Source organism: Grus americana, chromosome 4 (genome assembly GCF_028858705.1).
Source record: "Grus americana isolate bGruAme1 chromosome 4, bGruAme1.mat, whole genome shotgun sequence".
In the NCBI taxonomy this organism is placed as follows: Eukaryota; Metazoa; Chordata; class Aves; order Gruiformes; family Gruidae; genus Grus; species Grus americana.
The window spans coordinates 33,673,720-33,817,898 of NC_072855.1; the positions used below are offsets into that span (position 1 = coordinate 33,673,720).

The 144,179-nt window shown below is 37.4% G+C and overlaps 2 long non-coding RNA genes across 3 annotated transcripts; both read right to left on the reverse strand.

Annotated features, from left to right (window-relative positions):
* Positions 1 to 14,855: 14,855 nt before the first annotated feature.
* On the reverse strand, positions 14,856 to 112,217 carry LOC129206436 (uncharacterized). Of its 2 annotated transcripts, none has more exons than XR_008577137.1 (3): positions 112,102 to 112,217; positions 90,841 to 91,013; positions 14,856 to 16,218 (listed from the first exon to the last, which is right to left on the reverse strand). It is a non-coding gene; the product is annotated as an uncharacterized LOC129206436 (long non-coding RNA). The 2 variants fall into 2 exon arrangements; XR_008577138.1 differs by lacking the exon at positions 14,856 to 16,218 and adding an exon at positions 77,048 to 78,076.
* Positions 64,784 to 73,880, reverse strand: LOC129206437 (uncharacterized). The gene is made up of 3 exons (XR_008577139.1): positions 73,792 to 73,880; positions 67,465 to 67,570; positions 64,784 to 65,856 (listed from the first exon to the last, which is right to left on the reverse strand). It is a non-coding gene; the product is annotated as an uncharacterized LOC129206437 (long non-coding RNA).
* Positions 112,218 to 144,179: the final 31,962 nt, after the last annotated feature.

Here is a 144,179-nt window from a genome sequence, read left to right on the forward strand (position 1 = left end):
AGTGTGTGACAAGTTTAGTTTCTGTGCAAATATTCCAGGATCTTTGATGCCCTGAGAACTGCAAGATTCATTTTCTTGCCCTTTTCTGTGCATTTCAAGATCTTGCAGCCTCTCCCACTAGAAGAAGAGGAAAAGATTGACCACATAAGGAATTGAGAACAGCATGGTTTTCAATACAGTCTGTCACCTAAAATAATTTCCCCCCGGGGATCAATAGAGTCCTAATTAAGGTCACCCTAAGGACTGATGTTCTTGGCAAATTTCCCTTTACAAACACTGTTTTCTTAATGAACTTTTTCATAGGTCTGTTTTGTCATTATTACCAGTACTGGGTTTCTCGCTTTCAACTCTGAAAACTCATGCTTTTTGATAGAATCAATTTACCGATAAAACTAGTATACTATACAAGTGATCAAGCTGAACCTCTCATACAGCAAGAAGTCTGTGAGAAGTGTTGTATTTACCTTTCCTCTGCTCTTGCACTGACAGACTGTTGCTTATAGTGAGTAAATACCTCATGTGAAGAAGCAGTATTTGCTCAACATCAGGAAAATGAAGTCTGAAGTTTTGCTGCTCCCCAGAAAATCATGTGAAAGTCATCCAGAAAACCTTTCACTCCATTGTACATGATCTGTTAAATTCTCTTTGGAACAGTTTGGCTTCAAGTCATGCTGTCTTGATGGTTACTGTGAGAAGAAGGACATGTCTCTGAAATCTTGAAGGTAGAAACCACATGCTCGGCATTGTATTTCTATCCCTCCTCTGGGGAAAGGAGGAAATGTTCTTTGCATAGAGCAGATATCTGGCCTCAGGACAGATGGCTTCCTTTTTAAACTGCAACATTTCAAAATGAGTTGACCCTAGTAGAGGATGCTGCTGTATCTTATCCTTCTCATGAAACTGAAGCCAGAGGCTGCCCTCAGGGAAGCTGACTAGTATTTTCTTAAAATACACCTGAATCATGTGTGACATAAGAGGTTCTAATTTGTGAGAAATGTTTTTTGGTTTGGTTTTTGTCTTCTTCTGTAACTGACAGTTTATTAGGATTTATAACAAATCAGCAAGCACACAAAAAACTCCCCTTTGTTAGAGAAGTGGTTTTTTTCATTGCAGGAAATGGATCACCAACTTACTATAAAACAAGGAAAAAGGACATAGAGAGGGAAGTTTACCATTGATGACTCTTTATGCTGATGGTCCATAAGGGTGTGAGCTCCATTGAATGCATCCTTAAAGTATATAATGAGACACCTTTCTGTCCCCTGATATTCTATGAGGAAGGGCTTTCAATCTCTCACAGCCACGACCCTAAAAACCACAAATCAGATCATCTTCTTCCTTCATAGAGGTGTGAAGTTTTTGCACAACACAATGCTTGCCCTCACATTCCCAGTGCAAAGTCTTAATTACAGCTTCAGGGAACACTAGCAAATAGCCTACAAACACGTAGGCAAGACTCTGCATCCTGAGTTTGGCAGGAGCTTTTTTGGCAGAGGCTGCCAGTGGCCTTACATTGGTCACTTCAGTCCCCAGCTGCTATCTGACAGATGTGCTGGAGGGAACAGCGTCAGGCTGTTAGTGCTGTTGAATCTCCTGGTCTCCTTGGTAGGCTTTCAGCCACCAGATGTGTGATGGAGCTCACAATCTCTTTAAATCAGAAGAGCCTAATAAATAAAGATGAAGTTCCTCCAGTCTCTGATTAGTTTACTATATGGGGGAAGTAGAAAGCAAGCAATTTTTGTAGTGACATTTAAGGTATGAAAGAGCAGTTCAAAGCAGGCTTATGTAAACACTAAGTAGATAAAAAGTTTGAGCTTCTTGGAACTCTCATGGGAAGGAAAAAAAATACCCTTCCCTTTGAATACAGCCATTTTAGGTTGATTTCGGTCAGTCCTGCACTGCAGCTGTAAAGGATTCCAGGTTCACATCTCCGAGATGCAGCTACAGTACAGCTTAAGAGCCACACAGCATGCAGGACTGAGCCATGTCCCCATATCTGGGACACATTATGGGAATACAGTTAACCCTCATTCCCTAGACAAGTTTGAAACAATCCTGTATTTGCATTTGGGGACAGGCAGATTGGACTGGAGTTCCCTGACCCAATTATAGTTGTAGCTCTGACAAAGCTTAGCTCTCAAAGCAGGTTAAAAAGCTAAAGGGACAGATTCATGTTACGTGCTGAGCATGAAAGTTTCTTTGAAGCAGACCTACAGTGCTCTAACCTAAAGTTTAATAGGCACCACGCCAGTCCCTCTGCTGTATCCCACGTGAACTTTACATTGCTTTGCTTATTAGTGGCATTCAGAATGCTTGTATATATTTTTCATCATTCAATCTGTCTTGTGGTATAATATAAATCATACAGTCCTTTTCCTTAGTGAAGGGGCTGCTTTTTCCAACTTTGAGAACACCAGCTGCAAAATGCTTTACTTTTACCAGTGGTGGCTGAACTGTGTTTTGTTACAAATAAGTTCTGTTTTTCCTGTTTACTTGTATGTCTATTACTCATTGCATTTAAATGAGGAATTAGCTTGCTTGACTCAAAGCCAAATCTTTTTAAGCTATGCCTTGCTGAAGGAGAGTATGTAAGAACAAAAGGTAGAACTGATCTGCCAGTAAAAGTCTCAGTTACCCCTATCATAAGAAAACAGTTGGCATCTGCTTCAGGGACATTTCTGTAAGTAGGCACATGTATGCTTAATATTTTGCAGTTGAGGTGAGCAGGTGTTGAATTTTCAACTTACTGGGCTCTAATGCTTCCTTAAAAGCCTTTTGTTTCTTTCTGTCTTCATCATATGAGAAGTCTGACTAGCCCTAGAATGGCACCTCAGGTTTCCTTAGGTAGAATTTGGGCTCTGCTGGCATTAATCAGAGTTTTACCATTGTCTTCAGTGTAACAATTATACATCTGCTGCTCAATAGCCTGATTTTAATGCCCCATATTTTCATGCAAAGCTTCATGGAGATTTTAAGCTCGCTACAGTGAAAAGCTTTTAGTTGTCAATTCATTAAAAGTGTTACATTCTGTAATAATATGTACTCAGATAATTGTTACATACAGTTGAAAGAAGTGAAAAGTGGGAAGACTGGAGACCATGAGGACATGTACTGGGGAGGTACTCCTCCATGGAAAAGCTATTACTTGCTCTAAAGGTCTCCTAGGAAAATGCTTCATTCTGGCTACCTTCTTTGATCCCCCACACTGCGACTGAAACATGAGGCTATATGGGCCAAAGGAAAAAGGCAAAGATGGTAAAAGCACATGGAGGCATGTTTGGAATGAAAACTTGTGATAATGCAGTCATGAATATACCTGTAGCTCTTCTAACTTATGGATTGTATTCAAATTGATATAGCTAACTCATGTATCAATTACAATGAAAATATGGGCTTTAGGGGCCTGCAAAAAACTTTTGATACATGGCCACTCATCTGTTGTTCGGACCAATGCACTGTAATTGATACCTGAGCTAAGTAGGTTAAAGACAGATAGCATCTATACAACAGATTGCACTCTTGTGTAGAGATAGCAAAACCATCTTAAAATAAGTTAGCATGAGTACTGGAAACAGCCCTGGAATGATATGCAGAGATCAGGGTGGGATAACTTAAAGGACTAGGAAAAAAAATGCACGTCAATTGAGAAAGTAGAAAGCAGTGGAGGAAAAAAAACAAGTTTAACTATCACATGATTAAAATCTTACAGAGAGAAAGAGTCAAAAGGAAAAAAGAAGAAAATAAGACAAAAAGAAATAAAACATTGAAAGGAATAATTGTATACACAAGAAACAAACACTGGGAACTAAAAAACCCTGAAGCTATCAGAAAGGACCTATAGGACTGTTATTAAAATGTAGGAAAGGGAATAGATAGCAGAAAGTGAGAAATGTGAAAAGTCCATGTAGAATAAAGAAAGATGACAAGGAGAATTCCAGAACCTTGTGAAAAGCATTTTCTTGTGACTGTGCTTTGCTGCAGGACCTCAATTTTGTAACTTATTATCAGCGTCTGTTGCTGGAGGAGCCAAAGCTTAAGGGCAGGAAAACAGGAAAGCATTCCATTGAAATCAAATCTAAATCCAGACATGAGCCTGGTTTTCAACTTACAGGCCAACTCTAAATCCCTTTAAAGTTTGCTTGTCACTTAATTGCACTACAGAATCTTGGCAGCCTCCTCACATCACAATTCTAAGCTGTCAGAGTAAGTAAAAGTAGATATAAACTCCCTCTAATGTCTGTCAACTTTTAGAAACCATTTTCTAGCTGCAATTATGTACCAAGCAATAAGTTCATTGTGTCGGGTCATAAGGCCCAACCTAGCAAATTAAGGTCCATCAAACTTACTTAGGCCTTGCTTTATTAGGTGGCCTTTCTGGGACAATAAAACCCACCTTTATTTATCATATCTGGAACTAGAGTCTTTGATCTCAAGTTTCACATAATGCAAGTTTGTTTGAACTGACATACAAAGAAAAAGATAATTAAAACAACTAAAAATGCTTTCTTTTCACTCTTAAGTGGCAGAAAAGCTCTCAATTACATGCATAGGCAGTGGCAAACATTTTAACTGTTGTATTTCATATGGACATCTGGGCATATATAGCAACGTGTATCACTACAGTAGTCTCACATCATCTTCCTGACAAGCTACTGTAACCAATGGCCTCATGAAGAAATGAGGTCCCAGATATCTGCTGTGACAGCACCTGGAATATTGTGGCCTGTGTTACCTTGTGGATGTGATGCATTTATCTGTAACGATTGCACAATAACTTGAAGTTATTTTACAGTTACATTGAAATTTTGTAGCATAAACAATGCCTAGATACTTTACCGTTGACTAAATGAGGAAGAGAGTATGGGAGTGGGGGAGTAAGTAAGGGAAAGTTTTCTACAGTTCTGATAAAAATAGGATTGAGATTCAGGCTGGTGATTACTATGCCACATATCAATAAAATCGTGGTTTCAAACCAAAGTATTTCATCAGTCATCACTAACTCGTGAACAACAGAGTGGGCTGATTCAGGTTTCACATACTTGCACTGTACCAACAGAACTGCTGATTTTAATGACATTGCCTATGCTTTGTAGTGCTGCTTATGGGACTTGCACTATGCCGTTTACAAATACCTAACATTATTTAATACGCTTGCACCACAAAACATTCAGTAGTCTTAAAAGTACCTATTAGCAGTTTTGTGAGAATGGAGATGCTGAGCAGAGGCACAGGCCTGATCTTTATGGTAAGAGGGGACGTCATTTCAGTTTGATTTTGCTTTTCAAGCCAAATTATTTTTCAAGGGTAGTTGTTCAAACCTGGAGAAATTCGGTCCTGGAAATAAGAATAGATATATGTATAAATAAAACTAAATCTTAATGTTTTCATAGAAATAGTGTTTTTCTTCCCTATGTGCTTTTTGAAATAAATAGTTACAGGTACTTATATGGGTTGTGTGTTGCTATGGAAATGTTAGGAAGGACTAAGCAAAGAAGGAGGACAATTCTGTTTATAAAGAAAACAGAAAACAGGTGAAAGGAAGAAAATATAATTATCCCCATTTTACAGCTGAGAAATTTCAGGACAACAAAGATAAAGAGCCCAACTGTTGTGGAAATCTATCATTCCTCTTAGGTTCACCTGTCATTTACGCATCATTCTGCCTGCAGGGTATTCACAGAACATCTACAAATCATCACCCTCCCCTCACCCTCTACCTTTTTCCTGCGTCTGCATATAGATGCACTCCTTCATCATAGCTGTCAAAACTCTCTTTTGTAAAAAGACCTCAGAGTAACCCCGCCACCCCCATATCTAAAGAAATATTGCGAGGCCCAGTGAACAATAGGAGAACTCAGTACAGGAAGAAAAGAACAGGCACTACCAGCAATGAGACATCACTTTCTGACCCACCAAATGTCACAGTGTGGATGTGGGCCATCCGTTCATAACATGTCACAGTAACTATGCACCCTGTCTTTCCTGATCATTTTTGTTATTTCAGAACTGATGGTGAAGGAAATTGGTGAGTCATGTATCTCTGTTAGCCTTGACAGTAAGTTCTGTGCTCTTTGATTGTCAATGGTGGGAGTCAGAAACATGTCCAAGCCACTAGGAAGAGGTTAGAACTGAAAACAAGTTTGAATTTAAATACAAACCCAATCTTAGTGACATGACTACAGCCTTCCCACTCCGTCTCACACCTGTCAGGCATTCCTGATCCTTGCACTCTGCAGCTGATCAGTGCCTGAGTCTGGATTTAAACTGATGTTCAGGGTCAGTGGAAGCTGGCTCAGAGACATCAGCTAAGTGATGCATCAGGAGAGGAGTGGAGGAAGTACAGGAGAAGGTGGCCATCCGCATTACATGTGCAAGAAATCAAGTACTTCAAGTACCAACCCAGATGGTTTGGTACCACAGTTCCTTATTGGAGCAAGGAATCTGAAAAAAAAAAAAAAAAAAGCCTTCTCTGCACCAGAATTTAGCACGGTCCCAGCAGATAGACAAGAAAATTGTTCCTCAAGAACAGCCATTTAAAGAGTAGATGAGGACCCTCTGCCCACGCCCTTTATAGTTGCTCTGCCAGACAGCCTATATTGAGCCTATACTGAGCCTGAGAACCCATACTCTGATCCAGGACCTGGTGACTATGACTGTGGTCACATCAGCTGTAACTGTGGCATAACTTTCCCATGACATAACTGTGTCTGTACATCCTCCTCTGAACGTTTGGTTTGTAACTCCTGCTATGAAAAAGTTGGTGGAAAAAACACACCTGACTGAGGATTCTGGAGTCATGCTACAAAGTGGGCTACCTCTCTCTTTAGTCACAGTGCTGGATGTCAGGAAATGTCTAGGAAGAAGGACACAGTGACTCCTCACTTAGGGGAGTCACCTGCATCTCACTTCCACCACCCTTCCAGACCACAAGACAGTCAACCAGCATCCTGATATTCTTTGATCTCAACTGTGCACTCCTCCCTTCCCTATATCCACTCTGTATATTTCTTTTGTAATAAATCCTTTGTTTCCTTGAAATTCACTCACTCTTGGTATGTCTTTCTTACTCGAGTTGTGTTCATCTTATCTTTTAGGAGAAGGAAGATGGAATAGCCATCTAGTGAGAGGGATTGGCCAGGAGGAGAGGCCAGATATCATCTAAATAGCCCAGACTGAGTCATGGACTGAGCCCAGACTGAGACCAAAATAATACTTAGAACCTTTTCACCTAAAACTCAAGGCATGTGAGGCTTTTTACATATTCTCCAAGGAACAAATCCCAGAAAAGATGTCAGTGTTCATCTGTGAAGTGTAGGAAGCCGGAGTTGGTAGAAGGTCTTTGTATTTCTTCCCAGGATGGCATATGTCACTAGTGTATTGGCTTGCCTCAGGGGCCTCTCTGTCATTTCTTACTACGTTTGTGGATAGAAATCCACAGTACTGTCATATTCCCTGTTCCAGTCCTGCCCCCACTGAACTCAGAAATCCCTATTACTTCCTTTCTAACTCCCAAAATTAGCCATAGCGTTGCTCTCAGTCATAATCTAGGGTGTCACCTACAGCTTCTGCCAGCCATCCCTATCCTAACAGCCACTCCATGCTAATATCATCTGGAAAAATCCTGCACGTGTTCTGTCATGTCTTTCACTGTTCACTAATCTACAAGACAAGGCAAGCCCTTAAGGAATCAGTGCTTTCATCTGACGTTCGAGCCTCCTTTCAGCTTCAGGAATGTCAGATCTAATCTGGTAGGATATAATAATTATAATTCAGGTATGACCAAAAATAAGGACTTTAAGGACAGCAGTGGATGGATATAAATGTCTTGGAGGTAGGAGAAACACCATGATAGGGCTTGGATGCAAATCTGAGATGTCAAGATTGCCAGAGTTTTGTGTGCTGAGCATGTGTGAAGGGTCACCTGAGAGGTGTAAGAGGCTTTAGACTTCAAATGTAGATGTCAACATAATACAAATGCCAAATGACTGACAGGAGTATATGAGCATATGGGGAAGGAGAAAAGAAGAGGCAAGCAAAGCTTAGATGCCAGCACAACCTGAGATGCATAACTGGATTGAATCCCAGATTGAATGACTAAGTTATTTCCCAAAATCAGTTGAAAAAATCTGTAATGCAGCCAAGAAATGAATCTATCACCTGAATTCCAATTCTTCATCTTCTACAGCTGCAGTCTAAGCCTACTTCAAAGTTATCCTGTAGACTGTAAGGCCTCTTAAACAAGCTACCATAGTTGATGACTTCTAACAAAAGGTAGTCCAGGCTACTTACTTAAAATGCTTACATGATATATTGTTCTAGTGTTGTCTTTGAAAAAAATAAAATTACTCCAACAATAGAACATGTCTATATAGCAATGTGTAGCCTGTTTGAATCTCTGACTCAGATGAGAAAAACTTCACCTTGGAACTGGTGTACTCCTGCTGTCTTGGCTATCATTAAGCCTGAATCTGTGCTGCTGTGGGGAGGCAGGATGAAGCTCAGGCTTCCAGCTGTGCAGCTTCCGAGCCTGAATTGGCTTGTTTGGGTGAAGTGCAGGCAGCAGCTGTGCATCACTGGCTACACCTGAATAAATTGTCAAGCATCATTGAAAGAAAGGCTGTAAGAGTTAAAAGGATAAATTCTGAAGGTAGGTTTGACTTCTAATTCAAATCCTAATCTAATTTCCTTAGCAAGCAAAATTCAGATTCTTAGTCCCAAATACTCCATATTACTGAAGTTGATTATGGGGGCAGTAGTTTACATCCTGTGGTGGGTTGACCCTGGCTGGAGGCCAGGTGCCCACCAAAGCTGCTCTGTCACTGCCCTCCTCAGCTGGACAGGGGAGAGAAAATATAACAAAAGGTTCATGGGTCAAGATAAGGACAGGGAGAGATCACTCACCAATGGTAATTGGTCATGGGCAAAACAGACTTGACTTGGGGAAATTAATTTTATTACCAATGAAATCAGAGTAGGGTAATGAGAAAATAAAAACTAAAACTTAAACCACCTTTCTCCCACCTCTCTCTTCTTCCTGGGCTCAACTTCACTTCCAGTTTTCTCTACCTCCTCCTCTGCCCTGAGCAGTGCAGGGGGACAGGGAATGGGGGTTACGGTCAGTTCGTCACACGTTGTCTCTGCTGCTCCTTCCTCCTCAGGGGGAGGACTCCTCATACTCTTGCCCTGTGCCAGCGTGGGGTCCCCCCCATGGGAGACAGTCCTCCACCAACTTCTCCAATGTGAGTCCTTCCCATGGGCTGCAGTCTTCCACGAACTGCTCCGGTGTGGATCCCTCCCACAGAGTACAGTCCTTCAGGAACAGACTGCTGCAGCGTGGGTCCCCCACGGGGTCACAAGTCCTGCCAGCAGGTTTGCTCCAGCCTGGGCTCCTCTTTCCACAGGTCCTGCCAGGATCCTGCTCCAACATGGGCTTCCCACGGGCTCACAGCCTCCTTTGGGTATCCACCTGCTCTGGTGTGGGGTCCTCCATGGGCTGCAGGTGGATATCTGCTCCCCATCATCCTCCGTGGGCTGCAGGGGGACAGCCTGGCTCACCATGGTCTTCTTCAGGATCTGCAGGGGAATCTCTGCTCCGGTGCGTGGAGCACCTCCGGCCCCTCCTTCTGCACTGGCCTTGGTGTCTGCAAAGTTGTTTATCTTATATATTCTCACTCCTCTCTGGCTGCAGTTGCACAGGTTTTTTTTCCTTCTTAACTCTGTTATCCCCAAGGTGCTACCACCATGGCTGATGGGCTCGGCCTTGGCCAGCGGCGGGTCCGTCTTGGAGCTGGCTGGTATTGGCTCTGTCGGACATAGGGGAAGCTTCTGGCAGCTTCTCGCAGAGGCCACCCCTGTGGCCCCCTGCTACCAAAACCTTGCCACACAAACCCAATACACACCCCTTGCTCTAAGAATACATTGATGTAAAATCCCATAGGAAAATCTCAGGATGCTTCCAGTCTTTTTCGAAACTCCGGTGTCTATTATACCTTCTGATTATTACAAGAGAGAGAAGGAAAGGATGAAAAATAAAAAGGATGAATAATACCTTGAAAATACCTTTTAAGTCTTCTGGAATGTAAAAAAATCAATGTTTGATTACATTTCACAGGCAATACATACAGCAGACTGTTTGTTACTTCAGCTACATACTGATTTTTCTAGCTTCTGGCAATCAGAAATACTGTCTTGTGATACTTTTTCCTGTTGAGATTACACATAATATATAGGGACTACTCCAACATTGCCAGTTTACTGACATCACTAGGAGCTGTAATATGGATTAACTATTGGAACAACTAGCTGCAATCCCTATGGCAAGTGAAAGAAAATACACAAACCTCAGTAGTGTATCTACGTGTGTATGTGCTTGCACACCTAGACAGGGCAGTCGGTCAGAATGCAACTCACGCAGGCAGAAAAGGGGGAGATAGCTCATCCCAGAGAAGTGTGATTTGATGCAGAAAGAAGCAGTTCTAACTATGATGTTTACTTTAGTTTTAAGCAAACTGAAGGGAATCCTAGCAGTTAAGAATCTTTGATGTGGATTTTGAGCTTGCGTAGAGTATCAGTAAATCTATAGGAACGACTAGAATTAAATCAGTTTGGAAAGGTGTATGTAAGAACTTAAATGCTTTGTTTGCAGAAATGGTATACATCACTATGCACTATGGTTAAACAAAGATGTGGCTTCTTTGGAAAAGCTTACACATGCTTAGCTCTGCTCTCAATTTGGTTAAATTATACTTTCTGAGAAAACAGAAAGACCAGACCTGTGGCTCCAGATCAAATCTTTCCAGTACCCAAAGTCGTATGGACTTAGTTTATTCTTTAATATAAAATGGTTAATTTCTATATATGATGATTAAAAATGTCTTGGTCTTGCCTGCCTTCATTAGGTAATATACCGTAAAAGAGAGTTGAGGGAAAATCTGAGTAGAGTAGGAGTCTTTCTGCTGACTCTTGCTACCAAAGTCTGCTGAGGAAGATCCAGGCACAGAAATATCAGGAGGAATTTTGGGGTGCTTAGCATGAGAAATCTTGAGGATCAGACCTGATATGCTCGTATTCAAAGGAAAAGAAGTCACGGGCAGGAGTGTACTTCAGCTTAGAACTGAGGATGGAGGATCAAAGACAGAAACTGAAGTAAAATAAAAAATTATATAGCCATAACTGCTTAAAGGAAAAAAGATCCTCTTCATCCACCCCCTCAGCTTTGTTATCATTCATCTGTGACATAAAAGCACAGACTGCCAGTTAAAGGAAGCATCTCTGTAAAAGCAGGATGAGTAGAAATATGAACATTTTCTTTTCTGTAGAAAAGGAGGATTGAACCCAGTTCTAATATTAAAATAGCTAACCAGGAAATAAATATTTTACTTGGGTATTTGCTGAGAGGGGAGAAAAGACTCCTTTTTGGCGCTAGCACAGTTAGGAGAACTTGAAAGGTTAAATAGACATAAATTCCTGAGAGGTAAGAGTGTGATATGGGACTATAGAGAGTATAGCAATACGATGCTAGAATATTCTCAGCAGTGTTGTTATAGAGTATTTGCTGTGTTAACAATACCTTATACTATAAATTGATGTATCTTTTGCTGTATTTTACTAGGTATTTTAGTTTCTATTTGTGTTATATACTTCTACTGTGTATTCCTATTGCATATTTTAGTAAGATACATAATTCTGCCACAACAAAAGCAGATGCAATAAAGCTTGACTGATTGATGTTTCTTGTATATTTTAGACTGGCATTGGGAATCAGCCTGAATTTGCAATTTGGCAGTAAATGAATATTGATACAAGAACTATTCATGTAACACAAAGCTTGTTACTCTATATTCTAGTACTGTTTTCTTTACTTGTTTGGCTGGGTTTGAGGTGTCTCTTAACCCATCTAACTGGGAAAATAGGAGTAAAAATATTTTTACTTCTGAAAGTTGCAGGATGCAATGGTTCTGAATGATTAAAGATAGAACAAGCACGTGAACAGCTATTCTTTGGAAGCTAGATTTTTTACTGTTGCTGCTGTATGTCCTTTTAGCATGATACCCAATGTTACATGCAAATTCTACCTGACTATAGAAGGCAGAAAGTTTCTTGAAAATAAATGTTTCATTCTCTTTTACCATCTGTGAGAGAAAGGGATGGATTCCACTTCTTGGCTCAGTTTCTACAATATCAATGTGTGCTGGTTTTGGCTGGGATAGAGTTAATTTTCTTCATAGTAGCTATTATGGGGCTATGTTTTGGATTTGTGATGAAAGCAGTGTTTATAATTCAAGGACGTTTTTGTTACTGCTGAGCAGTGCTTACACAGAGCCAAGGCTTTTTCTGCGCCTCACACCACCCCACCAGTGAGTAGGCTGGGGGTGCACAAGGAGTTGGGAGGGGACACAGCCGGGACAGCTGACCCCAACTTACTAAAGGGATATTCCATACCATATGACATCATGCTCAGCATATATACTACAGGGAAATTTGGCAGGGGGATGTGGAATGGGGAGGAGGGCTGCTTGGGGACTGCCTGGGCATTAGTCGACTGGTGGTGAGCAATTGTTTTTATTTGCATCACTTGTCTTTCTTGGGTTTTATTTCTCTTTGTTATTTTCCTTTTCATTACAATTTGTTGTTGTTGTTATTATTATATTTCAATCATTAAACTGTTCTTATCTCAACCCACGAGTTGTCTCACTTCTACTCTTCCAACTCTATTCCCCCCATCCTGCTGGAGGGTGGGGAGTGAGCAAGCGGCTGTGTGGTGCTTAGTTGCAGGCTGGGGTTAAACCATAACACAAAGCAAGGATACCCTGAGGTGGAGGAAGAGAAGGATTGTTTCTTTCCCTAAAAAGAGGTGTATTTTTCCACTCTTAGCCTCCTCCTCAGAGAAGCTAGAAAATGTAAACTTCCCTAAAGCAGCACTGTTTGTTATGAGGAGATGGTGAGATGCCTAAGGAGATTTACTCTTAAGGGCAGGAGGGAGGAAAGCCCTGCTGAAACACTTCAGCAATAGGAAAGGTAGTAGCATCTCCTGAGTACATTTTAGGAAAATTATGAAAAAAAACCCCAATAATGATACTAACATTAATCTTAGAAGACCCTTTGAAAAAATGTTACAAGTTTCCCTCTTGGCTTACAGAATATTGTGTCTATGGCACTAGTCTGACACAATAAAAAGCTTCCTGACACCCTCGCAAGGGTTTCTCTGTTCTTTCTCTTTATCCATAACCCTCAGAACACCCTGTTGTTATTTATAAATTTCTTTGATGGGCACTGATGTGTATCCAGCGTACCAGATTTACATTCGATATACATCTCTGGAGCCCTTGATTATTTAAAAAGGAAATCAGAACTTTTTCCTTCTTCAAACACTGGGTTTTGAAATGTGTCTGGTTGGGAGGGACATAGGTCTTTCCTATTAATAGCATCTGTCTCCTTTGGAACTCCTCTGCTCCCCTTCTTTACTTGACCATGACAGACCTTTCATCAGTTGAGTGTTGAATCAGTAAAATGACTGAATTAGATAATACTCCATGATGTACCAGATTTCAAGTAATTAGGAAAAAAATAGATATGAGATTCAGATAGCACACTAACACTCCTTAAAAGCATGCTGGCTCACATACTAAAAGTCATTCTAACGCTGGTGTGCCCTCAGAGTGAGCAGTAACAGGCCTATGAATAAAATGAGGTTGATTAGCTGTTCCTGAAGAGCATCCAGTTATTGGTTCAGCTGATGTGGATAAGGCTAGCATACATTTCTAACAATTCTTCTTCATCAAAAGCATGGTAACTGTAGGAATATCACTGAATTGAATCAAATCTATTTCATTTCTCCCTCCTGAATTAGAAGTTCCTTAAGAAGTTTCAGGAGAAGTAATATTTATAAACAAAAAGAAAAGTTTGAAGAAGAGTGCTTTGAAGAAGAGTGAGGATCCCTAGAGCACTGCATCTAATTTTGGAGATCTCTAGAGCACTTCTAAGTTGTATATCTTGGCCATGTCTCAATTTCTTATGAGGGACAGCCCCACTTAGGTGCCAGTCTCACACCTTCTGCATGAAAATCAGACTTTGATGGGACACATGCCTTTGATGCCTTTATAGACAGTGTATTTCCCCCATATTTTCTCAATCTATATTACTGGACCAACAAAACATGGCATGTTCCCCAGCTGCATATTTAAACAGTTAAAGAGATAAAGATAATTTTATCATGCTTTATCTTTCTGAACAGTTAAGATTTTTCTCAAGGACCAAGAGGAGTAGCAAGAAAGGTTCACTAACCTTACGCAGATGTTTGCTTAAAAATGAAAGAAGAAAGATCTGATAATTGATGAAAGCATAGTCCAAAGGTCTGATAGTTGATGAAATCGTAGTCCATAGTCCATTTCTGGCACCTGAAATAGAAGGACTGGGAGACTGAATGGTGATGATGGTGGCCATAATATGTCAGAAGGTGACAAATCTTGATTTTCTTTGTTAGCCTCTGCCATGGCTGATAGCAAGAAGAGACTCCTAAACCAACTATTAAAATGAAAAGCTCATTCTTTGATTCTTATAAACTATTTGCTAGTTATGTTAAAAGGTGGAAATGCTAGATAATCTGAAGTACCATGCTTGTCTGATTAAAAAACCAAAACAAAACCCTGGTTGTAAATTTCCCTAAAGTATGATATGATATCATATCAAATACACACTCACCTAGTAAAATTTTTTTATTGGAGAAAAACAATCATTGGTAACTTCATGAATTTTAATGGGACAATTACACACTGATCAATAATGTTACATTTAATGATTTCTCTTTCACCAACACTTCAGTGTTGTCAGTTGACCTTTAATGGAGATTCAGTGATGCAAAACAGCTCTTCTGTAGAATTCGATGTAATGAGACCAGGCCTTCTAAAAGCTCAAATGACATCCTCAAGTTCAGCTAATGAAAAGTGATCCTGAATTATCTAGCATCATGCAAATATCAGAAGAGAGAATTTTCTTTACCTATAAAAACCCTAGCTGTTGTCTCTGATTGGCAGATTCCAATCAGTACTGGCCTTATTAATTGTCCTCAGGTTTTCTTGCTGCTAAACTGAGCCAAGAAAACATTTGAAACTTCAACAATGCCCTTGATTGTCATGGTAGGAATAATAGACCTGGAAGTTAGATGCTATCAAGATAGTGATTTACAAACTTGATTTTTCACAATGAAGTAAAGAAGCTAATGTGAACACTGATAAGGGTACGGGTGAGGATGTGGGTTGCATTGTAATGTTGTTTATCTAATTTATCCTGCAGGCTTTCTATTACCAAGTCAAGTTCTTTGCTGAGGTACAGACGGTTTATGTCACATTACAGGGACCATTAAACTGCAAAATTAATATATGCAGTATAGGATATCCTCCTCATGCAAGGTGAGCCCTATATGCCTATACACTGGAGTGGCCTCCAGCTCATTCCTCAATTCATGTTAACAGAGGAACTGGGTGAAGGCTAGGGTCATTTTGTATCATGTTGCCTCCTTCCTCTTGATTTTTGCTTCATGATTCAAGGTACAAAGGAGGCCAGGAATGCACAAGACTATCTCCCACTGACAGGCAGCAGCTCTGTCTGCAGAAATTGTTAGCAGATTTGTAGAGATCTGCAGAAAACGTCTCCAGAATATATGACAGGTTTCCAATATTGCAACTGAGTGACAGACACATGTCAGACTGCAGTGTTTTGAACTATATTTGAACTTTTAGATTATTCCCTCTGTCTTCCTTGGGATGTTAACAAAGGCTTTGATACATTGTAAAAAATGGCTTTGAGAAAGGAAAATGTTTGTACACTTAGGTCACAGCAACATTTTTGCCATCTAGGCTCCATTTAATCATAAAGGCTACATTAGAAAGTAGAAGCCGATCTGTAGATCAGGAAACAGTTTATGCTGGTGTAAACAGACTGTGTCACTCTGAACTAGCTTTCTTCTGGACCAGTAGACTGAGCATCTTCAGTGGTAGTAGTGCTTTAGATGCTTTCCTTGAGCTCCTCTTCTGCTTTGTCTTCATCATGGAGGAATCCAGTTTGAGAGGATTCTGTGATGCCATAATTATGGCAAGTTGGAGATGGGCAGAATTGTTTCAAAACTACTGACCCAAACTACAAAGCTGCTGTGAATGCACCTGGAGACTTCTAACATCGTCCTCTCCCTGTAACTCCAACTCCCACATGCAGTTGTATGGTCTGCAAAAGATTAATAAATCCTGTTATTTCCTGTTACAGTTTGTTCTCTTAAAACTTTGTGACATAGAGCTGTTGGTTCCCTCCTTGTGGTAAAACAGTATGCAAAACATTTGAGTTAAGCAAATTTTTAAAAGTTTAGGTCTGTATTTGTTGCGTTGTTACACTGATAGCAAACAGTAGATTTGGATTCATAAATAAGTATTTGTGAATAAGCCAAGAGCTTAATGACATTTGAAAGACTTTGAAAAACACATGAAATGGCAAGAATTGGTTAAGGTGAACATTTTTCAGACTACATGCGTGAAAACACTTTAACAAGGTAGCTCTCAAGGTTGAAGCTGAGACACCTAAGAATTTGCGTGACTGTGAATGAAATATTTCTGTGTTTTATCATCCTTTCGTATGCAAATAATGGATCTCCCTTCATAGCTTGCTTCCTTGGGCAATTGGAGAGCTAGGACATGGGTTTTATTCTTGATCTGCAAATGCGGGGAGATAACATAGGGAGTACTTTTGCCTCATTCTCTCCTGTGCTTCCATGCAAGAGACAGATGAAATCTCTGCAGTTATTCTCTCAGACCATGTCTGGTCATACATGAGGAAGTTGCTTGAAAAGTTGTTGAGAATTAGGCCCATTATCAATACAAATGTATATAAATATATGCAGGAACTGATGTTACAAAAAAATTGACAAAACAGGTGGTGCCCAAAAATATACAGTTATGTCCAAGAAAGCAGAGTGCAAGACAGCATTTAAATGAAGCTAAAATACCATAGTGAGCCTACAGGAAGCGTAATCCCCTCAACCATAGACATTTGTGTTATTCTGTAAAATGCAGAGGACTTTGACAGCATTCCCAGAATGCAGCAGATCTGCAGTGTGTCTTAGTTGTAATAACAACAATTTAGCACCTACAATCAGGCTTTCATAATGCACTGTCTACTTCAGAGCAAGATTAACATGCATCTAAGAACATAAGAAAAGTAGATATGATCCCATTCACTTCTAGAATAACTACAGAACAGTCAAATTCAAATCTCAGCCAACACACCTATGGACATTAAACGTTGGTGTTAAATATTGTTCCTTTTGGCAGAATAAAAAGTATGAAATATTTTCTTAAAAGATGCAAGGACTTAGAGATTTGAACCAAGCGTATTTGCAATAAAATGTTTACTAGCTATGATTCTGCATGTATTTTACTTGGCAACTAAATGAGAGGGTGGTGCATGGGCTGTTGAATGAGTGTATACATTATATAATGAGAAAATTTTATGCAAATTAAACTTTCTCTCTGTTTTCTTCTTAAAATGAAAAAAAAAGTAGAAAAATATTTTCTTACCTTCGGGATAAATGATACTCCACAACTTGATATCCCATTATTGTAATTGTTATTATGCATAGTGTTTCATTAACATTGCTTTTGCTATAGCACACACATCTAAAGAAAATACTTGTACTCAGTATTATCAAGGCAGCATCAAGATTACTCATCAGGTTTGTTCGTGTATGGTAAATGATGTGCTCTTCTAACTTGGCTCAAGTCACTAATCACGACTCTCATTTTCTCTCAGCTTTAGGAGCATTTCATTTCATAGTGAAAAAATAAGAACAAAACCCCTCTAATTATGTCCTGGCTGATGCTAACAGGTGGATGGGAACATTGGTGACTTCTCTTATTTTAAAAAATGTCTTCACTCAAACTACTAGGCATGTGGGAGGCTGTTGTCAAAAGAACCAGGAATGCCCCAGTGAGGTCCTAAGCACCAGTCAGTAGAGCCTACAGTGGCACATAAATAAGCAACCAGTCAAGGTAGGCCAACACACATCAGCTGAGCATCCACAGTGGACAAAACACTGTGTGCTTTGTACTGTGCTTATCTGATGTGAAATCTTTGTGGCACTCTACCTCTGATGGCAACGGTAATACATGAGCCTGCTGAAATCTTTTGCAACAGTGAGGTTTTTAGAAGGTTTATGGGTAAACCATACAAAATCATGCAGGCTGGTTTCCCACCATCGTGAATTTGTATATGGTGAAAGGATACTGAAGCTCAGAAACAATATTCTGGAATCTGAGAGAGTGGTATAAATAGAAAGAATGTGTAGCAATGAGATTTTCTGTAAAAGCAAAGATTGTTACCCAAGCTGACAGCTGTAAACTAATATTAAGCATATTTTGCTGGAAATATTTTAACATTTCCAGTTCTAGGAACACAGTACTACAGAGCATAGCCTTAGTTTGAATTTACATTGTCTTTTGCTATTTTTATAGAATACTATAATGTATATTATTTGGGACAGATAGCTAGCGGCTATTGTATTTTTGTATACTTATTATGCTTTTGGCCTAACAGATAGATATTGATATCATACATCCTAGTACTCTGTGGGGAGTTAAAGTGATTTCGCTCAGAAACCACAGAATCTTATAATAGTAAGTCTTCGCTTGGTTCTGAAGAAGAATTTTCTTTTTCTTGGGTTATGGTTAGTGACTCAAACCAACTTAGAATGGTGCTGCAAAAGAAGAGATCAAATTGCTCAACATAATTTCTTTCAAAATCCTACTTAGTAAAGAGTCATATGTCCTTACGTTCCTGTTGGCTTGGGAAAGAAACTGATACTGTGCAGGCCTTTACTTGATCTGGCTCTGTGTGCGTGAATAAAATTGGTTTATTTGGATTTATTCTTTCCTGGTGTTTCTAATGCTAACTCCCATCCTGCTATCATAGCTAGCTTTGATCTTTGGAGACACATTACTCAATTATATCAGAAATTCCTCAAAGCTGTGAAACTAATCCCTGCCAGAGGACAGTGGGCTGTAATTGTAGTCGTCCTTCAGGAAGTATTACTGCCAATGTTTCAGTTTTCTTATTGTTGTTTATTATTAAAATAATACCCACCCATTTACAGACAGACTGGCTACAAATTCTGTGGCTTGGCCTGCCTTCCAAAGTGGTTTTTGACTTTGCCATGTCACTGAATGCCAGGGGAAAGTATTACGCCTCTAAAATCCTATCCTATTGTATTTTGACTGTATTAAAGTGAAGGATTTGTGAACTATTTGAATATTGCTGATGGAAACAGCCACTTTCTAGTTTGTTATTCATTTAGACACAGTCCAAATAATTTCATCTTGGGCCTGTGGTTATGCGTTTCCTGGATGATGTAGTTAACAAGGTTATAATTTATTATTATTTTTTTAATCAAATCAAACTCCTTCAGGATAAATACTCTTTCCATTTAATATGATGGAAAAGAAAACCCATGCCTATTCTGGTAAGCCCAAACAACCGCTCCAAGCCCCATAGAGGAAGTCATTCTACCATTACAGGAGTCCCACTATGGAGCATGCTGTGACAGTCATGGAACAGATGTGCTAAGTAGAAGAATCAGCCCCAGGGATTCCCAGTCTTTCCAACTTCTACCCCTGCTTTGCAGGATAGAGAGACTTGTTTGATGACAATGACTGTAGCAAGGATAATTAAGAGGTCAGCTGATCTCCCATACTGAAAAACCTGTCTTGGATTGGCTCAGAAAAGCTGTCATGGCCCTTATAAAGGCCATATTGGGAAGCTATGAGTAGGGAGGCAAGCTGTATTTTGGGGGTATGTCAGAGTCTCTTGGAGTCTACATTAAGTGCAAGTATTGTAGGGGAATGGAGGCATCTACAGACTTTATTATGCCTAGGTGGTTTTTGTTATTGTTTTGGGGTTTTTTTAGCGGTGTTTTTTGTGTTGTGTTTGTTTGTGGTTTTTTTCTTGGGGAGAGGGACATGACACGGGTTTGTTTGCTGTTGTTTGGCATTCTCTCTGATATCCTGAGAGGAGTTCCTGAATTCACTGTAGCCAAATTTGGTGTTTAGTTAGGTCCTTAATTCTGGATGTTGAAGATTTTTGACTATTAGATAGGCAGCTCCTGCCAGGTACCCATCAGCAAATTTCTTCATAAAGTACATGTAAGGCATAATTAAAATCTTGTCAAATTATTTTCTTTCTGTGTAACCCACAAGAGTAATTGAACAGCTAAAAATGATGACTAGAAAGTACTGCTACCATGTAGGAGGCACATGCCCAGCTTTTAGATACTGAGTTCTTTACAGTAGGAAAAGGAACCTGGCAGTTCCCTGACCACACTAGCAGTGATTTTCTTACTCTCTGACTGCTTTGCTCTTTAGTCTTTTACAGAAGGCAGAAAAGCCTCAGGGAGAACAATCATGAGGAAACCATTTGCTAGCTAGATGACACTACTGATTAGTTCAAGCCACCTTTTGCTTTTTTTAATGAGGCAGGTAGTTAACTCAGGGTGAAGACTCACAGCTGTATGAAGAATTTATTTTTTTTCTAGTTCAGCATCAAATATGCAACTATTTCTGAGGATCCACAACATCTAATTTTTTGTGGAACTCTGACATGGAAAATAGGTATACTTAAAACAGGTCTGGGAATTGCAGAATTTCTCTGAAATTGTCTTCAAAGTATATTCCTCTGAAAATGGAGTAGGAATTAGTCCTTTTATGCAAGTGACAGCAGACTCTCACTAGCTACAGCACTCAGTCATGGCTGTAGCTATTTGCCTCGCCATCCCAAAGGAACTCCCAGTCAGCTGGCTGCTGTCAGCTCTTAGCTTCTTTGAAGCTGTGCTAATTTGTGTTAGGTTTTAATATTTACTATGTCTGAGTGAGAAAGGGAACACCTGACTATATCCCAGTAAATCCAAGTAGTCACATGGAATACAAAACTTTATGCTCTAATTCCTATTTCTGAGGCTGCTTATACATTTTATATTCTATAGTTGCTAGATAAAGATACAGTACATAATTAGTCCTTGATATAGGGCCAGAACCCAGGTCTCTGTCCAAATTTCTAAAGCATTGGGGTAAAATGTATATTTTATGGTCTACCTTAATGAAGTTTGAAGTCTCTTCTGCAAAAAAGTCCTACTTTTACAGGAAGTCTGTGTCTCAGTTCCCAAATGGCTGCAGTTCACAGCAGCTAGTTGACAGATATCCTGGGAAGGGAAAGGTGGGATTGAATCTCACTAGAGATTCAATTCAAGAGAACACTGGATCTGGAGGTTTTCACATTTTGGATGAGGGCTGTAAACAGCACTTCCCCTCTCTACCATCATTTTTGTATGTCTATTCTAGTTGTCACATATTCTGTAATTTAAGGACAGTGATTCAGTCTAAATTTATTACATTTCTCACAAGTTTCCCTGTTGACTTTTAATTACGTATGACAAGACTTAAAGAATTAAAGAAGGGATAGATTACAAAAAGATTTGTTTACAAGGAAGGAACACTGAGTATTTTTTGAGAAATAGTTTATTTGTATATGAGTTATTTGTACATCCTTGATTTTGATCTTCCTCAAGTATTGCATTATGCATTTTATGCCTTTGAGTGTAGGGTGCTGGGAACAGCTCTATGTATGTGTATGAATACATGTTCAGATGAAAATCATACTCTGTAGAAACCAAGATGGTAAAAACTTATAAAACATCTCTGATTCTGAGTGGATGACAACAGCTGTTTGATAGTGCAAACCAGAAGTTCACAAGTGGTAACGGCAGGAGATAAAAATACAGGTTGTTTAGATACATATAGAAAAGTAAAGTATAGCAAGAAAGACATTTGTGTTTGATAGAATACTTTTTGGTTTTGCTATCTGTAATTCACATTGCTTCAGTCATTTTTAGATCTCAAAAAATGTATTTGAGTCTTCAAACTGTATAGTAAGTAGCACAAACCATTCGTTACACTTCTCTAAAAAAAATGGAAATAACTAGTAACAAAAATAAGTTCCAAGTGTTTATTTTTGTAAAGTATATGGTTAAAATATTATTCTTTACTTTGGGGATGTTTTGCCCCCATGATAATTTCACTGATCAGACAATGTGTCCCACTGATATTTGCTATTGTTTTGGTAATAATACTTATCGGAGTGTTGCCAAAGCTGTGGCTGTGTAAGCATTTCCTAGGAAATGACATGAGGGAGGCTTTTGGTTGGGTTTTGGTCTGTAAAACTCATAAGGCTCATAAATCAGAAGCGCAGCGTTCTTTTCATACTATTGTGGAACCAACAGTGACCCAGTGAAATTCAAGAACCTCTCCAAGGGGAAGAGTTACCCTTTTAATCTCTTACACATGTTAATTCAAGCTTGGAAAAAAACTCACACTAATATTTTTAGATTGCAAGCAAGAAAAGAGCTACCTAACTATCTATTGTCATTCAGTGACTGCACAATCCAAACACAATTCACTTTTGGGGCAAGTACCTGTTCCTACAAAATCATCAAGGGTATGGACAGCCCTTGGGCTGTCATTAGCTGTTTCCTTGGTCACATTAACGAACTACAGTGATCTGTCCTTCAGTAGCAGCAAGCATTAACCACAGTACCATCCAGATTTATGTCTGAAGCCTACTGTCTCTGTCTGGACTGGATGATTATTACATTGCTAATGCAAATAACCAGATGTAGTGGACGATGTAACACCTAAAACTTGGCCTGCTGGCAAGATAATATTACAACAAGATAATATTAAAAAAGAAGACTTATTTTTGAAGCTGTTAAGATGAGACTTCTCTAGGTATGAAGTGATCATGCTTCTGTGATGATTGTCATTAAAAATCACCATAACTGGAGACATTGAGAAGAATAACCTGACTGTTGGAAATACCAGTATTTAGGAAGGCATGGAAGTTTGTCCATGTTTTGTAAGTGAAACATGATAAATATATATGGGTGATTACTTTAACTCATCGGTTTTGGATCAAATTCAGAAAAAAAAATTTGAAAGTCATATAGTTGTTGGTAGTATTCTTAAGCCAATAACTAAAATAAAATACCCTTAGAGGACTTTGATCTGTAGAGGGCAATGTAAATCATAAGAATTTGCATTTTTTTTAGTGTAGGATTCTATGTATATGCTTGAATAAAAGTATGCATAAAGCAATAAATATATGTATATAAAATAATAGCAAGAAAATTATAGATTTTTATAATGGATATTCCATTAACCTAGATTATGGTAGATTATGGTAGGAAATAATTATGTTATAAATTATGTTTTAAAAAAACCAAACCAGGATTCCATCCCCTAATATGCCATGATATGTTTCTATCCATTTTTGAATGAAAAACATTTTCAGAATGAGACTATTTGTGAGACCATAACCAAAATTAAATCTAAATACAACTTTTTCAAATAATTTCTGATCAAAACCCCCAGTATTAAGCGTGCTTCTCTTTGGATCTGGAAAATAAAAAGGGATGTTTCATTATTTTATTATGTACTTGTTAGTTGTCAAAATAGGGGCATCATGCTATCTATTTCAGGCCTGGTATAGATGTGTAAATAGAAGCAGTTAACATTAGTCCCACTAGAAAAGATAAAGTACCTGTACAGGTTTTCACCCTGAAAACTGTGGTACTGTCAATTTTTATTCTACAAAGCTGTCCAAATTCTAAAAATTGGTTTTGAGCCATCTGATCACTTTTCAGAAGCTATGAACTAATCCTTGAAAAAGCTCCATGCTATATTTCACTTCAGGTACCTAACCTTTGTGCTAAGGAGAGCTTCAAAATACCCGTTCAGTTGTTCAACGTGATGTAGAGAACCACAGGTAGAATAGAGCAGCATGAATATTATGTCTGTCCTACACAAAATATTGCCATATATAAAGACAGTGTCTCTGCATGTCTCCTGTTTTATTTTGGATTAGCAATAAACTTCTAAGTGGATAAAGAGAGAAAGATGAAAGAAGGATTGGAAAAGAGGAGTACAAGGCAAAGGCTATCGGTGCAGCCTAATTGTCAGAACATCTAGCTGTGGGTTTAGGTCTAATTACAAATCAAGTGGAATAGGTGATAGGGTTTATTACCTATCAATGAGTGCTATCGTAATTAGAATCTTATTTAGATATTAAAAATATGTTTCTAGCTCTATTTTTTTCCTGAAAAAAGGATGTTCTGGTCTAGCAAACTAATCCTGGGAGAGAGCTCAGGCTTGAAAATCATGAGCAGATATAATTATTACATCTGGGTGATGGAGTAATTTCTTTGGAATCTTTGCTTCCCAATGGTGGTTTGTAATTCAGCTTGCTGAATGCTTTGAATACTGCTGCTGGTACCTAATTTTCTAGGTGTTTAAAAATTGAACACGGCAGTGCTAGTGTCTCTTTATAGATTTATTCCTATATGCTCCTAAGAAGGGGTGCCATTCCACGTTAACTAAACTCCAGTTATATTTGAAAGAAATGTCTGACTTGTGCCTATACTTCTATTTTTTCCTTCAAAAGCAGATTAGTTTTATGATTGCCGGTTAGAATTTGTCTCTCTATGTATTTTTAAGATTGGCTTCAAGTTTTTTACTGAAGCCACAGTTAAGTGCATGTTTCAAGATCAGACATTAGGCATGCAATCTACATATGTTAATGACTCACTTTGCAATTTGAATGACTTCTCAGTTTCTGAACAATTCCTGTCTCTAACCCATATCTCTAAATGTTTTTTAACTGATCTAGCTTAGAACTTTTCATTTATAGACTTTCAGTTTTTCATTGTGGGGGAAGCAGAACAAATTACATTGGTAGTTTTTCCTGGAAATATACTATCATCTCCCCAGATTAGGGGACTGTAATTTATTTGCACTTTCAGCTATTTCTTTCCTTGTCTGCTAGATACTTTCATGACTGATAAAAAGACTTGGCAACTAATCTAATTCAATATAAAAACATGGAGAAATTCAAGGATATGAGACATTCTCTGACCAACTGAGAAACTTGAGGGTGGAAGGACTGACTGAAATCTTGATCCATAAATACAAAACCCCCACAGAACGTACTTTTGAGTTACTTGCAATGAGAAAAGAATCTGGGCCATAGAATTACGAATGTTCAGATTTTTCTGTTTATTTGTTTATTCTCCTTTCCTAGTGTTTGACTGTTTTCTGGGTAGTGTCCCCTTCCTACAGCTGAGAGACTGGTTTTCTGTGTCAAAAGTCACATGCCTACATAAAGTTTCTCTGTATAGAGTTTTCTTGGTTTATTTAATTTACTGCATTAATTTACTGCATGGACTTTGCTTATGAAGAAGAGGATATCTTCAAACAAAAGTTTCTTCAGCTGCAGCATATTTTGTTTGGCACAGCTAAAGACTGTATTGCAGCATTATCATGGTATCTCACCATTACATTATCATTTCATTTTGAGCAGAGCCTGGTTTGGAGAGGTTACAAATGTATTTCATTACCACTAAAGCTCCTTTATATTTTTTGAATTGAGAGAGCTTTCAGGGCAAAGAGCAGTAGGTCTTTTGTGCCATAGCAAACAATTATCAGGAAATCTTAAATGGTGTAGTTCTTGTAGTGGTCTTAAAGACAGGATAAAGCACACATTAAGCAGTGGTGGCCGATTTCTTGATCTTGCTTTAAGCTGAATTATGTCCAGTAAAAAGAACTAAGGAAAAGAGCTAAGGGCTATCTTTTTTGTCTATTTTTTTTCTTTTATAAAGGTAAAACTATGCAAACAATCTTCTAAGAAGAGGGAGATCAGGTATTGTCCACGCTATTGTAAGTTTTTTTTAGTGAAAGTAAAGACAGTGGAAGAATTAATTTCTGTGTGTATCTTGTTTGATTCTGTGAAAGCCTGGCCAAAAAAAGACGACTCTTTTTTCTTACGGGCCACTATACAAGAATATGTATTTGAACTAGACTGTTTGGACTGAAATATCTACATGGCTACTCATGATATTTTGTCTGATTAATCAGGCAGTTAGTGATTCATAGTCTTCTAAAGCTAAACCTACATGGAAAGTTTTATGATACTAAGTTTAAGTCTTTCCTTTCTCATTCTCAGTACAGTGTCTAGTTTTTTTTTTATTGCCTCTCGATATTTTTCTTTCTTCACCTAAACTTACTCTAAAATCCATACAATTTCTATAGCATGATAAGAAGCTGGGCTTATTATTTTCTTGCTATTATCCTTCACTGTAAAGATGGAGGAAAACAGCAGGAAAAAGATCAGCAGTATAGATAGAAGTCCTAAAAACTGCGCCATGATCATTCATTTTCTTGGAAGGAGGCACAGAACCTATTAGGCCATCTTGCTAAACTGATGAGAAAACCAAAGCTTGAAGATGAAAGAAAAATTGTACAAGATATTAAAAAGATACAGCCTTCTGAATCAAAAAGAAACAAGAAGTTGCTGAAGTAGAAAATAGAACTTCTAAAAATGAAAGGAAAAATTTATTAACACGATAGGGAGATGTAACTAAAAGGGAAATTAATTCTAGGGAAGATGCCAGTAACACACACAACTTCATGAGAAGAATAAGTAATCCTATAGAACATAATGATTCACTGGAACAAGTGACCAGTAAATTAGAAAAAAGCATAAAGCCGATAAGTCTAGGAACAGATGGGAGATAGCCAGAAAACCTAAAGAAAACTGCGTATCTGACATAATCATTCATATTTAAAATGTGCAGGATCTAGGGGTGGTGGGAACAGACAATGGACAAACTATCTTAGTACTGTAAGGATTCCTGAGCACTTAGGGAAGATTCAAAATGCCAGAATGGATAGGTTTTTGCCAGGAAATTATGAATTAAATGAGAACCTATTTTTGTTATAACTCTCTTTCTAGGAACATGGGTTCCGGCTTCTGGATTTCTAACAACGTTGTCCGTATTTTGCATAAATATGGGTGATAATGCCTGGGAAATGGAATAGTTGATTTAATTCAGCTGTAGTACTGATGGTTAACCTAACAGCATGAGCATTTTGTGATGTATAAGGCTTTCTATTTAGGAGTAATTACAAAGCTATCAATAGCTTCAACTACTAAGCTTTCAATATATTAGATAATAATGGACCAATTTGTCAAAACCTGTAACTTATCCTGTGTAAATCTCAATTATTTTAATAATATACACAGCTTTGCATCCTCTCTGCCCTCCTCCCTTTTAGTCCGCTGTAATTAAAATGAACCTACTCTAAAAGAATAGATACCAGAAACTTCAGAGTGTGGGACATGGGTATTTTGTTCATGAGGTTCTCCCCATTTACACTAACTATAGGATGTTTCCTGCTGAGAGAAAAGTGGAGCTCTGTTTAACAAAATACTTGCTGAAGCTCTGCTCACTCATATTGCAACCAAAGGGAATGGAAGTAAAAACTTTCTAGCACTCTACAGAGCAGGGTCTTACTGTCCAATAACTTTATAGTATCTAATTGCTTTTCTATATCAAATCTGATTGGATCTGGCATTTAGCTCTTCATATGGTGACTGAATGTTTGGTCCTGTGGATTGAAATAAATAATGTAGGAATTCCTTGGACTAACAAAATATTTAGCAATTTATGTTTAATTAAGCAGGTATAGGTCCATAAAACAAATACATAATACATGACATGCCTTTAATTTTTCTTAATACGGGCCTTTAAAAATAGCCTTATCTCTTACAGTACTAATATAACCTGCCAGCACTTTTAGGTCGCAAATCTTCACATCTCCATCTTATGTGACTTACAATATAGTATCTCTGCTGATTATTAGCCATGTCAATGTGCTGAACAGATTTTTAATTATTTGAAATTAGTCTGAATTAAGCATATTCTAAAATTTGCATCAAGGTGGCAGAGGGGAAACTTTAGAGATGGAATAAAATAACAGAACTGTACAAATCAAATTCAGAACTACTAAACGCAATAAAAAAGTTCTTTCCACATGAGTAATGAATGCATGGTCTGCAGTATTTTTGCTGTACTTCTGTACCATGCGATAGAAAATAAGCAGAGTCTAGAGTAAAACAAATAATTTTAGGATGTATTAAAAGAGTTTGGAAATATTGTGATGTTTAAAAGCGAGTCAGTGCATTTCATCTATATTGATTGGTGTTCAAATTATTGTCACAGTGTCACAACTGATTCATGTCTAATGGCATTTCCATTTTGAAATCTTCATTTCTTAAAAAAAGTGTCTAGACCTTTCTGCCTGCAAATAATTCACAATTATTTCCACACATGTCCTGCATATAGAAGAACAATGAATAGATTTTCCATTTGCACACTGTTACATCATTTAACCTATGTCTCCACAGCACTTTGTTCCATTGTCTCTAAAAATTGTTCACAAAAATTCTGGAGTGTTTTAGGTAATGCCACAATTGGTTTAATTGTATTTTAAAGAAAATGAGAGTTTAAAGATTCAAGTAATCTACTTTTGCCTGATTTTGAATAAAATCTGTTTATGGAAGAGTTGCAAAAAAACTCCCAAACAAACAAAAAAAACCCCAAACAATTATTTCTTTATGGCAATAATTAAATTCCCAAACCTAAAGAGTGGTTAAATATAAATAATGAAGAATGTATGGCCAGGGCTAGTCAGAGAAGCAACCAGACAATCACTGACCAAAAATTAGTGTGGAATAGATACAAACACTTAACAGTATTTGAAAATTCCACATGGAAATATTTGAAGCTTTCACATATTTTAGCCTTTATAGTTTCATAGCTTTTCCATTCCCAATAGAGATTGTGTGGAACATCTGTTGTCTTCGGTGGAAACTGTGGGCATGAATACTAGAACAAACATTTTCCCTTGTCATAATGAGAAGTGAGTGTATTAATCTTTTTGAAATATAATACTTTTATTGAGAAGCAGAATATAAATCTGTTAAGTTTCCTAGAATTTATTATCTGTAAATATATCATATTTTAAAGGTTGTTTTTTGAACATCCATCCTAATTTACATTCCCTTCCCCTAGTCTACCCTTAAAGCAAATGGCAGTCATTCCACTGCCATGACCCAACTTTTTAAAATTATCAGGTAAATCAAAGCTTCCTTAGGTCATACTTGCCAAAGAAGCTAATTGTCTCTTTGAAAGGAATGTTTGAAATATCTTTTTCTTTCCCCTCTCTTAGTTTTAACAGAGGTTTCCCAAAATGAGGGCTCTTAAAGCTATTGTAACTGCCTGATTAGTAGTTGAACTGAGATTTCTAGCTCTTTCTCTGTATTTAGGAATAAAGGGTAGTTCTACTAACTTGAAGGGTTGTTTTTTTTTTTTTTTGTAGCACAACTTTTGGCATCCAGAGGTTGCCACAGAAAGAAAAGTAGGAAAAGCATTTGTGCTTTCCTCTATCTGCCTTTCTCCTCCTCCCAGATAGTGTCTGCCTCCAAAAGTTTTCATCTCATTGCATTTCTTGAATAGATTGGAACTTGTCTACTGCTTCCCATTACTTGCCCGGTCTTCCCTAGAATCCATGCAATCTATTTTCCTCTCTCTAATATGTTACTATCTACAACAGAGTAGATGCCATTGTAAAAGATGTTATGTGACCCAAAACTGGAGGGACAGATAAATGCATCCTATTGATATTTGCTATCTTGAAATTTTCTGTGATCCTAGCAGTAAAATTTCCTCACTTTTGTTCTGCACTTTAAAAATAAATAAATCTGTCTATTAATACTCTCTTGAGTTGCTGAGAGTTAGTAAGTAAAATAAGCTCCATTTAGATGCTCAAAGTGTTAGTTCTGCAAATGTCTTAATTATTTTTGAACACAAAGTGAAGGATCTTTGTCATTTACACGGTTTTTCAACAGCTCTTCAGAGCACAGTATTAAACATATTTGTTTCCGAATGCTCCTCTCCAACATGGGTCTTAGGATGATTAGTTAATGATTGACTTCTGAAGGTGGAAATCTCTCTTGCAAGATCAAGGACTATGACTCTTTGCTCCTTACCCCAGTACTTTCTTTCATAGTTGGATACTGCATAATCCTACAAATGTCATATTAATATATTTTCCAATGTCTATTGAAAATGCTTAGCCAGAGGCAGAGTGACTATGATGGATGGAGGCCTTAGAGCCATTTAGAAAGTGCAGATGGAGACCCAAAGTTAAGTACAGGTGCTTTTTCTTTGTATTTAAGGTAACTGATTTAACATACAGTTCAGATGAGACAACAGTTTTGCAATTACAGCTGGCTCATATTTGTATAATGCCTGTTCAAAAGGTAAAAATAGGAAATTATAATTCCCTCTGGCAAAAATATTTGACTCATTAAAGGAGATATAACATACTAGCATTAAGAACAGTCTGATATTTGTATCACAAAAACAAACTGAAGGTCATTTACTCTATCTGAACTGACTGTATAGGATTTTTCATTATATTCCTATCTGAAAGAGAAAATGGATACGTCTGAGCTATATTAAAAAAAAAAAAAAGACAGGCTCCTTTCCTATTTATAATACTGTGTTACAGAGTGCTCATTGTCTGCTTTGTGAGGAATCAAGATCTATTATGTATCAGTCCAGGGACACAAGCCATTTTCTAGGCTTGTACTATTCAGTCCTGAAAGCAGTTTTACAGAAATCAGCAAAAAGAAATATTTCATAATCAAATAATTGAATTTTCAAAGAACTTTTCAATGCCCTAGGCACAGATGGTACATATCTAGAAGATTGCCAATCACATTACCCAACAGTATCTTTTGCTTTTATGAGCTATTGAAAATTTGCTTGGCACAATAAGTTCTCCACAAAAATGTTTACCAAAAGAAAGGGCTTTTTATTTCATAAAGGAGTCGGAGCCTGCCTGTCACATTTTCAAAATGCCAATAACTGCTTTTGCATTAATGTTTTTTGCATAAAGTTTTCTGCCCACATTTCCATGTGGATGCAGATAATACCAAGTGGTTAGTCCATTACCTGCCCTCATGTACAAAAAGAGGTTTAAAAAGTTGCATAGTGACACGGCAGTCTAGCATAGTATCAGAGGATTAGAAGCCACCTCAATTGTTATTTAATCCATCCCCTTGTCCTAGGGCAAGATCTAGTGTGCCTATGTCATTCCTGTCAAATGCTTGTGAAGGTTTAACTTAACATTCATGAAATCCAGTTCTTGTACTCATTTGCTTTTGAGCACTGGGGAAAAACTTATAATTGCTACTCCATTTTCTCATTCCTCAGCTTGAAAATGATCACCTCTGAAGAATGTTAGAGATCTACAGCTTTTTAAAGAGTTTGTGTGTCTGTTTAATTAGAGAATATTATTAGCATCTTATTTTACAGATGAAGAGATTTATGCATTGAACAGTCTGACCCTTTATGCATTGAAAGGGTCTGTCCTGGAATAAATCGTTGCCTAATATTTACATGATAAAACATTTGGGGGAGTTGGATTTCAGTCTGCATAGTTAACCTTGTTAACACTGGGGAACAGTGCAGGGAACCAGCGTTAGGCCCCTGCTCCCAGAGGCTGGGCTTTGGGGCCTGGGGCTGCTGCTGGCCATGGCAGGAGGCGCCTGGGCGCCCTGTGGGGAGGCCATGGTCCATTCTGGCCCTTGGGGGCTGCTTTCAGGGCAGCCGAGGGTCTTGCCCTGGCCCTGCTGGCACTACACCTCCTGCCATGTCGCAGCTAGTTGGGGGTTGCCCCACAGACCGGTGGCCTGGCCTGGCCTCAGCCCGTCCCTTGTCCCCACGGCCCTGCTCAGCCATCTTGGGGCTGTGTCTGACCCTGGCTCCCCTCACCAGGCCTGATCCTCACCCAGACTTGTGTGCCTGGCTTGAGCCCAGGCCTAGCTCATTGCCATGGATGTGCCACGGGGATTCTGAGCTCTGGGGCAACACTCAAAGGAAACTGGAAATGCCTAAATGTCGGGGGGCTGTAGGCATGTCACTGACAACACAACCTGAAGGCCAGAGGTTTCAAGATCTTTTGTTCAAGGATGGGTCTTCTGACCATTCTGCCCATCTGAATCTAACTCTAAATCTATACTAGCAAAGGAGCAGCCTGGGGCACCAAGCAGGATTGTCCCTCAGTTCAAGGCAGTCCCCACCATGCCTGTGGCTCCTACCATCAAGCTCTCTCCCGGTGATGCCTGGGTGGACAGCACAGGCCGGGTGGCCTTCCCAGTTGGCAGCCTCTTTGTTTTGGAGAGTAAGAGCGTTTAGTTGTATGCCTTGGGCTGTTCCCTGCCAGTTGGTGTCAGTGCCCAGGAATGGCCACGGACCTGCCAGGGTGGGACTCCAGTCACAGCAGTGACTTCCACCAGCCATGACACATCCAGGTAACATCTCTGCAGAAATTGTTGCACTTCATAGAGAAGAAATGGAGTTTTGTTTCAGGATGGAGTTTCTGTTTCCTTCTTCCTTTTGTATTAATGGAAAACAAAGTAGAATAACAATTTTTTAGTTAAATTTTCATAACAAAATGTACCAAAATTTATGGGAGATTAAAATCCAAAAGGAATTTATTTGCAGAATCTGGGATGGAATGCAGGAATGGGTTATACTGCAGATTGAATTTCTGGCATGCAGAAGCTACTGTGATGGGGTATGTAGAAATATCTATAAATAATGAACATATTCATTAAAAAATAAAAAAGCTTGACTTATACTCCTGCTTGTAAACCTTAACATAATTAAAACTTGCATCAAAAGAGTTTCTAACTGCACATGTCATTCTAAATGAGGATGTCAGATTGAAAGTAAGTGGGATTTAGGAGATGAAGAGAGAGATGGCTAGTCCCTTTTTAATAGGTAAAATAAACATCTAGCAGTCATGCCTTCATATAACACTAGCTGCTGAAATAAATTTCTGGTGTGAGCAGAGTTTCTAACCTATAACATAGTTTAGTCTTAGTTCACTTCCGACGTATGCCATTTTCCCCCCGCCAGCAAATTCCCATGGCAAATTTTGATGCTCAGAAAATGCTAAAGTACTCAGGATGAATAAATATTATATGCACAGTTCTGTAGTGATATGTGGCCTGAATACTGAACCTTACACTTTTCAGTGTGCTTGGTCAACGTAACTAAATAATCACCTCTCTGATTTAAATATTATCATCTCTTTCTGATTTAAATACTATTTTTTTTCTACTATATAGAGGGAATAATTGGGAAGGTGGAATAACTGTTTGGTCCAAAGTTTACCGTATGCTGGCAGGAAAGGTTCAAATGTAAGACTTTCTGCCATAGGCGTAACCCATTTCTCCCTGCTGAGGAACAGTTAGTTGTTCTAATATTGCTGCAGCCTTAGTGAAATATTGTTTAAGAACCTAGACTTTGTTTTTGACTTCTTTCCTAATAGTGTATCATTCACGTGTAGAAAAAATGGAGGGCAGGCCCTGATGATAATAAATGAAGAATGTTCCCATACTGCAAGATAGATGAGCAGGTTGTGAGTTTTGTTCATCTGGAATAATTGATTTACATCAGTTCTGCAGAGCTTTAGGAAATTGCTATTTCAAATCAATTTGATCCAGTTATAAAGTACAAGACAGTTTAGCTTATTTTAACTATGCTTTGTAAGATGGATACGAAGATATTTAATAATCTTTGGATTTTATATTTACTAAATTGTGAAAGTACACAATATCTATCTTAATTATACAATACAATCTACACATACGCTGATTGGGGTTTAGATAGCCAAAGTATATTTTATGTATTTTTCAACTGCATCTAACAGGAATCAACAGAATGTGAAAGGTCACTTAAGGAATTAAAACTTTTCTCTAAGATTATGAAAAGCTATTATGAGCTGAGCATCTGTCTAAAAAGGCAGAGAGAATTAGCAGATCTGCAGAATTAAGTTAGTTAAAAAATTAAACCTGTTGAGAATGTGTAGAATATCATCTAATTTTAAGACATTATTTCCTATGACTTCATTATTTATTTTTTTCTATCATCTCATCACTTTTTTGTTCAAAGAGAAAATGCAAAATAAGGAAGGAAATGTGTAAAACATGGTTTCTACAGCAGAATCTTGTCACTTTTTTAAACAGACTGCTATGCTACACTACAGACCTTCGAGCCTGGTGGTGGGTGAGGGGTTTTTTCATTCTTTTGTGCTCAGACTGTTTCCAGGTAGGATGAATGTTGGCAATAAATAATTTGGGAGAAATTCCTGGCAACTCATAAAACAATATTTGTCCTATTATGTGAAACAGAAGGTCAAAGTTTGAAGTAAGATTTAAAAGGAGAGGTCAGCAATGACTTCCTACTCTCCTCTTTTAAAAATCCCCAAAGCTGCTGAGTTTGCCTGCAATATGCCAATACAGCACTAATAGTTAATAACTGCTTTTCCAAATGAACTCTCCCTATGAGAGTCTCAGGGCTTTAGCTAAGTTTAACCTAATCTCATACCTGTCAAGTAAGTAAGTACTACTAACCCTCTTTAACATATAGCAAAACTTAGTCTCCAAGAGACTAGCAATAAGGTTATGCAGGAAGTGTATAGCAGAAGAAGAAATAAAAGGCTTGATTTCTTTATTCTCATGAGCTTCAGTTACTGTATGTTTCTTCTAGCCGACACCACCAATTAGTCATGTGCTCTCTGTCAAAGGCTGCAGTCATCACTTGTTTCTCCACACATATGGCAGCTGCCCCTGTCTGAACTAAAGCCTTTGCAGTACAGTGACCACAGGTCTCTTGGTGAGGCAGATGAATTCTCTGCTGTTATAACAGTGCTAGATTAGCCTCTCTTACAAAAAAAAAAAAAAAAGTATTAGGTGTAACTTTTTAATGCCTTTCCATCATGGTTACTCATGTTTGTGTGTGTATGTGTGCATACGTTTATACGTGTATGGAGGCAGGAAGGGCATGCAAACTGGTTTGGGTTTAATGCGATTAGACTAGAAGATAACCCAGTCCCCTCTGCTCCCTTCCTTTCTCCAGAGGGAAGAGAAACCAAGCCACTGCCAACACTTAAACTAGCTTGATTAATGAGCTCTGTTCTGCCAGTTTTCCTGTAATCTCTTCTGAAGTTTTAGGTTTGGTTTAGTGTAGTTTAGTTTGGGGTGAGAAGTTGGGCTGGTTTTAATTTTATCTGGATCATTAAACCAGAATCTAATTGGCACTTATAATTGAGGGGGAAGACTTTTCCCCCTTTGAACTGACTCAGATAACAACCAATGAAAATTAAGTAGATGCACAGAAAAGGACCTGACAGCAGTGTATTCTGTTTTATTCATCTATGTATGAGATTTGCATTTGGAAACCTGATACAGCCAAATGCAGCATCCAGAATTCATCTTTTGTAGTTACTTGTTGAGGAAATGCTTGTGATCAGTAAGTATAAGCGGATAAAGAAGACTGAATATTTCGGTGAATCTTGATGTCAGCTCTTTACTGAGGGATTGTTTTAGCTAGAAGGTCTGGGGCTTAAAATTTGATATGCTTTCTTGCTTTCCTTCACACTGTGTTGTGCTCCACTCTAATCCCTGTCTGTAGGTGGCACTGATCCTTCACTGTAACACTGGCAGGGAAATTATGAATGCAGTGAATTGAAAAAAAAAAAAAAAAATCTGATTTTTTAAAACAAAAATAAAATGTGTGTGCAGTTGTGAAGCTGGTAGTTACATGAAGCATGTATGAGCCTACAGAGCTCACAACACTGTAAGAGTGAAGGAGGCTTCTTCCTGTCTTTAATTTAACCTATGGAGAGTATCACTATGTAATGTTATTCTGTATGTTTTGGCATGTTTTCCTTTCAGTTTTCTTTTCTCAAGAGCATTAGAACTTGAAGCAAACAAGAACTGAAAATCCTGACCAGCACCTCATGCATGCTTGATTTGCTTGGAGTCAAAAAGTGATTTTGCTTATTTTCTGGTTGAATAATTCCTGGAGTGATGTAATTCCACTAGGAATGGTGCAGGATTGCAGATAGCATACAACGAGCTGTCTGAATATCTGGTCTAATGCTACTTTTGCATTCTTATAGTTTTGGATCAAAGAGCCAAATCTCTGATTAGTAATATCCATTATAACCAAAACAGATAGGGTTAGATTCAGAAAACAATTTAGGTACTGTAACACTGGTAATGTCATAGTCTTGGGTTGGGCACCCTTATCTGCAATAAGATATTCTTACCACCTTGTCTGGAGACAGTTAGTTGCCCAAGAAAGAAACCACAGAAATTTGACATAATAAATGACTTAAACTAGACAGGAAGAAACGCTGAAGACAGTAACAGGGCCTGTGGCCATTTACTCGAAGTTAGTTAAGAACTTAGTTCCATTAGACAAACCGAGGTGTGAAGTCTGCTGTCATGTAGTATTGCCTTTAGGTCACATCTTCAAGTCATCCCACCCTAAGGCAGCAAGAAGTAGAGTTTTACTCTGTTTCCCTGTCACAAGTAAGCCTAGAGGCATCTCCTAACTAGCAGGCAGGGTATTCTGGAGCAAACGTGCCCATTGTTTTCCAAGTCGTTCCAATTGTATAAGTTAATGAATATTTATGGGAGCATGGTTTTGAACTGAACTCTCCCACAGGAGTATCCTAACCACTTCTATAAGACTCTGTGTCAGTCTGTCACCTTTCCCTTCTCCCTCTGCCCCATAAATATTTAATTATTTGTATACTTCAGGACATCTTTAAATGTTTCATCCAAAAGAATGATCAATAGCCTGGTTGTTAGGCCCTTCAGCTTAAGTGGAGGTGTGCTAGGATGAAGTTCAACATGCAGAATTTGTCAGGGGAGCAATTTGAAACTACCTTTATCACTAGGCTGATGCATGTATTTGGAACAATCTGCCTCATCAATGTTCTATCAAAAAGGGATGCTTATAGGATATCTGTGAGAGCGGCAAATGAGATGTAAAGGGGAACACCTAGCCTGAGTCTAAGAAGGAGTTTTGCCTCAAACACCTTGGCAACATTATCTCTCATGAAACAATATTAAATATTCTCAGTTGGAAAATTAGAGCCTTCTAGAGTTTGCTGCTAGGAACTTTTACATCTGCATTGCTTAGATCTAGAGAGCTGCTGAAGTTCCTGAAGATTTTGAGTGCCTCAGTTCTAGTTCTGGGTGCTTGCATGATGAAGTGTTGGTCCAAAAACATTTCCAAGCTATCTGTTTCCAATCAAGAGGCAAACTTTGCCTCCAAGGCAGGGCAGCAGGGATCATCACAATGAAACCAAAAGGGTGCCTCAAGCCTGCCTGGTATACCTAAAGAAGATTTCCCTCTATTTAACTATAGTAAAATTCATTCCAGCATGCACACATGTTTCCTTGAATGAGGCTTTGGCATTGAGGAAGCTAACATTTGGGTCGAATACATTTTTATAGGCTATTTCTTATGCCAAGACTATTACTTTTTTTTTTTTTTTTTTCAGAGGAAAGCAACTGCAAACTGTAACAAAGCGGTAGGGGAAAACTGGGACTTGGATTGGGTTATTTCTTTCCCGTTTCTTGATCCAGAAATGTTTGGGGGAGATTTTCATCCTCTGTGACCTTTATGTTGCATTCAGACCAATTTCCAGGAGAAAAAAAATCTAGTTCTGCTCAGGTGGAAGGGAATTAGTAGGTGGTATGCTCCGAAGAGTTACCTTTGGGACCAGAGTACAGCTCTGTCACAAGTAGAAGGAGGGATCTGAAACCCACAGGGGGTTTCTCAGAGTTCTCCTTAGATGGTCTTTACAACTTTAACAGAGGAGATTGTTTCCCCATGCTGGTCAGATAGTTGCTCCGATTCCTTCCTGTACCTTTCCTCACATTTTGTTTGCTTCAGCTGTGCTGTTTCTTTCCCTTTCCCCCCTGTCCTTTCCCAACACTAACTTCTCTGATTACCTTGTTTAGCTTTTTGGCAGAATCTGCCAAATATCGTTTCACATCTTGTGCACAGGGTGCTTTTCAAGTATGGATGAAACTATGATTGCTATATAAGATTCACTAGGGAGAAGAAACAGGTAGATAGAGTGAGGTGGACCCCAAGGTGCCAATACCGGTTAGCATGTATTGTGGTTTAACCCCAGCCGGCAACTAAGCACCACACAGCCACTCGCTCATGCCTCCCCCCGCTAGTGGGATGGGGAGGAGAATTAAAAAAATAGTAAAACTCGTGGGTTGAGATAGAGATGGTTTAATAGGACAGAAAAGGAAGACAAAATAATAACAACAACAATAATAATGATAAAAGAATACACAATATGCATGACGCACAATGCAATTGCTCACCACGTGTTGACCAATGCCTAGCCTGTCCCCGATCAGTGATCACACCCCTGGCCAGCTTCCCCCAGATTCATATAACTGAGCATGACATCATATGGTATGGGATATCATTCTCATTCCAAATCCAAAACACAGCACTATACAAGCTACTAGGAAGAAAATTAACTCTGTCCTAGCCAAAACCAGGTCAGCATGATAATGATGATCTTGTTGTCAGAGCTGTGTAAGTCCCACAGACAAAACAGAATTCAAAAGGAGTATTTGAAGGACAATAAGAAAGGCTTTCTTCTATCTTGCTTGGAAAGTTTTCTGCAAGCAATGTTTCAGACACCCCCAAACAAGTAAGGGAAGCTGGCAGAGGGGAAGCAGGGACTGACAGCTTGATAAGACATAAGAGACATAGCAGCACGCTATGTCTTGGCAAATGTGAAAGTGAGAAATAATTTAATAATATCCATATTCCAAATACATAATTGCAGGGAAATGTGAATTTTAATGGAATACTGTGCCACATTGCTGAGATTTTCAGAGTATGGATGAGGCCAGGAAGTAATTAGATCATATCTGGATTTTTCCTCAAGGCAGTGGTGAAGACTTTTATTCATATATTTTTAATTTGCACAGTTTGCATCAGAGCATGTCTCACCTAGTGTGATTGCCAACAGGTTTAAGAGACACAGTCACTGGAATAAGGAGAGAGGACTAGCCTGTATCTAGGAAAGTGTGGTCTCAGGTCATGTTTGAGTATAAATACATGGGCAGAGAGAACATGGCTGGATTAATAAAGGCGGCTTTTAAAAAAACGTTTTAGTGGAGGAATCTATCCTACTGTCTTGGAATGGCAAATGCAGGGTCTGACAGTAGAGAACATATTCTGTCTGCAAAAGCCAGATATGGACAAGTCTTAAAGAGCAGACTAAGAGTAACAAACTTTTCATCAGCCTAAGCATTCTCTCATTGCCTCAGTTCTCTGCCTCCAGGAGCTGATAATACTATAGAGGTCATTCTCACATTCCCTACCGCAGTCTCTTGCTGAAAGGTTCTCTGTAGCCCTTTACAGTTTGCATCTAATACAAAAAACACTGTCAAAGGATTTTTTTTTTTTTTCAAAGAATTGCCTTTTACCGGTTGGTTATGGCTGTTAATAAACAGCCATATAATTTGCGACTAATTTATTTTTCCCTGCAGCAATGGCAGAAAACTCCTTTCACAGTTGAGAAGTGAGCAGCTGAATTGTGCCTTCTGTTTGCACATCAGGCAAAGTCATATGGAGAAACACTGAAGCATATTTTTATTCACAGTCAAGAATGACTGTGGAAGCATAGCATTTCAGAGACAGCCGTTTTAGAAATGACACAAATATATAATGAGTGAAGACTGCTTATCTACATAAACTGCATATTTGTATGGATAAACCCTGAATGCAAATAGCCTTGTCTTATTCCTGCCTTCATTTTTTTTATTCTGAAAGTGTTATTCATTAATGTCACTATTAGGTTTAGTAAGTGTTTAAAATATTAAATTTAAGAGAAATAGTAAAAACTTGCTGTCATTTTTCAAATTAGCATTAATTTCTTCTTGTGTAATTTTTTTGCAATTTGTGTTACCATGCTACCAAGCTAGACATCAAATTGAGTATCTGAAAGTTTCAGTAATTTTAACCGATAGCTGTACATATTATGTATTTGTTGAATTAGATGTCTGAAAATACCACAATGCACTGGTTTGCTAAACAAAGTATTAGTAAAGCATATCTATAACCTGGGCCTTCATTTCTAGGTGTACCTCAAATGTGTGTACACAGCAGCATGGCACCTAACTGCTATTTAGCTGTCTAACTGCTTCTGATTTCACCATATCCTCTCTCTTCAATTAATTTTGATGGCATTGAATTAAAGTTAGTAATTTATTTGTCTGTGTGCTTCTTAGCCAGAAATTTTATTGAAAAAAGATGGTCTACTTTTCTGGTGACATTATCTTCTGCAGTTTTGCAGCTTACAAACCAAAAAACCTGACGTGTCTTTTACTCGTAGATCACAGGAGACTAGTAGAGAACCATACAAACTTCTAAACTATTCATTCTATTGAACATATCATAGAGAACTGCCTTGTTATGACCTTGATAGTAAATGTCCAGTTAAGTTCAGTTGCATGATATGTAGATCGGCTATGGGAAAGAGAAACAACAAACACTCTGCTTGTTCCCTTGTTCTCCCACTCAATTTAAAGTGTTCTGTGAGCCGGAGGAGACCAGTCAGCAAACACAGCAAAACTAGTTAGCACCCATCTGGTACTATTTTGAGTAAATTGATTGAATAATTATCCTCAAGTACATTTATCCTCTGGTACTTTCCTTACTTATTTAGGATTTTTCAAGTTAGAGAATGGATGGGAAGAAGAATGTGGTGAGGTGATATACATGATTTCCCATTGTAGGTATACAGAAAATGAAGATTTGTACTTGTTTTTATCTCTGTGAATCACTGAATACAACTTGTCTGATGTGAACAGTATGATTAGATAAAGTTTTATCTTCAGAACTGTTGAGGCTGGAAGATATATCAAGAAGATGATGGTGGTACCAACCACCAGGTCAGCTACTACCACAACCTTTAGTTAAAACCACAGTTATAGTCCTGGCAAACGTAAAATACTAGCCCACAGTATTATGTTTGATTTTTTCTTATTTTTAAGGCTAGTAGTGATATTAATTAGAGCTGTCTTTGAATGCTTTATCCCCAGAAAAAGAAGTTCTATCCTTCACCACTTAAACAGGACTTGGAGAAGAAGAGAAGCAGAAGGAACTTCTGCTGTAACATAAGGAAGGTATGAATTATCATTTTGTTTATGTTGAAGCTATTAATGCTGCAAAACCAGCAGGTGTCTAACATGTGATACAGCGCCATGTGAAGAACAGATACTATATCATATTAGAAAAAAAAAAGTGATATGTGCATTAGAAATGTGTGTATACAGATCTGTGTTTTCCCTCTAGGCTTCCTCCTGTCTAAAGGTGAGTCTATGAATGCACAATTAGAACTCTGGAAAACTTGTCTTAAAACTTACTAGAGTGCCAGTGAAAGAAAAGATATCTCAGCAATAGGAGGGCTTTTTCTAAGAGGATGATGTTTATCTGTACACAAGAGTCTGATAAAAGATTTAAGCAAGACTTGAATGATGCTTGTTAGGCAGTGATTGAATGCATAAAGCTCTGTTGAGGAAACCATGCTGAATTTAGCAAAGTATTCTTTTGAAAGATAAGTGAATCCTTGTATAACATGTGCTATAAATCTTCTTGAAAAAAAATGTTGCTATCATTACTATTGGTTGCAAGTCTGCCTAGAAGTTGTTAATTTTGTAATTGTGAGTTTATTCTGGAATGAACTATTAAAAAAAGTTCTGACTTGACAGTGAGTGGCCAGGCACTGTCACCTGGACGCATATACGGACATGTTCCTTTCTGATGTCTTTTTTTGCTTCTTTGTGAATTCAAGTGCCTGCACAGTCACTTTTATTCTTTAGTGCAGGTATGGGTATGTCTGCAAAGACAGAATTGAAGGGGTGAATGGATTTTTGGAATATATGTGTGCTACTTTGGAGCTCTGTTATCTCCTTGGAAGTGTTGTTTGCTCCTCAGACCACACTGTGAGATAAAACCACATTGTGGCTTCAGTACCTCCGTAGGTGTCCTCTTTGCTAATCAATGATCCTTAGAATTTGGCTCTCTTGTTTGCTTTTGCCCTTTGGTTTCTCCATGGTAATGGATTGAAGGTTGTGTCTCCATTACAGGATAATGCAAACCATTTCCAGAAAAGTCTGTATTTCTGCCTGAATGCTTTTCTTCAGTTTTGAACAAAAGAAAGAAATCATGGCTATGGTATCATATGTAATGTGTAGAGGTATCAGTTGAAAGAGTGGTGTTATTTTAATGTAATAAAAATAATGAATCCTTAATTTTCATGTAAAAAACTTTGCATATGTGTATGAAGAAATAGATACTTGTCTGTTCAAAATGGGAACCTGCATGTAGCAGTCTCTTATTGTAAAAATAATTACATATTTCTTCATTCTAATATATCTGCTAGCTGCTTACACTGTGAACTCTTATTTTTCAAAAATTTAGTTCCCAAGTGTTTTTTTTCTCTAATTATGCTGAATTTTAATGCTTAATTAGAAGAATTTTCTTTGAGAACAATGCAAATCTGTCATTAGCTATTTCTTCTCTCTCCAGACTCTTCATCTGGAACATAAAACTTGAAATTCATTAATAGTTTGATATTTAATTGCATATTGGCTAGTCAGTTTTTATCAGCCTTTACTTTACTATGGTCATTAGAACTGGTTGACTTATACATTGTTAATATTGTTAACAGATTTTACTGGCGTTCTTCACTTACAAATAATTCCTAATTTCTGTATTTTAGGTAACAGGCTAGATCCAGTCTCAGGGAAGTGGGATATGATTGCTAGTTCTAACAGAACTTCTTTTGAAAGATTAACTGATGAAATCTAGAGTTCTAGCACAAATGACTTGACTCAGTTTTGTGGAAGTTAGGTACTGAAAAGAGGTAAACATAAATCTTGCAACCCCAAATCCACACTCACTGAATTTTAGAAGCTTAGATGAAGCATATAAAATAGGAATCCCTTAGCTTGGTAGGCTCCCTCTGTAGATAGTGAAGAAATACGTATACTGTGCGGAGCAAATCAGATCACTCACATGGTGGAGCCCATCTCTCCATGCTTACTAGAACATGAATACTGAGTCACTTTGTTCCTGACTTGGACGCTTTTACATACCATAAATGTATCAAGCTGAACCTGGATCTAAGTGTAAGATAGTGTAAGTGGTCAGTAGGAAATTCTGAAAGATACGCTTAAGTCTTGTCTTCTCTGATGCACAGTGATACTAATAATATAACTCACAGAGCTACCCTTGCCCACTTCTGGTGCACAGCCATAACATTATCTTGGAGTTAGTTATCAGAGTCATCCCTTTCACACAAAATGCTGTAGAACCTGTAAGATTGCCTTTTGTCTGGTAGATTACTGCTAAAGATATTTTCTGAGGTGAAAGAAAGAGATTGTTCTCTGTATGGGGATATTTGAACCCATTTTTAATACCAAGACAGATGGTGTGGACAGAAAGGACAGAAATTTGATGTATCCTCATGAAGCAGATGCGTTAAGGCAGTAGTTGAGACCCAGTTCTTCACCTCTGGGGAAAGTTCCTAGCTACCAGCTGATTCAAATGGCAACACTACATTTTCTTCTTACCTTTTGCACTCTCTTTTTGAATGAGTTTTCAAAGACATCTGATTTGGTAGGTATGGGTTTAGAAAATATGCTAAACAGAATTCAACAGTTAATTAGTTAGGTAAGGAGAAACCTCATGTTCAAAATGAGACATTTAGGCAGTGAGGACATTCAGGCCTCCTGGAAATTCAAGTGTCTATGGGGTTAGAGAACAGGTGATCTGTAATTTAGGCAACTAAATAATGTTCAATCTCCATTATATACTTGGATCTGAATGAACTATGTTTTTAATTCCTTATCTATAAAATTTTTTTTAATCCCTTCTCATATTTTATCTCTTATCTTGTAAATTAGCTGGGGCATGCTTTTCTATGTGCTATTTACAAAATTACCACTTCTACTATATGAATAGGAAATGTATAGTTTAGTAGACCCCAGAGTCACTTGACAGTGGTTTTTCTCTCCGATTGCATTATTATTTTCTCACTAGAGAGCAAGAAAAGGTAAATAAAAATAATGCATTAGCATGTAATATCACATAAAAACTTGGATTGAAAGTTATTTCTGTCAAAATTGCCATCCCTCTTACCAAAAAAAAAAGTGTGTTTTGGGTTTTTTTGGTACCCAAGAATCATCTATGTGTGTTTTGATTGGTAAGAATATGAACATAATAATACAGTGAAGAAAGTGAAGCTATTTTTTCAAGAATGTATGTTAATTATTTGTTATAGCTATTGTATCTTTTTATATTTAATATTATTTGGACACTGCAATGACCCAAAACTTTTCAAGTAGATATGTGTTGTAATGTTTTGAATTGATGCACAGTAAGGCTTTTGTTATGGTTATGAAGCCTTCACCTAGGAAGGATATGAGTTCAGTAAAAGGCACTCAGCAAATCCAAATGGTCAAATATAATTCAGAGTACGCTTATTTTACAAAGGAAATAGATCAGATTCTCACTCCACTGACTTGAAGTCTAGTTTATGTAAGGTCACTCAGTGAAAGTTTAGGAAATGGATCTTGTAGCATAAACAACAATATCATGTGAAAACATATCACTGCTCTAAAAGTAGGTGTGGAAAAGGGTCTGTTGGACAGTAATGTACTGATTGGACTCATTCATCTTTCCTAGATTCACCCTTAGTCTTCAAGAGAATAAAGGTTATTCATCAAAAGAGAAAAGATGCTCTGAGGTGTGATCTTCTCCTATAGATGCTTTATAGAGCAATACTTTTTAACTTCCTCTCTTTTTATGTAAACACCCACCCACAAAAACATATATGTGTGTGTATTTATATACACATATATAAAAACAGTGAAATGTAACCTTTTCAGTCTTGTGACCAGGTAGTTGACCCAGGTTGCATTTCCCCCAGGTGATGTATGCTTGCCCATCAGTTTTGAGTGCATAGGGGAATGCAGTTGCTCCAAAGTGCAGAAGCCTAAAAAAAGAACAAAGATGAGGAACAGTGCCTATCTATTTTTTTTTTTATAAAGAATTATAGAGGTGTTAGTTGGAAGGAATCTCTGAATATCATCCAGTCCAACTGCCTGTTTGAAGCAGGAAAGATACCAACACTAGGTCAAGTCAGCTGTGTCTTCGTCTATCCATTTTTGGAATTTTGCAGCCTTCCTAGGTAACCTTCTCCAATGCCCTGCTACCATCCTAGTGATGGATTTTTGCTAATGTCCATTCTCCCTTATTAAGTAATCGACTGATACAGCATATGTAATAGTTTTAAAGAGAACCCAAATCATTGTAGATCAGAAATTCATCTCATGTAGGAGTATATTGATACACTTGATTGTAAATGTTTTTCCAGCTACACATTTTAACAAGACTTACGCAAGAATTTATGGTATTGACAGCTTAAAAAAAACAAAAGAGAACATGCACTTTTTTGTTAAGTTTCTGTCTGTGGTAGGAGAAACAGGGTTTTTTTTTTTTCTTTTGTGGTGGTTGTTTTTGGTATTTTTTCTAAAAAAAAAAATTAATTAATGTTTTGATGCAATTTATACATATTTAAAATAACTCCCTTACCTGGGGGGATGGATCTTGTAGCCCTTCTGTGTTTTACCAGAGGCCTGATTTTGAGACTGAAGGCTCTTCTGATAGTTTTTGGAAGTGGGGAGGGAGGCCTGAACATTAATTTATCTGATTTTCTAACAAAATATACACAAAATGTCTGTGAGGTAACATGAAGAGACCTGAGCAGTTAGGAAGAAGCTCTGTAGAAGCTAAGAATCTCAGAAAATCAGCAAACATGAGAAAGGAAGAGGTTTTGTTATATTTGTCCTCCAATATTGTAGCTACATGATTTTGCTTTGCACGTTACAGTCCTCGGTTGGAGAACTGATGGGCTTTCTTTGCAGTTTTGAGTAGAAGGCAGACTTGAACTATAAGGAACACTAAGTGGAATCTGAAATATTATAGAGATCACGGAAATCCTTGTAGCCTGAGGGCTCTGGAGTGCATGGGGCAGTCTGTGCGGTTGGCCTCTCTTGGTCTCTGTTGAGTCTTGGTTGAGAGGACTTTTTATGAGCTTTGATGGCTCTTGGAAGGTCAGATGTGACAGGCACAGGGATCTTGAATCTGGGTTGGTTTTTTTTTTTTTTCAGATATAGTTGCAACTCAGAATCAAAATAGGTATCTCTGCTTTCCAGCTTCATTTATTTACATGGAATCCTGAGTATTTGACACTTACAAATAATGTAATGCCGATGAAATCAAAAGCAGTCTTAAACCTAGTATAAGAACCAAGAAAAGGTTCATAAAAATATGAAGGCTTAAGGAATTGTTCCTGACCAGATTACAGATTCACTTGTTTGCTATATGTTGTTTCTAACTAATGAATGCTGTGGAGGCATTTTTGCCTTCTAAAAGAAGGTCTCTATCCTAGACAAGAAATCTAGGATCCCTCTCTAGCTAGAGGGGAAAGTTAAACACCTTTTGTGTGCATTCAATCCTATGTTAAATTAGGATTGCAAGTTACGTGGCTTGTTCTTTGCAGGTGGCAGTTTCTTTCAGTGTAGCAGGAGGAGTTTAGGTGACAACATTAGTTTAGACGCACACTTTATATATGATGATGCATAGCTGAAAAAAAAAAGCTAAATACAAAATATTTGGTCAACCATTCTACCATGAATATATATATATATATAGTGTATATGTATATATGTGTCTACATACATACACACGTATATATTTATGTGGCACCTTTACCATTCAGGAACATTCATATTCTACTCAAAACTGGCAGAATATTGAAAATTGAAAGGTTCAGTCATTTACTTTTTTAATTCAGCTTGCTTGTACAAAACTATTATCTCAGCATTTGAGTGAGCCTTGCTTGTCAGTAATGTAAGTAATTAAAGAGTTCTGTGGTTAAATATTGCTACAAGTAGTTAAAAAATAAATTGCTATTTTTAAAGACAGACTGGGAGACAAACACAGATGGATAATAAATATGTGGATACATGCATAGATTCATAGCTGGAAAAATAGCTGCTCACAGCTCACTATTTTCCATCACTTTTCTTCATTAAAAAAACACAATCAGTGAAATTATGGTTGAGGGTGGGGAATGTGAAGGAATGACACATTAATGGTAGCTTCCATTTTGAAATTCAGTAATGATCCTTACAGCAAAGGAAAATGAATGCAAATATCACACTTGCAGACCAAAACTAATAGTGGTTGTTTCATTTGTCAAGCCTTAAATCAGAGCTGAAAAATTTCAATGAGTTATTTTAATCAAGCTAATCTTTCCGAGATTGTCCACTGATACAAAATATTCAACTTAAAATCATCTATCTTGATTTTGTTTACTACTATCCTAAACTTGTCTACCTTCCCCACTCTTATTTTTTCTATTTTTTTTATAATTAGTCTTGTTTTATGATTGAAATTAATGGACACCTGCCTGCTGAGGGATTAGTCACAGCCACAGTCTCTAGCTAATATGCTAACAGAATGAACAATAATACACATCACAGGATTAAAATATTCCTCTGTCTACACGTTTACCTTATCGAATGTCAGCAGCTGTCCTTGCTGTCATGATTCTGAAGTCATTCAGGGGAATGACTATCACACATTGCTATAGACAGTGGTATACATGGAAAAATGACAATTTGACGACCCAAATGTTCATTCTGCATCTCATTTTTTTTCCCTGCCCTTTCTTCTGGTGAATTCCCAACTTGAAACACAGAGATGTATGGGGATTGAGAACCCTTTAAAGAGTTATAACAGTAACAGGCTCTAATAATACTTAAAGGCCTTTAAAATTATCTGCAGTGTAGTTTAAATATAGATATATGTATCCATAGTAACCCTGTCTTCCAATGTCATTCAGAAAAACTATCTAAAGCATCTTAAAATTTGTCATACTATGGCAAGGTGGTTCCCATCACAAGTCTTGACCATTGGTATGTATACAGCAGCCACAGAAATTGCTTATTATATGTTTAGAATACAACATATTTAATTATCTTTACTATTGAAACAATAATGTGTCTGTTATTAGATCTAGAAGTACAACACAGACTCAGCCCAGTTCATGTGAAACTTACTACTTTAGTAATTCTAAAATAGATAGGTATTTTCCACAAATCACAATTGCCTGATATCATAATCTTCCTTTTTTTAAAAAAAAAAAAAAACCTAATAGGGCTTAAAAGAAAACAAAAAACAAATTGGATAATAATTGAAACCTGATTTTACTCCTATTAATGCATTAGACCATGACATAAAATTCAAAACCAGTTATGCACCTGCATCTGTGTAAAGTTACAGGATTTGAAAGTCTTATTGAGCTTCTGTGTGAATATTCAAAGCCAAATCAAACATGGATTTATTGATTTATTTATTTTAAGGACAGACACAGAGGGCTGTCTATGATGTTTCCTTTCATTATCATTTGGTAGTCAGTTCTGGGAATCTTTTCTAAGCACTATTTTTTTTTTTCCTGGAAATAAGTTCCATTGCCATCTGGAGGGCAAAAAAAGTGGTAGCACAGGAAAAATGCAAGTTCTGGAAATCTGATTTCTGACATGAGCAACTGTATTTAGAAAAGTCAGAATGTACACTTAAAACTAAACAAATTTTGCTTGCTAAATATTCATCTCCCCCCAATTCACTTCTTAACATATAATTTTTACTTAAAACAACTCTGATGTTCAGAGAAGAACTGTAATACCTGTATATCACTGGTCTCCACTTATATTAGAGTGAATTCTGCATAAGAAAAAGGAAAGAAAGCATGCAGATGTAATCGCAATGCAGATGTGTAGCAGGTCACACTTCCCTGAGCACTATCTGTATCTATTAATTATCAGTTTAGAATGACTATCTTCATATTTTCTTCTGTGTACAGTGACTTGATTTCTTATATATCTTATTAGGCAGAATATAGAGAGGTGATAGATTGTAACTAATGGATACTAGTATATAATAGCATATAATAATAATATTATATATAATAATATATTCTCTATAATATATAGAATAATATCATATTCAGGACCTCTCTAAGAAACTAGAAAAGACTAGCCTGTGACAGATCTATTCCAGGAGAAAGAAAATAGTTCAAGGTATGGGATGATACTCTACTTGGGAAAGATCAGGTAATATTTATTCATCCATTCAACCTACCACATAGTATTGAGTAACTGTAAAAACTGTAGCAGAAAATAATTTCATTTTAAAGTAATGACTTTACATATAATTTTTTGCATGTGGTTTATGTTTCAGTGGCCACCAACCTAGAGTAATGCAAAGGCTAGATAAGTATAATTCAGTCTGGAGCAATGGGAAGAATACTCTGCTCTCTGTAGGCTTGCTATTTGAATCATGATAGTTGCCAGTTGGAATTTGTAGGGCTATAAACCGACTTTCCCTAGAGAACTAACAATATCCCATCAATCATCTTTACTGGTTCTGTTCACCTCCAAATCAAATTCAAAGTCCCCCCAAGTAGCTTAAAAAACCTTCAAAGTTAACTGTGTAATTGCTCCCTCCTGTATTGGTGTGTGTATTCTGTGATTTCTCTACAATTATAAATCTTGCTTTTTGTTTCATAGCATCTCTCAGAAAGACCTTTGAGCCAAAAATTTCAACTGGGGCTTCCAGGCTGTCAGATTCTCTACTCTATTTTCATGTATAAGCCCGTTACTTCCAACTTGTATACTTCCACTACTAGCTCTTAGTGTCTTCCTTTCTTTTTTTTTTCTTTCCTCATCTTCCTTTGACTTACTTCTGTCTGCAGTCATCAATATCTTAGTGGTGGGACAGGTTAAAAAAAAAAAATTACCTAGTCTTTTTTCTTTTTTATCTTTTTTTTTCTTAAAGAACCACAACCACTTTTTTCTTTTTTTTTTTTTTCCTTGCCATTTGACCAGGATCTGAGTAATAGTATCAGAGCAGTTGCAGTTGTTTCAGCAGAATAAAGGGAAGAGGAAAGTTTATAGTATTTTCATACTAAATACCTTTCTATTCTAGGTCTGTCTAACTTTTTACACCTCTTTGAGAAATTCAGAAGTAGCAGAGGAAAGCAGAGGTGTTGGTGATCTTTTTCTTGCAATACTATTGCTCTTGCTCCAAACAAGGGCTGGCAATTTGACCCTGCTTGAGCAGGGGGGTTGGACAAAATGACCTCCAGAGGTTCCTTCCACCCTCAACCGTTCGGCCATTCTGTGAATTGATTTTGTTGCATCTCAAAGGAATGCTTTTTCTAGGAGAGCTATTGGCAACAAGATGCTAACAGAGGTGCCAATGACCCCTACTCTCTAGGCGTTTCCTAGCAGTCATTACAAAAGAGAATATTTCTGCTTTGTTTTGAAACTGTGAGAATATTCCCTTGAGACCATATCCTGTCTGCCTGCCTTCTCCCACAAATGGGTAGGTTTCATGTACCAATTATTCCCTTTCTATGCAAGGGGACAACTAAATTATACAGACAAGTTCAGCCACAATCATGCTTTAGTTTTCACAGCTACACTAAGTACAGCTTAAATTTTCTTAGGCTTAATCTCTACTACATAAAACAGCATACTTCTGCAAATGTAAAAGTTTGCATGCATCAGATAATACACGTTAAAACCATTTTACTGGGTGAAATAAATTTGTTTGGTTTTATATGGAATATTTGTATTAGCTCAATTATTTTTAAAACAATGTACACATTAGTGGAAGACTGAAAGAGTTGTTTTTAGCCCTGATGAAACTAAGCAGTAAAAATTATTGTTGATTTGGTTTAGTGGAAATCTAATTCATTTTGCTTAGTCAAAAAGTTCACAGCTTAAATTTTGCAGACTAGCTATTAATCTGAAAACAGGCTGCAGTTTGAATTTGAACTGCAATGCATTCAAGGGGCAACTTCATAATCTTAGGATGTACAGGACCTTAGGGCAATGGAATAGCCTGTCCCTATTAGATATATACTCACCTGAGACTGCCAATATAGGTACCAGCTAATTACAAGGACAGATACCTGCTAGGAAAAGACCTACTTAATTGCAGTTACTATTCAACAGCTGTTGGTACAGCAATGGTTGCTGCATATTAGTAATCTAGACTGGATTCAAAAGAAACCTTCGGGGGATCTTCTTCCTCTCTCTCCTCCAAGGTTATATATTGAAGCAAGAATGCAAGTACCATAAGCACAAACTTATTGAGTCATTCACTTGCAGGATTTAAATGTCAGTGTTAAAAGAAAACAATTGAGAATTTTTCCTTGTTTAAAAAAACAAAGAGAATTTTTTGAGTTTTTAAATCTAGCAGTAACTCTGCATGTGCAAGTGCTCCTGACTGTTCACTGTAAATGCAAATCTGTTGAAACTGCAGCTCAAGCTGTGTTTGCAGCTGTAGGATGCTGGAATGCTGATGTAATAACCTAGAAACTGTCCCAGATGAACTTTTCTTGGTGGGTTCTGAAAGAATGATACAGTTTTTTCATATTGGAGAGGCAAAAAATGATCTTAAAACTGTGGTCCAAATCAGAGTAGAAAAAATACAATAATCTCAGTGTACTAAGGTAGTTCAAAGTTTTCCACCATAGTAACTTATTATTTTTGTTTATACTTCCTTTTAAAGGGCCTCTATCCAAACAAAAAATGAAGTTCAAGCGTCAGTATAAATCATAATTTGTAACTGTACTACTTTGCAAGCTATGATATTGCAGAGATGACCCTCAGCTAGAAGATCAGTACAGTGCCTGCAATCTTTGTAAACAGTGGTGCTGGGTTAGCAGATTGAACTGGGTCTGACTGGGATAGAGTTAAACATCTTCATAGCAGCCAGCGTGCTGCTGTGTTTTGGATTTGTGGTTAAAACAGTGTTGATAAAAAACCCCCAATGTCTGGGCTACTGCTGAGCAATGGTTTGCACAATGTTAAGGCATTCTTTTTTTTTCTGTCTCTGCTCTGCCTAACTGAGTATGCTGGGGGTGGGCAAGAAATTGGGAGGGGACATAGCCAGTACAGCAGATCTGACTTGGCCAAAGGGATGGTCTCTACCGTATAATGTCAGGCTCAGCGATAGAGACGGGGAGCAGAGGAAGAAGGGTGGAGATTTGTCTTCCAAGGTGGCTGTTTGTATGGGCATTGATCTGCCTGTGGGAGGTGGCGAATGATTTCCTTTGCAAAATTTCTGGCCCCACCCCCCCTTCACTGATTAAACTGCCTTTATTTTGACCCATGAGTTTTCTTGCTTTTGTTCTTCCTATTCCCTCCCCCAACCTGCTGGGGAGGGTGGGGGAATGAGAGAGCAGCTATGTGGGTGCTTGGCTGCTGGCTGGGGTCAACCCGCCACATATTGATAAACTAATTTTAAGTCAATACTACATCATTGCTGCAGCCTGAAGTTAGTACAACTCAGCTCATATCCAAGATATGTCAGTAACTGGGGTATGACAAATTATTAGCATTGACAAATTGTGTAACATGACAATTTTAAAGGTGACAAACATCTCCCTCAAAACCTGGTGAATACACAAAACAGCTGAAGAAAATAAAGTAATAAAAAAGCCTAGCAAAGCCACATGCCTCCACAAGAAGCAACACACGTTAAAGTGGTAGTGCTATTTCTTCCGTGAGATAGTGCAACTCTAAACACTGCTAATGGAGTCAGTGGAGTGGTTTTTAGGTGTTCTTATGTTTGATAGTTTCTTGAATTTTCTTTAATTAAAAATCTGATTTTACTCTGGTGTATTTGAGTAACATTGAATCTATAGCCACATTCATAAAAGATACACAACCCAGAAAGTTAAAGGGTAAAATTGTGATTTTTTTTTTTAATTATTATGACTACATTAGTGTTCTAACCACAGGGATGCTTCAGCATGTTGTGAAATACACTGATATAAAATGATTTTTATGTTTCACCAGTATAATACCGTATTAAAAGTATAAATCAGCATTCTGTCAGTGTAACAGATCCCTGAGGTCCTTTAGGAATTACTACTGAATTTCATTTTTCATTTAGCCAGCTACATGCTGTACATTTATTAACAAAATGGGACTTTGGTAGATCTGCAGTGAACTGTGTTCACCCTTCAGGCAAACAAGCCCCTCAAAGCTCAAGAGTTTTAGCTCACAAGCTGTCCTCTTGTCTTGCAAGTTTGCTTCTTTCTGCAAACCTAAAAGTGCTCAACAGGCTGACATGGAAGGGATTGCCTAGAGGAAATGTGAATATTTCAACAGTGAACCCCTGGGAAGCGTCCACAGTTGAAAAGAAAGGCATTAAAAAATCCTTTCAGATATGTCTTGGAAGGAAATCGCTAATCATTTAAATTAGTTTTAGAAGAGGAAGTATGAATGAAGATGAGGGACAGATTGGTGGCTGGGTCAAAAAGATTGTTAATGAGAAGTGAGAGAAGAACAAGTGCCGAATACAAAGGACAGGATCTGAAAACAGTGGTCCAAATCACCGGAGACACTAAGTTGGAGGAAAACCTGCAATTAAGAAAAATACTTCCAAGCCGCCCTAGTCACTAAATTCTTGAGTAGGACATTGTAAAAAATGTTCAGACACACCAAGAATCTATTTTTCATAGATGCTGGAAGAAAAGAGTAGAAATGTAGTTGGCACTAAGTGACTACAGTGTCAGAACAAGATGGGCTGGAATTGTCAATTACAGAAGGATACTTATTCTGGGAGCTGAGGGTTCTGAAGCACAATTCAGCCATTAAAGTCATATTCTTGAGGAATATTCAATGGATGTTGTGTGACCTGGTCAGGGCTAATCAGATTTGAATGTTAGTCATTCTAGATACCAATGAATCTGCATCTGATGGCTGTGATCATCAAAAAAAGGGTGGGGAATTTATGGAAAGATTTAGGTGCCAGACTTTAACTTGTCATAAGAACTGCTACCCTCAGGATCAGTGACTTCTGATTTGAAGAGCTCAGTGCCAAAGCAGCATTAGGTGATGTAGGAGAACAGAAAGAATGTATCAGTAGATAGCCCTTTGAGAAAGATACTGTTAAATTGCATCACACACATTAGATCAGTAGAAGACTTCGCTGCAACCGTAAAGAGAACAGCTGGAGAAGACAGTAGCTGAAATCAGTAGGACAGGAAGACCATGATCAGCTTGTAATATCCTTAGGTATGTGGACTGAGAAGATGACACAAATTTATTCACAGAAAGGAAAGTGTGAAGATTCCTGGTAAGATTGAAATAAGTGATCTTATCTCACCTTGCCTACTTAGAACTTTTTCAGTAATAACTGGATCACTTGTAGCAAATCTTTATCTAGTTCAATTTTAAAGAACCCACCAAACAAACTCCAAGTTAAACCTTCCAATCACAGTTTCTACAACCTACACACATGCTTTTTGATGTTTATTCATCAAAGTAATTTTTTTTTTTTTGTCCATGTCTAATTAAGTCTCTTTCCCCAAGGGCCCCTTGCAAGAGTTGACTGGGCCTCATCAAGCTGCAGATCATTCAGATGTAGAAACAATCCAGGGCTTCCTTCAAAACCCTTCTAGCTTGCTCCAAAACATAGAATAATAAATCTTTCAGCCTAAAAGCATTTTCAACTTTAAAAGAGAAGAAAGAGGAGATTCAAGACCAACATTTTTAAGTGCCTATCCACAATATCTTGCTATATTTAAGGGGATCAAAAAGACTTCTCCACAGAAGCTAAGGAGAGACTGAAAGACCAAGGTTCCTGTTGGAAAACAGAGGGGTAAGATTAAGAGATTTTTTTAATTTTTTCTTTCTTCTTCTTTGTTGTTGCTGTTGTTGCATCTCTTACTAGTCATGGAGGAAGAAAATGCACTTAAAACTCCACAGGTACATTAAAATTTAATGTTTATTGTAGTGGCTTAAAATCCCGACATCATTGTATTCCTAGTTGATAGTAATGAAAAGATCAGAGATGCAGGTTTCCTAGAACTGGCAGATTAGATCTAAGACACTCAAACCTGTGTATGTCTTTGTCTTTTGGTGATTTTGATGTTAGCATGTTTTGCCAAGCTTTCTTTTACACAGGAAACAGAAGTATGGAAAGTGCAGTTGCTTTTTCTTCCTCAAATTCTATGTCAATCTATTATCCATTCAGAAACATAGTAGATGCCATATTACGTAGATTTTGCAAGTAAATCATACCAGCGTAACAGACAAACTGCAGGAGGAATGCCATATTTCCTCACAAATCATCAGCTTGGCAGAATGACTGCATAAGCCAAAAGCCTTTTTTTTTTTTTTTTTTTTTGAATTGCCGTAGTTCGCATCCTGCTGTGTAAGCAATCTTCCTCCTTAAAGTTATAACAACTTCCTTCATAAAAGCCATTGTCTTCAAAGCATTTGTTTCATCTAGACTTATTTTCAGAGGGTGGATAACAAAACAATTTTCCTGGTATTTTCTTACAACAATTAGCTATAATGAAATTTAAGCCAATTACACATTCAGCTACTATCAGCTATCTAGGTCTCTTGTTCAAATTCCAGTGATCTCATTCCCCAGCCCATTTTATACATGTACAGGTACCTTGATAATTGCTTCCGATGATTCTGTTCAATTTAGGAAGATCTACTTTGCAGCATTTGTTTCATGTTTGATCTGATAAATGCTATACTTGTACCATTTACATGTTTTCTGTGCATCTTGCATTTCTGATTACATTTTCAATAGCCAAACTACAAAAGCTGTTATTTAACTACAGATTTAATCTCAGGAACTACTTCAAATTAAGTGAATCATTATACTTCACATTTCAGTTGTGTAAGTAGTTAGAGCTGGGCAGTGCAGTTAAGAACTCAATGAGCTGTGCTTTTGGATAGGCTTTAACCTGTGACACTCAGTTGTGTAGTATATCTTAGCCGAGTGGACAATAACTTACTAAACTGAGCAACTTGATAATGTTGGTTTGCCTTACAATATTACTAATAATACTGTTTTCTACTCAGAGGTCACATGCCACCTACCTTCTTAATGCTGCTTTGTGTTTTGCTGTGGCTCCTACAGTACAAGCTCAGTTTCTCCAGAAGTATTACATCATTTGAAAATGTCTATGCAATAATTCTTAGATCTGAAGAAGCACCTGGAAAAAGTCATGGGCAGAAGTATCAGGATATTCCAGAGACTGGTTATAGTAGCAACAGGAGAAGAAATTCAAATCACTGCTTTATATATTCTGTAATGGTTGACTTCTTCCGCAACAAATGTTAACACCCCTGAGATGGAGCAAGAGCCACTGCTAGACTGTATAATACTTACAATTCTGGCTTGAAGAGTCTAGAGGCATAAAAAAAGGGCAGAAAAAGAGGAAATCCAAATGCTTTATAGCATTGAAATATTTTCTAGATCTTGTTGTGTCAGTCAAATGGCAAAAGTCAGGACATGGCTTTCTTGTTTTATATGTGGACAATAAGCAGTGACATTGGCATGCTCTTTTAGTACAAAATCTTCCATCATAGAAGACTACAGGCCTGACAAGAAAGGACAATAGTAAGTTTTCTGCTCTGGTGATTCATCATATAATTTTAGGCCTGCAAATAAAACAGAAACCACCACATCCTCAACTGTAACTCTTTCACCCTTACCACCTAATTGAAACCTTCTGCATCTAAAAATAAATCATAAAAATCTCCTATCCATATTATGAGATCCTGAAGGCTTCCAAAACTAATTGGCCCTCTGTTGGGAAACATATAAAAATAAGAATGCTAAGTTTTTCCAGCAATATTTTGGTAAGCCTGTAAGTTGGCTTTGAGAGGTGGTGTAATCTCCTATTATGTTTTACTCAGGAGATTTGCAAGCAGAAACTAGATGGCTTAGAAAGGGATATTATTTGACTGGAGAAAATGATATGGGAATATTGCCAAAGTGGAGATTCAATTATAGAAAGAACGGGATGAAGAAAGGAAGAAAAAAAAAAAAGATAAAATACAACTGGAATATAATATTCTATTTGAGAAAAATTGAACAAAAGACTCAAACTGTTAAATCTTAATTTAAACTTTCTGGGAAAATACCCAGGTTTCTTTTTTTTTTTGTTTGGTTGGGTTTTTTTTGTTTTTTGGCAAGAATAATCTCAAACTTTCCCAACTAAGAATAATTCCAGTCATTATACATTAAAACTGGTATTCTTACTGCAAGTAATAGGAAATTGTAAATGTCACTGTTGGTAGTATAGATGTTGGTGATGGGTATGTTGCTATTACTGCAGTTGAAATTAAAGTGAGATCCATCACTTAAATCCAACTGTAAGTCCCCCTGGAAACTTGTTCCAAATTTGCTTACCCTTTAGGTCATGTAGCATCAGATAATACCACAGTATTGCTTAAAAAGGGAAAATTATTCCAATTGTTGCTCTCATGTGTTTAATACAGAAAGAAACACAAACTTCAGAATATTTACTGAGGATTAGGTTTTGATACTATTGAGGGTAGATTTAAAAAGAATAGTGCTCAAGGAGGTACGGTCTTCAGATAGTGTCAGTATTTGTACAGCAACAGTGTACAAGATGGTGTAGGTAGCTCCTCTGTGTATCTGTCCCACTTCTGAGATGGAAAGAAAGGAATAGGGGATCTTCCGTGTTTATCTTCCTCCTCTCTTGAGATTGACATTATATTTTGCAGATTTTATATCGTGCTGATGCTAAGCACAGCTCAGTACTACTAGATATTCCCAGATATTCTGGCTTGATAATATTTATTTTGGTCAGGATGAAAATTCTAACTAACTCTTCAGAGCTAAGTAGTGATTAGTGACAATTTGGAAAATCCTCCGGCCTGCAGGTCCCTCATGGGGGAATTCAGAAAGCAACACAATGGTGCACCAGCAATTTGGGTGATTTTTGAACTGTGCTGTGAGTCCTAATGTAGCTACTGGGTGTGCTGATTAGGAGTAGTGCTCTACTGAACCAATTGCTTATGAATAAGGAGGAAAGTTTGAGTGCTAGGAGATATTCAGATTGTACAACTCTTGAAGCACAAGTCTGGTACAGTCCCCCAAGCAGGAAAAGGAGCAGGCATAGCAAGCAACTGCTGCTGAATGAGGCTGGCAAATTAGTTACAAATGAGAGAGGAAAAAATAGGGTACTCAGTGTCTCCTTTTTTTCAGTCTTCACAGGTAAGGTCAGCCTATATCTATGCCAAGAAGCAGTGATGAAGCATACACTGAACCACTGATAGAAGAGGGTCACATTTAGGAGCATTTGTACAGATTACAATGTGTATATTCATATACTCCTGGGACCTTACAAGAGGCATCCAAGGGTGCTAATAGTATTGAATGATTTCACTGCAAAGCCACTCTATCGTGTTTGGAAGGTTATGGAGCCCAGGGAAAATTTCAGATGAGAGGAAGAGGGATTGGAAAATATATTTCCAATTTACATAAAAGGCAACAAAGAAGACTCAGGGAACTGTAGACTGGTTGACAAGTTAACTAGTTAATAACTGAGCATCTAATTTCTTTTCATATTTTCTTGCTTTCTATCTGATGAATGGAAGCAGAACAGAAGTGACAATTACCCAGAGCACAAAATTTTTAATATTTTCTGCTATTGTGAAAATGAAAATTGGACTGTGAAGAGGTACAAATGCTGAAGAAAAGGCATAAATTTAAACACTTTAAAAAAAATAATCTGACTCCATAAATTTAATTAAAGTCTTGACTTCTGAATAAAACTTTCTAGACTGCAAGAACATAAAGCCACATTTCTTTTCTGAAAGAATTAGAGAATGAGAGGTTCTGAAGAGAAAAAGAGTAGGTAAAGATTTTACAAGTTTTGTGATCATTTACTTCTATTGGGTTTTAAAAATATTTGGCCAAAGAATCCCTGTGATTTTCATATAATCTGAAAGGAAAATATGTGGCTGAAATAGCTCCCCTGAACCAGTACCAAACCTGCAAACAGCTTTCTGGCACAAATTTATTCCTTTTGGTATCTTTTTGGAGAAAACACACTCAAGTAGTTTTAAATTGTTGTAGCATTCACAGCAGCTTGTATACATGGTGGTGTAATAAAGAATACAAGAGATCACAACATTTTGCACAGCAAAGTTTTACAAGTTGAGATGAATTGTTTTGATGTTAGAATTTAAATGTGAAAATGAACTAGTTGATTTAATTTTACCCTCTAGACTAATTTCATTTCCAGTATTATAGTATGAGTATTAATGAAATTTTACTTGTATGTTGAATAATATGTTATATTAGCAAAAGGAACCAATTTTGTAGACCTTCACTTAGTAACTTCTTACATTTTAATTTCATGGAAAATTCTTACATATAAATTTCAGGGATGTTTCAAATTTTCATTCTGAATAAGAATGAATAGAGACTCTGAAATAATGGCATTCAGTTTTTTTAACAAGCCTTTTAAGTGTCTTGTTAATATTTCTCTGTTGAAATTACGACACCACAGATTCAAGAACAGAAACATGTATTAACCTTTAATAAATAGTATACATGGTAATAAATGTTATTGACTTCATCTGATGATCTGAGCAATTATAAACATTTAAGAGATGTAAGTAGGTCTACTAAAATCTATTGACATAGTATTTTTATAGATTTTTTTTATTCTCAGACTTGACATGACAGCATCCCTCAATAAAATTTAAGCTGGTCAGTAATTGGTCAGATAGCAAAACCAGACAATATTGTTGAATGAATCCTCCATTTGTACTTTTCACTGAGAAGGAAAATACCCTGTCGGTTAATCACATCATACTGACAAATCGGTTTTCCACTTGATTGGTCTTATATCTAATGTATAGCCTGTGACAATATATTTATGCAAGAACATAAATTGAACAATTTCATAGGTAAAGATTTAAAAGATACTAGTCCCTCTTGTGAGTTATGGATTGCTTAAATTCAATCTTTTGTACTGATCATTTTCAGTATAACAGCAATTTGAAGAAAGTCTAACTAAATGTATGAAGATATCTTCAAACCCAAACCATTCTATGATTCTATGACATAGAATGCAGAAAAATGAAAGATCACTTGTCAGCAATCCCTGCTGGCCAAACATGAACCTACCCTTCCCAGTCTGTTCTTTTGAGAGGACACCTCACAGCAATGGAGGAGTAAACACACATTTTTCTCTATCCATCTGTGTGGGCATTCAAACCTTTGATTGTTTGTGGGAGATACTGTCTCTTTTTGTAAGTCACAGTGTTAAAATATGTCACAGAATCATAGAATAATTCATGTTGGAAGGGAACTCAGGAGGCTTCTAGTTCAACCTCCTGTTCTTGCAGGGTCAGCTGCAGGATCGGACCACATAGCCCACAGCCATATCCAGTTGGGTATTAAAAAACCTTCAAGGATGGAGACTGCACAATCTCCCTGGGAAAACTACTCCACTGCCCAGCTGTACTTGTGCTGTCTACTACACACTCATTCTGCAGCTAAACCAGAATTGAAGGTAATGGGATGCCATTACACCTAGTGATTATTTTTCTAAAATAAAGTTGTGCTACTAATTCATGCTTTGCATGTTCGAAAGTAAGAACTTTTGTAAGAAAGAGAATGTCAGAGCATCCTCTACATGTTCTTTTCATTCCAAAATACAGAAGTAGTTGACTACAACCAATTCTTGATAGACAGCAGCACATTACATTAAAGAGATTTTATGGACTTCAATTATAGATCAACTAATCAGCAGATAATGACAGAAAGGAAAGGGAATGTAGCCAAACACTGAACTTGAAACACACATATTGCAAATCAATAATGTTTCAATTTAAACACTTATAGACCAATCATTCAATGATTAATAAGACACATCTTACAATTCACTCTCTGAAAAATATACAAAATATGTTAATATAACTAAATTATGTACTTTACAGTTCCCAGTTGGTAGCTGTACTGTTTGTATACAAGGATCTTTATAGTGTGTACAAAATGTAATTTAAATTCAGTAAATATTGTACAGTTCAAGTACATAGCAACTCTGCCCTCCTCCCCCAGAATATGCCAGGCAAAAAAAGAAATATCTTTATCATTTCCCTTTGTTGCAGTTAAATAATACACAATGCTTACAGTATCACTTCTAAATTATGAATAACTAACTCTTTGTCAACACATGAATGTTGAGTCTGAAACACTTCAGGAGGCTGATTTTTTTTTTTTTTCCTCCTTTCTGCACTTTAAGATTTCCTTTTCACTTCAGTGTCACTATAAATGTTTATATGACATGCAAGTAACTTCTTTCAAGACTGGAGCTTAGAGGCAGCAGGAAAAACAACCCAACTATTTTGTGCTGTTTACATATATCCAAAAATATCCAGGGCATAGTGTCCTGTCTATCTTATAATCTTGGCTGGTCTTTAGCAGCTGCAAAGTGTCTTCATTTTGTGATCTCCTTTTTGCAGTGCCTCTGCAAACTCCTCAGAGCCTGCCTCCTTTAAGCAAGCTCCAGTCCTTTTCTGAAAATAACAATTTTCTTTCCTTTTGCCATCTGCTATAACAGTAACACAGTGGCCCAGAAGACATCACCATGTGCTTGCAGTGCCTTGAATCGTACGGGAATCACACAGTTCTTAGATGTAGAGCCTATCATTCAGAACTGTTAATCTCAGCCTCAGATTAAAGGATTCTACATTTCCATGCCAAATGATTTCATTTGCAATTATTATTTTCCTACATTTTTCTTTCTCAGATCTTTGGCCACATTTTCAAGTGTATCTCAGCAACTCTGAAAGCTGGATACCTGCACTGAAAACTGACTGTTAAATAATCCTTTCACTTTACCATTCAGGATGTTTCTGTAATGGATGTATTGCAAATGTGCATTGTGAGATTCATGATAAAACCACAAAGAGACGGTGCTACTTCAACTTGCAACTTCCATTTGTCGTAACATTATGCCTAAACATTTTTAAGGTTTTTTTTTAAGTGTTTTTTTGGTTCTCTTTGGTTTGTTTATTAAAAAAAAAAAAGTATTTTCAGGTACAATTATAAAGGGAAATGCTACTTAATCCTGCCTGTTACTTAATCTTGGTTTTAAAGACAGACCTTAAAAATGCAGGGAAAAGAGAAACACAAGATAAAGGAATATTGGTATTCACACTCCTCCTTCCCTTCCTCTCTCTCTTTCTCTCTTCCCTTCTTCCTTTTACTTTTTACCAAGTCACTATCTTCTTTCAAAATAACAGAGGATGCAGCAGACATTTACAAGAGTTCTGTTCTTCAACCTACTTAAATAGTTTAATAACAGCAGGAACTTGTAATTGGCAAAAAGAGCAGTAGTTTATTATACAGTATTCTCTGTTAATCTAGTGTAGTGTGGTGGGTTGACCCTGGCTGGGGGCCAGGTGCCCACCAGAGCCGCTCTCTCACTCCCCTCCTTCACTAGACAGGGAAGAAAAGTACAACAAGAAGCTTATGGGTCGAGATAAGGACAGGGAGAGATCATTCACTAATTATTGTCACGAGCCCATGGTGAAGACCATGGTGAAGCAGGCTGTCCCCCTGCAGCCCATGGAGGAAGGATGAGGGGGTGTAGCGATTCCACCTGCAGCCCGTGGAGGACCCCATGCCAGAGCAGGTGGAGGCACCTGAAGGAGGCTGTGGCCCATGGGAAGCCCACGCTGGAGCAAGCTCCTGGCAGGACCTGTGGAGAGAGGAGCCCACGCCAGGGCGGGTTTGCTGGCAGGACTTGTGACCCCGTGGGGGATCCCACACTGGAGCAGTCTGCTTCTGAAGGTCTGCACCCCGTGGGAGAGACCCACGCTGGAGCAGTTTGTGAAGGACTGTCTCCCATGAGAGGGACTCCATGCTGGAGCAGGGGAACGATGAGAGGAGTCCTCCCCCTGAGGATGAAGAAACGGCAGAAACAACATGTGATGAACTGACCGTAACCCCCACTCCCCGTCCCCCTGTGCCGCTGAGGGGGGAGGAGGTTGAAGCCGGGAGTGAAGTTGAGCCCAGGAAGATGGGAGGGGTGGGGGGAGGTGTTTTAAGATTTGATTTTATTTCTCATTCCTCTACTCTGTTTTGCTTAGTAATAAATTAGATGAATTTCTTCTCTCAGTTCAGTCTGTTTTGCTCGTGACGATAATTAGTGAGTGATCTCTCCCTGTCCTTATCTCCACCCACAAGCATTTCATTATGCCTTTTCTCCCCTGTCTAGTGAATGAGGGGAGTGATAGAGCGGCTCTGGTGGGCACCTCGCCCCCAGCCAGGGTCAACCCACCACATGTAGTTAATAGGGAGAGAATTTTATTTATTTATTATTGTGAAAATTCAAGAGAAATTTTCTTTTAAAAACATTTTTTAAAAAAGTAGCCCTCTGTGCCTGAGCACTCTCCCTGCTTATAAAACGTAGCAGCTTATTTTGTTGAATGTTTGGAATTCTATATTTTATAGAATTCATTTCTCAGTGTGTTCCTCTCAGTACATTTGGAAAAATAGACCTTTAAAGCAATATAAATTATGGCATTTGATTAATTTCAGATTAAAAGACATATGGGGACCAAAGGCTGATGTTACTTACTATGATTAAAAAACCCCACTCTTTAAGAAGGTCTTTGAGTAAAAATCCCAACATCACAAAACTTTCAACAGCCGAAAGGTTTGAATCCTAGCACAAAGTAGACTTTCAGCTTTGCAGTTAGAGTCTAATTTCATGGAGCCAGAACAGTTGCAGTTTTGTCACAAGAGATTTGCATTCGCACAGGCTTGTACTACAGTTTATGCAGGCTGTGCCACGCACCACTGGTGCTCCAAAGGTTTCTTACGTTCTGCTTCTGCTCACAACGTGCAGCACTGAGGAACTCAAATGCCAAGGGCTTTAATGTAGCTGCACATTGTCGCCCGCTTGTATTTCCTTTGATAATCCGGTGATAGTACATACCACGTTAAAACACAGTTCCTTTCTTTTTCATGCCTGAGTAGATGCAGGGACTCACTGAATAATGTCATCAGATCACATTCTCCCAATTGTCAATGCCTGACTTTGTGCAGTTTCTGTCTGGTGAAGGAAAACATCTTTCTGAAAGTGTTCTGTAGTAGAATAACATATGCTAAAAATACCAAATCCTTGTTTTAGCTTTGCTAGGCCAATTGGAGTGAGAATGACATTGAGTTCTAAAATTAGAGCCATACATATAATGTGTATATAATTTGGCAGAGCAACATTTTGCTGCCGCAAAAATATATTTAATTTCAAGATGCATTTCCACATCACCAGAAAATTGTGACTGTATTGTTTGGCAAACTGAATCAATCCAAAATTATATGTGATGGGAAGAAGAAGAGAAAATAATTTCTTTACCACTATTGAAAGAACACAGTGTAAAGAGCACAAAAGAATATGGAGAAGGAGGAAAAGTCAAGAAATAGAGCTGGATCCTCTGTTGGTGGAAATAAAATTACTTCATTGATTTGGATGAGGTCTGTCTGATTACTTCAGCAGTGGAACCTGCTCTTGAATGGAGATTGTTGTTTAATTTCCTGGCATCGTACAGAATAATCACCTAGGGAATCTCAAAGTGTCTCTATCAAAAACATGGGAATTAGCAAAGAGGAAAAAGTTTGCATATTCTAGCTTATCTCCCTGCCAATGCAGATTTTGTCTCCACAGTATAGCTTCTAAATCTTTGTCCAGCTGTACTGGACACTGTACTGCATTTCACATTTCGTTTACATCTGAGGCTTGAAAGCTACGCCGGACAAAAATTACAGTTTATTGGCAATAGAGTTCCTTCCTAGTACTAAGTACATATATAGTCAGAACCATTTATATCACTCTAGCATATTTTTTTTTCCTCTTCCTTTCTGCTTTTTTCTTGAAATACTGACAAGTAGTTTTCTTCTCATTTTACTCTATTCAGACAAAACCAGTTTTAGGTTTTTTGAGCAATGGGAAATTTGAACAGAATAGTAAGAGAAGCTTTCCAGGGTGTTAAGTCATAAGTTGTTCTTTCTGAAGCAAAGTTGTTTTATTTGCCTTAGGCCTAAACCAGCCACATGCAGAAAAATGTGTCCCTTAAATCCTCCACATTACAATTCCTTTTGTACATTTTATGTCTTTGTACACAGAGTCAGTGTTGCAGGATCTTTGTACCTCTGGATTTAACTCAGGATTTGCCTCTTAATCTTTATTTCCAGGTTAACAGCAAGCTATAATCAATTGCTCATTAATCATTCTTGACATGTATTCAGCTAATTAGCTAGGCAAATCTGGCAGAGAAAGACTTTTATTATTATAGGTAAGCTTTGGGCAGGTTATAGCTTTAACTTGTTACCTTTATATGTGTCTTTCTATTTCATCATTAAAATTTCTATATCAATACCTTTCCTTGAATGGTATGTTATATTTTTCTCCTGAAGACATGGATGGGCACAACCCAACAGACATGCATATCTGAATATTTTAAATACCATGATCAGCTGTGACAAACTTTGAACTTGTGCATGAAATTATTCATGTCCATTGGCACCTCAAAATGGAGAACCTAAGTCTTTGTTTCATTTTCCTTCTCAAATAAAATTCTGTTTGTTTGTCCTTGTTTCTTCATTCCTTGCTATTCCTTCATTCATTGTTCTACTTGTGCTGAATAAGCTCTCATAAGACATAATATTAGTTCCCCTTTGAAAACGGGCATTTGGAAATTCTACGGGTTACATGGCATGACAAGTAGTTGAAAAGCCACAGAGATCTGTGAGAACAGTCACCATCTCCCAAAGGACGTAATGCCGTCTGCTCTCCCTCATGCCTGTCAGTATGGCTCAGTGACTGTGAACAAAATTATCAGGTGCGCTATCAGATGCCTTTTGGAGTACTTCCAGCAGGTTGGTTGCGCTGCATGAATAGCTTGGCTCAGAGTTACGTGGGTTCCTTGCTTGTGTCCAGATGGGAGAGTGAATACAACATACTCTGGTCCTGGCCATGCCCCTGTTTTGCACAGTAGTCTGATAGACGTTTGCTGGAACAAGAGAATAATCACTTTGCTTGCATTGATGTATTCCTTAGAGCTTAATATATTTCTGTGTTTACAAAACAGTCGGTATCATGCGGTAATGGAATCAAAGTGCCCTTAATGCTCTTCATATCTTTATGGAAGTTGTGAAACAAGAAAATACCTAAAACTTTCCTCTGGGACATCCCTAAGTTTATACACATTGATGCTTATCAGCATCCTTTGTTTGCAGTCTCTTTGGAATCTTACTCTAAATGGCAGTACTTACTGAGCTAAGGAACGTTGTAAGATTTTGCTGAGACCTTTTTGTGAGCCTACGTAAGATCTTGATGTCGCTTGGCTATTGTGTCCCCTCAGGTATTACATTTTCAACTTGTAACATCAAAAAGCAGTTACGATTCTCTGTCATGATTATTTGGTTTTGAACCTTTACTTCCTTGGTTTTAAGATTTTATTATTCTCCAGGTGTTTGCCTATTTTTAACTCACAGTGCTGGTTCTGTTTTTTAATAGGGATACAAAGTAAACCAGATTATTCAAGATTGCAGCATATCAACTCCAAGTTGTTGCTTCCCTTTCCTCCTCTTCCTACCCCAAGTCTCCAGCTATCCATTACTCTTCAAAATATATTGGCAGGAGTTTAGTAAATTTGTTAATTAGCTGGCTTGAACCTCAAATACCTATCAGCTAGTACCCATGATTTGCTGATAGCTTTTGTTTCCTTCCTTGTTCTACCTGTAGTACCCACTCCTTAACGTGTTAACAATTCTCTTTACACCTCTGTTGATGTAAGCTATTAATTTTCCTGTGATCTCTGGCTTGGCAATTCCCTATAATATTACTATCAACAGCAATGCTTCACCATCTTGTTACATTGTCCTTTTCCCTCTTCCTAAACCTCTGAACCTTCCTTTTCATTTCAAATGGGTCAAACACAAATATTTAATTTCTAAATCTTTAAGATTTTAAAATTAGTATAGTAGCTACCTCCATCTGGCAGGAAAGCACTCTCAGAGCACCTTCTGGTATGTAAAAGATGGTTTAAACACCAAACAGCAAAAACACCTGTAGAGATACAAAATAACTTTGCTAGTCATGGTCTGAACAAACTGAACTCCTCTTCATCCAGAACCAGATCTCATAGCTCAGCTAAATCACTGGTCTCTAGGGAGCCTAACCAAGGCTCAGTGAAACTAAACCTTACTTCAAGCCTCTTACCTATGTTCCTTTAAAGACAGTGCGACATCTGTCCACCATGTCCTCTTTTTGATGACCAGTGAGCAGTGTAAACCGGCTTCCTTTCAGTAACCTTAAGTGATCCAGCTTTGCTGCCTCCAGTTATGCACTGATGCTTATGTTTGCAATTGCTCTCTTCCTGCCTTTAGTTTCTAGTTTATGGTACTTCTAACATAACAAGATGATGTTTAGCATCGGCTTTGTCTCCTGTGTGTTCTCTCGGCTTGTCTCATGCAGTGGTAGAAAAACAGTTTCACCCATCCTCAGACAACTATTATTTCAACATCCATAGTATCTGGGAACATACAGATGATGTGTGACTTATGTGACAATGTTGAGTACTGGTTCTATATGTTGGAAATCAAGATGATTTCATTACCAGAGGAAAAAGTCATGAGGTGTGTTGCTCTGTCTGTGATTTGTGTGTTTCCATCACATGCTGTGTAGCCTGTGTCATAGCAGACAAGCATTGAAGTAATGAACACCTATAATACATAAGTACATAGGAAAATAATAAAAGATATAGTAAAAAATACATGAAAAAATCATTCTTTCAAAGGCAGGAAATCATTTGACAAAGCTGTAGCTAACCTTAAAAGTCATCAGACCTAAAAAAATAGTTACCTGAGAGAGCTCAGTAAATTCATTAGCAAATTTACTCCTAACATTTTCAAGACAGTATTTCATTAGTGAAGCTTCCAGTTTTCATTGTTTGTAGAGATACATTGCATACAAGTCAGTATTTGATCTCAACCAACAGTGAAGACATAGAAAAATAATTCTTACTACAATAGCTTTAAAATTATTCTTCATAATACCATATTCATTATCTCCATAATTACTGCAACATTAAAATGGCCTGATGCTTTTCAGGGAGCAAAATCCAAGACAGGAGTATGGTCTCTGAAAGACAGTGGAAAAATATTGCTATAAAGACTAGTTACATACATGGTCTGAAGTAGAGATTCTCAGGGTTGCTTCACTGACTGAGGTTTTTGTTTTTTGTTTTTTGGTTTTTTTTGGGGGGGGGTTGGTGTGTGTGGGGAAGGGATAGATATTTTTCAATAAATATATGCTTTCTGGAGGTCTTCAATAAGGATTACATTTTTGTAGCTTACAGCCTCTCCTTGAGCCCCTGAGGAAGCAGGGTTACGCATTGCCCTATAGAGATCCATTTATTCATCTTTTGCAAGCCGATTATGGGAGACATTACTGTAAGCAGGAGAAAAATGTTGATTCTTATCCCCTGTGCACTGGTTTTAACCTGATTATATCCAAAGTCAGAATCAGACTCTTTGTCTCTTCATCAGAATAAAGAAAAAAGATTCCACTGGAGACATTCAGTATTAATAGTTTATTGCATAGTAATAAATACTTACTAAGGATATATTTATTTACTGTTAATACATGCATCTTGTCTTGAGCAATCTCTTTAGTTACTTAAACCAGAATATATGTGACTCAGTGTTGGCTCTAAGTAAACAAGTTGTAACAAGCCACTAAATCCTGGGGTATATTAATTTGCTTTATTTCATTTACCTAAATCAGATAATGATAAATCTATGTTTAGAATTAGAATTGCAAGAAAGAAGATAAGGCTATTAGAAAAACCATAGCCCAGCAGTTTTAGAATGACTGAGGCCTTGGTTAAAAACCTGGAAACATATCATGTCTTATTCAACAGGGAAAGTTTGAAATATCATTTTGAAGGCTGTTTTTGCTGCATATATCACTGATAAAGCACATAATCAGTGAGTCTTCCAGCCTAGAAAGTTACTTAGGGAAATCAAAGGATTTAGTTGGAGGAAAGGAGACAAACTATTTGTTTTTTTGTTAATCCTTGTAGGTTTGTTAGGATTAATTTTATAAGATCCTGGATAAAAATAAAGCTATAACAGTGTGATCTGATGATCTGGTTTTCATTCATTAAGAGGGTTTCCCTAACTTCAGCTATAAAACAAATTTAGGCATTGTGTCTACTCTGTTGGAATCTAAGCCCCCCAGCTCAAAACCTACTGTGAACATTAATGAAGACCAGCAGATACAGAGCAATGATGTACCCTGATTGCAATCAGAATCATGAATTAGAAATTGATGTACTGTAGCATATAAAAGTAGGTATTCAGTAGTAAATCAGATGAGAGGAAGTTTATGATGACAGTAATGATTAGCTTGATTTTTTCTTCTGACTCTTACACAATAAATCACTGTATTTTACCAGCCAGATATATTTTCAAATATGTACCTCATGTTTCGCTAAATTTAGAACAGTAAGGAAGCTTGCTTTGTTTTTAGGTTTTTTTTGGTTTGTTTATGTGTTTGAAATCTTCCTACCTTTGGATAAAGATTAACCAAGTGAAAGAGAAATCTGAGGTTACTTGTGAAAAGAAAGGAGAAAAGCTTCAGAGTAATTTTGATATTTATAGTTATAAGTCATTACAATCATACACTGCCATTTCCAAATTGGAAAGTGTTATTGACTTAGAATGGGAGATATAGTCAGCAAGAACTCCTGAAAATCATGCATTTGTTCAGAAATCTAAATATAGATGGCAAAATTTCTTTGTGATCATTCTCACATTTTAAATAGCCATAAAAAAAAAATAAAAATCTGCCTACTGGAAGAAAGGAAAATGATTGCAGAAGGGCAAGCCACTGCCATCTGGTCATGCAGGAGAGTTCACATGGGGTTAGTACCAACAGCTTCCACCTTTCTGCAGCTGGTGACTCTCCTAGTGGCAGCAGTGACAGTGCACTGACTCTGCAGCCAGTTTAGCACATGTATTGAGGCAGCTCTCAATCATTTTTGGTTTAACCTAATTAGCCAGGTGAACTACAATGGCTAGGGAGCTGGCAGGAAATAATTTCTTATGTCATGTAATTTCAATGTCGTATCATCTGGAACTGGTTTAATAAATTCCTAAATGGACTAGTTTGGACTTACAGGGATGCACTTTCAGCGACAGCAAATTTGCCCTCAGTGCCTCATGAGCGCATCTAGTCAGGCTAGCACTACTCAAGGAATCCACAAACTTTAAAAGACAAGGTGTATGATCCACATATTTGATTGAAATCTATTTTATCTACCCTACGATAAGTCAGCTTCTATTCTCCATTGTTCCTTTATTTCTGTCTGTAGAAAGATTAAAAATTTATTTTCTTGCTTATTCTCACCTTGTGAAATTGCATTAAAGGATGTTTTCACCTTTTAAAATGCTTGTAAAGATTAACGGAGAGTCCAGAGGACCAGCAGACTAGTGAGAGGGATTATGTCTGCAAGCAGCTTTAATATTTGACAGCATCCATTTATGCTGCAAATTTTTGGTGAGTATGGTTTTCTAATGTCAGCATTGTTTACAGTGCCTTTAGTATTGCTCTGAAAAGTGGGTACAGAGTGCACACTCACACAACTGTTGAGCTGTTCTATTTCTGGGGATGTATAAACAAGACAATAATTTTCCTTGGCCATCTCCACCGTGGAATGATTACACTGACATAAAAGTTCAGCATAAATTCTTTCAGTCTCTCTTATTGAATCAGTGTTCAAATACTAGAACTTTGCTGCTAGGTGAAATTAATTACTGGACAGACAATGTTTGTCATGAGGTCTCATTTTCATATTGTATAATTATACACATATGAAATAGGAATAGCAGCTGTTCAAAACAGCTCAAAATAGCCCATACGGGCAATTTCTCCCTTGTAGAAGAAATGTTAAGTAGTAAATATGTATATTTTAAGTCTAATTTTTATGAATCTTAGTTATATTTGCATTTTGCAGGAATGTACTCATGAAGGCTTCTGACGTGAGAGGCATATCAATGTCATAAGGATATCAAGTAGCATAAAATAGGTTGTCTAATAATTAAAAAAGCACTAATTATATATTAAATGAATTTTGATTTGTTGAATTGTAACACAATTCTGCTAGAGCCAGAACTCAATTTCTTACCAAGATGGTACAACACTTATTGAGAGATTTACCTGAGAACTTAGGGTGTGCAAATTTTCATAACTAGACTATTATTGAAATGGCACCATTAGCATGAGAAAATGTGTTAAATAAAAAAATTAGATGTGACAACTTAACACTGACCAGTGGCATACTAAACACAAAAGAGTTACTTTACAACCCCCATCCAAAAAAAGATGATAATGTTAATTTAGAGACTATACATTTGTTGCTCTTCTGCAAATTTAAAAAATTGCAGACAGAATTTAGTTTCTTGGAAAATCACAGACATCTACCAAAAAAACCAGGTAAAACCCAATTATACTGCAAATATAATAACTGATAACAAAACTTACTCCATTCTTTTATGCTGAACCTAGTAATTACACACAAAAAACCTATCAGAAATATCTGTCTACAAATTTCTTTGAGAGTATTGGTCCAGCTGACTGGATTGGACAATATTTCATGTGAACACATTAAATAGAAATGAAGACTTGATGTTAACCTTTAATGTATGCTGTTTTGAGTAAAATCGCAAACCCCAATCCCAAATTCCCATTCTAGTAAACCATGTTTGATTAGTTGCATTTAAAATCCTTTGGAAACCCTATACAACATTTTTTTTCAATTAAAAAACTAAATCTGAGCTGAAAGGGTGCATCAACCAAATAACAAAGTCATTTTTTAATTTGTAATAATAGCCAAGGGATATCCTTGGGTTTCTCCTGTAATTACAAATATTAGGCAAAGTGAAGAGTTAGAGCATCATGAACAGACCTCAGAGGGACACTAACCCATTCCATGTACTTTTACCTTTCCTCCTGGCAGGCTCATTTCTGACAAGTCAGGAAGTGAAATATCCCATGAATGATTGATTTACTGAGTGATTGTGGATTAATTTCATCCAAGTGCCAGATCCTAAGCTAATAGAATTTCTTTAAACCATCCAGCCTTTCCTTAAGTGGATGTCACCTGTTATCATTCATTAAGCCAATCTGGAATCATGAGTTCTCTGGTTAGCTACTTGGATTGACATATTCACAGGTAAATGAAACAGAAGAAATTCACTGTGTTGCAGTGCCCAAAGGTACTTATTACAAACTTCAGCAATACTGAGATTGGCAGCAGTATTACTGTTATGAATATATCACACCTCAGGTGGGCAATTGAAAAAATAATATTTAAACATGATGGCCTCAAGATGCAGCATGCAGTGTCTGTGTTGCTCTTAGTATATTTTCTAGACGTACTGTATAACATAGGATTTCCTGTATTTGTCTCATATATTAAAATCATATGAGTTATTTGTTTTCCTTATATTTCATGGATTTCTTTTAATATGGGACAAAGGATTTGACGAAGAAATAAAGCATATGGTGCCTACTTCCTCTTCCATCTTGCTTTCCATGACTCCACCTAACTTTCACCAGTCCCATTACACCTGGCTGCTTCTAGAAAGGAACCTCGACAAATTTGTCTGACTGCTGTTGATCACGTGTCATCACTGTAAAGGAATAGGAAAGGGCTGAGGTTATATGGAGCGTGGCAAGCAAGTCCTCCGTTGTATGAACTTTGGTATTCGTGATCCAGCCAGGTTTCCTCTCTGGAAGTTTCACCTGGGTGGCAAAACAGCCAGCATTAAGGTGTTCCTGTCATTAGGTAATATGACTGGACAGAAATTTACCATCAATCCCAGTCTCAGAGCCTTCTGCCATAGTAGTTAGGCTGACTTTGCTGTGACAGTACTTCATTTTTATTGATTATACCTGTGATGAATTTGGCATGTCCAGTTTAAATGTGATGTTTGAGTACATTTTTGAAAACTCAACTATGTGGTTTACTTTTTGAGATCATTATTTCAGATAGCTCCGGGCAGCAGGAGATAAACAAAACCAATTTCTGCCTGTCAGGAAACACGTTGTGTGTCCTGTCTGCAGTGGCCAATTTTTCTTGCACTGATACATTGGGAATTTAGAGCCAAACATCACATCCAGTTTTTGGATTTTCTGCTATAACCTGAGTTTCTTCTAAGTGACACACAGGGCTCTGCTCAGCTATTGTTTCTGTTAACTTACTTTTGAGAAGGAGAAAGTAAATTTTGAAATGCTTTGGTGATGGTCAAAAGAAATAACCTTCAATGTAAGATGAACAGAGCAGCTCAACAGACTTGCTTGGAAGTGCAGCATCCCCCTCTCAATAGTATACTGCTGAATTCAGCAGGAATGAATGTGGGGTAAATCATTAATGGATACAGACCTAGACCTAGACTAAAACTGAGAATCATGGAAAATGTTTCCTTGCTTGCGTTTCCTCTTTCCATTTGATCTTTCGGGGACAGATTTCTGGGATGATTCAAGATCTTTCTTCCACAGCTCATGTTTTGTGTCCTGATCCATGGGATTTTTCTACTTATCTTGTGTTGTCTGGCATGAGGTCATCTTCAAGTAAGCTCTTACACTACTGCACATTTGCTCTTTCTCTCACAATCAACTTACCCCTATTTGTCTCTAAGTGTATATGCCCCCTTGGGTCCCAGATAACCTTTTTTTAACCCTGCCTTTGTTAGGTCTGTTATTTTATGCTATTTCAAGAACTTCTGGGTTTTTTGTAAGGCAGGAAACACTATTTCTTCTAGCTCCAGGGAACTAAATATTAGTATCAATCACCTGTTTTAAGTATAAGTTAAGTAAGTTAAGTAATAAGTTTTAAGTATTACAGCTAAGCCTTCATTACCATTCTTCTGACACATACCTATTGGAGATCTGTCAGCAGAGGCATGCCTGATACAGCAGGTTCTGGAAGCAAATGACTAGAACTTCACTTTTGCTGTGCAGATCTCTGTTCCTAAAAATATACACCTAGAAAAATTTCTCATTTCTTGCATATAAACAAAAAAAGATGACAAAACAAGAGAGAAGAATCTATGTGTGACTTTAAATACAGTTATACATAAAGCTATAAATACTTTGTATTTGAGATTGAAACAGAATTTGCTAAAAGTAAAGATATTTATGTACCACAATTTGTAAGGTTAAAATGAGAGAGTTTCTGTCTCATGAGAACATAATTTCACTGAACTTTCTGAGGCTTGGTTTTGGCTGTCATATGAAATCTTGGCTGGGGCAGATATAAGGAATTTTTCTTTCAATGAGACAATATTTCCTTTTTCCAACACTTCTACAAAACCATTGTAAATTTCCATAGCTACAAAATGTTTTGTGCCAGAATATTAGATACTGTAAATCAGTATGAATTCTATGATAGCAATGGAACTAGTCTGATTTATACAAGCTGAGGATCTCGTCCCAGATCTTCAAATGACAAAATACATTTGCACTACTCAGTTATGATATGCATTTCACTTTTATGAAGTAAATGCAGAGACTGCCATGCACAGATGGTTTTGAACTATATTTTTCACTAGTTGTCTTTGTCAGGTATTTCATTTAAAACTCAAAACAATTTCTCATCTTCTTTGAGCACAGCCCTGTTAAACATAAATTTAAGTATGTGATTGAAACTTTCCATTAAATTTGATGCAAAACCTTGTTTGAATTTTCCAGAAGAAAAATAATTTTGTATTTCTTTTGGTGAGCTACTAAAGTTTTGAAAATTTTTAAATACTGGAGTTTTGGTAAGTACACATACAGAACTGTGGGCTGGTAATTAAAAGAAATTAACACAAACAATGTTACATTAATAATGTTTTTCTTAAAGTGTGTGCTAACATACTTCAGATTCTTCAGAAATATTGATAACGAATAAGTCAGCATTTCAAAGCCTACCAGTGATTTCGAGAATCCTAACCTGTACCTTTTAAAGAAACATGAAGTGAAATTCTCACTCCATTAAAATGAATCATTGAACTACAATAATTACACCTTGATCTGGGATTTATTTTTACACTTTAAATGACATTTGACATTTTTCTGACTTTTGAAGTGTTCAAAGTGAAGCAAAAATAATACTAATTTTTCAAAGTTTGGACTGTATAAAATATTAATATGAAAGGCATATGACATTCACACTGGAACACAGTAAAAAATTATAGAAGCTTGCAACTGTTCAAAAGTTTTTGAATACATAGACCATCCATTTGAATTGCATTCCAAAGCCATTCTTATTTAACATTACTTAGAGAATTGCTGTCAAAAGTGACCTAAAATTGATTATGCTTTTTCAAAAGTTGCATTCTTTTAATAAGCTTGTGTGATTATGTGTGTGTGTTCATAGATTTATCTGTTGGTGTTCATTAATAACTTGGAAAGATGGTAATAAAAATAGAAAGCCAAGGACTAGATTTTGCCTTTAATTCTTTCTTACTTTTGCATTTCATGAAACATTCTTTATTGCCATGTAAAACTACTTAAAAATCAAGACACAGAAGACAGACCAGATGCAAATAGCAGATTTTTTGCAATATGGAGAGCAGAGTGCATTTTAACCCAGCCAGGCCTGCTCAAGCATGAGGACTGCTACATGGTACAGTAGAGTTCTGTGCTGTGTGACCTGAATTGCTGGTCTGAATGAGATGATTTTGGTTCCAGCAGCAAGTGGCCCAGCAATACCAGTTTTGCAAGCTGCATGACCCTGCTTGCTTTGCTAAAAGACTGCCTTGCTAAGGCGGCTGTACAACTCCCAGCATACACGATGCCTTCCTCAAAAAACTGGCCTGGGTACCAATTGGTGGCACAACCCTATGCTCTTTTGACACACTCTGAGTGCTCTGTAGAGAAAATCTATCTAGTCCCAGTTCTTCATTTTGGTTCAATTCTTTCTTAGGGAAAGATTTAATTGAAATATTTATAGATTGTATGGTTGAATCACAGCTGACTTGCCTATCAATCATTTCCTATACTGGCTCTTTTTTCCATCCCTGTCTACTTCAGACAAATGGAGATGGAGGAATAGATTGTGTGTGTTTGTTTACTTTAAATAAGAAGGTCTTAGTGTTGAAATTAAAATAATTAACCAAAATAATTTCCAACTTGAAAGTAATAATTAAAAAAATTGTCTTTGACCTCATAGGAGTAGGTTTCATACTAAATATAGAACTGAAATACTATCATTGTAAAATATACGTACCACTCTGTATGATTGGTACACATGCATTTGGTATAAGCTCTCTCTCTCTCTGTATGTAGATATATTTGCTCAAATTAATTCTGTAAAATTTTATTTCTGGCCTTGACTCAGGACAGAGTTTCTATGGACAGACATTCCATGGTATGTCAGGCAGACATTCATAGAGAGATACTGAGAAAAAAAAACCAGGTATCTAGTTATCATTTTGTGTTTAAATATAGAATCTAATGTGCAATCAGATGAATGTAAATTTTCTTACATATTATTAATTAAAAAGAAGATAAATATAGATATTTCAAATCTAATTTTGTCCTAAATTTGGTACAGTTAGTGAAAAGAAGGAAGGCTTTATACCTATGGATGTTTTTACCATTCCAGTCAAGTAGGATTGTTTCTATGATAAGCCTTATTTTCTGCATTTTGCAGTTAAAAACAAAACCTTAGTGAAACTATCTGTATGTCTTTGTCCCTCACATGGAGTAGATATATCCATTAAATTCCTGCCCTTCATCTTTTTTCCATCATACTTTTTACCGCCCTCACAAGATACAGTTCAGGAAAGCACTCAAGTGCATTTGAGTGGTGAAAGACTTATGAAAAATGAAAGTACTTGAAAGATGACTGTTTACATAAAGTTAGCATCATGAATGTGTGTATGCATGGTCAGGACTGGATCTTCCTGATCTTTACACATGTTCTTATAGGCTTACAGACTCAGTGCTGTCTGATAAAATAATAACATGAAAATTCAATGAGCTTCATGAAAAAGTTTTATTAAGAGAAGGAACAGACAAGTCTATGTTTAAAGACAGTCTTAAATAGACTGAAATATTAAGAGTACTTAACATGCTGAGTGTATAAATACTGTGTTGTGAATAATACTTTGAAGTTCACCTACTTTACCTTGTCAGTATAGTATACTTCAGAAGTTGCATCTATTTCAGTCATAAACAACAGTCATAGCTTATAGCATAAAGAAATAAACAGGGACTTTAGTTAGGATAGTAGATTTTACAGGCTATTGTAGAAGCTCCTGTTAGAGCTGTTATAGCCAAGGATATGTCAGCATTTCCACTTCCAAGGGTCTATAACCACACTGTAAAAAAGAGCTTTAGGCTGAAACTTGCCAGATAAAGTCTCAGCTCAGAACCAAATTGTTTTAAAAGAATGTATTTCCATAGCTATATTTTCTCCTCTGTATTGAAATGGAATGGTTTAGTTTAGTTGCTGTAATGAACTCCACATTTGATATTTTGTTAACAACAACAGTTCTGAGCTCTACTTAGAGCCCTGTCCTCAACATGTCAGTGGGAGCACATTGTAATAAAAGAGGGCGGAAATTTTTTTCACAGTTTCCTAAGAGGGAGCACAACAGATATGGCATATATTTTTCCTGCTCCTGAGTCTGTGGAGACTGAAGAGCCCCAGCTTTAACCCAAAAGACACAGTCCAATGTCAGAATACCCATATTGGAAACTTACAGACAGCTGAGCTGGATCGTCTTAGTCACAGGAGTTACTGCCTCAGCTGATGCATTTTGTGACCGAATCTGTGCTGCTTCTGAATTTAAGTTGTTGTTGTTGGGTTTTTTGGTTGGTTGGTTTTGGTTGGTGGGTTTTTTTTTGATTGCACCAATCTGGCTTTAGTCATCCCAAGCTTAGTGCAAAATATATACCACTCAAATTCTTGGCCACATTCTACACGGCTTTTCCCTAAAGCAACAGCCATTTTTTCATCTATATTATCATCCATATTATTGACCTATCTCCAGGTAAACAAACACGTATTAGGTTACCTCTACAAGACTTCCCTTTTTAATAGCTTCTGGATATTTTCAATATCTTTTTGAGAAAATGGTGATTACTTGTTTTTGAAGGGCAGGAATTAAATGGCTAGCATATTAATAATCTGCTATTCGTGGATGTCTCCATATATGCCTGTGAAGTTATCCCTGGAGAGAGAGAAAACAGACCAAAGTCACTGTACAGACACATATTTTTATAATAGCATTATGAAATCATGCTGTCATTAGCACTGTTGTAGTCTGCACGAAATGGAAGAATAGCCTCACATATCAAGGTGAAAGAACTATAAAATAAATCTTATGGTGGAATGGATAACTATTATTTTCTATCTTATAAATAGTACACATTTATAGAATTGTCTAGATAGGTAATCATGTAATGGACTGAACACGCCATTATGTTGAACTGGAAAAAATAAGTATGCTAATGCAGAGAGGGATGTTTCTTTCAGTTATTTTATATAAACGGGAGCAACAAAGGCTTTTTGGAATTGCTTTATACATTTATATCTTTTGTGGGTCTACCTGGTGGGTTCATTTGTCAAGGGTATCATACTGATTGCCCATCTAAGCATTGACAGAGTTAATTTTATATTGCATCCAAAGCTGTGTGAGAGTAAATCATCATAATATACCTGAAAATCCTGGCGTAAAGATACATGTCTAATAGTTCATCATATTGTCTATTAAATTGTATGTATTATAAAGTCATTCAGACAGTGGCTTCTGAAGCATTACTCATATTACTTATATTCCCTGTTAATGGTATGGCTCTTTTCCTGCAAGTGGCTGTCTGTCATTCTCCATATGGGCCTGAAGAACCCAGTACCCCATCTTTTACTACATGTCATTGTCCCCTTTCTGTGATATTGAAAATAAGGATCACAGTATCGCACACTGGACTCCAATAGAAATTACTTTTTGGTAATTTTCCTTGTATTTATTGAAAGTACCATTGTAGGTTAGTACACATTGTAGGTATGTAAGACTGGTTTTGCGTGATGAAGGTGTACTGCATTGTCTGAGGCAGAAGCTATTCCAAATGGTTCACAATAAAAGGTGATAACCAAAGCTGGCATATATGAGTTGTGCTATGTTGTGGTGATCATATCCTTTTTTGATAATGCCATAATGCTTTCAAAGTACAGGGAATCATGACTCTGTATCCTTTCCAATGAACTTTTAACCAAAGCAGATCTAACAACCCCATAGGTATACAGCATGTTCTTTGCTTTACACAGCTGTTTCTGAGTGCATCCCAGTATGGATGTGGCAAACAAGGTGTGAAGTTTTTTGTACATTTTATATTTTTTTCATTATATTGTTGCTTTCCTGGGTAGAAAACTCACAAAACTTCACTGCCACTTTTGGTGTGTGGCATTCTTTATGAGTTTCTGCAAATAAGTTCTGAAAGTAATGAAGCATGTGGCAGAGCAAGCCATAGGTTCTGAGATGCTTGCAAGAGCTTGCAAGAGTTCTGAGACAGAGAGTACAGCAACCAATAAAAATTAATATTTTCAATTGTCAGAGAGTTAGTATAAAATGTTAATGGTATAATATAGCTATGTCATATAATGTATACATTGCAGAATGACTCAATATTAATATTAATGTTTTGAAGATTAACTTCTTGGGATAGCATACAGATATTAAAAAAGCTGAAATGTCACTAAATATTTTAATTTAATGAAGAAATATAATTCCTATAAAAAACTATTTAGTTTCTTTCATAAGTGCCTTACTTTTGGGTTTATATTTCTTAAAAGATTATATGATGTAGTAAAAATGTAATAAAAAGCATGTGTAATAGCAGCCAACAGCTTCTGTGTTGATGAATTTGCCGGATGTATCACAGCTCAGAGTACAGTGCAGATGTGAGACTATGCAAAATGCATACACTCATGAAGCCCAAAAGTTAATAATGTCCTTCCTTACATTTAACCATAATAATATCCTTTTAAAAATCAGTAATATTATAGGATGTTCTATGTATCTTACAACAGCATCAAAAATCTGTCATAGTACAGATGAGATCTTTTAAGTGAGTCACACAGCTGAAAAGCAATTGAACTGGATGTCTTGGATCACAAAATGTTACACGGTAGCTTGCTGGATGGTACTGTAGTTCTATGCTTCACTGCCTATGCTCTATGAACAGTACAACGCAGTTCTTTCTTTGAAGTTACGAGTAATGCATGTGATGATGTTAGGTATATAATTTAAAAAACAGTCCGTTCTCACAGTCAAGTAGAACTCTTTTATTCTCACTTAATTTGAAAGTTGAATTGTGACTTGTAAGGATAGCTTAACCCACACATCTATGTCAAAAAGCCTGTGACAAAGACTTTTAATACAACATTAATGAAGATCCCGTGGCCATCAGAGAATAGGTGTCTAGTGTAAGCTAATTGTCTAGACTCCATAGTTAAAGAAGAGCAAAAGAGACAGACTTTCTTTATCTATGTTAGAAATCTAATGATTCATGTTCATCCAAGTAGCCTGTGTACAGGTTAGGCTAGCAGACACCTCATTTTATGTTTCTGAAACACTCAAAGTTATGATTTGGCTAAGTTCTAGACTTTACCTGTGCTTTGCCCATTATCTTTTCCTGCAAGGAAGCAGAATGATTCCTGCATTTAATGGGATTTTACAATTCTGCCTTCTTTGGAAAAAAACCATTAAGGGCTTCATGATATAGGAGAGGAGATTCAAGCATGGCTCATGGATCAGACTGAGGAAGTGTGCCTCCTACAACATGTGTTCAGTGGTGGCTAATGTCAACAAGAACCCTGTATGCTCGGTCACGTACTAAGTAGAATTCCAGCTGGCTGAATGAGTTGTTGAAGGGCAAGTTTGTATTTTGTAGCTAGATACACAGAAGTGCAAAAAGCCCCCTTTATCTATATTTGTAGTGTCAGACTAGAAGGGTATATCAAAGGTCTAAGGATATTTCGTATGCAGCATCCTCTTCAGAATTTGGAAGCCGAACAAGCAACAGAGAAGCAGCACAAAGGTTAATAATGTGCTATGAATACGTGAAAGGAAGTGGAAAAGTAGCGGCTCAGCAATTGAACTCTATCCTCATGGCCTTTGCAAAAGGTGAAAGGTTTCCTGGGACAGAGTGGTCCCAGATAGGCACTGATATTTTCCAGACTGAGTACCATAATTCCATCTGTTCCACAGAAATAAAGAATACAGTGTGTGCAATTCAGCTCCTAAAGTGAGAAATTGGAATGATTTAAACAATTTTTTTTCATATTTAGTCTCATAACTCTGATATTTATCTTACATATCCTGCATTTGCCTAAAATAGACACCCCAAATGCTTAAGACAGACCAAATTCAGCCATCAAAGGCTTTGTCATAACCCTGCATTGTTCTTTCATTCCCTAGTATATCTTTATTCTTTGAATGTAAAGGCTGTAGCAGTATATACATTCCCTGTGGAGGGACAACTAACCTACAAACTGTGTCTTTAAAGTGTCAATATAATCCTGAGGAACAAGCTCAAAAATCAAGTTTATTATGACTACCTTAAGACATTTTGCCTTTCACAATAAGAAAACTCAATGCTTGTATCTGATGGTATTTCTTTTCCTGCAGCTTTGTCTCATTCTGTGTTTCTCATTTTACAGAAACTCTAATAGTGTGTCATCAGGGAGATGGACCGGTTAACGTAAAACTGCACCACTAACGATATTTTCTAACTCACCTGGCTTTAAAAGGCTTGTCTTTTCAGTCAGAGACTTCATAAGTACATAGTTACGTTGGCACAAATTTTATTTTCATATTCCACAGCTTTATACTAGGAACTCTGAAACTCTTGCAACAAATGTAATTAGACAGCTGATGGTATTTCAGATCATTTAAATATAAATTTACATGTTTCTACCTGAACTACATTCGACAAACATTTTGCACAGAAGCAAGTTTAACAGGATACCTTTGAAATTTCTGAGTTGAATGAAAATTGAATGTACCATTATTTATTTCACTTTGAATTGACATAAAGCAGATAGATCAGATCAGACCAAAACTGGACATTTATTCCAATATATTGTCAACAACAATGGTAAATTCTGAATCTGAATCTTTACTGAAAATATGTAAGCAGAATCAGAGGAGTGATTTGAGGCTTTGAGGAGTCAAATCTTCTCATAATGCTCTCCCTGAATCTCTAATCATGTTTCAGAAACCCTCCAAGGCAGAGGCAGTGTCTTTGCATTTAGTCGTACTTCATAGTTAAAGGAAGGAAAATCGGATATTTAGCATCTACAGGTGTCTTGTGGGGAGGAGTTCTGGAGTTTATGTACATGAAGTATGAAAAAGTACCTATTTTGATTTTTTGAGCCTGCTAATTGCTGATTTTGCTGTAAGAGACAGTGAACAAACTTCACCAATTCACCATACTGATGCTATTCACATCCCTTTCCTCAGTTGTCTCCAACACTGAAAAGTCCTATATTTCAGTTGCTCTTTGCATGGAGTTCTTTCCCAACTTTGAATCACCCTTGATTTTCTCCAAATTTTTCCAGTTTTCTTGAACAGCACATGGTGTGAATGCACAATGGCAGACTACAGTTTGTTTTCTATTCCTTTCCTAATAATACCTGGCATCCTATTTCCTTTATCGGCTGCTTCTGAGCAGTTGCCTAATGTTTTCATAGAATCACCTATTATAACCCCAGGTCTTCATTTCCCAGCAAGTCATATCACAGAACTGTATATTTAAAGCTGAGACTGTTTTAACCTATATGCATTACTTTGTGTCTATCTATATTGTGTTTTGTCTGATATTTTGTTATCTAGTCAGTCAGGGTTGTATGTAAGGACTTTCTGCAGTAACCCACAATTGGCTTTTGTGAATTCTCTTCTGAATCACTTAGTATTGTCACGCACCCCTCTCTCAGCTGTCCAAAGTATGTCACACAACCCAGGGCCTCTCACGGATTGTGTCCAGGAGCAATCTACCCCCAAAATGAAAGTAGAAAATGTTTCCCACTGTCTGGTTTCTATTTTCAGTTGGTTCTTCAACAGTTGAAGAAACTGCCATGTAAAATCTTTAAAATTTTAATTATCCTGAAACCAAATGTTTTCCTTGACCAACATGAAGTTAATTCATTTTGGGTTGGAGCAATATTGTATGTTGAAGAGTTTAATAGAGTTACATAATCTTTCTAAATGATCATTTATTTTGGGTGTTTCAATATTTTATACTAGATTTAAATTTCTGCCTCCAAGAGCATTTTAGTATAACAAAATCTACATTGTTTTGCAGGTAAATTTTGGAGATTTTCCCAACATTCACTAGGAGCACTGCATGAGGGCACAGTTCACTGTCATATAGATATAAAACATACACTGGTTTTTTTACAGACTCTCCTAGTTAAAACTGCAACAGTCAAGTTTGCTAGTTCAGGCAAAACTCCCTCAGACAGACAGACAGACAGACCCACCCAGATACACACAGAAGCAGAATTAACACTTTTTTAAGTAAGTGTTTCATTCTTGTTTCACCATATGCTATTACTCCAACGCAGATTCTGTTTTCTCCTTTCAAGAAACTCCTGTGGTACTTCTTAGAATAATATAGTTCCCCCTTCTTTTCCAGACTTCCTTAATTAAGTCTGGCAATTTTACCAAGAGGCTATTTCCCTACTTTATAAGAAAGGAAAAAAAAAATAAATCAGTTTTACTAAGAAAAACAACAGATAATAACAGATGGATAGAGTTAAAAAAAAAGAAGTCAATTTGTAGACTACAGGTAGACACTAGAAAAAATAAATCATCCATTTGAAATGGCAATATAATAGCAGAACAACTTCTGGAAATACTATTAGTTTACCACACCTTAAAACTGTTTTAAAGACTTTTGTGATAATGGTTCATCCTCTGTGTTCTATACATTTTCAAGATGGAAGGTAATACAGGTTAAATATTGGAAATGTCAAGATTTTTGCAATGATAAACAAAATTACAGAAACTTTAGGGTAGCTTGTTGCAAGATACCATTTGAGATTTGACACAGTTGAATTGAAATCAGGGTAGAGCTTCAAATTATTATTTTGTTGTGTCATGAAACACTGAGTAAGGGGGAAAAAAGTCTTTATTAGGCCTAGCTCACAATGGCATGAAAAGATTTTCATTAATTTATATGGAAAAAAAGTCAGGCAACTAGTCAGATCCTGTATGTATTTCAGCTTTATTCTTCAGACATCTTGCATTTATTCCTAGGGTACATGTTAACTTCTTGTTAGAATCATTCCTTTGACATCTAACAGAAGAACTGGGGGGACAACAGCGTCCTGCAAGGCAGTAGATTTCTGATAATGAAACATTAAATAATACCTTGTTTGAGCAAAAATGCTGTTAAACTTGTGAGCAATATGACAGGTTTAGTGGTGGAAAAGGGTAGAATTAACCATCATTGCCATCAAGTTTGTATGCAATCAGAATGGTTTAAAAATCAAGACGACTGATACTTGGTGTGATTTCAAGTGTGCTAGCCTAACTTGCTTAAGCTAAGCAGGTCCTCAAAGTTAAGTGTGTGCGTAGTGATCTTTACCAGGTTTATGAATGACAGACTGATTGCCATAAGAATATGTATGACTGTATACACTTCTTTATTCCTACCTTTGATAAATAACTCATAAGACAAAGGGTATAAGTGCCTTGGGTATTTACAAAAAGATATTTTCTGGATAGTCACATAACTAGTATGCACATCCAAAAATCTGTAATTCGTATGAACACAGATTTGCCAGCATACATTTCCTTGCTTCTGGTTGTTGCCTTGTGGCTTTCAACTTTTACTCACAGCCACAATTTTCTGTTGACCGATCTCATATTTTAAGAGCACCACTGCCTTCCCAGCAATTCACCCATGGGATCATGTTTGTTTGTAGGAGCACTTAAATACAAGCTTTACAACCATTTCTTCAGTGAGCACTATTTATGGAAAATATAGTTATTCTCTGAGCAGATATTCCTCCTTTACTTAATCAACATTTTATCCATGGGATAAAAGGATGAATTTTTCTATATGGCTGATCCAGTTCTAAAGTTACATTTGTAAACCTCACTTTTCTTATAAGACTGTGGTAAAGTTACAACCTTTCTAACATAACTCTGCTTATAATGTGTATGTTATATGCAGAACAGTCGTGTAGGTTGAGCACACAAAAGAGCCATTTACAGGACTGGCAGGTGGTGAAAAAATAACAATGAGCCAAAAGGCTTGATTTAGAAGACTAAATTAAACAATGTAATTTTCAATGGCACTGTATAAGTGCGGTGATATAAAATACAGAATCAGAGGAAGTCAGTGTCTGTGGTTTGTTCAGGTGCTCTTGAACTGATTTGGCTCTGGAAGAGGGGGTATGAGGACAAATCACTGGTGCAGAGTAATACTGTGATTTATGGTCATCCTTTAAAATTTTATGTTTGTTTCTAAATCAGTGTCCTGGTTTTGGAGCTTTGGTGTTATTGTGCAGTGTATCTGCTAATAATACATTATTGAGAATTGCTAAGAAGTAACCCACAGACTTGATTTATTCTTAGAGTGAAGTTAGGGAAGCTGATGTAATTGCACATAACATCTGTAGCCCTTGTTTGAAGCACAGGTACTGACATTTTGCCCTGTGTTTTGGTTTGGGTTTTTCCCCCCCACCCCCGTCTTAAAATTGAAATGTTCTCCAAAAGTCTACTTTTCCTCTCCTCAAAGTGATTAACAGCCAGCAAAATACTGTATGAGCAAGGACTTTTTACCAAGGATTTAGAGCATAAAACTACAATAACACATAATAAAGATTTTCCTCTTTACAGTTTTATACATTGCCATTAAAACAAAAGGTTACCCAAATAGATAGAAAAAAGAGATGAATGATACAGGGTTACTGCCTTTGTCTTTTAAAAAACTTCACATATTTAATTGCAGAAACTCCAACAGTAGCACAAGACCTCTTACAATCAACATGGGATTATTCTCTTTGTACATTTCCTCATGTTGTATCTAGATAGGGTGAAGAAATTCAACAAGGCTGTCAGTTCCTAGATCCCATACTACTTTTTTCTACTTGGGAGAAATCAGTGTCACAGTTCCTGAAACTCTGTAACCTTTTTTTCCTATAAATTCTCTGAAGGTGATTGACACTAGCTCAAGGAATAACTACTCAGTAAATAACAAATGATTCAATTTATTGTTTGCTAGTTCACTAATAATAATGCTAGTTCACTTTGTGCATATTAAGAGGGCATACTCACTTAGGTATGGGAAGTGCAGTGTAGTTTCCTTGTGTCAGGCAGTCAAATTGGGGATGGGAGTAAACACGCTATAGTCTGTTGCACATCCTTTACTGTTGGTCAAAGGTGCATTGTTGTCGGACAGAAGGGTAAAAGTTGAGACTGCAGCCTGTGACGTTCAATGCATTAGGATGTGCTACAGTGAGTTCAAGCTCTCAGTACAACTTCTCAAAAAAGTGGGAGTTCTAGGAAAAAAATGTCCTGCATGGCCCTTTCTTTCCTCAACTCTACTTGCTGTTTGGAAGAGTCAGGAGGAAGTAGAATGGGCACCATCCTTTAAGGTAACGAGAGTGAAATGGATATCGACACCCAGTTTCACAAGGTACAGGCAATCGCATGACCACATGTGCACAGCCAAATTCCTGTTTCATGCTGCCTTCTTATATAAATGTCCTTGTAGTGTAATCGTGGAAAGAGTATGTTATTTCCTATAGCCTTCAATGGTAAGATTTCCTTGGGATTTAGGTCCCTGCTCTCAGCCAAGGGAATGTAATATCCATAGATCGTGCAGGCAGGTCTATCTTTGCCCTTTCATTTGTCAGTTTAGCATGTTTGGGAAAAGCAATTGCTTTCGTCATCATCATTTTTACCTTTTGGGGAGGAAGGCAGGAAGCACCTTGTTTATAGGATGTTCAGCACCACAGGCGTTTCACACTGCTTTTGGTATAACGAAAGTAAAAATGCTACACATAAATTATTATGCTTAGTAATTTATGGGTCTCATTGCCTTAAATGAAGTTGGCTAATACAGAAAACCAGCATTCCTTTTGACCTAAAATACTACAGACCTCTCCGCTTAAATGGTATATGACTTCAGAAAGAGGAGTGGGGATTGGGGAGCAATTCAACACTAAAGGGAAGAAGGCAAAAGCATTTAAATATTGAATATTGAAATTGTGTTTAAAACGTGGAAAACACATTAAAAGTTCTTCTCAAGAGACTGTGAGAGAGTAAAATTCATCTAGAATACAAAAGCTTTCATTTTCTCTCTCACAGTATAAAAAGAAAAAACACAAGCAAAGATGAACTTGCAATCTTGTCTCAAACGGCTGGTAGTTCAGTTGGCTGCTACAGAAACGTCTGTAATGCTTTGACCTCCTTTAACATTGTGTGTGTCTGGATGAATAAAACCTGAAAGCAGTAGATACGGTTTCACAAGTTTCACAGTTTCACAAAAATTAGGCTCTACTCATTTACCTTAGGAAAAACAGAAGTTCAACACTACTAACAGACAAAGTTGAGTCTAAGACCTGTATTACATACTTTCAGATAAACAATTAGCATCACATATTTCTGTTTCACAAAGTAATAATTTTCTGTTGAGATATTTCCTTTACTATTTTCCTTGGACTTCTGTTCAGCCTAACACTCCTGACAGAACATATATTTATGTGATCGATGTAGCCGCTGTTGTCTTTCATATAATACACAAGATAACAAATAGAAATAATCCTGGCTCCACCATTAACAGTAAATAAATACTTCCTCTTTAAGAATTGTTTAGTTTCAGTATATGATTAATAATAGTATATATAAAATCAAGGAAAAATTTAATGTGTTCAAACAACACCCTGAGTGTTTAAATATAAGGCAGGTGGAGAAGGTAATTGTATTGTTTCTCTAACCAACTCGCTAGTAGGCTGTAATGACAGAGTGGAATCTGGCAAAACAAAACAAAGCAAAAAATCAAACCTGTTGCATTTTAACCCCAGCTGGCAGCTCAGCCCCACACAGCTACTCACTCACTCCCCGCCCAGCGGGATGGGGGAGAGAATCAGAAGAGTGAAAGTGAGAAAACTCGTGGGTTGAGATAAAGACAGTTTAATAGGTAAAGGAAAAGCCATGCATGCAAGCAAAGCAAAACAAGGAATTCATTCAGCACACCCCATGGGCAGGCAGGTGTTCAGCCATCCCCAGGGAAGCAGGGCTCCATCACGCATAACGGTTACTTGGGAAGACAAATGCCATCACTCTGAACATCCTTCTCTTGCTTCTTCTTCCCCGAGCTTTATATGCTGAGCATGGAATACCCCTTTGGTCAGTTGGGGTCAGCTGTCCGGGCTGTGTCACCTCCCAACTCCTTGTGCACCCCCAGCCTTCTCGCTGGTGGGGTGGTGTGAGGAGTAGAAAAGGCCTTGGCTCTGTGTAAGCACCGCTCACCAATAACAAAAACATCTCTCTGTTACCAGCACTGTTTTCAGCACAAATCCAGAACATAGCCTCATACTAGCTACTATGAAGAAAATTAATTCTATCCCAGCCAAAACCAGCATAAAACCCAAAAAAGCAAAGCTCCAAAGCCCAAATCAAATATTTTGGCTTGAATAAAATGCAGAGATTGGTATAGACCAGCTTGTCCAAAGATAGTTACTCATGGATTTAAGTAGCATTAGGTTCCGGTAAATCCACTGGTGATCTTGTGTATTTCCTTGTCAGAAATGCATTTTAACACAGGGTTGCCAGTTTAATCTTTGGCCAGAATATGTTTTAAGATATTGCCAAGGCTATGCAAACATAGGAAAGTAGCCTCTTTAGAGGAAATCTTTTTAGAGGAATCTTTAAAGGAAATCTTTTAAATTTGAGACCAAGCACTTAATTTCTAAGGACTGAATCTTTTGTTTGTTAGTTATGATATAGTGATATTCTGCAGTGGTGCCACTAAAGCAATGCAAAATTAAAGAGAGTTTCAAGATCTGATTCTCTTCTATGCAAATTAATGGAAATTGCGCAGATGGCTTCTGAAATCTAGTTTCAAATAAGATAACTGCCTTACAAAGTCAATAATTTATAACTAATGGCCTGACTAGTACTAACAACACCTGGGGAGACACTGAACTATTAATCTTTAAAAAGAAACATATGCATTTTGTTCACATCTTGAGTTTCCTTCATAAAAGGTTTCTTCACGATCTTCCCATTTACAAGCTCTATTCATCAGTTGTACTCCTAATATCAATGAAGCTGAAAGCTATAAACAAATACTTTAATTTAGTGACAACAGCATTTTAATATTAAATCAAGATGGTCTTGGATTATGGTCTCTTATTTAAACCTGTCAGACATAATTAGGTTTCTAACTGGGCATTCAAATTTGGTTAGTGTATCTGAACGTGCAATTAAGATGAAGGATTGTTCTGCAATACTTATTTTCCCTTTTTCTATAAATCAAATTACTTAGAAACAACTTTGATTTGATATGTAACCATTTAACAAGAGCATTAACAATATATATTTTAAAAAGCTGAAGAAAAGTTAGGGTATTTTTGCATTGCTAATGGTAATTTTTCTGCTGATTTAATACTTTCAGAAACAGTGGATTCAGAATAGCTTTTAATGAATAAGAGATATCCTGTTATGAAAAGTTACTTTTATTTTCACTTGTGACTCAACCTTAATATTGCTACGGATTTCTTTCCCATTTTTCCCAGTTCCTCTGTGAGATCCTTAGAAGAAAATCATTTCACACCCATCTTAAGAATGCCTGGTAGCAAAGGCCAATTATAGAACTCATGAATTTAAGGCAGAAGTTAAATCTTCCACTAGTAGAATGGAAAGGTCCATTCCTACTTTTAAAGGTGAAATTTAAATGTTAGCATTATCAAGAGGATAGTTTTTCCTTAGAGCATGGAGGATAGATGTGATGCTGCAGAAAATTTTCCTGTGTAGTTCAACACACACATGCAAACCGCACATAGGAAAGTAATTGCGCTCTGGATGATGGTCACACCTTGAACAGCAGTCAGAAGAAACTCTGTTTCCCTGAGTTAGGGTTGTAGTTTAATAGTTTCAGCTTCTAGTTTACATAGCCTAATTTAGATCTATATCATGTCTTGACAGTAAAAATTTGTGCATATTTTCTACTAATAGTTCTCATTATTTTCTCCATGACAGAATTTAACATCATTTAAATGTTATTTTTTTTCAGTTACCTGCAGAAATAACATGCTTGAAGACAAATATAACATTTCAAATTCCGCGATGAAAAATAATAGCAAAATTCATGCAATCATCCAAACCAGTCAGTAACTTTCCAAGACAGCACCAGGAGAAACATATTAAAAGTGAGTAGAGAGTGAGAAACACCACTGCTGACTTATTGCAGAAACATCACTGCTAACTTAGTGCAGATTAAAGCTTTTTATTTTTTTTTTTAACTGTAGTGGATCAACAGGTAATACAGTATAAACACATCAGTTTGGTGCCTTCACAACAGATCTATGTTTTGTTTTCTCAAATTCAGAGGCAAAATGTTTTTCTTCAGTTATTATCTCACATTTATTCACATGGCCTAAAGTTAATGGACCATGATCCTTCTCTTCTTTGTCTGGTTATATTTACATGGGATTTAGAAAGAGATGCTTATTCAACACTGTCATCAAAGCAGCTGCTTTCTGTGGTTAGGCATGTGTCCCAGTTGTAATCAAACCAGACAAAGAATGTATTTGCTCTAAGCACTGCTCATGGGAACCCTAAATAAACTTTCTGGCCAAGACTTCCTCACCAGCATGCACTTCAGATTTGAGAGGACAAGAAGTTCTAAGAGCACAAAAGATTTGAAAGGCCAAAGGAAAAACAGCAGCTACAGTGTTAGTTACAGAAATGATACTCACCTGTAATTCACCTCAGTTCCCACTCTTTTCCTGGGAAAGATTCTTCAGAGAGGCTGGAGGACCTGTTTGCAGATAACCATTTGCCTGCTGTCCCTTTCTGCTGAAGATATCTAGGCCAAAGCACGTGGTTCCCAGACGGACACATCATTAGTGGGATGCATTTAAATTCAATGCTAGAGGAGCAAATTGTGAGAATCATGATGGAGAAATAAACAGTGGTTATGCCATACATGCCTGATGTGCACGCATCTTACTGTTTGGCAACAAGGTAAGCAAACCAGGTGGAAGCCATGTTAGAGCAAAAAAAGTACTAAGTGAAGTCTTGCTGGCTTGAAACCAGTCTAGAGACCTAAATCTCTATACTAGAAACTAGATATTTAATGGACCCATATATGTTTTTTTACTGCTGAAATGCAAAGTCTTATCTGGCTTCCAGACCCATCCAGATCCTCATAAATATTTGTTTAAACATCTAAAGGCCAGAAAATGACTGACAAAAAAAATGTGCCTGGAAAGAAGAAACAGAATCTGGTAGGATAAAGAACTGAATATGGATGGCTGGAGAACACGAGGAGTCAAACACAGAGTGCCTAGCTTGAGATCCAGAAAGAAACAGACACTGAAACTGACTAAATAGTGGAAATGTATAACAGGTTTATAGTGAACAGAATGATTTAGGAGGAAGCAAAGGCTTGCATATGTGATCCCCGGCAGCAGGAGACACAGGGAAGGCTCTGGATTACAAATAGAATAAGAGGAGTAATGAAAAGTCCTAATTAGTGTTGGTTTGATTATATGCTATAGGTTATAGGTCAGGAGATGGTTTCCTGATTAAGTCACTGAACAGAAGCTAAGAAGAGCCTGGATTCAGTTCCCAGCTCTTCCACTGCCACACTAGCTAACCAACAGCAAGTCAGTCAATCCATCTGGGTTTCTGTGGAACTTTTTTTATTCTCCATGTCTGTGTGCACTTCAGTTGTTAGGTAGGCAGAACAGCTATTGCCTCTTTTTGAGCTACACTTTCATCTGCAAATTTGTTTCAGTGTAGTCCTGTCAAATCTGGGGCAAATTAAGATCATCATCCTGTCTCTGAATTTTCTGCTTTGGGCCCATTTCTGGAAACATTTTGATTTATATGGACAGAAGAAACAATTGACAGTATTAGGAAATTGGAAACTAGTTTGTTAATGAAATAAGAAGAGGAGGAAATGCTATGAAATAGTATATTGAAAAAGATATACTACATTTAAATCCACAGTCACTAAGAAAGCCATCAGCAATGTTATAGGAGTAATATTTTTCCCAGAAAATATCAAAGATATTTTAAAGAAATTTGTGCCACCAGTGTGGTTTATTACTGTCCCAGGGCCTTAATCTTTCATTATTCATGGTTAAAATGAAATTAAGATTTGTCCTGGGTCCCCTGTAGCCTTGTTCAAAGTGGCAGCTGTGGGGATTGCTCTATATTAGACAGCACTGATAGTATTGTAAGCTTGAATGAGGCTTTTGAAAATATGTCATACACAGTTTGTCACCTCTTTCAGGTAGTGGTTTCTTTTATAATGCATACATAGGCACTAGTCACTTTGGCTTTGCCAAAGTAGAAAAAGTTAAGTCCATGAAGCTGTAGCCACATTTTTATCCCTTACATCATTATGTATATTAGCACTTGAACCAGGCTATCTTATTGGAAAGTAAAGGGAAATTCTGTTTAAAACAAAGGGATCCAGAATTTCCAAAATGAATGTCTCAATGCTTTTCAAAGGCTCATTTCTTTTTCTCTCCTTAACAGTCTGTTCTGTGTGGAACGATCTTGGAGCTTCTTGATATGAGGTACTGGTGAGACAGGTTCTTTTCACTTACTTTAACTGCTATAAATGTAAAAAATATGAAATGAAATTAAATGAAATGGGAGAAAGAGAAATTTCAGGTGCTGAACAGAATGGAGGCATGTTGAAATCCAAGAAATAAAATTTAAAAAATAAACTACCAAAAGGAAGTTAGGGAATTTTAAAGCAATCACTACAGCCATTTAATTCTCATGGCAAAATATTACTTCTCCCATTTTAATATGAAGTAGCCATTTCTAACGCAAACGTGGGCAATGTCAACTCAGCACAGCAGTAAATTTAACCCTCATTCAGCAAATTGCTGAAATATTTTAGGATGCAATCAGGATAGCTGGATGTTTTCTCCTATTGGGCACTGTACCTACTTTCTGTAAAGCCATGCAGGCTGGCAAAATGCATTCAGTTATTTTAGTTAATTAGACAACAGTCCCTTGATGCAGAACGAAGATGAATCCAATACCTGATATGTGGAGCTTTGGAAGTAGGTAAAAGTGGTTGCTATTTTTGGCATGTTTCAACAAAAAAATACACTTCCATTTCTAAAAATACATCGCTGCTGCATTGTGCTGGTCAGCTATTACTTTTAAGCAGCTGAGTTCTGATTTACGTGCTATACCTACAGTAGTCATATAGGCAGAGTACATCTATGAAAAAGACACAGGTCACAATAGATGTCATTGATCCTCAGTTCAGGACAAAAGGTACATGGTAATTTGTAATGCCTCATTTTTTTTCTGGGGAAGTTTCCTTGAAATGTACGTCTACATGCTAAGTGTCCAGGATCAGACTTCTTTTCAAAATCCATGTTCCCTAACAAAGATAAGTCACCTGATAAAGTATAAAACTTAAATGAAAATTTGATTACTTTTTTTAGAATGCAAGCATGCTAGTCTAAAAGACTGTAGACCAGTTTTTAACCATGGAATTAGGAAAGAAAAAGATGTTGGTTTTTTTTCCATTGTCTCAAAATCCAGGGAAGGTAAACAGGGAAGAGCCATCCAAACTCATTCACAATGAGGAACAGGTATGAGTTATTATGTAGTGTTACTGTATTATTCATATGATTTTGGTATCTGTATTATTTCAGGTACACATTTCCCAGGTATACTCAGAGCACAGAAAGCTTGGGAGTTCTGCAAGTATTTCAGTGAACTTGTGATTACTTTTGCATGGGAATGTCACGGTTAGGATTGCCAGCTAGTGCTATAGGAAGGAGAGAGAAACAGCTCTCTTGGTAGTTGTTGAGCATCAGTGGGAGAGGAAAGCAAGCACTTCCACTGAACAAAATCAAAGAGGGCTCAGAAATAACTGCAGAGTGACATTCTGATATTGCATTGTGTTGTTTGCCTTATGGTGCAACGTCAATACATGCTTGTGCTCTCTCCTGAGTGTTGTGACAAAGTTGTGAGACAGCATCACAATGCAGCGTCAGGGCATCAGTTTGCAATTATGTTGTTGCTCTCCAGCTCCATTAGATGAAATATTCTTCATGCCTCTCTTACAGAGGGTCACTGACCTACGACTTGCACACGCCAGCAGAAGTTTTTTTTTTGGGGGGGAGATGGGAAATCAAAAGTCAGAATTGTAAGCAATAGGTCATCTCTGAATTGCAAAGGAAATCTTAAGAGAACACAGTTTGAATCCATTAATCAAATAAGGACCTTCAAATGCAATTGACTATTCAGTAGAGAATGGTAATCTTATGTAGCAGAATAATTTCAGATGTGAGCTAGTCAATACAAATCTGATGATGCAAAAATGCAGCCATGAGTTCTGAATTACCAACAATGTGGATATGTGGTGATATTGAGTGCTAGTAGGTACATTATGCTTCTACATAATTAACTGGAAGCTAATTTGGATGTATAGTTTTTATGTATAATAAACAACAGTCTCTACTTCTCTATTTCCATGTAAGTATCACTAATAGATTGGAAGACTAATTAATCAAATATTGCTGCAATATTATTAGCTAATTTACCAAGCAAATTGTTTTCAAACTCTGTTGTGAAGCCGCCTGTGGCTATGCGAGATTACCCTCTATAAGTTATGTACTGAAGTGTATTTTGACTGGCAGAATACTTTAGTGTAGATCAGAACCCTACAAATCCATGTGTGCTGCTGATAATATAACCCTAGAAAAGCTGACACATTTCTTGTCCAGAATACTTGTTCTTTTTCATGTAAAATGAAATTTTACAAATACAAAATTTTAAGATACTGCTTGTAAAATTGTTTTGGGTTACATACCACATTTTAGTTTCATGTGATTGGGGTGCCATTTAAAAATAAGAGCTGTCAACTAAGAAGCTGGCCAAAGGAATGGGCAAATTATGATAATCAGTTTAAATATCAAGGAACAGATGTAGATTTTGAACATCCCAGTAGGGAGGGGATGAAAATTTGATGCTTGGTTTGGACAAAGGAATATTTTAAAAACTGATTTATAAAAGATATTCACTGCAAATCTTGAATAATATGCAGTATCTCTGAACAGTGAGGAAACAATGATCAATAAAGTAAATAGTGTACTCTATATGGTGTACTCTGTACTGATGTATATAATTACCATTATGTGCAAGTTATTACCAGTGTGTATAGACACAGTTGTAAAACAAGATGACATCATTAGAAAGCAGATGATAGAAAGTCTTTAAACCAGCATATATATCTTTTATTATTGTATTTAGAGACTTATTCAGATAGGACTTTCTTTATCAAGTATAATATTTGAGGGGGAATCTTCATCAATCAGCAAGTCTAAATGATCTCCTTATATTGGAAGTATTTCCAGCAGAAGTGAGGCCAAGACTATTGCTCTTCCAGCACTGCTGTAGGTATTTCCAGAGCTCCACAGTTCAGAAGTGCTAAGTATAGCAATCAGATTTCACCTAGACTTGTCCATGATTTAAGGGTCTTATACTTAAGTAAGCCATAAAGTTTAATGGTGGTGTTTGTGTTTAAGGCCAGAAACGCACATATACTTTTCTGCACCAAGACCATTAACGCCATCAGTGAAATATCTGAACAGCATTAAGTGGGGCAATAAATAGAAGAACATTTTGTTGAGGCAGGTTAGCATTTGTATTACCATTCCATTGACTCAAGGACAAGGGAGGAGGAGACTGAAGATCAGATTTCTGCCACTTTCACAAAGAGGCATGATGCTTTGCTCCACAAGTAGTTCCAAGTGAATCATGGGGGAGAATGCTCTAGCTCATTATTATTAAACAAAGTATCATAGTTTGGCTTGAAAAAGCTTTCAGAAAAAATCACACAGGAAGTTTGTGTCAGATCCTAAACCCTCATTATCTGACTCTTAGCCAATGCTTTAACTACAAGACCATCTGAACTGCCTTAGTTTCCAATGTCCTGTTCCAGAAGGTTACTACTCTTTTTCCTTCCCTCATAGGGTGTGAGTTTCAATAATTACATCAAGAAGCTGTAAGCATATATTTAAGGGGAGGGGTTGAGGGAAGGAAAAAAAATGGATGAATTAGCTCCAGTGTAATAAAAGCTTCAGCTTTTAATATTGGAAGTTCCTCAGCCTGCTAGCAAACTTTGGAAATATTACCTTATTTTTTATTTATAAACTGTGTATTTTTAAGCTATTAGTTGTAAAATGGGCAGGTGAAATCAGGTGTCATAGCAGATTGCATAGATTTTGAAGAGTCACATTCAAACAACTCAGTCTAATTCTCTGAGATTATTAGTGCTGTCATGAAATTAATAGACATGTGTATTTTTCATAAAGAATCATAGGTTTAATTAATTAAACTCTCACTACCTTGTTTAGTGGGGCAGTGACAGAGTAATTAAGAATGGTCCTGTATTTATAGCTGTGGTTCAGCTCTTAATATCTGCAAATTCTTTCTTTTATTGTAAGCAGAAATGTACAAGAGGATGGTTTGTGACTTGATGAGTGGTCCTAATGCTAGGACATTGGAGCATCTGAATTGCAGGAGGTTATTTCATCCATTCCTCACTCAGAGTAAATATGCTAGCTAGAAGGGAAGCAGTTGGCTACTCATCTACACTGTTAGTTACAGAATACAGTCAGTTACAACAGCCACCCACCCCAATGACATATTGCAGGTTGACAACTTGATTAAATCCACGTACCAATTAACCCATTGAGCAGAACTGAAAACTTTTCTTCTCGGGCTCTCAGTCATGGTTATCAGGATAATTGGAGCTGAGCAAGGATCTAGCTATGCTACTGACTCAGCTATTCCAATATTCAAAAGTTTTCACTCTTTCATGACAAAAGATGCTAAAATTTATTTACCATCCATGAAGAAATCAGGGTAAGGAATAACAGTTCAATTTCAGTTTTACAGGATAATTGGCAGGCAGACCATAACTACCTGAATCAGAATTGGACTGATAGGCACGCATCTACAACCCACGCAAGGTCCTTGACAAACTCTGTAAAGTACAGTATGGAAAGTGCAAAGGTCTGCTTGTGTGTTCTTGATTCCAGATTATCTGGCACTGCTCTAACTGGGGCAGCTCAGTATGTCTCTAACCGAACGGAAAGTGGTGTAATGGAGTAGCATGCTGCCAGCTAACAGCTCATGCTTTCCCGTGCTTTTCCTTCCACAATGACACTTGGCTGAGTTAAGCTGAAATGGCTGTTATGAGCATGACCCACATCGCTTCCTCCGGCAATGAGGAACTCGCCTTGCCAAGAGGAGCTCTCCTCACTGTGTATCTCTCCAAATTTGGACAGATCTGTGTCTGGTAGTACATCAGCTGCAAAAGGCACTGAGCATGTCAAAAGGCTAGAGACCCACTTTCTATCTGAGAGTAACAAGACTTTTTAACCAATTTTTATTTTATGGATAATCTTACAATGAATCCTCAAAGCTATTTCCCAAAAGAAATGAAATACTGAAGAAGAACTGAGCAGCAGAAGCAAACCTGTATTCTTTTAGTTTCTGAACTACTTTGTTCAGATAAAACATCTGCTTAAGTGCCTGCTTGTTATATCATTATGCTCAAATTTTTTCTGAATGTTATCCATCACGAGAAAGAATTCTAAACTTGGTAGCACACCATGGGTGTTCTCACTGTGCCAAATGTACTATGCTACCTAAGCCAGTCATAACATGACATTATTTTTAATGGAAAAGATGGTTTATGTCTGTAGCAAAACAATATTATTTTTTATCTGGTCACAATGACACATCTGTAGTATGTTTTGATTGTAACAGCAGAAGTATTATTTTATATTGAATTTTCAATTTTGCTATTTTATCTTGTTTCTCCTCTGTATTGTTCATGAAATTGACCCCATCTTGTTTGAGGGAAATCCCTTTCGTATTTAGTCAGGAGGGTGTGCTAGCAAGCTGTCTTTCAACTGGCAGAATCAAATGCTAGTATATGCCATAAAATACCAATTAAGTATCATCTGAGAAGACAGAACCATGTTTATTTCCTCTCCTATCCAGAGAATCAAAGGGATAACTGTTATCCTGTTTATAAGAAAAAAAAAATTCTTTCTTTAACAAAGAAAGTTTTGTACATTGTCTCAAGGGACCTTCTTTGATTTTTGAAGACATAAGCAATACCATGCTGTAATCTTAAACATGCCAAATTGCAGTTGCAATATCATAATTATCACCTAGTCAGGCTCATGATATCATTCATGTCCTTATGGCTGATGTCCTTCTGCCTTCAAAACAAAGACTATTGCATGTTAGTAGGATTTTGGTTTAAGTGTTTCAGGGTCATAGAGAAAAATATTCAATGAAGGAAGTTGGAAAATTAGGAATCTACTGTATTTTCTCAGTCTTTCCCTTCCCACATGCATTTTCTCTTGAAATCTTTCTGATGCTACACTTTACATTTTACTCCATTTAACAGCATATCTATAATTCATTTGACATTCTTTCAGACTCCATATATAAGCATAGAAACAATTAAAGTTTGGGCCAAGATGAGTTAATTATGCACATTAGGACAGATACTAAGTGATTTTTGTAGGAAGGAAAATCTAAGAGGCTGAAGAGTGTGTTCAGTTACTTTCAGGGACATACCATAGTAACTGCTTTTATCTGGTAAAAATTATCTGGCTGAATGTCAAGGAGTACGTCAGAATAGCCTTGAAATTACAGGTTCTCTGCTTTGTCTAAGCCAAATAGCCATGTTTTGAACCACAGAACAAAAGAACTGGTTCTAGGTTGTTTCTTTTTTAATCTTGTAATTTTCACTGTTTGCTATTTTTACAGATTAAATTAAAGTTTACAATGATATGTAAGCTACTTTAAGATTGTATATACAATCATAGTATTTGTAAAGCCCTGAGAGGACCTAAAGTCCTTTTACAGAAATCCAAAATAGTGATTGACATCATCATTGTTTTTCTTTTTGTCACCATCCTGTATTTATGCATAGAATGCAAAGAAATGAGATAAAGAGCAAGGAGTGGGAGTAACCCTGTAGTTCCATATTTCCTCTTCAGCCAAGCCAACACATATTTTTTCATTTCTGCTCTCCTCCACCAGCCCTAATTCACTAGTGTGGCACCAACCGATTCTCACTTCCAGCCGTAAAAACAGAAAAAGGAAATCATAGAATCATAGAATGGTTTGGGTTGGAAGCGACCTCAAAGACCATCTAGTTCCAGTCCCCCTGCCATGGGCAGGGACACCCTCCACTAGATCAGGTTGCCCAAAGCCTCATCCAACCTGGCCTTGAACACTTCCAGGGAGGGGGCATCCACAGCCTCTCTGGGCAACCTGTGCCAGTGCCTCACCACCTTCATAGTGAAGAATTTCTTTCTAACATCTAATCTAAATCTACACTCTCTTAGTTTAAACCCATTACCCCTTGCCCTGTCACTACACTCCCTGATAAACAGTCCCTCACCATCTTTCCTGTAGGCCCCTTCAGGTAATGGAAGGCCGCAATTAGATCTCCCCAGAGCCTTCTTTTCTCCAGGCTGAACAACCCCAACTCCCTCAGCCTGTCCTCACAGGAGAGGTGCTCCATCCCTCTGATCAGCTTCGTGGCCCTCCTCTGGACTTGCTCCCAAAGCTCCATGTCTTTCTTGTACTGGGACCCCTAGAGCTGGACGCAGTACTCCAGGTGGGGTCTCACAAGAGTGAAGTAGAGGGGCAGGATCACCTCCCTCGACCTGCTGGTCACACCTCTTTTGATGCAGCCCAGGATGTGGTTGGCTTTCTGGGCTGCAAACGCACACTGCCGGCTCATGTTGAGCTTACTGAATGGAAATGAAGGAATAGAACAGGGCATGGAGAAGGTTAGTACTTGTTTGCCAGTAAGCATCATTTCCATGTGTTCCTCACACCAGCAAGAGAGTGTGTGAGTGCAATAAAAATGTATATTGGGGAAAATCTCCAGGTGCTCCATAGTTTTGAACTCAGGTCACCTAAATACGTCTGCTCGTGTTTTCAAAAGGTCTGTCTACTGTCTAATAAAAGTGAGGCATTAAGAAACAATTCATAGTCATTGCTACAGCATTCACTGTGGTCACTGATTTCCTCATAATCTGCCACAAGTAACTGTGTAACTGTTGTCCTTTATAAATGAATTCAGCATTTACATTTTTAAAGTGATGTATGACAAAGGCTCTTAAGTTCAAGCATGAAATAATGCTGTTATTTTAGCTACATCCTTCATTTTCCTTTGTTGGGTGATGTTTTCCTAAGGTAGATTAAAAGCTGCTTGGCAGTATTTTAAAAGCTATTACCTATTGTTCTGAGGGAAAATATTATTTCAACTGGTCTGAAGCTGAGATTGCTTTTAAAGTCTGAACCTCTTCTCTCCAGGCCAAGGAAGACACAAATACATATAAAGGTAAGAGAAAAACTTCCAGGAAATACAGCAGTCTGTTGCTTATTCTGACACAGAACCTCACTGCTGGAGGAAATCAGCCCAGTGTGGAGTCTCATTAGCTAGACTGAGACCTGTTAGATGTGTATGAACACCAGGCTGCTTAGAGCACTGCTTTTGGCTGCTTCCTGGGTCCCAGACTCATGAGAACAGTGTAAGGGATGTAGTACCTGGTTAAGTTGAGTCCTAATTAGATGGACTGGAAAATGATAAAATAATGGCAAGAAGGGATAGGATACGGGAAAGTAAAAGATGGAAAAATAGTCTCATCTTCTAAATATTTTTTGACTTGTGAAGCCAGTGGAGGAGGAATGTTTCCTTCTCTCTCCTGCTCAAACCACGATTCCATTCCTGATCAGAGGTTAAAATGACCAAGGATCTTAAGCAGTAGTAGTATCATGACTAACACAGGCCAATTCATATCAGCCCTGATATGACTGCAAGGCCAATTGGTGACAGCTGCTTGCAAGTGACATCTCTCTTTTTATTTTCTGCAGTAAATTCATGCCTGGGGGTCAGCATGAGCAGCCATGACTGTTCTGTTCAATCAGAATTTACATTGGTCAAATTATCATCATCAAAATAAATAAAAAAAATCCAGACATAAATTTTAACCTATTTTCATGCCAGTTAGAGATTTTAGCAGAACCTTAAAAAAACCCATCCTGTCACCTTTAACATAAAGAAACCATCTTCAGCAGTGCTCCTAAGTGACTTTCATAAAAACGTTTTATGCAGTGAATAGAGCTAGCCTTAGTTATTTACTTTCCACTGAACAACAGCTCAAAAATATTAGAAAGAAATGGTTTAACACAGTAAGCCACATACAGCCTAGCAAGGGATATATGTGAAGAATGAGGGATACATAAGAAATATTCAAAGATCTCCCTTTTAAAAACAAATGAAAGCTCAATGAAACAGCTGGAATAGAGCACTGACATTGTGCACCTGTTTAGGCCTGAACACAAAGAAATGGAGATCTGTTTTAAATTATTAAGGAACTGAAATAATAAGCAGGATGAAATTCCATTTCAGTTCCCAGGAAAGAAGGGGTTTACACTTACATAAAGAATTGTTCTCTCCAGCCTACTAAATGATGCAGAGGTTGGAGGAAATGTCTGTAAGACAGGGCATAAAATAAATGATTGGAGACTTGGGAATTAATTTCCTAGGAATATTTTTCTTTCTTTTTCTGTCTTTACCAAATTAACACAGACAATGGTTTTTATTATTGCCAAGCAGTTACTACTAACTTAAGTAAGCCTTTAAAGCACTGAGTTCCCTTAGAAATTAACAACCTTAAGAATCAGTACTTTTCATTCGAAGACCATAGACTTTCTTCTGCAAGAACTAGCATTTGATTCTAATTGCACCTCAAGTGTCAAGTGTGACTTTGGTGTTTATGTCTATATCTGATATACTTAAGGGTAATGACTTCTCAATTCATCACACAATGTAAAGGAAAAACTAAATCTGGTGTGTTGCCTTAAATCAGCATTGGCTCTGTATTCAAGGAAGTTATACTGATGAGTAAATTAGATTACCGTTTTAAGAAATCCCAGTAATTCCCTTTTCTAAGTATAGAATGGCATTTGGTTAAAAGAAGCATTGTAAATCTTGTTTCCAATTAGCTTAAGCCCTATAAACATTCGCTGAAGGCCCTGCTAAATCTGCTTAAATTCAGAGACTGTCCGCCATTTGCCAGCTGGTAGTTCCTGTCTGGAGATTTAGCAATAGATATCTGTGGGATGGGATTAAGGATGAATAGTTAAGAGAGACGACATCCCCATTAACCAGGTCTGAAAGCAGAGTCTAACAAATGACCCCGTGTGATATTTAATAGTGCCCAGTTAGGCAAAAAGCAGTGAGGAATAGATTCTGCTTCATATGAAGGACAGTGCAGAACTGTGGATATCCTACTTGCTTTGAGCTTCCCGTCGATTCAGTGACTTTTTACAGTAGACAAAAATCTCTTCAGCAAACTCATAAATAGGTAATTAGCGCATGGAGTTATAGCAAAGAATGCCAGTCTGGATTTTCATAAAACAGGTGTGTTTAGTGAGTTTCACAAACAGTAATATAAAAGAAGTTACCCTCCAGAAATGGGGAAGGAGAGTTTAAGTAATACGATCACATTGGGAAAAAAACAATATTAAAAAAGGTGAATCCTTATGTTTCCTCTCATATTCACTACACTGTCTGTGAAAGAAATCACTGAGGCATATGACAGCCTCTTTTTCTGTATTTGAGAATAAATTAACAAACACATTGAAGTCAATAGGAGTCCACTATCTATGGTGAGCCTTATGTCAGAACTATTCTGCTTTTGCTATAGCAAATTCGTCTACCCATTCTCTCAGGCAGAACAACTTCCCCAGATGACAGAAAGCATCAACCATCCTTTGAGATGCGTCTCCTCTTTGACATGTGCCACGCTGGGAAGCTGAGTAATAAGGTTAGGATTCAAACTTATTCTGTTCAAGTCATCATGTCTTGCTAAGTGTTTAGACTTCTCTGCTCAGGAGATTTTTTTTAAAAACATCAATGCCACATTTGTTTTGCTATTTCAAAAATCTATGGATATCTTTCATAGAACTGTGCATCTTCAAAGCAAAATCAGTCAATAGCTGAGTAAAAAAAAATCCTTAGGTTTTTCTTCTCCTGGGGATTACATACAGAAAGAAGTGGCTCACTGTTGTACTGTAGTGGATTTCATATTCCTAAGATAAATAACAAAAAGAAATATCATCTTGTTTTCTGATTCGCCTGTCTAGACACATTTTGTGTAGTGAGCAATTCTGAATTATGAGACCAGAGTTCCGCTGAGGTGTTCTGCTGACATCATAAGCCATACAAACGAAGCTCAAGTGGTTTATGTTGTCATTATCCTAAGACAGAATTGTCTAAAACTACATAATTCATGGTGTGCCTGTTTGTTTTATATAATAATACACAGTCTGAGTTCCTGATTCAGTTCCTTCTTATTCCCATTGAGGCCATCCTTCCCTTTCCCCCAAATAGCTTCCTGACAGCACAACTGAAGCAGCAATTTGTTATAAAAATAAAAGGTATTTTTGTAATTGGCAGATTTCTTTATTGAAAGAAAAGAATGAGCATTTCTTGAGAGGGAAATGTAGAAGTGAATATGTCAGTGGAGATAAAGAAGATGAATTTGGGCTTGAAACACTGTTCATCAAAAGTGGATCAAAACAGGGGTTACTAAAGCGGTAGAATGTAACCACTGGGAAGGACCAAACCTCTTAAAGTATAGAACAAGCTGAACTGCTGGTCTGAAGGGTATCCCTTTTAAGAGATTTAAATTATTTGAAAAAAGGCAAGATACTTTCTTATTCAGCAAACAATGGATCTGGAAAGAACCATCCAATTTTGGGCTTTGTCAATATAAGCTCTTCTTATATTTTGAAATATTTTAAATGGCGAGCCATGGTTTTTTGAATTTGTGATCTGACATTAGAAAGAGCCATTCTTCCAACTTGTCCTCAAACCTTCTTAACCCAAATTTCTCTGTGATAGGAGCTTTAATTATAAGTTACTGCTAAAAGAAAATGCTGGTTGAAGCTTACATGAAACTGAAAGTCTGGAGAATTTAAAATATTGGCTATTTTTTCTTTTTTCCCTTCAATGCACAAAATCCAATTACCACAACTCCATGCATTAGGTAACAAAACAGTTTCACTTTTCTGAGTCTTGGATATGGTCCTTACACATTTTTGAGCAAGGAAGAGAAAACATCTGAAAATATGAAGCAACCAAGAGATAAACTGATATGTGCTCACACAAATGTTAAGATAGGCTACTTAAATGGCTTAAGAGTATCCAGTGAAAATTTAATTACTGTGTGTGGCTTCTAGTACTGTTAAAAAGTTGAGTGAATTTGCAAATCTCCTATGATCTAACCCTAACAAAAGATATTTTTCATTAAAAAACAAACAACAGCGTAGCTTATAGCGTTCATAGAGGCTGCTTTAGTAGATCAGACTATTTTTAGAAGGTAACTGGGGGTTTTATGCTTCCAAACACATTGGCCATGATAAGAACCCTTTATAACTTCTTCTTTTAAAGGAAGGATATCAGCAAACAGCTAACAGAATAATTTACAATTCTGAAATGATACTCGTTTGTTTAAATCTGTTTTCCTTTTGAAACAGAACTTTGGCTGATACTATAGATTAATCTAGTTAAAGTATTGTGGTTAGATTGTTGTTGTGAAATTCATAGCTCCCACACTCAGCAGTGATATGACACAAAGAAAAGATCAGCAGAGAAAAAAGGGAAGAATCTTTTTCATGAAATGGCACCAGAGGATCTTTCTTCAGGGAATATTTAAAATAGATGTGTTTACTTCTGATACCCTCACATGTCTGATAACAGTAAGCAGATTAAGTATATACAGAAGATCTTTTATGCCTGCTTCCTTTGAGTGAAGGGTATTATGTTTGTAAATCAAAGTCTAAATGCTGGCAAAGGGAGCAAACTGCATAATCCTATATCTTTAAACAGCATTTTAACATAACTGTAACTTGACCATTTCTTCAATTCAGCTTCAGGAACAGACACATGAGGACATGCTTCCCAATTAAAAAAACCCTAAAAAATAATAATAATAAAAAAAAATCAGTCACAGCTCCCAAGAAATACTTTTTAAAAAAAAATGATTTCCTAAATTTTCAAAATGAAGGTATTTTTATCGTTATTTTTACAAAATATAATGTGTATTTATAAAGAAACAGCCCCATCTTCCCAGAGTTTTATAAAAGTGTAAATTAAAATTTTAGCTAAAGTAAGACTTCAGTCTTAAAATAAATACTTTTTTTTTTTTTTCCAAACAGAAGAATGCATATAACTTTCTATCTAGTAGCACTGCAGAAAAAAATAGTAGACACAGTTTTAGGTGTTGCATGCATTAAGTCAAACTCCTCAAGAACTTTGAGCAGACAGAATATACTATGCTTGGAAATATTTCTTGGACTTTATGTTACAGTTGGGTTTTTTTGTGGTTAACTTTTTTTGTTTGTTTGTTTTTGTTTTCTTCTCCTCCAAAAATTGCAAATATCTGCTCAGAATGGAACTCTGGAAAAACCACCTGCACTAGATATCTGATGTGACTCCACCTAAATTCACCAAAGTGTCTGGCTGTAATATGCATTCTTCAGTCCCAAAATAAGAAAAAAAAATATTTTCAGGTTTTGAGTAGTGTTGCTGGACCAAAGATGAGCTTAAGAAATAACAATGAACATGGTATTGCTTATGTTATACTCTTAATTCCTCAGTCATTTTATGAGAAGCTGCTCGGTATTAATGCATAAAAGCCCGTAGGGAAAAGAGATTAAAGATGTTTTGGGATCCAGCAGTGCAATGGAGTGAACTGAAAACAGAAGGAGCAGCAATAGAGAGGGCAGAGGAGAACAGCTTAAATTTTTGAGGAGGAGAGCAAAAGTCAGAGCTCCTGGAAATCTGTGAACAGGGAGACTGGTGCCCGTAAAGAAGGAACTGACTGAGCAGACTAAGATTGGGTGATGCACTCATGTGAGAAACTAGGTCTGACCAGGGAAATATCTCGAACAAGGAATAAAGGCAGCTGCAAGCCAGAAGCAGCCTGGATGTGGGCAACAAATTGGAGTAGAAGAGATTGGGCCAGGGAGACCCAAGGCTTCTGTACAGGAAATATCTGAACTTTTAGCAAGAGACTGAAATAGGAAAACTAGAGGCTTTAAAAGTAAAATACATAATGATGAAGACCAAGTCTAGGAAAACTGATGATACTTCAATAGAGGAAGGTTGGACTGATGAGAACATAAAATACCAAACAAAGATTTAGGCCTGGAAGAGCACATTCCTTTTTAAAAACTAAGATGGAATCCAGTCTTAACATTTAATGTATGAAATCTAGTGGCAAGTGTCTCAGGACCACAAATACAGGTGTATTTTGGTAAGCCTCTTGAAACTAGAAAGTCTGGAGTCAGATGTGTCCTACATGCATTTATACACAAGATGAGCAATCTTAAATGTTTTCACATGATCAAGGCTGTAGTCAAAATATTGTGTAATTTAACTGTGGGATAAGAAAATATTTGGAAGTCATCTTCTAGACAGAAGAATTCAGGCTGATCCATTTCAAAGTTAGCTCTGAGTTTTAAAGGTATTTTCCCAGCAGCTGCTTTACACCGGCTTCCCAAAATATTTTTGTCTAAGAAAGTTCTGATTACTAGAAATAGATGGATACTTTGCTCGGTGTGGGGCAGCAATAAATCACTGGGGACCAAAAAAAGGTTGAAAAGTGAGAAGATGACAGGAGTATATTCATTCATTTTGGTCGTAGACATCTCTGGGATTTATGCAGTTATAACGTAAGCAGCCAAGCTCTTTCCTGTACAAATTGTCCTGAATTTTACATGCAAGTTCTAAAACCCTCTGCTCAGCATTTTCTTTCAAGTCTAATTCGCAGAACTGTCATTTATAAATTTACAGTCCAAACTGCAGATCATTTTGAACTGTGTGTATGGGATGGATTGTTATCTCATTCTAAATAGAATGGAATAGAAAGTTGCATCCTACATCAGCTTGTACAAGAGAAATGAAATGGTGATTTTTCTCAATATATCACTCAGTTTAGTACGAAATGGAATTTTTTATGAGATTAAATTGGGGATGCAAACCAATTTTCAGTGAGTGTTTACAACTCTAACCTTAACACATTGCTAACTGGGTTAGGTGACAGTGATTACTGTAGTTCTGACAATCACGCAAGATATCCCAAGGAGGAACACTAACCAAGATGAAATATTGATTTAGTGTGTGCAATGACAACCAAAAGAGAAGAAAGTAGCAGTTCTATTAAATCAGATTCTAAAAATCAGTTGTATCGCACTCCCTCATCTAAGGAGGGCTAAGTTTCAATGAAGTAACATACACAATTACTGTAACTTAATTATGACCACCAAATTTTAGGTTTTGTTAAGCAGTCAAAAGCTCATGTAGAAACCTTATGAAAGGAAAAGACAAGTATTTGGTGGCTGAGGCAATAAGTAGACAGAACAGCTGTATCCTTAGCAACATTGTCACTAGATAAACACTTAACGGAGCTGAGTCCTGAAACACATCTCCAGACAATCTGACACTTGGGCTTAAACCTGGTGGAGTGAATTTCCACTCCATTACCCTTCGCTACATTTCTCTTTGATACAGATAGGTGACACCTATCTGTAATGTAGTGAATAGTTTGGATAAGGGCAGGAGAAGCTAAGCTCTCAAGTTTTCGGTTGGTGCTACACAAGCACATCCCATAAAGTCAAGGGTGCCTGAACAGCTTGTGATGGTACATGTACATGGATCAATTGTAATTCCAAGGTGAAACCCTGCTCCAATTCTGGCCTATGCCATACTAAATCAGTTTGAGCTTACACATTTTGTGTTTTTTAACACCTACAGTTATTCCACGATGACTGGGTCCATTTTTACAATACATGAAAATAAAAAGATGAAGAGGGAATCTTCCCCTCCACACACAAAATTATAAATTAATATTGTGAGAGAATTTGTATGAAAACAGCAAAAAATGAAACCACTTTTGAGGTAGCATGATTCTGGATGCAGAGGTTTCTAGGCAGCTTCATCGGATACCAGATATGTCTTGGAAAACAAATATGGTAGGAAGCAAGGGTCAAGAAGCAGAAGGTAGCTTTAAAAAATATCCAACCAGCAGAGTAAAAGCAAATTATGATTATGCTGAAAAATGAGAAGGACTTACATCTAGAGAAAACTGAATGTAAAATCTACTCTTAATAAATATTTTGTGCCTCAAGCTGTTTATACTTCTTTCCTCCAAACACACAGCTGGTGTTTAAATCAGAGTTTGAGAAATATAACTTGAGCACAGTAATACTAGTAATATCACAAAATGAAAGAAATAACCATATAATAACATAATTCTTAGTATGTTTTCTATATTATGACTGTTTGGGCACTAACCTAACAAAAAGCTTGTGGTGCTTTCATTTTTCTCCCACGTACCTTTATTTTTTCTCCATCCCATATTTGTATATGCTCCCTACTTTTTAGATGTTTAGATATTTCTTAGTTTGATTGTATTAAATCAGCATAATTCGAGATTAAACTCTCAGAATCTTCCTGTGCTGTGAATATGGTAATATAGAACTTTCAAAGTAAAACTATGTGCATGACAAAGTATATGAATAAGTAGGTTAATAAAAAAATGTCATTTTTCCTTGGAGAAGTCACAAAAAGGAAAAGAGTGAAGTTAAGCAAGCAAATCTGCTACAATTCCCTTCTCCTAGCCCCATTCCTCACTTCAGGAAAGCATCAAGGAAGCCTGGTTATACAATGGAATTGGAAAATGATTAAGGTTGTCTGTGATTTTCTATACAATTTATACTATACATCTCACTAAAACATTTCTGAAACCAAAGCTTAATTTACCCCAGGAGAGACACTACTGCAAAAGGCTTAATGAGTAGCTGTGGGTATAAGAAACATTGCCAATCACTCCTTGGTACAAAATAAATAGTGTAAATTATGCAGTTTTAAGTGAAAAAAAATGTTTTTCTTTGTAGGGCTATAATGAAGTTATGGACCACTGCATTAAAAAAAGCTCTTGTAAATATGTATCTGAATATATATTTAACTCAGGATACTTTTAGAGTAGCATTCCTTTGCAAGTGGAGCACGGATGGAATCTCTGAATGAAATCTCGACCAAACTCACATCAAAAGAGGAAAAAAAATAATCATGTTAGCTTCATAATGAGGGCAATGAAAATGAATTTGAATTAGGCAATATAAAGCTGCCTTCTGAAGGCAGTAGGTAGTATTCCTTCAGAAGACATTAGCCATGGAAGCTTTTCCTTTTAATCTTCAAATCTGGGGCAAGGAAGCTGGAAGAGAAAGCATTAAAAAAAAAAAAAAAATTTAAATGCTCCACAGCTGACATACACAGAATGGGGTGTGTGTGCTGAAAAAGGCCCATAGAGTATATCAGCTTCTAAATGAACTTAGACACCTTACTGCTTCAGGTGCCTTTAAATATAGCAAAGGTGAGAGCAAGCAAACAGTCTGTGGCTATTGCCAGCCTGTTTGGCTAGGGGCAGCGACACGTCTGCTTCCGTCACTTAGCATTGGCATGATAGTTTGGATAATGCTTTAAAAAAATTGGTATGGGTGTCAGCTATTATTTTTACTGTCACTGTCGTGCAGTCATAATGTGCAGCTATAAATGAGGACTGAAGTAAATGTTCTGGCTACTATATATTGGAGAATAACAGAGAATATCACTGGGCTGGAGTATGATTTTTAAAGTATCCATTCTGTGAATTTATGGATGGGAACAAGATTAATGAGCAAATATTAAATAAGTAGACTCTTGGAGAATTTGACTGTGTGGTCCCTGATGAAACAGTTTACAAAAGAAATTAGCTATTTTCATGTATTAATACCTTAAATCTCCCTGTTTCCCTACGGTACATGCAAGTATAAAACTTGCTTTTCACTATGGCAAGCTTTAGATTAGCTAAAAATGAGATAGACCCTCAGGCACCAGTCCTTGAAATACTGTCCCTACTCAATCCAGTTTTGTTGAGCAGACCCTCACTCAGATTCATTCCTCAGCATACAACAACATTTATATTGCTAAGCCTGCAAAGAACCATGCCTTGTTAAATGACATTTACAACTGCTTGAATTTAACAGATTTTTATATATATGGCTCATGTTTGCTAAGGGATAGAAGAAGGAAACTTCTGAAATTTTCAAACTTTAATACCTAGAAAAACCTCAAGCACAGAAAAAAACTTTAAAAATGTTTAAAACGTAAAAAAATGTTTAAAAAGTAACAAACATGTTGCTTTAATGACAAAAAAGAGCTCTGGTGGCTTGGAATTCAGCCTTTAGTTATATCCATATCAATTAAGTTCCTCTGTCTAGAAACATCCAACTCGTACATTCCAGTGTTACAAGAAAATCTGTTTTGATTTGGGAACCTTCATAACACTTACAACTGACTTCATGCACACCCTCTGGTATTTTACCAACCTTTGTATTGGCACCGAGGACTACTAGGCAGTAAAGCAGAGTGGAATTTTTCATTTCGGCTCCAATGTTTGGAAAGGCACTGAGTGCTCATAACTCCAGATGAAGTGAAAGGAACATGTAGATCTTTAACACCCATAAAATTCAGTGCAGAGGAGCACTTATAATAGCTGATGGCTGCGAGGATGGAAAGGAACAGCACTGTCGTTCTGACCCTACAACCGCAAGTCGGTTTAGAGCCAGAGGTGAGCAGGAAATATGTTTTCCCTGTTCTGTGTCACTGGTATTTCAAAACATTTCCCTCTTTCCATCAGGCTAAATGTTAAGATTGTGTGGGGATATAATGCTTTAAAAGACAGGAAGAGGCAGATCTGGTTTGCGACTGCTTGTACGTTCAGTGGACGTGTGGAAACCAGTGTCCCGCTGCCTGTCACTGCCTGGATCCCAGCAAAAACCAGAATGCAGTCTCTCCTCTCCTGCATAAATGTTCTCAGCAACAGCTAAAGGATGAGAAAAAACCCATCAGTCTGATCCAGACATGTCATCTCTCTCTTTTCCAGATTTTCATCTGGAAGTTGGGGTGGGGAGAGAATGCAGGCTCAGAATGTCTGTAATCTTTTGGAACCATTTGCACTTTCTAGGTGACATTTTGGTTTTTTACAGCATCTCATTTTCTAAGGATGAAACCCCAAGCTTCAATCACATTTATGACGTCAGCTCTTTCTATTTTTTACTGGTTTGCTGTCATATTGTTTAGCTTTATGCTTTTTTTATAATAATGAACATTTATGATTGCAGCAGAGTAACCTGTACTAAATGTCAACTGTAATCCTACAGAATCAGCAAGGTTAATCAACATTACCTAGGATTGTTAAAATAAAAATAACAGGTACATTTCTAGCACCTAATCTTCCATGAAACAAAGAGTAATAATAAGTACAAACTGAAATCCCTGGCATGCCTAAGGTATTCCTCTTTGCTGACAACATTTAGAGTACATTGCTCTAAGAAGATGCTCAGACAGTGAAGCCACACATCTCAAAAATAGTATCAGACCTGTCAGGTCATTTTTGATCCCTATTGGCCTTAATACTTCAGTCACATTGTGTTCATGTAAGACATCGCTATTTAATCATTAACATAACATTTCAGACACTCCCCCCCCCCCCATCTTTGCTGTCCTGTGTGCAATCAACCCTTAAAAAGATCAGATGATTATGGAAAGGATGAGTTCCAGGAATTCTGCTTCTCTGCAAATAAATTTTATTTACTCTCATTTCTGTGCTGAACAAGACACTGAATCAGCAAAATGGAACTGGATTTGATTAAACTGACCCCCTTTGTCTATTATTTCACTGAACTTTAGTTATTTTTAAAACAACCCAAACACACTTTTTTTCAGTGAAGCAGAAAAAAAGTTTTAGAAGTAAGAGTATTTTTAAAAGGCCAGCAGTGATAACCTTAGTAGATCTGAGCATGTCATCACTCACCCTGCAAGATGGTCCTAATATATCCAGATAACTCTTTTAGCTGTTTCTGTTTCTTGATCTTCCCATGAGCATACCTGAGAACTCCATGACTCCACTCCAAAATAAACCTCAATCACAGCACACTTTCACAAGAAAGTATTTTCTTAGCAGCACTTTTGATGACTATGTCAAGAGGCATTTTCCCCCTCCTCCCTTTAAGTTGACATTGATCCAAATAGCCAACTTTCGCAGGTGTTGAGCTTTAGCTGTGAAGCATTTGATCTGCCCACCCACAAAGAATTCCCCTGGAAACACACAGCTATTGCAGCAGTTCTCCAGCTTGCTATTGAGTATGCAGCCACTCATGGTCACTTCATGATCACAAAGCCACAAAGGAATCCTGAGGCATGTTCAGATTACCTTATAGCACCTACTGTAAATTAAATAGCCCCCCTTTTCAGTACATTCAATTGCTTCAAACTCCTGGATCTGTTATAAGGTGAATAAAGCTAATTGGGACTAGTTTGTACGTCAAATAGAGTTTTAAAGATATCTGCACTGAATTAAGTAGAGTAATTCATGGAAATGTTTGAAAGAGGATTTACTACAAAAATCTCATGTTTGTTAATTCACCCAGAGGAACAGCATCAAAATTGTAATTTAACAGGCAATATCTGCTGCACAATTGGGTCCCTTTGCATGTGTCATCCTACACCTGAGTCTTTGTGAGCAGCAGAGCACAGAAATAGGTTGGAATTAGTAATTGTTACCCTCAATCACAAAACCAGTAGGTTTTGTGATGCTACTCCAACAATTATCAGTGCAGACGTGTAACACTTGGTTGGTTCAAGCAGGTGGCACAAAAATAAACAAGACCTTTACCTTAGGTTTAAGCTTTTAATTTCTCATTATTGCTTCTCTCAGTTCACACAGACTCTGAGTTCTCATTCCCTAGTGGTTTGCTCTGCAATTAAGACCTTTGCTTCGTTTTAACTTAGTGGTGACTAAACGAGAATGGTGACTCCTCTGTGTCTCCTGTGTTCTCACTTAAAGAGCCTCAGCCTGAACTTGACCTAGATGTGCCACTCTACCTGTGAGAAATGACTGTCTCCCGTCCCTCTGAGACTTGGAAGCAGACTGTGCCTCAGGTCTGGTGGGGAACAAGGGTTGTTCAATCATCATGCAAACTCCTGAGGTTTCGCTGCTTTCTGCAGGATCCCAGAATCCAGTTGCACAGAAAATGCAGACAGGAGCTGCAAGAATACATACAGCATTTTGATGTTTTGCCGAATGAACTTGTGTACACCATTTTCAATTTGCTATGTCATGTTCATAACAGCGGATATTTACATATTGCAACAGCTGGCTATATCTTATAGGTCAAAATAATATATGTAATTTGAGTTTCTAATATCTAATGGAATTCCATTTCAAACTAAAAAAACCATGGAATCCTTTCTCCTCTTAAATGTTGAAGTACAGCTTTTTCTTCTCCTCAATATATCTGAGAAATCTGTCAAACAAAACAATAATTAAGAGATTCAGTAAATCACCATTAAGCAATCAGAAGCAATGCACATTGCTATTCATTTTTCAACCCTAAAACATGTAAAGTATCTTCCTCCGCAGTAAGACCGATGTAATGTTTCAACATCTCTTTAAAACGCTTAATGAAGTGGGAGGATTTATCTTTTATAAAAAACATTTAGAAAGCTTCTCTCCTGAACGTTAATATTCTGTTACAGTAAGCTAGTTGTATAAAATATGTTTGGAAATGTCTGAATGGTAGAAGGAGCTTATTTATCCATCTGCCAGTGACATGTAGAGGCCATAGATTTAGCTTTTAGTTTAATAATTAACATCACATATAGAAAACAGATCTGTTCACACATGATCTCAATTTTTTTATCACTGTCCAATGGGTAGAGTGGGACTCACATTTTCAGTCATTTTTGAAACTTTTCCTCTTCCTCTCGTTTCCGTCCATACAGCAGACTACAGCATACAGTTTACTTAATATTAAGAAATGAAAAAGCTAGAAGTTTATCTAAAAGATCAGATAAATTCACTGGGTGGGCAGAGGGTGAAAGGCTTTTTGGATGCTTTCTAAAAACTTATTTCCCATCTGTTTCTTAATTGGAAATTCCTTTTACTGTCTGTAGTGTCATGAATAGAAAATTCTTGCAATGAAAATGCCACTGCTGTATTAAAAGAAGCAAGTCCCCAAACCTGAAAAATAAACAATATTTCATTTGTTATTGTATGGGGCTTGTTTAACTTCTCTAGCCAGGCTGGTGAACATATTGGCAAAACCACTTTTTGTTGAAAGATTCACACGTTAGAAGAGGTGAGACTTCTCACATTCTGGTTCTTTCATACCTCAAAGAAGTCATCCTGCAGGCCAGTACCTGCATTGATATTCATAGTATTTTAAAGGTCAAAAACAAGCAGGAAAAAAGCCAGAAAACATTTCAGAACTTGTTTACGTATGAGAGAGAAACCAGAAGTAGGACGGCAGCACAATTTGTTTATCTTTACAGGTCACCTTTTTTAATTTGATGTGCTGTATACTGTCAAAATCAGAGAGTTTTCAAGGTTAATAGTCTATCAGTCAGCGTGCATTCAAGAATATTTTAAAATATGGTTTGTGTTCATAAATGAAGTCTGAAATGATTACTTTCTCTCTATATCCAATGTTTGTTTTATTCAGAAGCAAAATGGGAACATTTCATGAATAACAAGTGGTAGTCAGGTAAGTAATCTAAAGACTGGCATAAGAGGAAACTCAAAGATTAAAAACCTGTAATATTACAATACAGTAGTGAAAGGCATCTGGTTTTGAGGTTTACTAAAACTTACTGGTTTTACATAATGGACAGTTCTTTATATTTCTTTATTTTCAAATGATCATTTTTTTGGTCAATTAAGAAAATGCAAACATCCATAAACACACGTACCATTACAATGATGAGGATTTATTCAGACCAGTTTTATAACTACTGTATTCATAGAAAGGCAGTGTGCTGTGTAAACTAAACACAAATTTTATTGCATTGTTATTATGCTACCATTGGAAATGAAATTAAAGTTAAAAAATTTTGAGTATATTTTGCTTTAAATCTGTAAAGTAAAAGGTGCATGTTCTTTCATCTGGGATGTTTGGAAATTTCAGCAATGCATCAATATAAGGTGAAGCTTAGACTCTTCTTTTTTAAAGACTGTACCTCCACAGTGAACCATTCACCCAGTTTTGCTGATTATTGTTGGTTCTCGCATGGGAGTAGTTTTACAATGAAGCAGCAGCAGAGAAGAAAAAAAAAAAATCCATTATGTGATCACTCCTAATTATTGATTTATATGCCCAAAAGTTTTAAGTACATGAGTGAAGGGTGAAAATCTGTGAAAACAGGCTGGCTGAAATCAGTAGACACAGAAAAGACACAGATTATTTTCCACACTATCTGGTAGTTATCATGGTATACCTACCACAACGTACATTTACTCCCCTCAGATATTACCAGAATAGTCTCTGCCTACTTTGGCATCTACTCCCCTCTCCTCCCATCACAGTTTTTTACAGAGAATTGCTAAGGGATCATAAAATTGAAGTAGCAGACTAACAAAACCTCAGGGTTTAGATTTCCTACTAAGTAAAATTCTGTTTGGAGAGGCAAGGTCAAAGGGAAAATGCCTAAAAACTTTGTTCATTTCAGCACACTGGGAGAACTGGTGCTCTCAGGTTTCATCAGAGTTGCTAGCAAAGTATCACACAGTTATTTTACGATACTATACAATATATTTATTAGCTAAGGCATTACATGCACATTTGTTGAAGGGAAGACAACCTCTAGCCCGACAAAACAGCCAACAGAGATCAACAGTCTCAAAATGTTCTTAAAGTTCCTCTCACCTTGTACAAGGCAACTAATCCAAGAACAAAAGCTTTTTAGAACAACTTTCCAACGTGGGATAAATTTTGGCATTGACTACTCTCTGTCTAGGGTTTCATCTTTGCTCCAAAATTAGTCTGGATGATAAAATGCTGGAGAATGCTCAGATCAAGTCTTCAATAAATTTAATCAGGTTCATCCTAAGAAAAAAAAAAAAATCCTGAGTTTAATGTATTCGAAGAAATGTATAATGCCCTATTCAGAGCACCTTTAGATGCAAAGGAAGCAGAGGAGGGCAAGAGGAAAATAAAGAAAAAAAAAGGAAACAAATTAAATCCCAAATAAAAACTTAGGCTAGTTGTGTCTTAAAAATGAAAAAGATTCATTCAAGCCAATCAAGAAACAGATTTCAAGGGGAAAAAAATACCTACAGCATCTTACAGCATAGTAGGTATCGGGAATGACAAATGTGAACTCAGATGTTCAAAGCAATATGAAAGGGGGACAAGTTAGATAAATACAGCTACTCACTGTTAGAAGGAATAGTGCTTGCTCCTTGTCATTAGCAGGCTACTGGGAAAGAAAAACCAAAATATTCTGTCAAGCTGGCAGTGTATTTTTCGGTCTGGCACTGCCCACTACACTAGCCAGTCCACCTCTCCCTCGGATGTTCTGTGGTGGTGTCGTATTGACATCATAACTGAGGGAACAAGACTGATGCTGTCTTACAAACAGACCAAGTAAAATGTTTTTGAAACCACTTATGTTGCAGTAACAAAGAAATTAAATCAAGGTGCAAGAGGTCTGTTGGTACGATGTCTCCGAAGTAATGGTATTACAAGCATGTAATCTGTCACGCAGAGAGATGATATATCTTGCAATTTACTTGAACAGTGACTTTTTAATGTTTACACTTCATTCAGTTATTCTCATCTGCTGCTGGTTGCTTCTTTTTCCTTCTCTAATAAGTGGAGTCAATAGGTAATATAGTCATAGTCAGAATTCACTGTGATTTTCTGCACATTTTAGTAACATATATGTTACTCATGTTACTTGCTATTTTTTTTAACATCACTCTGTAGACCACCTTCACAGATTCTCATCACCCAGGGTTTGAAGTTAATAAAGTGTTATCTTCTCTTTCTCTTTATTAATAAGGACATATTGAAATTATTTCCAAAGCCACTCTTTGACACATTAAAATGAACAGCTGGAGCTTGGTGCTTAGCAGCTATGCAATGAGAAGACCTCAAAGTCTTTGCATACCAGCATTTGGCTCTAAATAGATGCACTCCATCTCTCTATGCTTTTTTCTGTGGCCAATATTCAGTCTGTGTAACAGGTGCCCTCCTTCTCATTTCCAGTTGAAACAAAGTTGAAAGGGTTACCCAGTGTAAAACTTTCAGTAATAGAGTCATAAGTGTCTGATGGAGTTTCTTCAGTATAACAGAAAAGAGATCAGCTCATGTATTGCTAAGGATGTGAAACTGAGAACTGTCATATTAATGTGTGCAACGTCATGAAGGAAAAGCATGGCAAAAAACATGGTCCTTTTGCACAGAAATGTCAGAAAGCTTCTAAAAATATGTTTACTGGAGTTGGCGAGAATTATCAGACCTGCTCTGATATGCCTGGTCTGGCCTCATGCTACTCATTATTTTTCTGCATTTACTTTAGCAAGGCAGTAAAGACTTTTCCACAGTTTTCCACTGTGTGCATTTGAGTCTGAACACTTGGAAGAATGGAATAGAAACACAAAGATAGATTTAATAATATTTTCTCTTTTATCTATAACTTCTAGCTTAATTGGAGATAGAACCATCGTGGGCTGAGTCCACACCAAAATCAGGGTGGAGCCAAGGTGATATTAACTTTGCATATCAAAGGACTAATCTCTGCAGAGATATACTTGTGCTCCTTTTGTTCTTTTTTTTTTTTTTTTTTTTTTTTTTTTTTTTTTTGACATGTACTGCTGTAGCCTTACTGCTCAACAGATTACTACATTGGTTCAGGAAAGGAAGGAATTTTTCTTCTGACAACTTTGGGAGTAACTCTTACAGGAATTTAAATATGGTTTTGTCAATCTTATGACACAAGGAGCATGCTATACTTTCTAGGATCATTAGGGGATTTCACTAAATAAGCTTGACATTTGTTATGCTCTTCGGCTCTCTCATAGCACATCATCATCCCAATAACAAAGCCACAACTATAGGTCTAGTAGATAGTTGGTGGGACCATACATTTGTTGAACAGACGAGGAGTGAAGACAGGATCTGAGGATCCATCTCTGCAGCGGTATGTGCCTTTGTCTCATTTTCCACTCATGATATAGATTGTACACGATGCGTGTCTCAGCTTCCGAAAGCTTAAAACCTGCTCCTCTTTTTTCATCTTAATGGATACAGTTCCACCTTACTTTTGCTTGAACTGCTTCAGTCCGTCAAGCCTATGGAGCCCAAGTTGGACTACAAAAGACAAACTGAAATAGACGCTTAGAACTTCATGAGGCATAAAGACTAGAGTTTAAAGTTGTAATATGAAGTCAAGAAGCAAATCAAGGATTTTGTAGGGAAAACGAAAGGGAATTCCTTCCTAAACCTAACAGTAGATGACTATCAATTATCAGAGACTTTTAAGCTGTATGAACTCCACTATATAGAAAATCCCATGAGGTAACAAGCACTGCTTATGGCATGAAGGTAAGTTCACGAACAGAAAAAGCAAGATAGAGAAATAGTTACCCCTCTCCACCATCTTGCAAGTCAGATGAAGTAACCTGGATGGGAAATAAATATTCTTTTCCTGTGAACAACTCTGATTTACTGCCTACATGGCAAACCCCCAATCTCCTCCTAATTCCTTTAAATTTCTGTCTACCACCACACAGGTATGATTTTATTGTTATACCATTTGCACAGAAAGAGACTGCTGTTTAAGCAAACTGGATGCTTTCTTTAAAAAAATGTTATTTGATGCAATATCACATGGCTGATTAGTGCACTAATGTATGCAAAGGTAATATAATTTGAAGATGTCTGTATCATCATTAATTATACTTCTAAACTATATGAAAATATTTGCTTATTTTTAAGATCTAATAGAACTTTGTCTTGTTTTCAAATATTTACCATGGTTTTCCCTTTTCTCCCCTCCATCCTGAAGTTATGAGTTCTCAGTAATATGTCTGTGGTTGAAGAGTATGGTGGATTGTTTCACTCTGTAAGAATAGAATCTGTATTGAAAAAGTGTACCTCCTCATGAACCTCTCTGGGACTTTTACTAAGTGAAGTACTTGGGGATAATAAATAATGTGAGTCTTCAGCTTCTTGCAAACTATTTTGATCTTGAAATCTAACTACTTAGTTTAATTTCACAAGAATGTTGCAGGAAGTCAAATACTTTTAGTCCATAGAGTTTACAAAACTCACTGCCTGTGGGTTCTGTAATCAAGTTTATCCTTCAGCGAGATGATTTATCTCTTGGTGTTTAACTGAATAGAATATTGTCTTTTATGATTTTCTCCCCTTGATATATACTTTGTCTACATATTGTTTTCAGAATTCTAATAAGAATTTCATGAATTTCACAAGTGTGGATATCCATCTATTTGCAAATTATATGTCTGCATCATCTTTCACATCCTGTTTTACACAGAAGAAACTTCACTGGTTTCTGGGAGATTGTTTATTATTTATACTATAACTGCAGGCAAACTTTCTTGAAATCTGTTGCACCTCATGAAAGCACAACCAAAATCAAAGATGTGTTTCATTTTCACTAAACAAAGTTTTTAAGTGTTCTCATATTGGTGTGAGATATCATGCCACTTCCTTTACTTTTTTTCTGTATTAAACAAAACAAAACAACAAAACAAAGCACTCAGAAAAGTTTAATGGTTAAATTATAGATGTAGGGGAAAAAAAAGTATACATTTCCAATATGAAAGTTTTGTTCCTTTTATTTATATTCTATCACATGTCTTAATTGGGATAGACAAGTCCTCAAAGATCACCTGGTAACACAGACTGCCAGGGTCAAAGGCAGAAGGGACTATAGGACCTCCTTTCATATGGCCTCCGATAGCTGGATGGACAATTCCTCATATTTCTTCCAGCACAGGGCTTTGGGGGAAGTATCAAGCAGCATATCTTGAAGCATTACTTGAAGATTTCTTTGTATATCACCTATCTCCAATTTTTTTTTCACTACACTATTTGAGTTCCAAATAGAATATATGTGATTAAATGTACTGCAGTATATATGAATACATTATATTCCACGTGAATATACATACACACATATCTTTCCCATATGCCTCCAAGACTACATTCTCATATTGTCACTGTTTGGGATATAGGGGAATCTTGTGCTAATGCTCAGTGAGTTTAACAGAGTGAAGAGTTCTAATACCTTTGGTTTGGAACTCAAGACCTCCAGACTCTTTACTGGATCTTTAAACACAGGAGCGTACATGTGTACGGGCTTCTCTCTGCTTATTTTCACTTTTTCTTGTTTTGTTTGACCACTTCCAATATCTTTAAATGTAGTTTTGAATTGCAGAATATCAGACACATGCTGAGAAAAATGCTTTTACTTACTAACATATGTATTAGTTACAGATAATTTCCTCCTTTAACAGCTTTCAAAGCTGTGTAATATGTATTCACCACTCACCACCCCACAAGTGCCCCCCCTCAACCTCTTCTGCTGAATTACAAAACAAAGAATGAAAGCATTTTTAGTCTTTCATGTGGAATTCATTTGCATATGTTATCTTCTAAATGTATATTTTTGCAGGATAGCTGTACCTTTGCAGGGCTAAATAATTTAATCTCACAGTCCCATAACAATTTCCAAGACATGGCTACTCCCTTGATTAAATAAAACTGCTAGTGATCCTATCACCAGAATGACAACATGCACGTTATAAACTGTTTGAGAGACAAACCACTTAGTCTCAGGGAAGGCACCTGCCTGGGTAGCTGTTTAATAAGTAAATAACTGTAATGAATAAGTATACTTGAACAAACAGAGATATGTTTGTAAATCCATTGAAACTTTTGCTGGCCGCAAACCAACGCTGCAGTTCTGGAAATTTTGTCAGACCCCATAACTACTGTCAAGGCTCATTAAAATCACAAATTCTAGGTTTCTCTGCATGGAATCACTGTGTGATTAAAAATTTTTTAGAAAAGGGATCTCTAACAACCTTTTTAATATCTCAGGGACTAACCTGTGTCCTTTGGAATAAAAAGGTTATACTAACAAATATGAAACAGTCAAATTTCCTGGGCTTCCTGGTTCCATTCTGGTTAGATGAAATGGGAAAAAACCCAGGAGGTTCTTCCCAGTATCTTAGCACTTTTGTTTCAAGTAAAAGTTGGTAATGGCAAGTATGAATAAAATAATATACAATTAATTATAAAAAATATTAGTTTTAAATGCTGTAAAAATAAAGTGTAACTGTTTTACACTCAGTGTTTATTTCTATTGGAACACAGATTTGGGTTAATTATGAATGGTAATATTCATTCCTACACAGGAAGAAGGGCAAAGTACAAGGACCATTGAACATTACATTTTTCCAATGTTACCCAATTATAAGAACACCTGTGCTGAATAACTTTCAGCTGATCTATTTGCAGAGTGTTTAATAGTCCTTAAAATTCCTCATTTCTTAACAGTAATGGGCCAGCGATGTTTGCACATTAAGTTGTGTAAGAAATGTATTGGTAGAAACTACTCAAAATACTTATTTTCTTATATGATATCTAACCAGTGGTTTCTAGCAGGGTGCTTACTTGAGATCTATGCTAATAGGTACATTAAACATTAGTGGATATTCTGGGTCATTTTGTTAAGGGTGAAGTGTTTTGTCTTTGCTACAAAGAACTCATTGTAGGGAAAAAATCCAGTGACCCACCTAACCAGCTCAGAGAAGTTATTTGCACGCCAAAGGGCATTTACACTTCTAAAAAGGTAAAATGGAAAGTCTTCCTCTCCTCCCTCTCTCACTCACTCTTGCTGTCTTTTTTTTTTTTTTTTTTAATACATGATACGCCTTGCCCCTCAGTATACTGGGCAAATTTAAATGTCTTCAATATCACACACAGTATTTTTTCCATTACTTTTGTTACTAGAGAAACCAGAAATAATTATTTATGGATGCTGAGTATGTAAGTGTAATACAAAAATTAATCCTTTTTTTCACACCCCAAGCCTTAGCAGTGAGTGATCATTACTAATTCAGACATAAATGTTCCTAGTAGCTCTGCAAGAGTCACACAGACAAATGCTAATGGCTATTAATCTTTTGGTTGCTTATATCTGTTAAGTTCCTCTGAAGTTAAATAGAAAACTAACACTAGCAGTTAATTAGATGAAAGTCAGGGAGAGGAAAAGAAATCAGGAAATGCTTTTAAAGGTGTTTAACTTCTGAACTTCCAAAGAAATCTTTTCGGTTTGAATAACTGTGCAGTTTATGCTGCCAAGTCAAGAAATTAGCAAAGGACAACTGTAGAGAGCTTTTTGTGGGTTGGTTTGGGGTTTGGGGGGGGGGGGGGGGGGGTGAGGGAGGAGGGTAGTTGAGACATGCTGTAGTGCAGACAGATGTTGTAAGTTCAGAGCCAAGATTATTGCAGAAGTTACTGCAACCTGCACTGTAGAAAAAGTTATGCTATCACCATAACAATCCATTCTGAATTTAAGCTATATTAATTTAAATTCTCTGTTTTCCTGTCACCCTGGAATGTCCCTGACTGCAGATGCAACCATCCGTGAGGCTCCTTCAGCCATGTGGCTATCTCCCAGGCTGTTCGTGCCCATAATCTCTTTCCTTCAGTGCTTTAATAAGATTGCTATGAAACACAAAAAGGTAAGGTCTTCACTGTGCATTTGTAGTGCAGTATTTTGGAGGGCAACAACAAATCTGAACTTGATTTTTAACACAAATTGTACTGTATTTATAAAGTAGAGAGAGCTTCTGGGAATCCACACTACTTCAGTGTAAATCTTCAACATGCATTTTAAATGCTCACAAACACACAGTGTGTCAATGCAGGGTGGACAAAGGTGGTAATTTCAGAGATCTTCAATAGACATGAATCTGTAAGGACTTTCTTGGTTTAAGTTAGCCAGCATACTCAAACGTTGATATCAATTTAGATTCCCTTTGGTATGCATATCTAGCGAGATGTATCTGATTTTTGGCTCATAATTCTTAAAACTGCAGTCTAGGCATTTGAAAAGAGAATGTTGTCTTCAAGCATGAGAAGATTTAACTTGTCAAATGTCAGACATTGCTGTCTGCACTGGAACAAGTGGTTTTACTTATTCCAAATACAGACCCGTGCTCACTGAAGGTCTCAGGGATTGATTTCTGAGAATTCAGGCTGGGAAAGACCCACAGATCACAAAAAATATGTAAACATCCCTATATGTCAGGCTTGCATTGAGGTTTTTCCTCCTCTTTCTCTCCTCTCCATCTGGTCATTTTAGTCACAAGTAAGAGAGAAGCTGCTGCTCTCCACACTAAGCAGAGAGGATGAGGCCAGACTCTTTTCAATGGTGCCCAGTGACAGGACAAGGGGCAATGGGCACAAACTGGAACACAGGAATATGAGGAAAAACTTCTTCATGTTGAGGATAACCGAGTGCTGGAACAGGTTGCCCAAAGAGGCTGTGGAGTCTCCATCTCTGGAGATGTTCAAAACCCGCCTGGACGCCATCCTGTGCAACCTGCTGTAGGTGATCCTGCTTTAGCAGTGGGGTTGGACTAGATCATCTCCAGAGGTCCCTTCCAACCCCTACCAATCTGTGATTCTGTGAAGCAATCACTTGACATTGGTGTGAAAAAGCAGCAGGGATTTTGGAAGAAGTGAGAGGGGTGGGAACTTTATATGAAATAATTCTTTGAACTGAGACTGAAAATGAACTGGCTGTGAGACACTGTGGCTGGGAACAGGTGAAGAAGAGGAGGAAAGGGATTTTATTTGAAGCATAGGAATTAATGTTGGCTCAAAGAGGTTAGGAGTAAGCCAAGTGTTGAATAAAGGGTCTTCCGTTTCAAAAGTCCATTAGGAACAAAGGGAGAAGGGATTGAAGGTGGTGGGGAGGTTCATATGATCCACTCAGTTTAGAAGATATGTTGGAAAAAAAGTCTTAAGATGAAGCAAGTTTTTTAAAAAAGTTGTCCTCGTATTATTATTTTCTTTGTAAATACTTTCAGAATGAGAAAAAAAATCTGAGAGATTTCAAGAATTGATTACAAGGGAGGAGCTGTGCAGTCTTAGAACATAATATCTGTATCTGACTTCTTCTGACAACGTATCTGGCAAGGAAAGAAAGAAAGAAAGATGGAGTTGAAAAGAAGGATGTGACTTTTTGGTACATAGGACCTTAATGAAGTGGAGGAGTAAAATTGTAAAGTTTTGTTGGCGGTCTTTATTTTTTCCTAACTGCCAATCAGAAAGACCTTTCTTCATTTATTAAAGAAAATGGCAGATTTTAGATAAAAACTTAATGCCCTTTTGTTAACAGCTAGTGTTTAGGATTGGAAGTGTCATTAAATCATGGGAACAAACAATGGGTGGTGTTTTGTTGCATCAGTTGCATGTACCTAATGCTCTTTTTGGAGCAAATATTTCTTTAGACTTAGAAACAGTCGTTGTGTAGCAGGAACCTTGGTAAAACAGAGCTCTTTTTCTGACTTTTTGCTCCTAAAGTAGGGTGCTACCTACTTTATTTCCAAGTAAATGTAATGATTTGAACATCTAATGACCCACATTTCTGCAGTGCAGAATTTCAAATATATATCAGTAAGTTATTGATAAATATATCTACTGTTCTTGTTTCTGGCTTTCTGCTGAGCAAAATGTCAGTAGGTAACATCCCATGTCCTGGTGGCACCTTTCTGTAATTTAACAGTACTAAATACAGACCGGAGTGCAACATTTCTAGTAGGCTCTTATTTTACAAACTTTATTTTATCATTTCACTGCATGAAGGTAAGGATGACTAGTATTTATGTGTCTATCAGTTCTTCCCATGAACTATTTAATTTCTTACATGCACAGACTAAAAGTGAGTACCCTCCGCTCTTGTCTATTTTGAGAACCCTGATGTTCAGGTTTGCTAGTGTATGTGACTAGAAGAAGGGGACAAGTTGATTTGCAGATTACTCCGAGCCCTTCCAGACTGGAACTTTCTTATTTAATTACCTACATTTCTCAAAAATCTCATTTAAAATTTTTATTTTATATCATTGTGGCACAGTAGTAGCTCTTTCTGTAGGTTGATATCCTTAGGTATATGAAATGTAGTTTTCCATACGATTCACAATGGTTGGGAAATCTTTGTTCCTCTTATTGTCTTTTGAGCAAGTGATATTTGTGATAGCCTTAATCTTTGTTGTTTATCAGGCTTCCTGCTGTAATAATTGCTCTTAGAACTGTTATTTGTGTAGAATGAAATTTAGATTTTTGTTTAAGCTAGCTGTAACCTGACAGCTTGAGTTCTTTCTAAAACTGTTTGAAGCCTCTGGTCATATACTTTTTCCCCTTTACACCCACTTCATGTCAAAATGTCACCTAAACAGATGTTCATGAACTGTAGACCTTCAAAAATGTGTGTATTTTCTACTAAAACAGCCTGCTTGCTGGACACAAACCAAATGGCAGTCTGAGAAAACAGCATATTGGAAAGGGAGTGTTGAATATGCACCATGTATATGTGTGCTATGTGTTTTTAAAGGCAGCTGCCAGACTACCACAGATGTAAGACGTATAGGAAAACATTTGGCATCAAACAACCCTTTTGGAATTTTTCTTCTTGTAGGTAGTGGAAAATATTAACTTCTTACATAACGATTGGATTTCTTTAGGTCAATACAAAGGCAAAGAGTTCTGTCTTTCCTTTTCTTTCTTTTTTTTTCTTTCCTGTATTGTGATTGTTTACCTTCTGCTAGTTTTCATTTCTTGCTTTGAGCTTGTCCAGTCATATTCTTAGGACAAGTGGGACATTCCCTGAGGTATGACTATATTCATTCTGGACATTATCCACTCAACTAGGTACTCCCTTTCCCCTGGAAGATGGTTGGGGTTTTTTTACACTTTCTTAATTATACCATTTTCACACAGTTTCAATGAGGGAAAGCTTGTGACCATGCTGAATACCCTTCAGAAAGGCACTTTTCCCAGGTGAAATTTTAACAGGTGTCTGTTTCCATCTTTCACATGCCCGTATGCTCCGTTCACGTTGAAGACAACATAGTCAGTGCAAGTTCTTTTACCTTCGTTCAGTCTGACTTCTTTTTCAGTTTAGCTACCACTACTTCTGGCAACATGTGGCCTTGTATTCCTGTTGACAACTTCAATTAAATATAATAGTCCATTTGCTTTCCTTCAGACCGATAGCTGCCTCCAAGGTAATACTGCCCATCATTCCCTATGAAGAATTCCTCCTGCTATTGTCATTCTCTTTCCACATTTTTCACACTTGACTGGTGCTTTGGAACACTGCAAAGTGATATTATACACTGTCATTCTTATCTCTTTTCCCAAATATTCTTTCTTCTCTTACCTTACTTGTGGTACAGAGCCTGTTTTCTATGTGCTCTGATTTCGAGAAATGTTTCAGGTAGCATTTTTGGATTCTTTGTCATGCTTTTTCTTGTCTGTCTTGGTCAAGGAGTCAGCAAAACTGACCTTTTCCCATCAGTTTAATTTTAAGTTGGATACTCTTTTGTATTTGGCCTATTTTTACTGCATTGTTAAGCATAAACTGTGAGCTTTCCATCCCTCAGGATCTGGGACTAACCATGCAACTTAGTCCCTGCAGTGGTGTTCTATCTCCTTTTCTTGAAGCTCCTCAAAACCCACCAATCTTCAGAATTCATTTGTACTTGCTTCTGTTTTTCATCTTATTTTTGCTTTACTTCTTTGTTTAAAAATGTGTAAGTTGCATTTCTCTTTTTTTATGCTGAGACTATCCCTGTCAAATTCTGTGTTGCAGAACACAGTGGCTGCTGGCTAAAAATAAAGACATAAAATATGGAGGAAATCTTGGAAATGAAAGAGTATTTCGGGTTTTTTTTTTTTCTCAATACATGTATTTGACAATTTAAGTGGCCAACCAAAGTATAGGGGAAAATAATACAGAGAGAGACTTAGCCATTAAGTCTGTGCCTCAGGGCAGGATGTTCTGGTTAACCTGGTCTCATCCTTAGTTACAGCTTTGTGTTGCAGTGCTCCCCTTAGGTATCTTTTTAAGATTTCCTTTTCCAAGTATTTTGTATGTGAATAGTGCTACTTTGGGGCAGGAATAGTCATTACTCCTGTATTGGGTTTACTTGGCAAGGTTTTGGTAGTGGGGAGGGAGGTGCTACAGGGGTGGCTTCTGTGAGAAGCTACTAGAAGCTTCCCCTACATCTGATAGAGCCAATGCCAGCCGGCTCCAAGATGGACCAGCTGCTGGCCAATGCCAAGCCCATCAGTGACGGTGGCAGCGTCTCTGCGAGAACATATTTAAAAAGGGGAAAAAAAAATCCACCAGGAGCAATGGCAGCCAGAGAGAGGAGTGAGAATATGTGAGAGGAAAAACTCTGCAGACACCAAGGTCAGTGCAGAAGGAGGGGCCGGAGGTGCTCCAGGCGCTGGAGCAGAGGTTCCCCTGCAGCTCCTGATGAAGACCATGGTGAGCCAGGCTGTCCCCCTGCAGCCCATGGAGGTTAGTGGTGGAGCAGATATTCACCTGCAGCCCATGGAGGACCCCACGCCGGAGCAGGTGGAGGCACCCAAAGGAGACTGTGACCCCGTGGGAAGACCACACTGGAGCAGGCTCCTGGCAGGACCTGTGGCCTCATGGAGAGAGAAGCCCAGGCTGGAGCAGGTTTGCTGGCAGGACTTGTGATCCCGTGGGGGACCCATGCTGGAGCAGTCTGCTCCTGAAGGTCCGCACCCCATGGAAGGGACCCACGCTGGAGCAGGTCATGAAGAGCTGTGGCAAGGACTCACATTGGAGAAGTTGGTGGAGGACTGTCTCCTCTGGGAGGGACCCCACACTGGAGCAGGGGCAGAGTGTGAGGAGTCCTCCCCCTGAGGAGGAAGGAGCAGCAGAGACAACGTATGACGAACTGACCACAACCCCCATTCCCCGTCCCCTTGTGCTGCTGCGGGGGGGAGGAGGTAGAGAAATCAGGAGTGAAGTTAAGCCCAGGAAGAAGGGAGGGGTGTGCAGAAGGTCTTTTAAGATTTGGTTTTATTTCTCATTACCCTACTCTGATTGGATTGGTAATAAATTAAATTATTTTTTCTAAGTCGAATCTGTTTTGCCCATGAATGGCAATTGGTGAGTGATCTCTCCCTGTCGTTATCTTGACCCAGGAGCCTTTTGTTATATTTTCTCTCCCCTGCCCAGCTGAGGAGGGGAGTGATAGAGTGGCTTTGGTGGGCACCTGGCATCCAGCTAGGGTCAACTCACCACAACTCCTTAGATAAATAATATTAGTATAATCCTTGAAAACCTTGATGGGTATTTTTTTTTTTTTTTTTTTTTCAGTTTTCTCAGATCGCTTATTTCTCTTGTTTGGATTCTATTGGAAGTGTTGATATAGTCAGACAGACTATAGTCTGTCTTTGTACCATGTTCTTGAAAGAAAACACAGATGTTTCTTTGGATATTCTATAATGAGAGGTGTTTGAGCTGTCCTTGCTCCCAAAGCACTTATTGTAAAGTTGTGCCTTAAAAACACTTGCAATACTCTTGATTCTGCCTCAGACGATAATGTATGATTTTTGTCTATTTGTATACAGATTCCACTGGAAAATCTCAAGGCAGAAGTTCACCCAATTCTATGTTACAGGTTTCTTATGTATCTCTTCCACTCTCTGTCCATCATCAAGCTCTCTTCTGTATTTCTTACACCATCAAGAAAGAAAAAAAACCCCTACTTTTGTTGCCTTGTAAGAATCATGTATCTAAGACAAGAACTTGATGATGTAGCATCGTAGGAGAATCAGAGCAAAAGTTTTTGATGCATCTCTTAATTTGAACTTATTTTTTTCCCCATACAGCAATTTCATACTTGTTCTATAGCAAGATATGTTGAGTGAGAAAAATAGGACTCCTACCTGAAATTGCTCTTCATAAAATTCCCAGAGGCGATGCTGAAAAGTGTTGTCAAATCTTAAACATCAAAAGATCAAGGTTTTGCACCAGGAGGTGCTAGTCAGTTATGAAGCCAAAAAGGAAATCAGACTCTATAGAGTCTGTATCATTAAAGTATCATTTAAAATACTACTTATTAGAGCTAACACAATAATGAAAGGGAGAATAGTGTAGATAATCTTGTGTCCCTTCAGATGCTGGGAACACCAAGTTGTGCAGCACCAACGTGCCTCCAACCAGCCTGTAGCACATTGTGCAGGCCCTGTCTGTAGAAAGGGTTACCCCGTTTTGGTCATTAGAGCTATTATTGGATTTTCTTACAAGAAAAAAGCTCTATTCATCATTTCTACTGTCAAACAGAAAGGATGTTCGCATGAGAACTTCTTGCTGCACTTTTAGATAAAGGCAAGACGATGCAGAAGGTGTAATTGCTGGAACCACGGGGGAGTTGCCTGCAGGATCCTCCTCTACAATGAGACTCTGAGGTTATCCTGTGGGTAAGGGGTTTGTGCAGCACAACACCAGCCTGAATGATAAACTGTACGTGCAGCACAGCACAACACTGCACAGCACAGGTCTGGTCCTACTCAGGTTAACCATTGTGTGGATCACTAACTCTTCTATGTACAATGGTCTGGTCAGGATCACTACAAATCATTATTTTTAGAAACTCTCAACAATTGTGTATGTTCTCTATCTTTCTTGCTAATAAAAAGGTTGAAGATCATACTGATTTGGAATATAAAATGTCCTTTCAACCATTGAGTGACTCCCTCCAGGCACAGAAACGAAACAGTAAAAAATCTTGGCCTCATCCCGTGCCTGTGGTGTTCTTGTTTGGTGAATAAAGGATTCAAGTCATTACATTGTCAATCTGTCAGCTTCTCTGTGCACGAAGGAAGGGTTTCAAAACTGCCTAAGTAGGATGTGAGCACTTAAGAAGATCAGGTTCTTTTGAAAATACCAGACTAAATTCAAATTATTTTGATGGATGTCAACATTTTCTCCCCGCTTTTATGAAAAAAAAAAAAAAACCCAACAACTTTCTTTGTGCATATTTTTCTCTTTGATGGAACAACATATCACTGTTGCATATAAAATTTTATTTTTGTCCAGCCCACAAGTTGCTTAGCTGTATTAACTGAGAGAAATTTACATTCTGAAATATGTCCATCTCAAACTACATATGCCTGACCTACTTTGATGATGCATTTCAGCATGACAGCAGGCATTTTAATGGCGCAGTACTGTAATGCATCTTCAGGCTGACAGTTAACAGTAGTTCATAAACTTTGTTTCTTGATTACCATCATTCTATGCTTTTGGTTTAGGAAACTGGTTTAAATATACTGCAACTGGGTTATGATATGACTATTAATAAACCAGTAACATGGAGCTTGTTAGGTAGCACTAGAGCTCAAGTGCCTTACAGAAGAACCAGGAATGGGAAGAGTCAGAGAGCCTGAGTGAAGGGGAAAAAAAATAAAATTTTAACCCCTTCCAAAAATTCTCAGTTTACTTTTTCCTTAGTGTCTGTTCAAATGGAATAGTTAAAATTCAAAAGACAATTTGATTTGGACTTTTTTTTTCCCCCCAAAGTCCTTTTCTTAAGGAATATCTCAGGGAAAAAGATTGTGTCACTGTCACTGTATAGTATCTGCACAAGTTCCCAGCCATCCTTTGGGGAAAGCTATTATAAGTACTAGATGCTGCTTCTGAATGAAGATGTATTTGGCCAAATGTTGCCTTCAGCTATGTCAGTTGAACTGCCAATACATCAAAGCCCATGAAGTGAGTGATTTTCCAGTGGTATAACTGAGGGCAGATTTTGTCCTACTGTATTGAAGTGCGTAAGCAGTTTAAGAAAAACATGAAGTCTTTTGATCTGCTTATAACCTCTAGTAAAAGTACATGGATTCATCTGGCAGAATGAAGCTTTTCTGTAAAATATATCTGCGATATCCGTTACATGCTAGCTGTCCAGCTGATTCTTTAATTCATTGTGCTATGTGCTACATTATTACATTTCATACTGTAGCCCTGAGAACATGTGCCCTCTTAACCTTTAAAGGTATTTTAATCTAGAAATTTTTCCCCAGAGAGGATGCCTTGAGGAACTGTAGTGACTAATAATTAGGTGAAAAATTGTCCTGATGGGTTTATTATTATATTAAGTGATTAAAATTGTGTTTGCTTTTTATATCATATTGACATTTTAAATTTACAGAAATTTGGGCATTTATGGAAACGCCTACAAAAATTGCTTCTAATGTTTGCAGCAGGACAATTCATCACTGACTTCCTTTTTTTTCTATTAAGTTCTCAATAATTCTCTCTTGCAAGAGTTAGATAGGAAGCTTTGGGTTGTGCTGAATTTTAACTCTCAAGTAGAGTTCTTGTGCTAGAGCTGTACTATGTAGTCGACAGCAGGGCCGTGGCAATCCAAATTCATTCTGGTAATCCAAAGTGCTGGCAGGAGGAATCACCCGAATACTCAAACAATTGCCCAAATCAGCCCTGAAAACCATAGACTCTGTGGAGAACCTTTCTTACCTGTGAACCACTGCTGGAACTCCTCTCTCCTCTTGTGTTGGTGATATGATTCTGTGGTTCTTTGCCAAAAGCCTTATAGAGTTGAGAACGTTGACTTTCCCTTTCTTGCGTCCCTTGCTATTGTAGGTTTCCATAATGTGTTTTGATGTGTAACAAAATATTTAACAAAGCTGATATTTAAAGTATCATTGTTGGTGCCTGCGTAAACATCACTGGGATGAAGCGGGAATTAACGTAGCACAGCTATTGTTTCAGGCTTTCTGCCTGCTTAGTCAGTCATATTTGCATTTTGCATCAGTCTTGCTTCTTGTTTTAAATCTTTTCTTTGCATCTGAAGCAGACAGACATGTTTCAAAAATCTAAATAAAGCTGCAAGGCTCTTTCACTGTCACTGCACTTTAGCAAATGCTGACCTTACATAAACTCATATCAGTTTCTATGTATGATGGGCAAAACACAAACTGTCCTCAGTTTGGGTTTGTTTCAAATATTTGGCAAAGTACAAGTTGGAGTCCTCTGAAATCTAATCGAAAGAAAACTTAAAAACTTTCCCGTGTGAACTCTTGCGTTCAGCTTCTGGTCTCAGAGGGAAAAAGGACAACAGGACTTTCCTTCGTGGCATCAGGTTTTCTGGCATGCAAATTTTCAAATGTTCTAACAATTTAGAAGCTCAGTGAAGTATATTATTAAATGGAGATAATAGCTCCTCTAAATATATGAGAAAGTCTTTGGTTTTGTTGTTGTCTTTCAAATTAATCTATGTTCTTCTAAAAAAGTCTGCCAGAAATTTTTCTTGCTGTCATTGATCCATTATCTCAACCTAAAAGAAGGTGTTTGGGGTTTGTTTCTTTGTCTGTTTTTTTGTTTTGTTTTGGTTTGGTTTGTTTGTTTGTTTTGTTGAGGGTTTTGAGGGCTTTGGTTTGTTTGTTTGTTTGTTTGTTTTTACAATTAAAGAATGTAATAGATTTTTCAGGCTAAAGAATCCCTTAGATTTAAAGTTTACTTATAACTCCCACATCAAGTTCTTCTGGAACAGAAATCTTTGCCTGAGTCACCTACCAGGTATGTTATATTTCCGTATGACCTGTACAGATTTTATCAGCCCTTAGAAGTTATTTTCATATGAGTTGAGTTCCTGTAAAATAGGTCTGGGATAAAACAGGACAGATTTAGTGACTCGACACTGTGAATGCATGCAAGCATGCCTAGATCCAGGTGGATATACATTAGATATGCTTTCACAGCTTGTCTTATCTTTTTCAGCAAAAATCAGTCTCCAGTTCATGCTTTTAGAGTAAAAAAAACCCCAGCAAAACAAACAACTTCTTTGGCAAGAAATATTTGGAAGACAGGATATTTTAAAAAAATCTGGAAACAAGGGGTACTTTACCATTTCAGAATAAAAACATCATATTGACTTTTGGCCCTAATTTTGGCTAGTCCACCATTTTCCTCCCATTCCTCTCATCAATATACTTTGTTTAAATCCGGATTTTATTAAGGCCATTGCATAGTAGCATGATTCAGACCGTGACATGAATAGCGAAGAGGCTTGATTTCTGTTCTTGGCAATGGCTCTGAAATGTTTTTCAACTCTATCTTTGATCATTTAATTTTAGGAGTTTTTAAAAATGAGCTATTGCTATGTCTAGAGAGTACCCAACCCAAAAGGCAGTAATTCCAGTGGGGATCCATCCAGCTAGCACTCCAGAAAACCAAATACAACCTCAAGTGAAATAGTAAGATCTGAAACAATGGGTCTGAGCGAGTGCTTCTTAGAAATGAGAATATTAATGATTTGAATGAATCTGAATAGCTTACCATTGGGAAAAAGAATTCTGAGATGCAGAACAATATCAGTTATGTATTGAAACTGGCCAGGAAAGAACCTATTTCCAGTGAGAAATCAGCAGGTCCTACCAGCTTTTAAAATTAATTTCTTTTCCCATAGAAGTTCTTTATAGTGTTTACAAGCTGTAAATACCCACAAGCCTGTGATGTTCTCCTGTTTGTTTATTTGGTGCAAACATGGTAGTTTCTGCTTTGCACCAACCTTTATGCCATTATTTCAGTAATTTTTCAGTTTTTATCTGCCTCTTTCACTTTCCTAAGACAAAATGTTTGCATTTGAATGCTATGGATCCCTCAGGAAATATTTGTTTGAGGGAGCCGGTCCATTTCAGTTACTCTGCTGAAGAAGGAAGCCTTTGCTACAAGGACAATTTTAATTTTAAATCAAATTAAATTCTTAAACAGATTTAGACATGTTGCATAATGTCTATGCAGTAATTGATGTTATCTGAGAAAGACAACTGATAGCACAAATAATATTCTGCACCATCAATTCTTTTTACTGTAAAGAAGTTTTTGCAATACATACTTTCTTGTATTTCTGTGATAATGCAGTAGCAGTAAAAATCTTCATTTACAGGGGGTTTAGCATACCTTTTATATTTGAAAAAAGTTAACTTTAGCTCAATTATTTCAGTAGATACATCTGTCCATGTCTTTCCTTCTGTTGGTTCCCCCTCCAGCTCCCAATTTCAGGTGTAGTTTCTCTGGACAGGTCTTTATCTGCAGCAAGCATACTCAATCTGTAAGAATAACACACAGAGTCACTGCTATTCCTGCTTGGGATTTCAGTGAGGACAGCATGTGTACTACTAACTTACACGGGGTGCAAGGATACTTAGTGCACACAGAGACTAAGACTGCTACAATCTGAATATGTGCAAACTCTTTTTTTTAACAGTTTGCAAGTCAGTCAAAAATTCAGACTGATTTTTCAGAGGAACAACAGGCTGGACTTTTTAACAGCTGCTCTCAGGCGAGAATTCACAACCCTACTTTTAAATGGTTAAATAGCGGGACTTTAAATGTACCTTTTGTCAAAATGTCAGATTTGAGATTATAAAAAAAGTAATTTCCTCAGCCTAATTTTTTAAATGGCTATTCTGACTGTGTTTTCCCCAAAAGCAATACCTTGAGGCAGACATCCACCATAGATAATATCAGCTCAAGTAGTTACATTTTGGGAAAGTTTTTTTTATAAGCAACTGAAAATGGCTTGCTTCAGAGGGAAAAGATGGGCTCTCTGAAAGGGGGCAGGATGAAAAACCTGCTTCTGAAAAAGAAATGACTTAACACAGTACAAGGTATGCTTAATAACTAATTACATCATTAGTGGTTAGAACTCAAATAGCTTAATCAGGACTCATATATATATATATCTCATTGCAAGTGTTCTTTAATATGAGTAGATGGTTCAGAAAAAAAACATTGTGCCAAGACAACAATAAATAAATCATGTCAGAGTATGCTTTTTCATTTTTAATCCATAAAAATCCCCTATTACTAATAGAAATCTTTATTGAACTGGTATACAAAGCAGAGTAAAAACTGTGCTGTATCATAATTATTCTGCTAGGCAATACAGGGGTTAACTGTTTGTTGTTCTCATTAACAGTTGCAGAAGGAAATGGTCCTTCACTAATTGGCAGACACTGGCTTACCAAAACAGGGCTGGACCGGAACACTGGAACAGCACGTTAGGTAAGCAGTGAAACTAAGAGAAAATATATATCTGATGATGATACAGATGTTACTCATTTGAAATCATAAGGTCAGAACTAAAAGTGATGGAAGAGGACATATCTAAATTTCCTTGGATTGATCCCTATTTCTGGTGACTTCTGATCATTTGCAGGGAGAATCACAGAAATTGAAAATACTGCCTGTATTGGCTTAGCGAATGGACTTTTCCATTTAGTCATGTCTAAGTATAGGTGTGTCTTTTGAATCCTAAATGTCAGGATGTCAAAGGAAAGAAAGCAAAATTGTAGGTTTGACAGGGTCTCATCAAATTTCTTTCTAAAATAGTATATAAAATAAAGTATAAGTAGCAGATTTGCCTCAGACATATGAAATGGCATTAGTGTTGCATTGTATATGGTCCATTGAACGCAGGCAAGGATTTGGGTATGAAAACCAGCTGTGCAGTACAATTAGCAGCCTTGCCATAATCCAACATATAATGTATCAGGTTCTCTACCTTTGCTTTTAAAGTTTGTCTTCTGCTATGCAAATGGTATAGTATTAACTGCCAGAAACAGAAAAGATCATCCAGGAGACTAAAAAAGCTTCTGAGATTGTTACAAAAATATGGATTAAAGTTAAGACATTAAAGTTCAGACAAGCATGGTATACTCCAGTATAAATGGAGTGGCAGATCATATAGAATAATAAAAAAAAAAAGAGTTTCTCTGGAATTGCCTCTCAAGAAAAGCTGTATAATATGTTGTCTAGTACTTGTTGACTAGTAATACTAATTGTGCACTAGTATGATGCAAGATGAGGTATAAACATCAACATGTGTGGGGGGTTGACCCTGGCTGGGGGCCAGGTGCCCACCAGAGCCGCTCTACCACTCCCCTCATTCACTAAACAGGGGAGAAAAGGTATAACAAAATGCTTGTGGGTCGAGATAAGGACAGGGAGAGATCACTCACTAATTGTCACGAGCAAAACAGACTGAACTTAGAGAGGGAATTCATCTATTTTATTACTAGGCAAAACAGAGGTTGGAATGAGAAATAAAATCAAATCTTAAAACACCTCCTGCCACCCCTCCCATCTTCCCGGGCTCAACTTCACTCCTGGCTTCAACCTCCGCCCCCCTCAGTGGCACAGGGGGACGGGGAATGGGGGTTACGGTCAGTTCAGCACACGTTGTTTCTGCCACTTCTTCATCCTCAGGGGGAGGACTCCTCTCATCGTTCCTCTGCTCCAGCATGGAGTCCCTCTCATGGGCTACAGTCCTTCACGAACTGCTCCAATGTGGTCTCTTCCATGGGGTGCAGACCTTCAGGAGCAAACTGCTCCAGCGTGGGTCCCCCATGGGGTCACAAGTCCTGCCAGCAAACCTGCTCTGGCGTGGGCTCCTCTCTCCACAGATCCACAGGTCCTGCCAGGAGTTTGCTCCAGCATGGGCTTCCCACGGGCCACAGCCTCCTTCAGGTGCCTCCACCTGCTCTGGCGTGGGGTCCTCCATGGGCTGCAGGTGGAATCTCTACACCCCCTCATCCTTCCTCCATGGGCTGCAGGTGGAATCGCTACACCCCCTCATCATTCCTCCATGGGCTGCAGGGGGACAGCCTGCTTCACCATGGTCTGCACCACGGGCTGCAGGGGGATCTCTGCTCCGGCATCTGGAGCGCCTCCTGCCCCTCCTTCTGCACTGACCTTGGTGTCTGCAGAGTTTCCTACATCTTCTCACTCCTCTCTCCCGCTGCAAAAGCTCTAACTGTTTTTTTCCTTCTTAAATATGTTATCACAGAGGCGCTGATTGGCTTGGCCTTGGCCAGCGGCGGGTCCGTCTGGAGCCGGCTGGCATTGGCTCTGTCAGACACAGGGGAAGCTTCTAGCAGCTTCCCACAGAAGCCACCCCTGTAGCCCCCCCCCGCCGCTACCAAAACCTTGCCACACAAACCCAACACAACATGACATAATGAAAAAGAAACTTTGGTTCTGTTATTCTTGGATGGAATCAGGTGAAGATAGCAGAAGAGAAATCAGTTGATGTAGACTGTGTGGTCATCACCCCAGATACCATAAATCGTCCAACAGACCTAGATTTAATGGTGTGATGAATGCACTCAACTCCTTAACCAAACTCGCAGTAGTTTGGTACAGGCTCCAAAGGAGGTAAAGCCCTGAGCCACAGCCAGGCCAAGAACTCCTGTTCTCTGAAAACCCACAAAGGAGCAGAGTGACACAGTGAGCACCGATGCATATGAGCTTGGAACACCGATCATGTGATTAACATATGAATAGCAGATGGCTTTTCCAAGAGTTATTTATCAAGGAAGAAAGTAAGTTGTGGGTACAAGGAGTCTCATGCATACCTTTCCCATGGCATGTAATTTGACTATGCTTTATTCCATAAACATGACAGCCTAAGTGAGCCTTCTTTGAGCTCTCCCTGCCAGGCAGTGTGGCTGTATGGCAGTGATCTCCCCTTGAGCTGGGACACCTCTCAAGATTGCTCCTTGAGGCAGAAAGACCTTATACCAATGGCAGATCTTTGGATGAGCCTGGTTTGAGCTCCGCCTGAATTGCAACTGGACTGTATGCCAGGTGACTCTCCCCTTGAGCAGGGACGCCTCTCAGGGTTTGAGATTCCTTACCTGAGACTAAGAGATCCTTCCTTACCCAAGATGGAGAGACCTCTTACTCGCAACAGATCCTTGGTAACTGAGTAATAGCATGCTGAATTAATACTAATGAAACATTATTAATCCATGTAGTTATTCAATATTAATTATTACAAACTTTGTGTATATAATCTTTTAGACATAAACTGTTGACCAACTCTGAGACTAAGATTGGATTTAGCCACACCTAAGCTCCATCAGGAGTTTAGAAAGCAAGGGGGTCACTCTGAACCTTGTGACTCAACAGGAGGGTCTTCCTTACCCTTTGCATCTCCACTCTCTGTGACAATAATTCTAACTCATTTCTAATTACATTTTTCTTTGTATGGTTCTTCCATGCAGCAAGTAATAGAGTGAACCTTGCCATCGAACTTTGTTAAGTCGCACTTTTACAACATCATCTTAAAACCACTCTTGCTAATACCTTTGACAGTGGTTCTATAAGGGATCCTTAATCAGGATTTGTGACTTATTGAACCTTGGTAGACCACTGTTAAACATTGTTAAATTCCATCGAATTTACTGAACACTGTCAAATTATTATTTTACCTCAAAAAAACATATTGCTGCTTCTCTCTTTTGAGTTAGGTGCATTCCACTCTTTTGTGACAAATGGCCAGGAGAACTCACTTCGTGGTCCATCTGTCAGTCAAACACAAGCCCTGCTGACACTGCAGAGGAGGTGAAACCCTTAGCTGCGTGGGCGTGAGCATTCATGTTTATTCCAGCTGGCTGCAACTGGTAAAAGGCAAACGTTACTCCTGCTAATATTCTTGGGACATTGCATGATATGCTTGCTGAGATGAAACACAGGCAGGGACTATTTCACCTCAGTTTTCTCTGAGGAATTGTAAATTACCCTCATGAGATACTCAGTAACACACACAAGATCTGCTGTCAGCCTGTTTCAGATGAGTAAGTGTAATGGTTTCCACAGAAATTCTCACTTCTTGTAATTTAAAATACGGGTCCTGGAGCACCAATATATGTGATTCAGTGCAGCAGGCTTTAAGGAGGAAAGGAGTTTTGCCAGCCAGCAGAGGAAGGGGCGGCACCTCTCCCCTTTAAGATGCAAGGTATAACTAGATTAGAGGATTATATTTCTAAAAGCAATCTGACAGAAACTGATGGGACATGAAGTAAGGAAGAGATGGGGATAGCAGGACAGAAGGAAGGGGATTTTGTTCCTCTGGCTATATCTGTACAGAAGTTGAGAAGGCTTCAGTGTCTTTCATTACTTCAGTTTCCTTGTTTGAGATTGTTTGGAAATATCTTCCCCAGTCCTTCTCAGTCTCATGCAGCTAGAATAAGAACAAAGTCTGATGATTCGCCTTCTCACACGTATCAACCTTTTTACCAAATGCCATTGTCTTTTATTATGACTGAGAAGAGATGACCCCTTGCCATCACACTGATTGCTGCCATTTCCGCACACAGGTAAGAGAGATTTCGTACGTAGGAAGTTTCAGACAGGCAGGCGTTCCTGGAAGAGGTTTCAGCCCTCAGCCTAATGGTGGCTGGGAGTGATTTTAGGCAGCAGGCAACAGCAGAGGTGAGAATCTGCTGAGGTCCTAAGGCCATGTGAAAGGCATTGATTTTCAGCCTTATCAGTGCCTCTTATGAGATGAGAGCAAGCAGAGTACAAACTGCCTGGAACTAAATAAAAAGATGGGTATGCTGGTAGCACACGCCTAGAATAATCAAATGAAAATGATGATCTTCAAAAGTCTAGTTCAATGCACTACTGCAGTCTCAGCCAAGTCAGCAAAGATGTAGATTAATTCAGCCTTGCCTCTTGCTTTCTTTTCTTGCTCAGTTTGAGACAGATTGTATTTATTGCATAGGCCAGCACTACACCAAACTACAGCAGGTTCATTCCTTAAATGTCAGTTGATTTTATGAGCTCACATTTAACAAAAGAAGATGCAGAGTAAGAGACTCACAGATATTTATGTGTAGACCAAACATTTGTTGAAAATTACAGCGGTAGGACAGGATATATAATATCTTTAAAAGTACTGGGATGAGATAAAGAGAGAAATAATAAAAGAGCCTACTGATCAGCTGTTGCTCCAGATTTAGGGAAAGAAACAGGTGATGTTGGCAGCACACACACAAACCCATGTACATTTTATTCTGAGAACAACAACATGCAAGGCTTTGAGCCTATGGAGGCAAACTGAAGAAATTGCAAAAGCATGTGCTGGCACACATGGGAAAGGACAGATGCTTACCAAACACATATTCTGGACATTTCCTTTATTTTTGTTGTCCTGTATATATCCAATATGTAGTTATCTCTTGGATTATTTTTTGTTGTTCATCAATCCACTATATAAATCATAAACCAAAAATGTAACAGCTTCTTTTGGGCAACAATCAGAAATCTGTCCCTTGTATGATGCTGGGAGAACCGTTCTGCCTATGCCATAAGATTTCAGTGGTGTTATAAAAAAGGGCATTTACCTGAGTCTCTGAGTTCCTTTATGGGAGAAAGCCTTATCTTCCAGTCTATTTGTAACATTAGGCAGAATGATACAACTGATACAACTGATACAACTTTGTGTCCAAGACTAAATTTCTGCTACAGCTGAAGTTATGCCAAAGCATGCAGCCTGCAGGGCAAAATTCTTATTGCTGTCTTGGAGCAGTATTGTCCTCCAGAACGGTTCATTTCAGGCCTTGCTTGATATCACAGGTGCTCTAATACACATCTACTTTCAGTGAAAGAACTGCCTTAATAACAATATTCCTACTGTTACAAAGATTTAATTCTGAGTATTTTCAGGAAAAACTCTATTTTTTTCACTTTGTTAATAATTTTAGGGACCACTTCAGGGAAGACAGCAATCTCTTCAAAACAGATATTAATTATCATTATAGGTTATTACTTAATGATGAGAAAGGGTGATGAAAGAGAATACATGTGCATAGAAAGATGTCGTAAACCCAGTGGAACCCAACAAAACAAATTTCAGTGTTGAGAGGAGATTACATTTCTCATTTGTAATTTTCCTTTTATGATGAAACTTGACTCAAGGGCAGAATTTCTATAATTGCCATTGATGCTTAGATAAAATTTGAATTTCCTCTTTAAAAATCACCCTCAATCCTCTCCAGACTCTTAGTGGAACTCAGTTAAATGTTTTCTGATACAGTAATATTTCACACAAGGATTGAAATAAGTAGGTGAGGTGTTTTCTCAGATTATATTTAATTTATTTTTTTTTACATTAGGAAATTGAAAGGACTATATCACCTCATTACCATGCTAGAACTTCTACATATTGTAAACTACAGAGTTTCTACAAAGACTACTGCTCTGTACCGACTCACACTGGGATGCATCTGTAGCATGAACAGTTCATTAAGCCTGAAGCAAACAGGTATTTTACACTAGTACAGAAGGAAATCCTCAAAGATTTCTCCTATTCCTTAGATTAAGCTGTCTTTCTCCTTCGTGGTGCAGTGGTGCTTCCTGCACAAGTACATAACACCTCCGCTAAGCAAGGACAACACCACCTACGACACGGTAGAGGAGTTGTCAGGTCTAGTACACAGCATATGGTGTTAGCATACAGTAACGACAGGTCAGGCTTCAGCGTTTCGGGAGTGGTGGCACAGGCGACGTGGCCTTTTCCAAGTTTGCTTAGTGAAGAGTAGCTCGCCCCCAACCCGCTGCTGTTCTGGGCTGTTTGCCCAGAAGTCTTCCCAAGAAATGCTAATCCCTGACAGCCAGAGGAATCATCCTCCGTGTGTCTCTCTGCGGAGATGGCGGCAGACTCAACTGCAAAACTGTGCTTGATGTTTTTCTCTGCAGTGCTTTAACGTACACCTGCAAAGCTGACAAAATGGCAATGTCCCTGAAGTACAGGGGAAGCATCTGTTGGACTTGGGTGGCTGAGCTGGCTAACCAGCCATCTATACACGGAGTGAGAAAGGAAAGAGTAGGAAAGATCAGCAATATGTAAGACAGAGATTTGGTATTCATTTTGTCACAGCAAAATTGTAATTTTTGTGCCACTGTTGATAAACTCTTGCTGTGCTTAATAAACCTCAGCCACACAATAGCAAATGAAATTGATACTGATTTTTCTTTTTAAAAAAAAAAGGTGAAGAACATGACTGATTTTGGATCTAGCCCCCAAGGATGACATGGCTGGGGTAGTTAGGTTTCCTGTGCTCTCATCAGAACTTCCATTTCATATGTTTGGTCTCTGAGCCACTTGCTAGCTCAAAATAAAGTGATAATTTTTACACAGAAGGCCTAGGTAGAATTGGCATGTAGAGCTATCTCTTGGGTGATATGGTTTTCATTAATGTACTGTTTAGAATATAGGTAATGGAACAGTGGTTTCAGTTAACTTTTCCTGAAAGGGGAGTAAAGGAGAAAACCTTCACGTCTGAAAAAGTGTTGTAAAGGGAACTGAATATCCTAATTTGAATCTACTCTTATCTGTGCACTGTGAAAAAAAAAAAAAGGAATAATAAAAAAAGATGTTTGATTTCGATTTTTCCAGAGAATATACTTAAAATTGCAGAATTATTTCCATTAACATATCACTTTGAATACAGATAACTGTACAACATAATTTTGTATTTGTTGTATAGAACATAAAGTACCAAAAGGAAATGGCTGAATTAATACTGGAAGAACTGAATTTATATCAAATGTATCATTATTCTCTGATCTCCAGAAGTAATTAAAACTGGGAAATGGGATTGCAAATGAGCCTTTTGATGTGACATCAGCAAATCTACTGTAACCAACGGATGACGGGCTGAACCATGCCTTTCACATAATCTGATTGAGAATGTGTTTTACAGTCACAATTGTACAGTGAAACTTACTTTTAAATAAATTATAGATTTCATGCAGTAGGATAAACTTATTTTACAGAAGGGCATATATTATTTTACACATGTCAATCAATGATGGCTTAAAAGTGACTCATAAAACTGATTTTACATGAATGGGTATTTTGCATATTATGCAAGAAGGAACAACCCAAAACATGTAAGGTAAATTACATCAAGTGTTACTGCTCTGTTTCATGTAGAGGATCTTTTAGTTAATAGCACATATGGGATGTGGAAGCATTGCATTTCTTCTAATCAGTCAGTGCTGAAATGAGAAGAAATTCTCTAATGTTTTGTGTTCAGGCTTGCACAAATTATAGATAGTGCCTTATTATGCTGCTCTTTCTTTTTGGGAATACAAAGCAGCTTACCCAAACAAAGGCGGCGGCTACATCCCAGCTGTGCTTCTCTCGTACACTCAGGAACTTTCTGCCCTGTACCTGCTGGTGAGGACTAAAAGGTATCCACGCTACTGCAAGATGGTTTCTCTTTTGGGGAAGTGGTAGGGATTCTGCACATTTATATTTAATACTTTATGTTATTATGGAATTACGTATCGCCATATTGTACACAGCCCATGGGGAAGAGTTAAGGTTATGGTTTCAACCCTAAATCTTGAATTTCCTGGCTAGTGAGCAATTAATTTATATTGTTACTTGCATTTTAATACCTTTGGGCTGATTGTGTCGCTATTAAAGAAAACAGCAAACTCGCACTTGTTTCAAAAGTTGAAACCCTTGCATGTAATACATATAATTGTATTTCATACCATACATAATGATTTTTTGCTTTTCCAGGCTGTTGAAAGACCAGTTTGGGTTTTTTTATTTTTCCCTCTGTTTATGTTTAGCATGATATGCCATTTAATGAGAAAGCAGAGATTTAGCAACATTATTAATGAACAAATTAAATGTCAATTAGTGCTAACATGATGTCAGAATTCTAATCCACAACAGAATTTTGGTTTAGCATACTAATCCATGCTCATTTGCTTCTTATTTGTAATGTTAATATTTATCTTCAAATTAAATTGTAAATAAGGTAAACTTTTAGAGAAAATATTCCATACATCATGGAAGAGTTTAGGGTCTGTGTTCAGTCTGTTCCTGGAAAATGTCAGATTTTGCACTATGGGCTCAACAATATTTTTTATGTTATTGCTATAAATGGCCTGGATTTCTTTGGAAATTAAGTAAAACTAACACAGTTTCTCACCAACCTCCCCCTTAGGTATATTAAAAAAAAAAAAGATAATTTGTGTCTAACCCATTTGATGTTATTTATAGATTTTAATCTCCTTGTAAACTTCCAATTTGCCAATATTTCCTTTAAGGTAATGTACTAGCATTAATATCAGCATCTGACTGAGACAGAAAAAAACATGCTTTATTATAATAAATCAATTAAAAAATAATAA